General features: G+C 39.1%; 1 protein-coding gene across 2 annotated transcripts; it reads right to left on the bottom strand.

The window, feature by feature from the left end:
• Positions 1 to 44,845: 44,845 nt before the first annotated feature.
• Positions 44,846 to 139,929, bottom strand: RSPO2 (R-spondin 2; the record flags this gene model as incomplete). Of its 2 annotated transcripts, XM_079533335.1 has the most annotated exons (5): positions 44,846 to 44,955; positions 77,777 to 77,965; positions 79,707 to 79,850; positions 90,268 to 90,456; positions 139,836 to 139,929. In XM_079533335.1, the coding sequence occupies 5 exons, from the start codon at positions 139,927 to 139,929 to the stop codon at positions 44,846 to 44,848; spliced, it is 726 nt and encodes a 241-aa protein (XP_079389461.1). The 2 variants fall into 2 exon arrangements, with proteins under 2 accessions (XP_079389461.1, XP_079389462.1); XM_079533336.1 differs by lacking the exon at positions 90,268 to 90,456 and having other exon boundaries at positions 77,777 to 77,962.
• Positions 139,930 to 144,179: the final 4,250 nt, after the last annotated feature.

Here is a 144,179-nt window from a genome sequence, read left to right as displayed (position 1 = left end):
TACAAAGTGCTGTCATACAAATGCACAATAAATCAAGAGTATCTGCTCCTAAACCTCATGCTTGGCCATGTACTACATACCGTTCAGTGAGCAACTGAAGAATGGTTTGTCTCAGAAATTGGGTTATGACAAAGCAGTCCTTGAGAAGAACTTAGTAAAAAAATGAGGTAAATGCAAAACTAAAAAGTGACTGAACATTCAGAATCAATCATGATTTGCTGCATTTGTTTTTAGGTAGAAATATGCAGTATGTGTGGTCCTATCAGTCTTTGGTGAGTTACTGTTAGATGAAGCATATGCTGAGAGATTTCAAACATGCATCTTAAAAACTGCAAGTCAAGTGAAGAAAAAATAAAATCATTACAATTTTGTAATATTTGTAATATTTTGTAATATTTTAAAACATGCTGAACATGTCTGTCAGCTACTATGTAACTATACTATTCTATGTTAATAATGTAAATATATTTCAGACTGCAGGGCTAAATATAAAGCAGGCACCACACAAGCTGTTGTGCAAGCAATCCCATTCAGCTTTGCCAGCAAATGTCAGTGCTGATCCTTCCTATGCCCCAAGCCTAGGGCCTCTCTTAAACAGAGAATGCCAATTGTACTGAACTATGGGAACACTTATACTGTGGAGAACAGAAGCTAAAACAAGACCCACCGAACTTATTTTCACTTGAGATCAAAGTCAGAATGTAAGTTCAACTCTCCAGACATCAAAGACCAGCACACAAGCCCACTGTGCCACTTCGACCTGAAATGATGTCCTTACTATGCACAGTGAGAAGTGTACGTCTTTTATCTCCAAATGCAGTGTAAAAAATTTCATTAGCCAAAAGTATCAAATCAAAGTAAATAACAGCAATAACCAGCAAATACCAATAATCATCATTGTCATCTGGACTTGATCAGTAAGAACTCTGTTAATTAAAATTATTTTTTCTGTTCTGCCAAGATTTCATATTGAGTAGACTGAAAATTAGTGAGCAGAAAGACCTTATTCAAAGACAATGGAGTCACTGTGATTTGCTTTTTAACAGAATTTGATGACTTAAATTCTTATGTCTTTATTGTGTTTTACATACAGAGACCTCAGAGCTGGCTTCTACTTAAAACTATTTTACTAAACCTAGGAATAAAATCCAGTCCTATTTTCATACTCACTGAAATAAACAGAAAGTTTACCCACTGCTTCAAACAAATAAGAAAGCAGAAGATGTTTCCGTCTGTGGCTGGGATTTGTTCTTGTTCAACATTCACATTTTCTTGAAAATTAGTACATTGAAATCAGTGTGAAGGACTCATTAATAGCACAAAGAAAGGTGAGTGTAGCATTAGGACTTCCAAAAATAAAGGAGAAGAGATTATTTGGACAGTCTGTTTCTTAAGTTGGAGTTATAACATACATGGAAGCAGATAATGCACATACACAAATCAGACAGTTGCTCAACTTTGCGCATGACTTTGACAATAAACAGCAAAGTGCTGACGTGACTCTGCTATCTGACAGTAAGAGGAAAGAGTGCAGAGCATACGCTTTTAACTAGACTAATGGCATTTAATGTTTTTATTATTATTTTATTTGGGACACTACATGAAAAATTTTCAGTAGAGGCACAGATATTTAAGTAGAGAACTGACAAGATGCTAGCTCTTCCTAGTCCTCCACAGCAGACTCCACAGAGGTAATGAAGCCAGTATAGCCCTAAGGGGTTGAAATAGAAAAATTAACCGATACTCAGATCTAATCAATTTTTTCAGTTTCCACATAAATCATGAAATATAACCAAAGACTTCTGGAGGGCATAGTGGCTATCGTAAGTACTCATATAGGCAGAATAAGTATGCCACACTAGAATGCTTCATCTTGATGTGCTACTGTACAATGAATATGAGCTCTTGGTGAAAGACTGTCTGAAACTTTATGAATATAAAAAAATACGTTATGGCATGTGGAATGAGGCCAGTTAGGAAAGTTATAAAAATTATGCTTAGTCCAGGTGGCAGACCCACATGGGTAGTGTACCCTTAAACTTCCAAGGACCCGGTGAGAACAAACTGCGTCTTCTTTCTGATGAACAATCTGAGCTCATCATTGTGGAAACAAAACTATATGGGAAAGATAATGTGTACAACACAAACCTTGGTCCAACAACAATATGGTGCATGCAAGTGCTCTACAGCTTAGATGCAGTGATATCCAATTGTCTTTCCCATCTGCAAAGGCCTTTTACTAATTAGCTGTAAAATAAAGTTTTATGAAACATCAGTCAAAATAAAAAGTAGCCTACTTGTAGACCTTTAGCAACCCATAGTCCAAATCCTATATACAAACTTAATTTTTTAATTCTGGAAAAGATGCAAAAAAGAGGACACAGTGAAACAAACAAGTGTGTTTACACTCTTCCTTTCAATCTCAATGAATCTCTTTGCTACAACATGCCAACATCTTTTCTGACCACATAGGATGATGATACCAAGGTTTTAGTCTATAGCTCACTTTCACTCTTACTGCCTTGTATTCAACTGGCTTCTTGGTATTGCACTAGCCCTCGCCCTGACAAGCATTGACCACTCATCCCTCTCTCTGCTGCTGGAACTGAACTAGGACCATAAATTCAGTGCTGTTAGCTCAGCTTCAATTGGACAAGTGGATGCATAACACAACATAAACAGTTGTAGCTAATAAAAGCTGCAGGACTAAATAAGCATAAAAAACTGAAATGCCCTTTAAGCCCATAGAAGGCTAATGTCTGTGAGGCCCATTTGAAAGTAGAAAGCAATGACAGTGATAATATTATGCCCACCCACATTGTAGCCTCATTGTATGTGGGCCCTGAACATTATGATAAACATTATTTGAGCATTTTACTATATGGATTTATAAATATAGAAGGAATTAGTATTTTGGAAGAAGTTATGAACTACTAGAATTTCAGAAATAAATTCTTCGATCTCATATTTGGCATCTGTCTACTTCTGTTTTATTAAATTTTTATATTGTAATATTCCTATAAAACTAAACTATTTATAAAAAGGTGAAAAAAATTAAGACTCTATACAGAATGCTGTTAAAAATCTTTGTGTTTTTCCTGTCCTTTGAAAATAAATAACCATTTATTCAAGTGGCCAAAATATTTTTCTTCACCAATATCCTTTGACTCTCTGGCCTAAAGCAACATTTGTTGCTTTTTGAAAAATTCTGCTTTCAAGTACTTGTAAAGCTAAAAGCTTGTGCTGAGAAAGCTTCAGTTTTTTATTCCAGAGCACATCCTGAAGAAGAGTGAGACTTAACTTTAAAGTAGAGATTTAACATACACCAGATTTTAAAAGAAAAAGAGTCTGAAAAAAGGGCATAGCTCAAACGCAAACAGAGATGTGCAGGTTGAGCTATGCAGCCCTAGGCAACAAGTTGGATCACACATCAGTGGTAACACCACATTTAGCCATGGTTCCCAGGATTACAGTTAGTATAGACCATCCTGGACGGTCATGGCAAGGCAGACAGAATTACTATGCTTCCTGAGGGAGGGGACAGCCTGATTCCTGTTGCCACTAACAGATGTAGAAATTGACACTGCAAACAGTGACTGTGTGGTGCAAGGCTTCTACTCATTTCAGTAGAAGGTATTTCAAAGCTGTCACCACCAAGATAAAAGGTTCAGAAATAGTGCACAAAGAGTTTTACATCTTTAAAAACCAAGTTTTCAATGTGTAGCTCATGACAGGTAAGGCAGAATGAAGCTAGGTAAATCATATCAACACCAACTGGATATACCAGCTACTAATGTCCCATCAGAAGATAGTTTGGTTATGTGATATAACCAAGATGTGATATAAGCAAGAGTGCCAGAACATCAGTCATAGTGAATATCTTGTTGGCACAACAGACTAGCCATGGACAGACTAAAGTTGCTGGTTTACAGAAACTGAAAATCCATGATGGTCTGTAGTCTTACATCCAAAAAGCCCTGAAACAGCTCATTCTTAGCACAATTTGAAAGTGGGTAGAAAAATTTTTGGTGGTCATAATTACTGCACCTTCAACAAATGAAAAACCAAAAGTTATTTTAATCTCTCATGTTAATCCTTCACTCAGTTTTGCTTTCTGTCTAAGTAATATTGTTTTAACACTTGTGCCAACGGTTACCTAGCCAATATTTTCACAGAATGTTCATGGGCTTTGCCAATATTATATTAAGAAGGACATCTAAGAAATGCAAACATTTAGTAGACTTTTATGAAAAGTGATGTCTATCCAGTATCTCATACCACTGGATAAAAAAGAAAACAAAGCAAGAAGTAGACCTCTGGAATACATTCATATTTCATATGACAGAGATACTCACTCTTTGTCCTGAGATACAAAAGATACATATTATCATCATTTGTTTGCAGTCACCTAATACACTCACAGAATCTCTCATTGTCCTTCTCACAAAGTGCTAACAGTATAGAATCTAAAAGACAAGAATGAAGATACACAAAGAAACAGAAAAGAAGGGGGAGAACAATGGGGATGACACTGTGGTCATAAGTCTAGCCAGATCAGTAAACACATCCAGTGAGTTCATTTCTTTTTTCATTCTCTTTCACGTCTTGTAGGCTACATAACTGTGTAATGATTTAGAACTGGCTGAAAAATCACATATTCTTAACCTATGGGAACCTAACTTAAGGGAAAGGGTTGAATTTGAACTGTGTTTGTGTTCTCATACATACACAGAGAGAAGAAATGCAACTCAGCAAAGAAACAAAATGTGGCTTAATTCTGATACAGAGCAAATTCCACAAAAAAAAAAAAAAAAAAAAAAAAAAAAGGCTGCTTGGCTGTACAGCAGGGTGAGTGGCAACACTTCAGAGATACAGATCCCTTGAAAATCTAGAGGTTCAGCTTCTGCAGCTCCCCACAATGCAAAGCAAAGGCCTGGAAAGGTTTCATCCAATTTTCGCCAGTGTTTTACCAGCCCCTCAGAACACACTATCTGAGTTTAATGCTTTGATCTTCATGAAGGAACCTATTCTGATCAAAACTAATTTTACCATCATATTCTCACACCGAAAAAAAATTAGCCAAGATTGGATTAAAACACAAAGTTTAAGGTATAGTAATTCCTCCCAAAATTCCATTAGCATTAATCTCAACAAATGATTGTAAATCGGTAGGTTGCTTCTGATATATAAATCAAATGGCATAAAAATACTTGACTAAAATATATTACAAGTTGATGAGGATAGATGGTGGCAGAAAAGACATGAGTTTAACAGCTCATAATTGCAGATGAGATAGTAAAGGTTGCAAGAAATAGTTTTACAATAGAAGACAGAAAATTTATGTTTTGTTACCAGAAGGGGAAGCTCTGCAACTGAGGGTGTAAATATGTTAGGGAATAAGGTCTGCAGAACAGCACCAACTTACATTTAATTGCTGTTGGTTCTATTTTATATAGAATGTTAAGGTAAATCTTAAGATTTGTTTCCAGTTTGATGTAAAGGAAAGATTCTTCCTAGAAACAAAGACCAAAGCTGCAGCTTTGTCTTTGGACCTGCAGCTCTGGAAAGGAAGCTGAATTTAATGCAATTCCCAATTTACAAGCATCAGAGCCAGAAGTGGCAGTAAGGAGTACCAAGATAGCAAAGGAAACAGAAAAGGAATGATTAAGTGTTGTGTTTCAGGCATTCTAAGCTTACCATAAGAATGAGGAGATCTGAGAAGACTGGGCAAGAATTTGAATTGAAGTTGAGTCATTGTAATAATGATGATAGCTGGAATTTTGTTTGCAAAGATTCACAGGAGAGGAAAACAGAAGTAGGATTAAGGGATAAGTCTGCAACCTCAGAGAAATTTGGGAAGAAGGCACTGAAGCTCCCTAGAGAAACAGTAGCAGCTAATGTTCTTTGCATATATTGTTACAACCTGTGTTTAAAATCCAAACTTTTGTTTAAAGAAATGCAATGGAACACAGCTAGAATGTATATAGAATAGAATGCAAATAAATTCTATTATGCAGTGGCAGGAAAATATTTCCACAATCTTAAGGGTGGCTCAAACAAATTTGCTGTACTATTTGTTTTAGACTGTGAGCAAGTAGGCAATCATTGCTGCCAAGCAATTATGACAGTATTATACAAGTTTGTTTCTTACAGTCTTCAATTTCGTGTATTCTTGTGTTTCACAGTATCTTAAACTAAACCCATTGGAGAAAGAAAAAGATTCTTTCTTCTTCCACTAAATCTAATATAACATAATATCACATAAAGCTAAGCTTAGAAAAAGACTGTACAAATCCCTTTTTTCTGTTCCTTCAAAAACTTTGCAATGAAAAGTAATAGAGAATTTGCACTTAATCCTGTAGAGGTAAATAGACATGTCAAGATCAAATACGTCTGCAGGAACCTATAGCAGCTCTATAAATTAAATTAATTTTATCCATGTTTGATTCTAGGATATTTCCATGAGAGTGTATTCTTTTATGATGCATTTCATCATTTGCATTTACACATTTCTTCCATATATTGCCAACCTTATTTTGTGAATGATAGAATATGCTGAGTATGAGGACGCTGAGTATTGCATGATCCATTTAGCGAGGTCACACAGTCAATTGACCTTGAATGAAAAGCTCACCTTGTACTATGTAATATCACATCCACAGTCAATATTGAATACTGAGATTTTTTAGCATGTATTTAATCTATCAATAACTAGTAATAACTTTTAAAGCACGAAATGTTCACCATCTCATGTTGAAGAACTGCTAGGAGCCCCTTATTCATTCTTAGGTTGCCCTCTACTGTTTAAGGTAATGTTTTACAGGGCTGTTAAAAGCAGGATTTGAGGAAAGATGGTAGCTCTAGAACTAGAATAGGAAAAGAAGAACTCTACAGCCAGTTTATAAAAATCCATTCATTTTAAAAGGTAACATCAGGGAAGAGGAAACTCTCTAAGGAAAAGTTCACAATGGAGCAAATGTACAAAGTTCTGCAAAGTGACTAGATTTCGACCAGACTGCAAGCATCTTTTGTCCTGATGAGTCATCAGCTATAGGAACAAATCCTGCAGTTGTAACACAATTTCTCTTTCAATTCAGTGCCATAAATCTAATCCTTAAAAGACCAAACACTCAATTGAAATTATTGGCTTGAAGAATTTAATCTAGGAATGCAGCAAGAAATAGTGTCTTCTTTTACGTGTACTTCGGGCATGTACTAATTTTCGGTGTTGTGTATATCAGTTGGAGAATCCAGGGGCTGTGATACGCAAATAACTAAATCCAAGTTCTTTTAGAGCTTCAACAAAGTGCAAAAAGTTGAAGTTATTGATGAGTGACTCTGGAAAAATAAACATTTTGAGAAGTCAAGGGAAAGATGTCTGGACCTGAAGAACCTGTCCATTCTCAACAAATAAAATCACCTCTTTCCTATGAAAAGGATCATATTTATAAATTAAATAGAGTTTTATTCACCAATCTGTCTCAAAAACATGTTGTACAAAAGCCAGATGTAGCATTACAGTAAGTATCCAGCCCGCAGTATGATTTTGAGAAGCAAATGGATAATGGCAGCTGAAGAGTTTCACAGCAATTTTCTGCCTGTTCCATCAATCAGCTGTTTCTTAATTTTGCTAACAAGAAGAATCAAAATTATTTGGATGAGAATCAAGAACAGAAACTGGATGCATTTGATTTAACTGCAGCAGACAGGTGGATGTATTTGTTGGTTTGCAGTGGTTGTTAGATATGAGAGAGCCTCAGTTTTTGGATCGGTGTAGTGACCAGGGACTTTCAGAACATGCAATGTAGTCTTCCTTCTGAGCAAGTGAAGCAGATCCCAGATAAAGGAGTTTTTTAATTCAGCAGAGCTCATTGGAAAACATGGTAATGTTTGCTTGGATTTCTTTATACAGGGACACTCATCTGCTAACTATATTGTTTGTCCCTTTGAAGAAAATACAAAACAGTTAAAGGTATTTTCTTACAGAGAACGTGAGCATGATTTAGTGATCATTGGTACTAAAGGATTAATGGATAAAACCTTTTTTGGTGGGTGACTTTAGGAGCAGAGATCTACTGACAGGAACCAAGAAACAGGTTTCTTTGAGTTGCTGTGAAAAAAAGTTAAAAAATTGCCATATGACTTCACTATGTATTGTGACAGGGGTGAGGGAAGCTTGGATGTCTCTTGTACATTTTCTTCATCAGACTCATTTAGATTTTCTACATAGCTTTATGTTCCTTGTATTTGTTCTGCATTCCCCTTGGATGTATTTATTGCTTCAAATTATTGAACATCTTGTGACCTTAACTTGAGCTCAGAGTAGTTTTCATCTAGGATTGTGTATATAATTGTCACTGACAATTAACTTCATTTTAACATTAAATTCACATAGTAAATTCAATAGAATGTACTGTGTAGAGAGCTCTCATTGCCTTTAGGGACAAGGTTTTCTGTCTCTGAAAACACACTCTGAACTGACCCAAATGTGCAAGAACAATACTCACTGACTATGCAGAACAGGTTCTGAGTCCTTTGATCTTAGCCTCCCCTTTCTTTTCTAAACATCTTCAAAGGGCTGCCTCTACGAAAAGTTCACCCATCCTTCTTTGCTGACTGATCCAACAGGAAGGGCACATAGAAGCTTCTTCTTATTTTATTGTTTGATTTATGTAAAAGGCAGATGTAAAAGGTCTGACACCCAAGACACTGGGATCCAGGACTCCTCATCACACAGCTCAGTTCTTTAAACTCAGAAGCGTAAATATCTACAGTTATACACAATGGTTGTTTTAGTGAAAAGGATAAGTGTCTACTTTTCAATTTACACTTTAGTGTAATATGTGAGAATTCCAACGGAATTCTAACCCTTAGGCTCTTACTTTATTTCCTGGATATAACATGTAATCATCTGTCTGAATGAGGAGCTATGAGAAGTGGTTTAATAGCTTGTGGTAGCAGTGGTAATGGGAGTACGGTTGGACTAGATGATCTTGTAGGCCCTTTCCAACCTTGTGATTTTATGATCCTATGACCCAAATTACTTATCAATACAAAAAAAAAAAAAAAAGTAAATCATGATTGAATAAACTTCAAAATTCACCTGTGAGATAATCCATCCACCTCCTCTGATTCTGTAAAGAAGGAACCAGCTTGCTCTGTCAATAATACGCCAAAGCAAAATGAAACGGCAGATTAGCTAAACCACACAAACAACAAAAATGTTCCAGTGCAGTGCCCCCTGCAAATAATGAAAAAACTTCAACTAGCAATGCTACATATGGATAAAGTCAAATAACAGTGATCAGAGAAGCAAACTAACACATACATACATGTAAGCAAAGAAATACAATTTGGGGATAACCACTAATAAAACTAGAAGCATGCAGCCAGCTAGGAAGTTTGTCAAAGGCACAGGAGTAGAAATTCTTCAAGAAAACTGTAGTCAAGAGCCAAAGAATGTGAATTTATTTCACTAATGATGACAAGTTGAAGGAATCTACACAAAAATAAGATGAGTGCTGAAAGATGAGCTGACACAGGCTGTGAACTTCATTCAAGGCGTGCAGATACTCTTCTAACAGGAGGGTAGAATCATTTTGAGCACAAAGTTACTACAGACAGAACAATGACTACTATAATAAAATGATATACAGTGGGTCAGAGGCATACAAAAGCTGTTTCTTTCAGGGGGATGCTTAAAGGCTATTTCTGTTTCATAGTAGTAATAAAATTGTCTATATCATGAAACAGCTGAGAATCCCCAAGCACAGTACTGCTACAGAATTTATCAATTCCTTCATTGTGGAAGAGGAGTTAGAAGAAGTTCCCTCTGCACAGGCTTATTTTCAACATGATTTAACATTTCCCTGCCTATATACAGGTGGTGATCATATTTCTATATTTACAAACTCTCAAGCCACTCTCCACCTAACCTAGATCTGTGCCTGAGATTGCCCTGACCCAGGTGCAGGACCTTGCACACGGCCTTAACAAACTCCATGAGGTTGGCATGGGCCCACTTCTCAAGCCTGTTCAGGTCACTCTGGATGGCATCCCTTCCCTCCAGTGTGTCAACGGCATCTCACAGCTTGGTGTCATCTGCAAACTTGCTGAGGGTGCACTTGATCCTGCTGCCCATGTTGCCTAACAAAGATGTTCAGTAACACTGGCCCCAGCACTGATCCCTGAGGAACACCACTCATCACCAGTCTCCACTTGGACAGAGCCACAGACCACAACTTTCTGAGTGTGATCATACAGCCAATTCCTTATCCAGGAAGTGGTTCATCCATCAAATACATTTTTCTCCAATCTGGTGATCAGGATGTCATGTTGGACAGTGTCAAAAGCTTTCACAAGTCCGCACAGTTGATGTCAGTTGCACTTCCTTTATCCATCATAAGAGCTGTGACTCCATTGTAAAACACCACCATCTTGATCTTCACTTAGAACAGGCATAAATTCCTTCCCCCAGTTCTTATCTTTGCTTTCTGCAGCTTGGGCAGTGCAGGTAGAGCCCTTGCCAGTGAAGAATGAGGCAAATAAATCATTGAGCACCTCAGCTTTCTACATATTCCTCATGACCACATCTCCAGTTTCCTTACAGAGAGGGCCCACATCTTCCCTGACCTTTTATCTCTGATATATGCATAGAAGTTCTTCTTGTTCCCCTTTACGTTCCTGGCCAGGTTTAAGTCTATCTGAGTTTTAGCTTTCCTAACCTGATCCCTGGCTACTCAAACAACTTCTCTGTAGTCCTCCAAGATAACTCTTTTCTGTTTCCACTCTCTATAGACTTTCTTTTTGCAACTAAGTTGAGGAGCTCCTTCTTGATCCATGGAAGCCTCCTAGTATTCTTGCCTGCCTTCCTCTTTCTCAGTATGCACTGCTTCTGGGCTTGGAGGAGATGGTTCTTGAATACTGACCAGCTTCCTTTGGCCCCTCTTCCCTCCAGGACATTATGCCACATCACCCTATTAGGTTATTAACTATTATTAACTTTGCAAACAAAATATAGCAGTTACTGTCTTACTGTAGACCTAGTTTTTATAGCAAATTACACAGAACAAATTAGTGAAATGTGGTCTTAAAAGGTGGGTTCTGTAATACCATTTCTGTTTTAAGAATAAGAAATTTCCAAATTTAAAAAAAAATAATAATAATAAAAAAAAAACCTTGCAGTATCTTCCAGTTTGTTATATCTTTGATTTTACACAGGACTTCTGCAAAGCATACCTTCTCCTGCCATTTCCACTCAACTCTGTGTCTGAGTGAAACCCATATGCAGATATACACTGGAGAGTCTGAAATCAAAAATCACATTAGAACCATGTATGCCCAAGTTAAAAAAAAATTAAAATATATCTAAATATAAGCAGAAATATTCAGCTTGTACCTTCTTTTGCACAATTTTGATACTGAGCTACTAAAAACATGCTGAGGAGGAATACAAGAAATATATTGCGCAGAGAAAAAATACAACAGCCAGTGTTTCACAGACATCCATCTCAATGAATTAGGAATGCTTACCCCTCTTATACATCATTTGAGAGCTTGTCTAAATTACCTAACTACTATATCTAATCACAGAGATAGACAGACACAAACTCAGCAAGTCAAAGGAATATTATGTATAGATCTGCACACACAGAAGATGCTTTACAGACAATAAATCCAAGTCTGAGTTATGAAAAGCTCTCATTTCCCTTCTTCTCCCCCCACAAATAAAAATAAATCCATTTCAACTGAAAAGAGCTATACCAACAGCACGCATAACAGAACTAACTGTAGTTAGTAGCAAGCAAATAGGATATTTAAGGGCAATTGACAAAAAGAACAGGTTTAGGTGACAGTAACTATCTGAGAATGTACAGAACTAAATCCTTAGTTGGAAGGGACAGTCTAACTGAGACGGAATTATCTATTAATAATAAATCTATTAATAATCTATTAATTAATTAATCTATTTTAATTATATATTAATATATTATAATATATTATAATATATTATTATAATATATTAATACTATATTTATATATAATATAATAATATTATAATATATATGTGATAATATATATTATCATATTATAATCATATTATAACATATATAATATATATAAGAATAATATATATATTATTCATAATATAATATTATATTATATTATTATAATTATAATAATAATATATAATATATATACGATATATTATAATATAATATAAATAATATATATTATTATTATAATATATAATATATATTATTTATTTATTATTATTTATATTATTATATATAAATATATATATTATATATATTATATATTATCTATTAATTATCTATTAATAATTAATCTAGGGATTCTTTTGACTTGTAGGATGCTTTTTTCCATTGCTATTAGTTGAAGAAAGTTGCCTGCTCTGTTGCACCGAGTTACAATAGAAGTTACTTCGGAATTTTAAACTAATATAATGAGAATTGAATGGAAAACAAGTCACAGAAATGTGTAATTTCCTTATCAAAAACAAGTTTTGAGACAGGATATAACAGAACAGAGTGCTTGTGTTCTAAGTGACCTCTAGAGATCATCTAGATCAAATGCTTGGCTATTTCAGGGCTAATAAAAAATTAAAGCATATCATTAAGGGCATTATTCAAATGCCTCTTGAGAACTGACAGACATGAAGAATCAGCTCCTCTCAGGGAAGGCTGTTCCAGCATTTGACCATGCATAGGGTAAAAACAAATGTCCTGATATCCATTCTGAACCTCCCCTGGCACAGCTTTGTTCCATTTCTGCACATTCAATCACTGATGACCTTCTGTGCTTCTCCTCCTCAGGGAGCTGCAGAGAGTAACGAGGTCACCTTCTGCCTTCTCTTCTCTAGACAGGTAAACCTAAGAGTCCTCAGCCTAAGGACAGGCACTGAAGTGATACTAACGAGTCTGTAGTTTCCTGAGCCTTCCTCTCACACTGTAAATGGGTACAACATTGGCCACCTTCCAGTCAACAGCGACCTCCCTAGGCGGGTTCCAGCTCTAACATTTGTTAATCTTGTCAGAGGCCCCACAGTCTTAATTGGGTCTGATATAACTGTTAACATACAATTTTGGTGACAACTGGAAAGTCCTCAAGTCACCTCATGTACACCACCTTTAAAAAACGGTTATTTATAAATGAAAGCTCATGTAATTCCATGCTGAGCAAACAGAAGCTGAATAATAAGAAAAGAAAATCAAAGATTTTCTGAAAAAAATACAGTGAAAGAAACAAAATCTGGGCATCTAAACAGATCATGTAGATACAGACATACATTATTTATGATTTTTCAGAAATAAATCAATAAAATACATGAGCTTTTGTTTGCAAACACTTAGTGCAATTAGATTGTTTAGAAAAATGCACATATACTCACTTAAAAACTTCAGTAATATGCTACAAATCAAGGTTTTCAAACATTATGTGCTTTTGTGAAATGAAGCCAGAAACAAACATCAACTACTGATAACAAAATTCAATGCCTACGTCTGTACTCCTGTACAGGGCTTGTATGATACAATTATTCTGCACTCATCAGATGCCAGATATTGGATGGATCATCTCTTCTTAAATCACTTCATGCACACACTACTTGGAACAATGAAAAGCAGAAAAGTACAACACAAGACAAGAAATCTCCCGAAGAATCACACAGAACTATGAAATATCTTCTCAAAGAAAAATAAGCAGCCAAGCAAAGCAAATTGCTTCCAGGAGTGAGCTAAATTCAATGGTCATTTCTTCAGCCATATGAATAATCATGGAACAACACATCTGTCTTTCATATTTCTATGTTAGTAATAAATGGGAAAAAAATTACACTGAAGAAAGGAAGCTAATGATGATCTTATTAGCAAGATCATCCTGAGATATTACAATCATAGTCACTATCATACTAAAATCTTATCTCTGAGATTTTTTATGCTTTGTGCTTCTTTAATTTAACTCTCACCTGTGTTCCAGCTCTGGATAAATAACTCCAGGTAGTGATGGAAACATCAGCAATATACACTGACCATTTGTTGGATTAACTTCTTCATGCACTTATTTTTGTAAAGCATGTCTAAGTCTTTGGAAGAACTACTAGAGTTTCAAAGTGTTATATTAGAAGGCATTACAACAGATGTCCTTGACAATTGGCAAGAAAAACAAAACTTAAAAGTATTTTACAGTGTTCCTTTGGTGTCTCAATAGTCTTTGAAGTACAAAATAGCATTTTTTAAGAGCCATAATTTATAGGCATACATTTGGAATTTTTTGTAAATCATGTTTTCTTTTCTTCTCTAGCAATGTGGCAGCTTAACTCCTATCTTATGTCAGACACACTGAAAAAAATCCATAAACAAGGAGAATTCTCTTAGGACTTGTAATTCACAGAGGATAATTTGGCATGAGGAATATCAGAAAAAAATATAGGCAATTTCACACTTGTCTTCTGCTGCAAAGCCTGCTGATGGCAGTTTTATGACTTAAGTCTCTTACATATAGATTACACTGAGCTTACACTAGATAAGGCAATGCGATTAGATATCTCTAACTGAATAATCTGATATTTCTACATTACACAAAGATTTGCCCTAGAAATCATCAGCTTGGTCCTTCATTAGCTAGGCATATTTCATGGATAATTTACTGGCACTTTCATCAGGTTAGTAAGTGCCGAGATGCAGCCATTCTGGCACCTCTGAATCCAAAATCAGGATAAATGTTCTGAAACTATCTTGCATATCCCTGTAACGTGCTGTAGTATCTACTCCAGACAGGGACACAGATCCTTCCACAGTTATGCTTCATCATTTCCTCTGCTGGTGAAAGCTAACATGCAGTTGCTGGTAGCACTAAAACTAGACAAGTTTAAAAGATCTAAATTAAATAGATGCAGTCTATTATATTATAAAAAGAATAAATAATTTACAGGAATTAGTAAAATCTGTGGTAAACTAGTGACTTTGCCATTGGTGGTTCTCTTCATTTGTAGAAGAGCATAATACAGATGACAGAGCAAAAAAAAATTCATCAGTAAAAAGAAACACCCTTATCTTTAGAGCATTACCTCAGCATTCTAATCCTTCTTGTGATCACCATTTTTTACATGTGCAGTGTTTTTCCAAATATGTCTAAAGACTGTACTGTCTATTGCATAGAACAGGCCCCCACATTGCTTCTGGGAGAGCAGGGCAGCATTTTTGCACTTCATATTTACCAGAGTCTTTCTATTAAGCAGAAAACCTGGGACTTGAAAAGCAACAATAAACCTAAACTTTGGTTTGCTGTTCTGTAAATCCAGGCAAGAGCACAAAATATTTAATGACTTTATGGTAAGGTTAGTACTTGTCAGTGGCTCATTTAATGAGTAGGAATACAGAAAAGCCTGAAGATTTGTCTTTTCAGAAAGGATCACATACATAGAGGTACAAATGTAATCTCATTTAGGAAGGCAACTACAAATGCAGCTGTTTACTCAAAAATTGGGAGCTTGTTGGAAGGAAAATGTCTGTAAGTGCATTTCGTCTCCATGCACTGTTCTGAATTGACAATACACTAATATGGAAAAAATGTCTAAAAACATCAGTGGCTGGCTGCAGTCATCTGTTTGTCTATCTGTAAAATGTTGCTGAACCACATTGGCTGGTTACCTGATGTTTAACAAATCTTGCTACTCATAGCTGCCAGTGTTGCATGTAAGTGCTACATTCCCCATTGCCTCCCAACTCTTTGTACTTTCTGTAAAATCAATACTGCTAAAAGAATTATCTAAGACAGGGAGCTGGTAATAACAACTAATGATTAAAGCACTTTTAAAATGTGTCAGATATTCTGATCCCTTTAATTTTTTACTTGCATAAGAATTTGTCTTCCTATTTTCCCTAGGAAGTCTAATACTGTAATACAAGAAAAGACAAGTTTCATTTCCTCATTAATATTTTCCATTCACTTTAATAGCAAAACTGAGCCTGGAACTGAGTATTATCTGGTGCAAAAGGATTGAAGAAACTTTCCTAGCAACTCTCAAACTGCTGCTTCACAATATGGCCTGGACAGAACAACAGCCGCGATCCTTCTCCTCTCTTCAGCATTTTGGACATTGCAACTAAAGTCCAGTTTTAGGATCCCCTGTACGAGAGATACAGATATACTGGAGATATACTATCCAACAGGGAGCAGTGAAGATTATGAAGGGGCTGGAGCACCACTCTTATGAGGGAAGGCTGGGAGAGCTGGGACAGTTCAGACCAAAGATGAGTCTCAGAGGGGACCAGTGTCCACAAATATTTGAAAGGAATGTGCCAAGAGGACATAGCCAGGCTCTTCCCAGTAGTGCCCAGTACCAGGACAGAAGGCAATGGGCACAAACTGGAGCACAGGGGCTCCCTCTGAGCACCAGGCAACACTGCTGTGCTGTGCACTGCCAGAGCACTGGCACAAGTTGCCCAGAGGCTGTGAGATCTCCTCCTTGGGGATGTCCAGAAGCCATCTGGCCATGGTCCTGGGCCCCTGCTCTTGGGTGTCCTTGCTGAAGCAGGGGTGGGCCAGAGGGACACAGAGGGCCCTGCCAGCCTCAGATTTTCTGGGATTCTATGACTGGAAGAATTTTTGTTATTTCCTACTGACCCCTTGAATGTCAGCATCATATGCTACCAATTCATCTCTGAAGATCCAAGCGGAAAAGAAAAGACAGTGGGACCTGTACGTAAAGACCTGGACAGATCAGAGACTTCACCATTGTTTCTAATTGTTTCTCAGAACACCCATTTGAAGACAAAATGGAAATAACCATTTTAGACAGCCTTCATTACCAGATTTCTCTTAAAAGTTGTACTTCCTGGGATGGATTGATGCTTTAACATAAATATCAGAATAGAAATATCAAAAATGCAACTAAACTCTAACTCCACAGGAAGTCAAATGGTGAAGTGACAACAGCTTGATATAACGTACTCTGAAGTTCTGATAAAACAAAGCAAAACAAAACAAAACAAAACCCTTCAGATATGATTGGAAGGATCATAGTATGTTTTACATCCAATTCACATTTTGAAAGCTCTATCTGCCTATGTTTGCAGTGTCTAGAAAGATGATTTGAAAAATGTGACTTTTCCTGTTTGAGAATTAATTCATTCATGGAGCAAAAATCCTTTGTGGTGAAATAACAGCATATTTTTATACTTTCTCCTAAACTAACAAGAAAAGATTGGAGGAAAAATTGTGCAAATGTTTCTTTAACCACTGTGCAAAGAATGTCAAATGCTTTTCATTTAGTATGTGACATTTCCAGCTTTTTCCACTGTTAAACAAATTAGCTAAGAAAAAAATATTTCCTATGAGTAACATCTCAGTAAAGTGAGATGTCCTTAAGAAGTTCTATTGACTTTTATAAATGGACTAAAAAATTAAAAAAAAAAAAAAAAAAAAAAAAAAAAAAAAAAAAAGCAAATTTCCAGAGCAGAACACAATTCCAAGCCAAAAGATCCAGAGAGACCTCAGCAGATCAGCAGGAGATGTGAGCCTCACAAAAACCCTCATGTGGACCAGTCAAGAGTGCACTACTGGAAATGGGTCACCAACGTATGAGAGCTACATTAAGTTAACACAGTTTGAACTGGGGCTTGAACATAGGAAGTGTCACAGTGTTTCTTTGTTCACTTGGTCCGCATACTCATATCACTGATCTCTCAGTTGTAAGTACAGTGTTGTTTGTGCAAGAATTAGTTCTCATAGGAAGTGCTCTGATTTGAGTAGAGTAGAAGTTTGTACCATGAAAAGCTATGGAAAAGCACAAGTTTAATTTGCTCCTATAAACACAACAAAAATTGGAGTCAGCTGTTACTTTAGTTGAAATTAAAAGGATGGATATCACTTTAGTTTTACAATTGAATGCAGATTAGTTTTTAAATAAAGAAAGAAGCAGCAAGTCATGCCTTGAAGAACTAGTAGATTTATTGCAAATGTACAAACCAAAATCATTTAACGCAACCACTGCTAACACGCAATATATATTGTTTTATTTTGCACAGAGTTAACTCTGGCAGATACTAATTATCACACCCTCAACAAGCATATGCACTTAATTATCACTTCATCTTTAAATGCCAGTAATATAACACAATTTATAACAATCCAAATACACCTCACTGTTATTGGAGCTAAACATCCTGTATTGAAAATGAATTCTACTGTTCTTACGGTATATGCTGAGATTTACCTACTCGTCTTGATTTTTCTCTCAAAGAAAAGCCCAGCTTAAAAATATTTTCTGTCAACAGTTGAACTTTGAAAATGGAAACACAGTAGAATACAAAGCTAATTGTCCACAAAAAACAAAATTAGACAAGAGAAAAACTGTTTGCTTCAGCTCTGTTTGGCTAGAGGACTGCCTCCTCTGTATGCATCTACATCAGCAAGAAAATATGTGCAAGTGAAATCTGGTAGCAATAGAAGAGTACTCACCAGTCCTAGCTGTGTGCTAGTAATGAGGTAATCTTCCCAAAACACTTATTATCCTCAAGCTGTCAATGAGGCCATGCCTGTGGCAGTGTCTTCCTCACTTGGCTTTGTAAAGGCTCTCTGGCCTGTGAGGATCCAGAGTTTTCAAGCACAGTGAGTGAATTGCTCTGATGTAATCCTACTCTCACCATGTAACTTGTCTTTCTTCAGGTAATGGCTAGCATCACACTGTTTGTACTTACGAGGTCTCTAAGTCACAGTAAGACAGCATGCAGCTGGTATTGAAGAGCCCTGGCAAAGCCAGGCAGCAGGACAAGCTTTCTTTGGTCCAGAAGTCTCCTTCTTGGAGATTTTCAGAAGTCTCCTAGACATGACCCTGGACACCCTGCTCTGGGTGTCCCGGTTTGAGCAGGGGTTGGGCCTGTGTGGAATATTTGCTGAAGGTGGCTTATTGACACATCCACTTTGAGAGAAGGTGGAGAGAAACCTCCAATGTGGAATGCATTGTATGATGTGTTCCCTAAGCAACATAAGACCTGCAAACATTAGCTGTTACCAAACACCAGGGGAGCTTGGTATGCTGACTCCAACAGAAAAAAAAAGCAAGATGGAGTTGGAGTAGCATGGAGGTACATACAATGTCCAAACCCTGTGATCATCCTGCAGGAACTGGGATTTGATGATACTTTTGGAACTGTTTTGGAACTTGTTTTCCCAAGCCAACTCTGAGCCAGTAATTTTCCATCTTTCTAACAAAAACATGTTTTCAAGTAAACTTTGTAAGACAAAGTACATTTGATTACAGTCACTCAAGCTCCACCTGAAAGTAAGAAATAATACGAAATGGCCTAAGAGAAGGAGTTTAGAGGGCAGAAGGGTACTACTGCAGAGAAGCTGGGATCAGTCAAACACTTGAGCCCTTCTCCCCCGAATAGGGACGCCTGCTGGGTAAGATTCACATATTCTATTACGAGTGCTCCGCTGGGAAACTTAGCAATCTCTGTAGAGTTATTCCATTATTTAAAGCAATTGCAGTCAGCTGTATTTTTCAAGTTCTTGGTTAACATCACATGCTTTGCAGACAGTGCATTTTATCACCAGAAATCCAAAAGAATCTGTAATCTGTTGCTCTATTCACTATCCAGCCATGAGTCTTCTCACTGGGTGCAGCCAAATTCCTTAAGAGTCATCAGGAGAGCCCATTCAAATCACGTAAATCACACAGAATCACAAATGGGACTAAATTAATCGGGCAATGTGCTATTTATGAATCTGTAATTCTGATATTTTGCATATTGAACATGACCAGGCTTATTGCACCAAATCAGGCATCACTCAGAATCTTTTCTGCCCTTTCCATGTAATACCCTGATGGACCCAAAGGCCCCTGCCTACCTCAGCCATTCTGTGACCCTGTGATACCAGTGGGATACTCCTGAAACACCAGTCTGCTCTGCTCTCTGGAACAGCCTGACTCTAATATATGTCTTCCAGCATGTCAAGTGCTCTAAGACCCTCGCCTGCCTGTACCTCATGAAAATCCACCACCTAAGAGTCTGACCAGACCCTTATTTGTTTCAGCCACTATTCGGAAGCCCTGGGAAAGGCATTTCCCTTGTCAATCTAAAATAATACTAAAAAGTGGGGAAAAATTTCCATAGCTGAGCTTTCTGTCGTGGAGACGTGTTCTGTTGTGCTGTAGTCCAGCATCCTGATACCATTAAGATCATCTGAATATCTACAAACATCTGTTTGGTTGGCATGAAACATAGCCCAATACGAGTAGGAAATGCACCCTCCTTCTTTCAGAATGTTACCCGCTACGCTGAAAAGTGTGATTAGCAACGTCCTTTGATTTTACATCACACTTTTGTTGGGTTGGCTTTTTTTGTTTGTTTTTTGTTGTTGTTGTTGTTGTTTTTAATTCACATTCTATGAGTAGTATGATTGCAAGGATTTCCATATTCAGATAGTATTTTCTCACCCAGGTCATATGTGACATTTCTTCTGAAGTAGATCACTCTCAGTTTTAAACTGAGACATAGGAGGTTTAGGTTAGATATTAGGAGGAAGTTCTTCACACTGAGGGTGGTGACACACTGGAACAGGTTGCCCAAGGAGGCTGTGGATGCCCCATCCCTGGAGGCATTCAAGGGCAGGCTGGATGTGGCTTTGGGCAGCCTGGTCTGGTGGTTGGCGACCCTGCACACAGCAGGGGGGTTGAAACTGGGTGATCATTGTGGTCCTTTTCAACCCAGCTGATTCTATGATTCTATGATTTCAGATGGACCGTTTGAAACATTTGTTTTATCCTGACCTCTAAGAAACCAGATTTTGATCATGAATCTGAACACCTCAGTGTGCCCTCCTCTCAATGGCTACAAGAGCCTCTTGCTTGCTTAGCATCATTTATGCCATAGTTACTGGCCTCCTACTTGCCACCTCTTCAGCTCAACCACCCCATGGTAGCTAATTTCCACAGTTCTGGAAAACCTCTTTTTTTCCTGCGTTGCTAACAATCTCCTTGGCCCGCTCCTCTGAGACTCAGATCTCCCTGGCCTCCAGCTTTTGATTATTTTTTCTCTGGCATAGGATGGGAGGAATGACATTCTCTCAGCTTTATATAAGATTTTTAAAACGAAAATAGTGAAGAAGCATCCTTAACCAAAGATTTTTTCACTGTATGAAGCCAGATGTTTTCTTTTTTCCTGTTAACTTTCCCATGTACTTGACACTGAAAAAGAGAAGTAAAAGGATTTTTAACCTTGCTCTGTCTCTTTTCTATTCCTTCAAGTCCTTTTATAAAGGACTGTTCAAACGAGAGGGAAATGAACCTTATCAGTGAGAAAGAAGACTTCACCTTTCCTGTTATCTACCAGTGAATCATAGCATATAATTGCTATTGTCAGCTACTTAAAGCAGCCAAATCCCTCTGCTCTGGCCTGAGCTGAGAGGGCAAGTTTATCCAGTATAATATGTGTCCCCTCTGGAGTCACCCTGAGTTACTAATAAGAACAAACTGCAGGTTTTGGCAAAAGTCAAGAGGGCAGAAAGTGAGGAAAAAGCATCAGCTTCAGCTTTCTGCAGACATCCCTCAGTGTCAGACTGCCAAGACCAAACTCAGTATTTTAAAGAGAAAGGCATCTTTTTCCTTTGGCCTTTGTGCTAGAGTTTTGATTTGTGAAATAGGACGGAGATTTAAGAAAATGACCATGTAAAATAATGTAAAGGTATCCTTCATCTATGATGTACCACAGATGTAATCTGTCCTTTAAAAAAATGCATAGTAGTATCATTAACTAAAATTTAAGGTAGTTGTAGGTGAAGTAAAGATATATATGTGTGTGTGTGTGTGTGTGTGTGTGTGTGTGTGTGTAAGTTGCTCCAAAAGTAATACCCTCAATTTATTTCCATGGAAATTGCAACAGATACAAAGAGCATAATAACACTATTTGATAAAGTGAATTCTCCACTACAAAACTATTTTTCAGCACAGTCACTACTATTAGCTCTGCATTTTTGTCAGTAGCAAACAAGAGCATGTTTACCACACCTCTAAACACATGCACCAGTGAAGGTGACCCACCAATGCTGTCACCACTGCTGAAATTAATCACCCACAGCCTCACTGTGCTCACATCCACTATTTGGCCTCCAGAAATGTTCAGTAAGCATCAGTGAATGTCAGTGGGTGCAAATTTACGTGCATGGAAAAATCCAGTGACACACCTCTGCTTCATATGTATTTCCAAGTCAGACATTTTTTCAGCTTGCTCCCCTGCTGCCATCTGTCACACAGAAATAAAACACAATGGAGTACTGAGAGGAAGGTTCAACCTCTACTGGTGTCACATCACCAACATCCATCTCTGACATTGTGAGCCAACATAATAACACAGAAGGCATTACTTTCAGAGCAGCCCTCATCTATAATATATATAGAGAGTGGTTTGCTGTGGAATGGAAAAGAGGTAATGAGGGCAAACTGAAATAAAGGAACTTTCATATAAATTTAAGAAAAAGATTTATTATTTTACTGTAAAGGTAACTGAACACCTTGAACATCTTCCAAGAGAAAGGCTACGAATTCTTGATGCTTTGAGAAACTTAAAATCTGACCACAGTCATAAGCATTCTGCTCCAGCTGACTCAGTTTTGAGAAGGCGGGTGGCAGTCTCCAGTGGTCCTTTCTGAGTTCAACTGCTCTGTAATTTTGTGATTCTGCTTCTAAATCTAACTCCCTTGATTTGCAAATGAAATGGCTTGATCTTGGCATGAAAATTCAATTTCCATGGGAAGAAAACTGAAAATTTCATGGGAAGAAATGAAAACTGGAAATAGAAAAGATCGGTAGTACAAAAATAATAACAAAAAATGCATGGCCAGTTAAGAATAACAAGTGATAAGCAAGGTTCAGCTCTGAATTAAGCTAGCCATCACTTCTAACTTGAATATTATTCATTTCTTTAAAATATATGCCCTGCTAATGACAAAGCAAGGATCCTCTGGAAGCAGTATAAACACTACACCTTCAGGAACTCACGATGCTATCTTAAGTCACATGACTGAACTGATAGCAATTAAAGAAAGGAAGTTATGTTGTATGTAATTTATAATTGATTTTACACAAACACACTGGTATTGGCTGTGGGTTATTTTTATCTCTACAGCGTAGAGTGGGCAAAAAAATAAACTGCAGTACTGTAAGGCATGAAGAAATATTGCCCATGGAAAAATTCCCAGCACCTTCTGAAGGGCTTTTAAAATAATAATACTAACAATAATAAATCACACAGAATGTCAGAAAGTATTTTCATGTGGAACAGTGCATCCTTAAAGGACTGCATTCACTCTATGATTTCTTTCAGCTGTACACTGCCAGCTATTTACATCATTGCTTTGTAGAAGCATTTGCACATTTGGCTTGCTCAGAGATGTCACCGACTGAGAAACAAAGCCTAATGCCTGACACAGAACCATAGATGGCACCCGCAACCTCCCCAGGCAGTACCGCACCTCACCTCTACGTGAAAAACCTTCCACAACATCTAATCTAAATCTCTTTTACTGTAAAACTGTTTCCTCTTCTCCTATCACTATCTACCCGTGTACAAAGTTGTTTTCCTTCCTGCTCAGAAGCTCCCTTTAAGCACGAGGAGGCCGTTATCGGGTCTCCCCTGAGCCTTCCCCGACATGGCTGCAGAGCTATCCTGGTGTGTGCGGCTGTGAGGATCCACACAGCATGTTTGGTTTGTTGGACGTTTCTGCTGTCGGCAGTCAGTGGGTTACTAATCAGAAAGACACACTCCGTGTAGGATTTATTCTTTTCAATTCCGACGTTAGGGATTTCCTATATGTAGCTTCACAAGCACGCGTTGCTTCTGTCCCCCCGCGGAACCGCAGCTCCTCCTCTCATTCTCTCCGCACGGCCCTCCCTCACGGCCCGCCCACGGCCACCACCGGCGCCTCGTTGCCTGTGGCCTCCGTGCAGCGCTGCGGCCGCTGGGCGGCGCTGTGGCTGCGGGCCAGGCTCTCTGGGACGCCCCGGCCGGATCGAGCCCGGTGGCGGCGGCGGCGGCGGCGGCGGCTCCGTCGTGCCCTGCAGGGACTGCGGCCAGCGGCTGCCGCCCCGTGCTCGGAGCTAGATGCTCCTACTGATACCGCGACAAAAGAGCTGTGCAGCATCACTGCAGTGCTTCTTTGCCTTGTTTATAGCCAAGCTGGAAGTGCCCGGAGAACGGCTTCCCGTAGTTACTCATTACTTGGAATCCCGTGTGGGGAAATTAAAATAAACATGTACACGCGTTACCGTTTTGCTTTTGTTCTGAGATAAACTGAAATAACCAAGCTCCTTTTTATTAAAAATGCTCTTACCCTCCTCCACAGGGAGATACAAATATGTGAGTTGGTTTCTTGATAAATTTTTGGGATAAAGTCCCGTAGATTCGATTTCGTGCATTTTTTCTTAATTCATTTCTTAATAAAAAATGCTATTCCAGCAATAAAACAAAATCTTTTAGAACTTCTTTCAGAACTCATCTTGGCTTAGCAGGTTGGACATTTCTTTTGCAGAAATCGGGCTGCTTTTTGGAATGAGACACCATTTCATTGCTAACAGCTACAGCAGCAAACTCATTCACCTCTATTCAAAATGCACGCTGTTTTTGCTTCAATCACAAAGAATGTGATTAGCCAGGTAATGTTTGACATGAGAGAAGTAGAAAATGTCCTCTATTTTGTGCAAAAGCTGAATCTGACTTAGCAAAAGTGTCTAAAGAATAAAACATCTTTGGCATATGTCGTTGTCTTTATCTATTTATAACGATGGGGGAGAAAAAGTGTTCTGTACTCATTATTGATTGCATATGAAGAGCCATTTCTGATCTAAATTTAGACAGATTGAAGGACTTAAGATAATCTTTTTTAACAGATTTTTTTTTCGTAACAAATCAAACAATTCTTCTGCCACCAGAGGATGCTTATTACCCACAAATCTTCATTTGATTACTTTCAAAGGAAGCAGTGGTCAATTTTGATCAAATGCCTCATTTTCAGACAGTATTTATTTTGGTTCTTGTCCCTTTGAGAAAATCTTTTGAAGATTTGTGTGATGTGGGTTCCTTCTGAAATCTAATTTGTTAGTCTTCTCCTGATGCAAAACTGTTAAACTGTTAGCAAGAAGATGTACATGAATATAACAGCTGTTAAGTAGTAATGTTCTGTTGTATCATGCTATACAGCACGATATAAGAGATTACAGATGGGATGGGGGTGATAAAGTAACTGACTCCTTTTTGCTATGCCCAAAAAGACTCATAGCGGTCTTTTTCCACAGTCCTGGTTTATCCCTGTGGAAGATAACAGTAATGTCAGTGCAATGGGGGTGGAGGTAGTTTATCCAGAAAAGTATGTGATGAAAGGATATTTTAAAAAGCAGAGAAGTTAACTGGAAATGAACAGGACATGGCAAAATCTAACAACGTGATATTTTGAGAGCAAATCAGAACTGATGTTAGAGCCCAAAGTCTACATAATGTGGACACAAACCACAGACTGGAAGCTTTAGACAGCCTTGATTTATTCCAGGAAAAGAAAGCTTGGTAAGTTTCATCCCTCTGCCCGAACACAGAGAATCAAAGCACTGAGAATAGAGTTTATCATTGCATCTTCCATCTATTTTTGAATGAAATCACACATGAAGGAGATAAAAGGAAGATCCATGTCCAAAAGGTGCCTCACAGGCATGCAAAGGTAACCAAGCTGACTAGTCATATATGCTAACGTACAGCGTGTCCTACATCCTGATGATGTAAAATAGGCATGAGATGCAAAATGTGCCTGGTGTTATTTTGCTACCTTGTCGACTGTACAATTTTGGCAAAATCTGTTTACTGTTCTGATTACCATAAAGATTAAGAGAGCACGGTTTCTGCCCTGGAACTGCTGTTCATGGAGTTTTTGACTGGAAATAGAAGCAAGGCCATGGAAATAATAGTACAATATAAAACTTTTCACATACCTCCTTCAGCATTGGTACAACATATCACTCTTGAAATAGAAAAGTCATAATTATACAAAACTGCGGTAAAAATTAAGACAAAGAAGAAATGAGGTATAGTGAGACTAAGATGCATGCATAAAATGCCAGGAAGTGATGTTGCATGGCCTGTTATTAAAAGTGACTCTTTTCTTTTGTTTCTTAGAGGTAATACTTGACATTTGATAGAAAAACGGCTCCAGCACAACTGTTATCTGCTACAGAGTCAGCACCTAGACTCACATGCTCCACTGAAATTCCTGGGCAGTCTGAAGGGCTTGGCAGGGAAAGAGAACCCTTTGTTCCTTTCTCAGCTTTCTTTAAAGATTTGTTCAGCCTCTCTCCAAGTGAGAGTTCCCTTCTTCATATGGGGTGTGATTCTGAGGTTGTGATTCTAAGGTAAATGTTCTGACAGTCTTCGTTTTTATGCTAGCAAGGAAAAAAATGCTTCAGCTCAGATCTTTGGAAAGTGGTTGCCATCCTTCTCCTCCATGGTGACTTTCCTTTCAAAGGCCCAGTAAGACTTAGAGAAACTAGAAAGAAATGAAGTGTTGCTGTTCTCTTGGCAACATTTACTGTAGGCATGTAGGGCAAAAGACAATTGGGTGTTGCTTTGACAGTGAGTGTTGCTTTGACTTCCAGTCTACACAACAAAGCAAAACATCCTCTTTGGCTTTTCTTCAGCCTTGTGATACAAAGAAAAACGAATGAAGTTTAATGTGAATTTTAGCATTCCCTTTGTGGAATTCTATTCAACAAAATACGCCACATTTCCTTAAAACTTCATATATTTCAAGTCATTTCCATGACTTGATTTAAATATTTACCTCGTGAAAAAATATTATTTAATATTAAATTTATTAATGAATCTTTGATCTAATACATCTTTTCCATCGTTCTAGTTACATTCTTGCTTTCTTCTGCTATTATAAACACTTTTGTTGTGCAATGCCTGAATATTTCCAGTTGTTTTGTACAGAGAGCTTTGAATTAAATAACAATAAGGAGTAAGAGGATTTTATGAAAAGACAGCAAATCAGAAAAAAAAAAAAAAAAAAAGTATGAAGGCAACAAATATGACCAGTGATTGAGGATTTTGTTCAGAAACTGAAGGTTTTGAAAGTCTTAAATTCTTCCGGCTTGACAGCAATTTGAATATGTAACATTACTTCTAAGGAAAGATCCCAATATCACAGCATTGTAGCACAGTGTGTGACCAGAAAAGGGTAATTTGGGTGTTTCCTGCAGTGAACTGAGCAGAACAGAGGATGCACTGTGCGTCATTTTAAGGGTGAACTAACTCCTTTATAGTGTGCTCAGCACTGAGGCCCAAGCAGCAGTGTGCTAAAACACACCTGGTGGCTTTGATCAAACTCATCCTCATCAGGGAGATCTCTAGCAAGGAGGAGGAATGTGGGGATTCAGTTATAAAAAGTACTTTCTGGGACATTTTAATGACCATCATGCAAAGGTGCACTACAGTTCGTCACTGTGTGGGCAAATAATGGCATGACAAGCAATCTTGATTTGGCTCTTCCTCCTGTGGTATTTCTGCCACTGATTCTTTCATTTGTTTCAGCACTGGGACCAGTTTTGCCTCTGTCCTCTAACGTGTTAAAACTTGTCATGTAGATAGGGACATGATCTGACAGTTCTCTGGACAGGGTTGAAGCTGTATATCTCCCTTGAAGTCACTAGGCTGAGCTTCTCTGAAGGTTTCCCAACAGAAGTAGAGACTGGCTGCACTGCTAGTTGTGTGATGTTAATATTTCTTAATGTGAAGAAGAGAAACTCCAGTCTTTCTACTAAGTTTTAATCAGAACAGTGACATCTAGTCAAAGCAATGTGAAGAGCAGATATGGATATCAACCAAGCAACTGGAAGAGTACTAGAGAAGCAAGACCTGAAATACAGCTGCGTGAATCTTTAGACCCTATCTTTTTCAAAATCTCACTGATGGGACAGATGAGTAACTGCTTTGCTTCATCCCGTTTCTCTCTAACAGCATACCTCTCTCCAAACACTTTCTAATGCAGACTGTTAAATAAAATACCAGCTTTGTACAAACAGATTTCCTTCCAGGACACTGTGGTCTCAGAACTCATCCAAATGACTTATTCTTGAGAAGGGGATTAAAATTACAATACCCCACAGCTGCAACAAGTTACCATAATTCCTACTTGTTCAGCCAGCAAAACCTGCAATATCAGCTCATCTATTGACTGCAGAAGCACTGATGTGCTCTTGTGCGTGCCTCAAGTACAGCGTGTTCAGCCAAAGTCTCCTTAAAAACCTAGGCTTATAGGTTAAATGGCTTTGAATTTGCTCTTACCTAGAAGACAGAACAGTAACATCAGAGATCCTGTAACACAGGGGCATTTCAAAACACCAATTTATATGAAGTTAAACATCTGTTTCTATTCTAGGTCTCCATTACTGTCAGCAAAAAATATTACTAGCTACTGCTTGACATAGATCTACTAAATAAATTCCTTATTAGAAGCACCTTAATTTTCTTCTTCTTTTTTTTTTTTTTTTTTAAGTACCACTGCTAAATTTGCAATCAGAGAATGAAATTCATCTATTTCTGGAGCACTCATCAAACACTTCATTTCAGACAGCAAACTACCTACAAATATTTGCACAGAACGTCCGATATCGTTTCAAAGAAACACAGATAGATAGATAGACAGGCAGACAGATGTTAAACTGTCAACCAACCCAACACAGTTCACTTCCTTTACCATCTCCCCGTAAAGGTAGGTCCATTGTTTGTTTGTTTGTCTTCTGATTGAAAGATGTTGTCTTGTGTGATGTTCTAATCTATTTAGGACCTTGTTAATTCCTCCCTAACCTGAGTATTGTTAGTGGTTCCCTCAGCTCAGCACTGAGCTCAGCACTCTCTGGCATGCCAAACATCTCAGGACTTTTCAGGTCTCCTCAGTTCAGCTGAAACATGGCTGAACATTTTGTCCTGGTTATCTATATAGTATCACAGTGCAAGTTCAACTTATCTTTTTTCTTCTGTTGCAGCCTGTTTTGATCCTAAGCAAGAGACCATGCATTGCAAGACCAATCCTGAAAGCTCACCTAGGCTGGCACACCAACACAAACTTCAGATTTATAAACCAGTTTTCATTGGGGGGGCACTAAGTTTTCTAAATAGATTGCCTTCAGCATTTTCCACAAGAGCTCAACAAACTCAAAAAAACAGTTTTCAAGAATATTGCAAAATAAATGCTTGAGAAGAGTTTTGCATGTGGAATTTTCCTGCCAAAAAAAAAAAAAATGTGAGGGTACTTGTGGATGATTAGCTGGAAATGAGCCAGCAATGTGCCATCATAGCCCAGAAAGCCAACCATTTCCTGGGCTGCATCAAAAGAAGTGTGGCCAGCAGGGTGAGGGAGGTGATCCTGCTCCTCTACTCTGGTAATGCCTCACCTTGAGAGAAGACCTGTTAGAGTGCATCCAGAGGAGGGTCACAAAAAATGATCCCAGGAATGGAACACCCCTCCTACAAGGACAGGCTGAGAGAGCTGGGGCTGTTCAGCCTAGAGAAGGGAAGGCTGTGAGGTGAACAGATAGCAGCCTTTCAGTATCTGAAGGGGGGGCTATAGGAAGGAAGGGGACAGACTCTTTAGCAGGGGCTATTACGATAGGACAAGGGGGAATGATTTCAAACTGGAAGAGAGGAGATTTAGATTGGATACAAGGAAGAAGTTTTTTACAATAAGGGTGGTGAGGCACTGGAACAGGTTTTCCAGAGTGGTGGTGGAGTCCCTGTCCTTGGAGACATACAACATCAGGCTGCACCAAGCTCTGAGAAACCTGATCTAGTTGTAGATGTCTCTGTTCACTGCAGGCGGGGTTAGACTAGATGACCTATAAGGGCCCCTTCCAATCAAACAATTCTGTGATTCTGTACCTGCAGCATAGTGCTACCAGTCTGCTTTATCCTGTGTTGTTGTTGTGTGAAATTGTGTTGCTGTGTGGGAAATTTTGCTGCAGTGTCAATAAACACAATTTCTGTATACTTTGTTTGGTATTGAGGTCAAGAATATGCATGCACACCGAAAAACAAAAATTCACTAACAACTTATATCAACCCCTATTCTTCTGTCTCTGTTTTCCTTCTTTCTGCTCTGGGTTACACTCAGAATCACAGAATCACAGAATCATTAAGGTTGGAAAAGACCTCTAAGATCATCTAGTCTAACCATCCAGCTACCACTGATATTGCCCTCTAACTACATACCTCAGTATCCTAAGTACTTTAGTGCCACAGCTACAGATTTCTTGAACACTTGCAGGGATGGTGACTCCACCACCTTCTCAGTCAGCCTGTGCCTGTGCCCAGCTTCAAACCTTGTTGCACTTTCACGAATACTCTCCCTGGTTACAGAAAGGTTTTGCAGAAGGATAGAGCAGCATGACCTCATTCAAGTCAGATGCTCAGTATGCCCCTAGGAGGCAGAACTGCTGAGTAAGAAGATGCCATTTTCATGCAATCCCTTTTCTGCCCAGAACAGCCTGTTCGTGCTTCAGGCCTAGTTCTGCAGACATCCTTATCGAGGTTAACAAAGTTTACTGATCATTGAAGTCTGTAAAAAGTTCTGCTTCAGTGAGAACTGGAAAATAACATCTATCTGCCAGTTCTTTAAAAAAAATCACTCTTTATTGTGCTTTCATCTTAAATATTAGGATTCAGCACATTTCCTGAGAACAACCACTGTGTAAAACTTTAATCTTTTGAGGATGGATTATGACTGTAATTGCAAAAGCCAATATCCTCCTCTTGTACCATATTACCTGTCTCTGAATGTCAGCATTTGCTAGCACATTATGTATGGGGGATACATTTATACTTTGTTATTACTCATACTTTCATTCGTTTCCAGGTGACTGTTAATGTTTAGCGCAACATTCATATCTATAGCAGCCCATCCTGATTTGCAGCATGAGACAGACCAATGCTCATCAACATTTTCTAAGGCAGACCAGTATGCTTAAAGATACAACTTTTTAAAAAATCCATACAAGCAATTAAATGTAATAATTGGTCAATACCTGAGCTATAAAAGTTTGCCAAGACAAATTATTGGGATGTATCTTGAAGCTCTCTAAGCCAGCAGATGGTGCCAGCTCTGCAGGCATGGCTTTTCACAAGAACTTAGATACAGTCATACACACATACACACACAAAGAAAAAAGAAAAAAAAAAGCTGCAAGAATTTTGAAGAGGCCTTTTTAATTTTAAGCTCATAATTTCTTGCTGGCTGGGAGTTTTATTATTCATACAACAGAGTGCAGCAGCCTATATTGCAGACTGTCCTGTCACTCCCACTCCTCTTGCCTTTCTTCTTCCTGCTGCTGTGATGTCTGTAGTGGGGACAACTAAACTAACGCTTGTTAAGTGTTGCTGACAACAGTTAAGGACAGACGGTCATCTTAGTAGATATTTCTACATACCTTGCTACTATGGCTCCATAAGCAGAGGTGCTGGAGGCTGCCATCACATAGTTCTATCACTTAATGCTGTAATGCTAGTGGTGCTTTCCTTCATCATTAACAATAACAAAAAAAAAAATTCTTAAAATTCATATTTGTTTGGAAGAGAGAATGGGCAACCCTCCTTTACTGCACCGTGGATTTCTTCCCACTGCCACAAGCCTATTCCCATCACCAAGGAATCCCACCAATGTCTGGTGGACTCTTCCCTGTGGTTCCATCTCGTTGCAATCGGGCAACAACGTTTGTGCTCAGAAATCCCTCAGTGAGGATTTTCTAAAGAACACCAAACAGCTGTCACAGGCCAGCAATGAGCAGCTGAGCAGCCCTTGAGTTTTAGCAGATGCTCTGCAACACAAATGTGAGCAGTTTAAGTGAGCCATAGTGTCACTGGACTTCTGATTGTGCTTGCTTTTGGAGTGAACATTTGGTTAACTCATCAAATAATAATCAAATGTGTTAATATTTTACAAGAATGACTGACAAGGAGAATGTTGTCAAATCACAGATCCATCAGACTGATGATACTGAAGTTGACAGTACCCAATAATTTGCAGCTTTCTCCTTTGGCTTCTCATGATTTGCATTACAGCCACTGAAGAGAAACTTACAACCAAAGAAAACTGATGGATTCATCATCCCAACATGACACTCCTGGAACTTCATATACACATGTTGCAAAAAGGAATGGTTAATGGGAGCTTGTCAACTCCTGGTTCACAGGAATCCTGCCAAAGCTGGAACACTGCATCTCAGCTGTCCCTTTCTATGCCCTGCAGGAACTCAGTGGGGCACTATGGCACTGAGGTACGTGGTTTAGTGGGTTGATGGTTGGACTAGATGATCTGAGTAGTCTTTTCCAACATCAATGATTCTATGACACTCAGAATAATTTCCATTTAATAGTATTTTCTTTAACCTGGATACCTAACAATATTGCTGCTACCAAGTACAAGCTATTGGTTTATGTTTCTTCAAGTTGTTAGTCTCACTCAGTCCATCAAAACTCCTCCCATGAGGACTGAGCTGCAGACCTACAGCGTGCCCCTACGTAGGCATACCCACAGCTGCATTGACTCAGAGGTGTACTTGCTCCAGAGTGGGTTGCAGTGCCCTGGGGGTTGTCAGTGCCCTAGTGCAAATTGGCCACAGGTCCCTCAGAGTGTCCGTAACTCCTTCAGCATGGAGCATTTTTTGCTGTAAGAGCACCACTTCAGACCCCATCAGCTGTCAGTGTCTTCCTAAAATATTTTTGGATAACAGCACTTGTAGCTTCTGGATTTGGCTCAGGTTGTTTATATGGGATGGATTTTCCCTATTTCAGAGCCAGCTGGATGCAGTAGTGGCCATCAGTGTATGATTTACCACCTGTTTGTACAGGTCACCATTGCTTGCCCCTTGGCTTAAATCTGGCAGCTTATACCCACTTATGCTTTTATGCAAAATATAAATTTGGAAAAAATAAAATGTATTGAAAAATAAAATGATCATGTGTGACAAGATACTGTGAAGATAGCACTGAATTTCTAATACCTCAGATATTTATATCATATTCTAATGTTCTACACTTCCAAACAATTCTTATCAAACGAATCATTTGATCTGGTAATTAGTATTTACACAGGTTAATGACGGTGGGATTATTTACTTCATAAAGTAATTTTACTGATTGACAGGTGCCAATAGTGCCAATTTCTTGTAGTCATCTCCCTGTAGATCACTTACTGTCTCTGGATGCTTTCGAGGCCAGGCTGGATGTGGCATTGGGCAGCCTGGTCTAGCAGTTGTCAACCCTGCCCATGGCAGGGGGGTTGAAGCTAGATAATCATTGTGGTCCTTTTCAACCCAGGCTATTCTATGATTCTATGATTCTGTCTTCCAGCATGACCACTGAGTACTCTAGTATCTCTCTGTAAAGATCACTGGGTGGTTTTTATCTTTATGCCACGGCCTTATGACATTACGTGCCACATCCCAGCAAAATGCTTTAAGTAGGAGGATCCTGACATCATAACACCAACTGTGACACAAGCCAGCCAGCTACCAAAGGCAGGTACACAGGGGACATGACTACATCCAGTCAACCAAGGCAGGCAGACAGGGGCCACAACTCCAGCCAGCCAGCCAAGCCAGGCAGGCAGGGGCCACAACTGCAGCCAGTCAGGCAAGGCAAGCAGGCAGACAGGGGACCCGACTCCAGGCAGCCAATCAGCCAAGGCAGGCAGGCAAGGACTGCGACTACAGCCAGTCAGCCAAGGCAGGAAGGCAGGCAGGGAATGTGACTCCAGGCAGCCAGTCAGGCAAGACAGGCAGGCAGGTAGGGGATGCGACTCCAGCCAGTCAGCCAGCCAAATCAGGCAGGCATTGGCTGCAACAGCAGTCAGCCAGATAATGCAGGAAGGCAGGGACTCCAACACCTACCAGCCAGCCAAGGCAGGCAGGCAGGCCAGGGCCATGACTCCAGCCATCCAGCCAGCAAAAGCAGGATGGTTTTGGAAGACCACTATTTTTTTAAATAAATGTGATTTCCTGCACTACTGATGTTTGTACTCGTTTGTATTGATTTCTGTTTGGTAGGAATGCTTATGTATCTTTGTCAACAGTTTACAGGCTGGTTTGGCCCAGTTCTCTGATGAGCGAGGTGGGGTGACCCACAGACCCATGACCTGGGAAAGGGAAAAAGAGGAAAACAGGAAAAGGGTAGGGAGAAGGGCCTGAAAAGAAAACTGCAGAAACAATCTCAGGAGAAATAAACTAATTTACTAATAAGATATCAGAATGCAAGATAACACACTATAATAAATATAATACAATATAATTAGAATTGAAGCTAATAAATCAGATGAGAGAGAGTGTCCAAAAACCAAAGGCCTTACTCTAAGTAAGCTGGAGTGATACAGCACTGGCAACAGAGACGAGCCAGGCGGTCGGAAAAGGTGGATCTTGTGGTCTACAAATGGTTTTTATCCTTCCCTCCGACTGGAAATGGTAACAGAACAGCAAACAGCCCTCTGGGAGGTGCTGTCTGTAATTCTTCTCCTCTGGGAAAGGTACCTGGTCCTGGAGCATTAACTCTTTAACTGTCAGTGTACCACATGATGTTATGATGTGGAATACTGATAACTAAAAATCATAGGACTGTGACAGTCATGTAAATTACTTGAAGGAGCCTCCTAAAAAGGGTTATAGAGGCAATTACTTCTAACATGGAGAGGAGTTGTGAGATCCTGATGAGTAGCTGTCAAATAGCAGTGGAACATGCGTGAAACTATCATCCAAGCAGATGTTGTCAGTACTGTTGACCTGGAAAGATACTGAGAGACACAATTATTACATTAGTGCAGAAAAGTCTGCTTATGTACTGCCACTCAAAGCTGAACAGACCCAGTTTGCTCAGTCTTTCCTCATAGAGGACAGACATGCTCCAGGCCCTTTATCATCTTTGTGGCCCACTGCTGGACTCTCTCCATGAGATCCCTGTCTTTTTTGTATCAGGGAGCCCAGAACTGGGTACAGAACTCCAGGAGAGTCCTGACCAGCTCAGAGTAGAGGGGGAAGATCACCTCCCTCAACCTTCTAGCCACGCTCCTTTCAATGCACCCCAGGATCCCCTTGGCCAGGGATTTATCCCTGCTGAAAAAGATTGGCAACTGGGAAATGCTTCTGGTTTACAAGAACTAGAATTAGCAAGGAAGTTTTCCCTAGCTTCTAATTCAACAAGCCTATTTGACCATTTCTTCCTTGGATGAGAAATGCCACATTCTGAAGTTTGTCACTGTTACTTCTTTTGGTGAGTGAGGAAAAAATGACACTTGAGCACTGCACAGCATTGGGCAGGATGAGGGACTACAGTAATAAAGTTCTTGAGGGATCAACACCATATGCAGTGATGAAGTTCAACAAGATCAAGTGCAGTGTGTTGCACTTGAGATGGGGCAATCCCTGGTATTTATACAGACTGGGGGAAGAACTCTTTGAGAGTAGCACTGTGGAGAAGGACTCAGGGGTCCTGGTGGACGAGAAGCTGGACATGAGCCAGCAGTGTTTGCAGCATGGAAGGCCAACTGTGATCAGGGCTGCATTAAAAAAGGGGTGGCCAGCAGGGAGAGGGAGGTGATCGTCCCTCTCTGCTCAGCTCTTGTGAGGCCCCATCTGCAGAACTGCGTCCAGGCCTGAAGCTCCCAGTGTAGGAAGGACGTGGAGCTCTTGGAGCGGGTCCAGAGGAGGACCACTAAGATGATCAGAGGGCTGGAGCACCTCTCCTATGATGAAAGGTAGAGGGAACTGGGCTTGCTTAGCTTGGAGAAGAGAAGGCTCCAGGGAGACCAAATTGTGGCCTTGCAGTACTTGAAGGGAGTGTATAAGCAGAAGGGGGAATGACTGTTTACAACACTGGATAGTGATAGGACAAGGGGGAGTGGTTTTAAACTGAAACAGGGAGGTTTAGGTTACATATTAGGAAGAAGTTCTTCAAACAGAGGGTGGTGACACACTGGAACAGGTTGCCCAAGGAGGTTGTAGATGCCCCATCCCTGGAGGCATTCAAGGGCAGGTTGGATGTGGCTCTGGGCAGCCTGGTCTGTTGGTTGGTGACCCTATAAATAGCAGGGGGGTGGAAACTAGGTGATCATTGTGGTCCTTTTCAACCCAGGCCATTCTATGATTCTATGATTCTATTCTATGAATAAATAATATTTTCTCCTTTTAGTTTTTCTACAAACAAAAGAGTAGAAGTCTAGCAACTTTTTATAAAAAAAAAAAAAAAAGTAACAATTATGAAGCTCACAGTCTTCTAGGTAGCAATTTGTATAGCTGGCACTGAACTGGCTTTGAATATGCAAGACGTTGGGCTCTGGCCAGTGGCTTCTTATTCTGTTGAGAAGCTCCCGTTTGCACACATGCTTTCTATCTCTCCTGTGATCCAGAGATACCAGAACTAGTAAAAACAACACTCTTGGAAGAAATGAGAGTATTTTCAGAATTCTGAAGGCTTACTAAGCTTATATTAGTTTTTCAGTTCATGTTGTCCCCCACTGATGAAAAACTGCATTAGCAATTGTATTTTTCTTGAAGAATTTTGTCTTCATGAAAGATTTATTGTGTCAGAAGACAAGTTTACCTACATAGACTGAATGGGAAGAAGCCAGGATCTCATCTACAAGTTCAGATTTTAATAATGAAATAAATTTCTGTGTTCCCATTCATAAAGAAAATATTGACCAGATCCATCCTCATATCAGATCTGGAGCTGAATGTGCTACACACTACGATACAGCACATAGCTTTATGCAATCCTAAAGATACAGCTGCTCCTAGTCAGTAAAGATATGCAATGACCTCATTTTATTTTAAAATGTCTCTTGCAATACTTGCATTTTTTAATTCGCATATACTCAATATCTTATCTTTCTGAACTACTGTTATTAAAAAACAATTATGAAATATGTAAATACAACATGCATTTTAGAAGTACTTTGCTTTGAAGGTTGAAACTTCATGTAATCTTTCTAGAGAGATTTTACTGGCAAATAGCATTTGTGAGTCTGTGCTTCTGACTACATCTGATCTTAACTTCCAAAATATTTGGAAGTTTAACTTTGCCAGTTTAAGATTACATTGTTCTTCAGCCTGGGCAGAAAATCTTTGGAATGTGTTTGTTTCTGTCTTTATCTGCATCTGAATTAATGCCAATATGAATTTTCTCAAAAAATGAGATGATGCTTCAGACAATAGCCAAGTCTATTTGTACAAATTCATGGTGACTCACTGGGTGTTTTTGTGGTCCTCATGGGATCTTAGAAATCAGATGACTACAGTGGCATCTGAAAATCTACAGATTCAGCAGCAATATCTAATGAGGGTCCTGCACCTAGGTATGTGTCTCAGATCAGTGAAATATAGCAGCCTGTTACATAGCAAAATCACAGAATCACAGAAACAGAATCACAGAATTGGAGGGGTTGGAAGGGACCTCCAGAGATCATCATGTCCAACCCCCTGCCAAAGCAGTCTCCCTGCAGCAGGTTGCACAGGTAGATGTCCAGGCGGGTCTTGACTATCCCCATAGAAGGAGAATCCACAACCTCCCTGGGCAGCCTGTTCCAGTGCTCCATCACCCTCACTGTGAAGAAGTTCATATACTGGTGCAGAACTTCCCATGCTCCAGTTAATGGCCCTGGGCACAGGCAGACCCTTGTCCTGTCCTCACAGACCACTGAAAAGAGGTTGGCCTTTGTCTCCCACACTTATGTTATTTACAAACATTACTAAGATCCCCTTTCAGTCTTCTTTTCTCAGGGCTGAACAGATTCAGGTCACCCAGCCTTTCCTCATAGGGGAGATGCTCCAGGCCCTTTATCATCTTTGTGGCCCTCCGCTGGAATCTCTCCAGAAGATCCCTGTCATTTTTGTACTGGGCAGCCCACAGTTGGATACAGTACTCCAGGTGAGGCCTGACCAGCACAGAGTCAGTGCAGAGGGGGAAGATCATCTCCGTTGACACTCCTTTTAATGCATCAGTCCCAACCTGTATTGTGGTTTTTACTTCTCAGATGCAAGAGTCTACACTTGCTTTTGTTAAACCTCATTTGGTTTCTTACTGCCCAGTTCTCCAGCCTGTCCAGGTCTTGCTGAATGGCAGCACAGCTTTCAGGTGTGTCAGCCACTCCTCTCAGCTTTTTGTTGTCGGCACACTTGCTGAGGGTGGACACTATCCCCTCATCAAGGTTGTTGATGAAGATATTGAACAAGACCAGACCCAGTACTGACTCCCTGGGAGCACTGCTAGTCACAGGTATCCAGTAAGACTCTGCACCACTAATCACCTCCCTCTAAGCTCAGCCAATCAGCCAGTTCTCAACCCACCTCACCATCCACTCATCTATCCCACACTTTCTCAGCTTCATTATCAGAATGTCATGGGAGACAGTATTAAAAGCTTTGCTGAAGTCAAGGTAGCAGTCATCCACTGCTCTCCCCCCATCTACTGAGCCAGTGGTGCCATCATAGGATCATGGAATCATAAAAACGCCTGGGTTGAAAATGACCACAGTGATCATCTGGTTTCAACCCCCTGCTATGTGCAGCCGCCAACCACCAGACCAGGCTGCCCAGAACGACATCCAGCCTGGCCTTGAATGCCTCTAGGGATCCACAACCTCCTTGAGCAATCTGTTCCAGTGTGTCACCAGCCTCTGTGTGAAAAACTTCCTCCTAATATGTAACCTAAACCTCAGTGTCTCAGTTTAAAACCATTCTCCCTTGTCCTGTCACTATCCAGTGTTGTAAACAGCCATTCCCTCTTCCTTTTATGAAGTTGGTCAAGCACAATTTCCCTTTGGTGAATCTCTGCTGACTACTCCCGGTAGCCTTCTTCTCTACCAATTGCTTGGAGATGGAATCCAAAAAAAAGCTGTTCCATCACCTTTCCATGGTCAAAAGTGAGGTTGACTGGCATATAGTTTCCCAGATCCTGCTTCTTGCCTTTTTTGAAGACTGGAGTGACATTGACTATCCGCCAGTCTTCAGGCACCTCTCCTGTTCTCCAAGACCTGTCAAAGATGATAGAAAGCGTTCAGCAGTCACCTCTGTCAGCTCCCTCAGCACACGTGGATGCATCCCATCAAGGCCCATGGGCTTTAACCTTCCTCGTCACATCCCTGCAGGTCCTGACAACACTACTGTACTCCTCTCAAGAGGACAGGCCCTTTTTCTACATTTCATAGACCTTCTCTTTGATCTTATCCATAAGCTCCTTGCTCATCCACACAGGTGTCATGTCTTCCTTCCCCAATTTCCTACTCTTAGGGATGCAGTGATTCTGAGCTTGGAAGAAGTGCTGTTTAAATGCTGCCCAGTTCTCACAGGCCCCCTTACCTTCTAGCACACCAGCCCGTGAGGTATCTCCAAGAAGGCCCTGGGAAAGGTTGAAGTTGGTTCTCCAGGGTAGCAATCCTACTTTTTGTCTTACTTCTTTCACTCAAGATATTCAACCCCACCACCTCATGTCCCTCTGTAATCAGTTCCACTGTGGATGCACCTTGAATGCTGTGTCCAGTTTTGGGCCCATCACTACAAGACACTGAGGCACTGGAGTGTGTCCAGAGAAGGGTAACAAAATGAGTGGTCTGGAGCACAATTCCTATGGGGGATTGGCTGAGGGAACTGGAATTATTCAGTGTGGAGAAGAGGCTCGGGGAGACCTTATCGCTCTCTACAGCTACCAGAAAGGAGGTTGTGGCGAGGTGTGGGTCGGTGTCTTCTCCCAGGTAACAGTGATAGGATGAAAGGTAATGGCCTTAAGTTGCACCAGGGGAGGTTTGGGCAGGATGTTAGGAAACATTTCTTCTCAGAAGGAGCTGTAATGCGTTGGAACAGGCTGCTCTGTATGGGTGGTGGGAAGCTTTTCAAGAAAAGGATAGGTGTCAGGGACATGATTTAGTTGGCATGGTGGTGATTGGTTGATGGTTGGACTAGATGATCTTAGATGTTTTCTCCAACCTTAATGATTCTGTGATTCTTATAAAGCCCTCTTAAAGTTCAGTCAGAAAACCACAATATTTGCAAGCCAAGACATGTACTCCAAGTGCCACTATTTGGGTAATCACTTATCTCTCTTGAGGTTAATTTCTATTTCGAGAAGTGACTGGTGAAAAACAAATCACTGTTTATTCATTTGTAATCTATAAGCTATTAGTTAGGGTTTTTTTTGTTTGTTTGCTTGCTTGCTTGCATTGCTCAATTAAAGTGAACAAGAATACATGAGCCTCACTGAACTAGAAAACAGGGAGACAGAGCAGCAATTTCTCTGCAGACATAAACACAGAGATACTGCTTACCAGTTTAAGTAAGGATCCAGCTTTACTGGAGTTTATTAGACATGAATTGTTCTACCTTGCATACAAAATGAAAATAATTTTAAAAATCTGTTGGAGCCTTGGAAAGTAAGCTTACATAGTAAGCTAAAGGCATCATGTAGGTCAGGTTGCTCTAACACTTCCTAAATTTAATATTGTTTCCTGTCTCCTGGACAGAGGATTTCATGAAAGAAACGATGCCAAGTTCAGTGTTTTCAGTAAAGAGCTAAACAAAAAGCTGATAGCTGTTTGTAGGTTACATGTTCAGAAGGGTACAGTTTGTTTTTACTGGTGTCTGTCCAAAATAACATCAGTGTACTGAAATTCATGCTGGATGACACCATCACAAGTGGAAGTGAACTAGTGTCAAGAGACAAGTACATCTTGTTGGCAGAGGGAAGGAGATATGCCTTTTGAATTGAAAAGGCTGTTTTACCTTCAGTTAAGTGGTAGCATTATTATTCATTACTAGCCTCATCCATTTAAAAAAGTATGGCACTTGTGCAGGTCATACCCAGTCAGTTTTGTTCTGTATTGTATTTCAACACTATAGAACAATTGAAGAAGGAAAGAAAAGTTGATTTTGGTCTTTGTTTGCAAAAGTCTTCTTAATTTAGAAGCTCTCAATCTAGCATTTATCTTTTTTGTTTGTTTGTTTTTTAAATTTTCATTGACATCTTTATGTTAAGCATTCAGTGTCAGAGAGCAATTTTCTAATACTGGCATTTGTAGCATGGAAAGTTTGCATTACCATAATGTCAAGCACAATTTTTCTTTTTTTTTCCCCCAGTAATAAGAGAAATGTAGCAATAATCTCTCACTAGCAAGAACAGCTGAGATGTATTAAAAACCAGTCAGCCACAAAATAATTACTTTAACCTTGCACCTGTGTTTTTGTAGATTTTTTGTTGTTTCATTTAAGCAGACACATAACTAGGAGGCCAGAAGAAGGCTGGGCGTGCTAAAGATACAGAGGTCCTGAAAGGAGAGAGAGGCTATAAAATTGTCTCTTCTGAGAAAGGTGAATACAATATTAAAGAATATATGCTTATGAAAAAGGTTTTTTTGCACATAATTGTAATACAGCATTTTTTTAAACCAATGAATATAGCATGGAAAGTTCTTTATTTGACTAATTTGAATCTTCCTTAGTTTTAAGCAAATTTCCAGTAGCTAATGGTTAAACCCTTGGGCACAAAACCCTAAGTATGAAGACAGAAACTCTTTGCTCCAATTCCTGCCAGTATTTTAAAGAAATTGTCCAGATTCAAAAGGTAGGGACAGCTTCAAAAAAGAAAAAAACTGTATGTGTGAGTATTTAATCTGGAAAAGGAGTTAGAGGGAAATCTAGCTGTAGTCTTCAGTTGCCTGGACAGAGTGTATAGAGGAGACTTAACCTAACTCTTCTCAGTAGAAAGTCAAGTGGGAACAGACAAAAATTGCAATGATAAAATTCTTACTGGAAAAGAAAAAAAAATTCCTTGTGAAAGTGGTCAAATACTGCAACAGGGACTAAAGAGGTTACAAAATTCTCCACTTTAGACATACCTTAGCCCTGTTATAAGTGGGGATTGGGGCTAAGTGGTCTCTTGAGGTCCTTTCCAACTTCAGGAGAAGTATGACCTCATGAAACTCAGAATGTTATAAATATTTTGACAGGATCTACTGTGCAAAAGGGAATTGAAACAGTTGTTTAGGACAAAGCAGAAACTACATATGAGGGCACTTGTTACTTAGGGTTGAGTTTCTAGCGCCTGTATTCTCAAGAAAATCTCAATATGAAGATGACTAGGAAGAAGGAAATCAGTGTGTAGCTAATGCACAGTGACTGTATCCTTTCCAAACGTGTTGTAAGTATCAACAAAATAATAAATGTTTGCACAGTCCTCAAATTTTCCAGTACAGTGGGAGAAAATCTGGATCTACACCCCTTCTCCAATTCATCTGTGTGCATGCTATTCCAAAGGAATACATTCCTTGAATTAAAAAGGACCAGAGATGTTTTAGTCAGAAGCTTGTGACATTTTATTGTATTTTGTAGCATTCTTTCTATGACATGCCTAATACAACATCTGTAACCACTACTAGAAGGATGGTACGAGGGTATTCACTGCACTTACAGCCAAATTTGATAACCAGTAAGCAAACAGGCAGCTACGGCTTATATTGCATTTAAAGTCTGAAATAGCAGCCCAGGTCAGAAAAATCTTACTGTCCTTATCATTGTTATGTTCTAGGTAAATACGGTCATATTCTAAATGAAGGGAGAAAACCTTAAGATTAAGTGGAAGTCCACAAGCAGTTTCATGGAATGTTCATATGTGTCTAAATAGTGCACTTTTTTTTTAGCAACGTTTCTTCTAGCTAATTATGAATATATTTGTACTTATAGATGCTTTATTTCCTAGTTTACTTATGAAGCATATAAACCATAAAACTAAAACTAAGATTTGTGGGATTTTTCTAAAATAGATCTCAAAAATATATTTGTGGGGCTCTGGGGTCTGTTTTTCCTTTTCCTTTGTTCGAGAACATCAGGACTCCATGTGCCTGGTAACACAAGTACAATTTAAACCAGGTCATACAGAAGCTTTATCAACTAGAATCACAGTGAGAGAACATTTAAGCAGCTTTCTTTCTCTCTGGTCCCCAGTTCTCTGCAAGTGATTGCAGAGACCCCACTTAAAAACTACTTCAGAAGGACAAGAGAGGAGAAAAACCATTCAGATACTAAGCTAAGAGTCTACCCTTGGAAGATGGGCTCCAGATAATCATTTTTGTGTTAATAAAGCCAAATTACCCATGCCTGGGGGAGGTGGACTCCTCAAGCAGTCCACTGTGGCAGTATGCAGAGAGGGCTTTTGGTGGAGCCTGTAGCAGTGGAGCCAGTATTATCCTAGCTCAGAAGTGAGTATAAAAACAGAGGCTGGAAACATTCACAGAGTCCTAGATTTAGATTTATCCTTTTGTTAGAATTAACTTCTTAGCCAGACCTGTCAAAATTTAAGTATAAATAATTTTAAACAAAACACCCTTGTTTGAGCAGATAGAGATGCAAGTTTTAGTCCTAGAACTATAACTTCTGTAAGTGACAGCATAAGTGGCAGGCATTTTAGTTGTGGGATTTTCCAAGAAGATATTCAAAACTCTCCTTGAATAAAAGCCTGATAATGCAAGAATACCAAATTACACATCCTGAGCCATTTTAGCTATGTAAAAAGACACCTTCCCCTAGCCCAGATGGGGTTTAAATTTGCTAAACTTTGACAGTTCACTGGCAATACTGGGAAACCGACTGGTGCTCGCTATACTGCTGAATGACTGATTACACACTGCTTTTTCTTTTGTTTCTCCTTATTCAAGTATTCAGTTGCTGTATCTGACTGGATCAGGACTAAGAGAAATAAAACACTGTGCATTACATTTGAAAAACTACATATACAATCTTAGATACCAAGAACTTTCTGTAAAATTTCTTTCCTGACACTCAAAACATCTATCATCATGCCTCATCTTTAAAAGTTACCCTACTTTTTCTGAGACAAAATACACTAGGGCTGAGATAGGAGTAAAGAAGAGCAGAAAAGAATTGCATTATACCAGTCTGGCAAGTATACTTCAGAGCTGACACTCCACTATGAGCATCAGTACAAGGTAGTCTAGCATCTGAATGTGCTTTACAAACAAGAAAAAAAATCCAGTTTGTAACTATTGAGAAACATGAAAAGATCCTTAAAACATAGTCAAAAGTAAACATTTACTGGATTACTTTAAAGTATATTACTAGAACCAACAGACATAACTTTAAACATGTATATAGTATTATACATAAAAATGCATAGATGTACAGTAAATATGCTCATTTATACGTAGACAGAGTAATATGTACACATAAAGTCTGCTGCACATTCGTAACTCTAAGCAGTGATTCTTGTGGCATATTGTCATAAAGCAGTTTTATTATACAACAGTTTCAATGCAGTAGGTGTTGAGAACAACGCATATTAATGCTAAGTATGTGAGTTATATCCATTTACTCTTGAAATGTACAAATATAGGAGACAAAGGCCATAAATGCAATAGTACCTACACCTCCAAGACTTCCTTTTTTTAATTTAAATATGCACAAGTCCGCCTAATGGTGATACATAGGTTTCTTTCCTGCTTCCATTCAGTGTCAACACAGTGACCAAACACTCAGTACAAAATCTTTGACACACTTCAGCACCACTTCCACTGATTCAACTCAGTGTGCTCCTGACCTTGAAGTCTTCAGGTCAAAATAAGAGGAAAAAATAAAATAAAAAATATATAAATAAAACAAACAAGCTTGTGGGCTTCTTTTCACAAGTTATTTGCCACCAATACTGTTAAAGCAGCTGAACTGTAGTGCATCCATGGGCAGGAGCATATAGCAGCTTTTGTGCACTTTGCAAAAATATATTAAAAAAAGTAAATCAAGTCTTTACTGGCTTGTTTTGTCTGTAGCTAAAAAGATGCTGTGCTGCTTCTGAGCCCTCTCCATCAAATTCTTTTTCTTCTTTTTCTTCTCCTTTGTTTTTGTTGCCCTTCTTCCTAAAAAAAAGAGAGAAAAAATATCACTGAGTCAATGAAGCAAAAAATACAAAGGTAGTATTAGAATGCAACCAAAAACCTCAGTGGCACAGGAATTACCAACGGGGACTGCAAATATAAAGTTTAGTTAATACAATCTGATCATTAGTAAAAACAGAACCTTTTGATATGGTATAAAGAGGAAGCAAGATCCTGGACTGTCAGCACTTGTCCACAACACTGTTTTGCTGGTATGAGTAACAGTATTTATGTGGGTCTTGGTTTAATGGGATAATTCATGCAAGCAACGTTATGCAAGTGCCTAGGACCCAGAGCCAAACAAGTAGGTAGACTCCTAACTCACTACAAGCTGGATACATGCCTCACACACTTGCGTAAATTTGCTTGAGTGAGTAATCCTATTTAAGTCAAGTCTAATATATCCCGGATTTCAATGAGAAATTAGGCACTGCAGCCCAAGTATTTGGCTGGGTGCTTTGGCAGAAAGAGTGCTGCCTCTGTAAAGAACTGCTATTATTAATTATTAACACACACTGCCTAATTCTCACAATGCGTTACTGCGCTGAAACACAAGTTTCATTACGCACTTCTTGTGACTAGAAGCTCACTGAAAAATAACCCAAATGATGAAATCGGGATCAATGCAGCAAAAAGAATTCTCAGGTTCCTGAAATGAGAATGTTTTTCTCCTGTTCAGCTCCAATAATAAATCAATGAATTCTGATTAGTTCAGCAGAGATCCCGCAGACTAGAAAAAATGCTAGACAGAATGAACCCAATTCAGCATTATGTTAACTTTATTTTACTACATTATATTTAAATCCTATATACTTTAGTAGGATTTAAGATGACTGAATAGTGCTTTAAGTGAGACTGATTGCATTTTCTCAGCAGTGTGATATAAAGAAATATGTGATCAATGGAGAAAAAAATAAGGATATTAGGCTGTAGAGATGCCAACTGTAAACTTTCAGGAAAACTAAAAGAAGAAGACATTAAAATAAAATTCAAATGGCAGACAACACAGAAATGTGAAAAGTACTTTTCAGCTACAATGACAGCACATGGCTGAATTAACTAATATTAAAATTATCAAGATGTATGATTCATTAAACATACAAGGATTACATATTTGCAATGTGCTGCCTAAGCTACTATTCTCTAGGAATTATTAGAACATTAGCTTTGAAAACAGGACAGGACATTAAGTTAATGAGAACATGAGTTTAGTCCATATGAAAATCATAAGGGTCCTTGGAGTTTACTTCTGCTTCTTGTTAAAGTCTGGCATTAATGCTACTATGGCATTTTGCCATTTTTAAATCTAGTTAATCCTACACAGTTAAACTTCAGTCCAACCAATCATTAATCAAAGCCGCTTTTAAGTTTAAACTCTTTAGTAACACTGTATCTAATGACTAGGTACACCTAATGAGGTCAGGGAGAAGGAATACTTGACACAGAGCGGCATTACAACAAGATGGTTTTGATTATACACATTTCCATACCAAATTTTTATTATGTGATTCTACTAGTTGGTATATTGTGGAGCATCAAAATATATAGTTGATACATAGTTGAACACTGCATTCTTTCTTGAACTTTAAATATATTCTAATTATTTAACCTGAATCTTGGAAATATTTATTAAGGAAGTATTAGATGATCTGAAACAAGTGACAGTGCTACTAGTCAAAAGACCATTGGAATCAATTAGAACTTTACTGGAGTTTTGCTACCCAGCTTGCTTAGCGATCTTCACTCTGAAGTTTCACCGCACCAGTCAGCAAAGGAAATACGATTTCCAATCAGCACATCTAATTTTCTCTGTGGCCTCCTCCACTGAAGCAAAATGTTCACTGTATGTTTCAGAGAGTAACAGATTCTATTCTTTGTCCTCTAAAAACTCTGACATGCGTAGGTAAAAGGACATACAACCCACTTGGTGTGCATCTCTAAGCCTTACAAAGTAATTTGTGTAACAAACAAGTACCAAACCATATTGCTAGCATGCTCCCATTACAGCATCCTTAAACTATAGTAGATACAAATGATTTGACAAGCCACTGTGCAACAAACACATTCTTGTGTTCCGGATGCCCTGCAGCAGCCATCCCAGTGCCTGCAGAGAGCCTCCAGAAGAGCAAGCCACCCCTGTGGTACAAGTGATGAAGCTGCCTCTACAAAACGCTGAAACCTACATGGCCCAGTCTGCATAGAAATAGGCCTGCTAGAAAGGGAAAACTTAACAGTCCCCCTCTGCACATGCTTGGAGGCTCTGGAGCCTCACACCAGGCTCTGACACAGCCCCTTATTCAGCCCAGCGTTTCTTCCCGGCCTGCCTCCAGCTCTCCTCCATCAACAGCAGGTCACAGCATCACTGCGCAGACACAGGGTAACAGTATCTCACAGAGTATGTCCCATCCCCACAGCCTGATCCTTATCAGCAAGAGCCCTGGGGCTACAGCCAGCAATGCTCTTCCCGTGACACTGGGTCATCTGCAGTGATACCTCACCCGCCTGTTAGCTGGCAGATAGCCACGGGCCTCATTTCTTCTCTCCAAGTTATAGGCCTCCACATCAGGTCTGATGTACAATCTTCATTTTTTTATTGCAGACAACGTATCCTTGAAAGTCCTTAGTGTTAATAGCAATGGGAGAAATACAAGTAATTCAATTGAAGAGCAGGATATCAGAACACAGGCTGTTCAAATTACTGTATTCCTCAACTGGCTTTTCTCTTGCATGCTAACTACCTCGCTAACTTTTCCTTTTCCAGCTTAAGAGTATATTTTAATCTCAAACTATGTAGGTTGCTCCAAAAGTAATGCCTCATATTTATTTCCATGGAAACCAAAACAAAGATGTCAATAACGCTATTTGATAGAGCATATTCTCAGCTACAAAACACTGTTTTTCAACACAGTCATAGCTCTGCATTTTTTACAGCAGCAAACAAGAGCCTGCATGCCGCACTCAGAACAATCTGCACCCCCCACCCAACCCCCACCTCACTGTGCTTACATCCACTGTTTGGTCTCCAGAAATGTTCAGTAAGATCAACAGATGTCAATGAGTGCAATTTTTTTTTCTGCATGAAGAAATTCAGTGACACACCTTTGCTTCATCCACACTTCTGTGTGAGACGGCATTTTGCCAGAGTGCCCCTCTGCTGCCATCTGTCGCACAGCAACATGTAACAGGATATTGGCAGGAAGGTTCAACCTCTACTGCTGTACCACCAACATCCATCCTTGACGCTGTGGGTCAACATAAGAAAGTGTCAGAGCAGCCCTCATACCTAACAAAGGGCTCTTCAACTTTCACTATCTGAGACAGCTTGGAGCATGATTTGTAGAAATGTACAGAATCTGTACAGTTGGGTGTGGACACTGAAATATGTACAGGGCTTAGGAAAGAGACAAAACACACCTAGATTTGGTGTTTGGTTATTTAGCAATTGAAACCCTTTATAAGCTTATCTTTCACTCTGTATCTCAAGTTCTACCCAGAAGCAAAACTGGCAAAGCTAAGCCACCCTTTATTACAATACTATACAATTCAGTTTTGCTATTTGCTTTATGAATTACCAATAAATAAGTCATCATTTTATATTAAATACATTATCACAGTCATCAGTCTCTTTACAGTGTTATCCATGAAACTTCTGTTTGGATTACATGCTCATGGTAGGAGGATGGTCAGCTAATTGTTAGCTAATATTGTGCTACAATTTCTATCAGTATAATGACATATAGATAAAGGTACATAAACATACAGGTAATTCTGCAATTCCAACATCCATTCCTGAAAAAAATTATTTATGCTAATACACGCAACAATTGTCCATACACCAAAGATCTATAAATAATTGGTATTATGTGGGTAATTCTTCTTTGTTGTTACTGCTTTTTATCACATTATCATCACTGCTCCTACAGCAGCTGCATTCTGCTCTGCTACTCAGTTCCCTGGTTTGTCTCAGGCCCTGAGCTCAAAGGAGTTTGAAAACATTGCAGATTCCTTCTGGATGGACCCTCCTCCTGGTCCATTCAGGATGCACATCATTTGGTTCAGAGGGAGCCTTCATCAACTCCTGTCAGCTGCAAAGGCAGCTTTCCACATAGAGAATCTTGAGGGTGGATTCTTAAAACTGAGGGCATGCCTGACAACAGAGAATCCCAGCCACAATGCTCAACACCCATGGCCCAGTTCAATGGCCAATTTATCCTTCATTTGCAGTATAAATACTGTTGTATGTACAACTCTTCTAGTGAGACCTGCCCATTTTCAGTTTCAGCAGATAGAGAAAACAGCATACCTCCACACGAGGGCAGCAAGGATTTAATTTTAAAAGAAAAGAAAAAGAAGCAGCTATCTGCATATTTACTTCATACTGTAATTCCATCACAATTTTTCAGTGTTCCCTTATTAAAAATATTAATTATTTTACAGAGATCAAAATGCTTAATGCTCCCTTTTTTATTTAAAATATTTTTCTCTTCTACTGATGACTACTGAATAACAGCATTGAGCAGTGTATGCCTTCTTCCCTTTCTAGTATTTTCACGTGCACAATTTCCACTGCTAGTTGTAAAGGCACAGTGATGTCCTGGGATAAAAAAAAAAAATTCAATAAATGCATTATTTAATCTTTTCTTTCATTTCTTTTGTCCTTTCATGTTGTATAGTTGTAAATCATTCCCCTCCAGATGTAGTTCTACTTCAGATCCTGTATGAGGCAGCATCTACTCTGCAGGTAATCTAGAGAAGTTTTGAGACTCAATTTGGAACACTGCAGGATAGTAGACACTGCATGAACTAATGGCAGCAGCAAAAGGATGGATGACTAGTACCAGTCAATTCATATTAAGAGAACCAAGAAGTTGTAAGATGCTGGAGAAGCCTGTCTCACATGATGGAAGAAAAGCTTCTGTCATGTACAAATCCATGGATGCCTAATCATTTCCTCTTCATTTACAGTGCAGATCAAAAGCAGTGACTGCAAAAAAAACCCCACTCAAACAATAGAAAGATTCAACCCAGAAATGACCCTCCAAAGGCAAATTATCTCCTAGCACTTTCAGTTGGATGAAAAATAGTGGATACAGAATCTGCCAGAGAAATACATAAATGGCTAAGAAATTTTATAAATGTATATACATTGAAAGAAAAAAAATCCCCATTCTACTAAGTCAAGCTTAAAGTATGGCTAAACCATGCAGTTTACCAACCAACTCTGACAAGTGGCCACACTGGAAGATAAAACAGTGAGGTTTAATAGCATAGCAAACCAGAAATCATTGGCATCATTACCAATGTCACCTGCTATGGAGTTCATGCCAGATAAGAATTTAGTGTTCATTTTTAATGTTATCAAATTTAGGCTTAAATTATCTGTGCTTGGTGTGTGCTTCAGAAACAACATAATTTGGGGGGAATCAGCCAACATAAAACAGCCATTTTGAGCAGGCAAAAAAAGCAGAGAAAGACACTGGGATTTGGATGGACACTGGAAAAAAGGAGATGGATTAAGGACATGGGACAGAAAGGGCCAACTGTCAGCAGCCAGTGCCTTGTATTTTTGGGTGAAATTCTGCTTTAGTTTGAAGTCTTGCATACACATATTTGACTCAGAAAAGCAACAGAAAGGATGTTATGAAAATATTAAGTACATCAGGTGTGCACACCACCATTTCTAATCCTGAAATAGCAGACATTATAAAGGTGGATTTGCAAAGCAAATTGATAGCATGATAAAATGGACTCCTCAGGAAAGTCATTAATTATGTAATGTTCTTTATTCATTTACAAGGGTTGAACAATGTTTAGCAAACTAGGGCTACACAAAGAATAGAATTTACATGCCACAAGCTACTAAGAGTTTAGTAGATTTCTCCTCAACTTTAGGGCAAATTGACTGAGAAGAGTGGTTTTGCTGACAAGCAGTGCATTCTCCACAGTGCAGTTTTACAACACGTACGGTAGATGGCAGTGAGAAAGAATATTCATTTTTCTTTAAAGAAGTACCATTTACTCTGCTTAGAGAATGAACAATTGATTCTACTAATTAAACAATACAAAACTTAGGATTTCACACTTAATAGACTTAGGAGGAAAGCAAAAAGAAGCACAGTGTGGAAAGAGGAAAGCTCGAAAACATAAGGTGACATGGAAATCATAGAAAACTGCCAGAACTGAATAGTACATATGTTTTAATGCTGAATCAGATCATCCTTTCAAAGTAACTTGAAAACAGGTGGGTCTCAAGTGAAGTTTAAATGTTTATCGAATGTGGATTTATCTCTGAATCCAAATGATGTGGACGTTAGTGGCACAGAGGTGACTCACTAGTATTCTCTCTGTCACTGATGTGTCAGATCAGATGCTTTGCAAGCAGAGCCAAGCAAAATGTTTCCTTTGGAAGGTTTTGGTTTTGTTTTCTCTTCTTGGCAGTCCAATATGAAGCAAATTTCAAAATAATAAAAAATATTTATACAATGTTAAGAACATGCATACACATGTAAATACATTCTATCCGCACAGGCAACAGTTACAGTTAAGGAATAATTGTCTTGGTTGCCACTCTCCCCTGTCCCTCACAAAGGATGGTTCAGGAGACAGCATAGGCCAAGAACTGCTCACATAGAGTTGTGTTCCTGGTGTGGGAGCTCCGAGCAGAGCAACGCAGATGTGTGCCAACCTTTGTCTGTTGACTCAAGTGACTTACCTGGTGTAGGGAACCTGCTTTGGCAGGGGGGTTGGACTTGATGATCTCTGGAGGCCCCTTCCAACCCCTACGATTCTGTGATTCTGCAACACAGCACCCCCCAGCACATTTAATTAATTGCTACAGACCGAGTCACTAATATCAGTCATGGTCAGTCTGGATTTAAGAGACGTACTGAGGTACACAGCTTTATCCCTAAATGTATCAGGGCAGCCCTATTGCCAGCCTAAACACTGGCACTTTCTCACAACAGCCTATGAGTTACTTCTGTATCATACAGCTGCTAAAGGATTCTTCACTACCAGAGGTTTGAAAAAAGGGCCCTTTACACCCGAATCTTACATTTCTGTTATTTGCCTATTTTGTTATTTGTTTCCCAATAGTCACAAATCAGTTTTTCACAGATAATAAAATACAGTGCAGTCACTCAAAAAATATAAAAATATAATATCAAAAATAGACAGGTATAATATCCAACATGGCATTTCATCTTGCTAAAACTTGTGCCCAGTATTCTCAAACCATTGTCACAATTTCAGAAACATCTTTGTTGACTTTGTTGGAAGGGTCATGTAACATTAGGGACAAAACAGGGCAGCACAGCTTTTCCCAGGATGCCACTGATGCCATTATTTTTTTGCTGCAAACATGCCATGGAGAAAACAATGGAAAAAGCTGGACTAAAAAGTGACTTTCAGCACTCCAGGGAAAGCACAGTTCCTTTCCCATCCCAGAACTGGTGTTAAATAGGTGCACCATGTGTTCACATAGCTACTCTGTGTTCAACAGAACATGTAAATGGTACTACTTCTTTGGCATTAAAGGAGATGTATTGAGATTACAGTATTAAACAGTGACTTCTCCTGTTGCCCAACCAGACCAGGCCCAGAACACAAAAGAAAGAATGTGTATGGCCACTGGATATTTGCATTCTGATTTATTCTGTTTTCTGAAGAAGTACTACAATGCCTATTTTTAACTTCTAAGCACCATGAGCCTAGGGCTTTGCTGTACCCCCAGCTCCCAGCAAGTCAGTGTTTTTGGCACACAGTCCCCGCAGAGGCCACCTCAAATCTGGCCATTAAAATTTTAGAAACATTCAGCATGGATTTAAAACTACTAATCCAGTTTTCCTCAACTTTCCTCCTAGATTTTTTTGAGTGTTTGAGCAATGAATGGTTCAAGTGTTTGCATAATTCTTGCCATAGGATAAACTTTGCACCCCCACTACCAACCACAACAAAAACAGCAACAGCAGCAACCTCTTTGAACTGTCCCTGCCTTGCTGAGAAGTGCTGTTAGATGACCTTTTTTGACCAACTGGCAATTGTGGCTTGAACATGAGCTGGCTGTGGACAATAGAAAATGTCACCAAATCACCAAGGACCTGAGGTAAACTGAGATTATCTCTTTTAAGCTTTAGTGAAAGCTAGACATACACAGACCACAGGACCACCTAACTTTCCCACCCCTTACGGCACTTTTTTTCTTTGAGGTTAATGACAATATAGTATAAAATCAGCCAAATGCAGAAAATTCAATCTGATATGCTTGGAAATTTTCACAGTGAAAGAAAGAGTCAACATTTCAAACACTCTCCTCTGACTGGATCTTACAGTTCTGCAGGATACAATTAATTTTCTGTGCTTTTTCACTATTACTGAAATTACACAGCCAAAAAAACAAAACAAACAAACAAACAAAAAAAAAAACACATTTGAAATTTTCCCCTCACACTGTAGTGGACTCCTGTTAAGATTTCTTCTCAGAAACAGTTTTAATGTGCAGTTCCTGAAGGCATGCATTCCTAGGTCTGTTCTTGTTCAATCAACCTGTATAACATTGCATTTCACCAATTACAAAGCAAAGAAAGGATTATTTTCTAGAGCGCTGCTTACCATTATACTCATATTCTTTCTTCAATAAAAATTGTTATACAATTGACTGAAACAAATAGCACTTACAGAAGCACATTAAGGCCATCACCACTTTCTCCTTGTCATTCTGCCAGCATTTAGTTTAATTTTATTGTGATAAAGGTAAGAAAACTGTATAGATCTATAAACATCCCAAGTTTGAACAAAGTCAGTAGTTATTTCCACCTGGGACTTATGTGATGCTTTTGTTTGCTTCATTTCTACAAGTGCACATATTAAGCCAAAAGGAGATCAATTGATTTTACAGAAACTTTCCACAGGCCGAGTCCTCACATGGAAAAATTTTACCTTGAAATGAATTCTGTATGCATGAAGTTATCTGCTGATGTTACGACAAAAACAGAACAGCCCTCAGTGGGCTGGACTTAACTGTAGGCATCTTAGAGCTTCTAATGAATCTTAGCTCAGAAGCTGCAAATAATTGATAATAACGTGACTTTTCAGTGAAGTGCCACAGAACCTGAAATTGTTATTCTCCATAAAAGCTCAAGGAATCCTTTGAGTTGGGACCCTTAAAGGCCATCGAGTCCAACTCCCCTACATTAAACAGGGGAGGAATAATTCCATGCACCAGTACAGGTTGGGGGATGACCTGCTGGAGGGGAGCTCTGCGGAAAGGGACCTGGGTGTCCTGGTGGATGACAGGTTGGCCATGAGCCAGCAGTGTGCCCTTGTGGCCAAAAAGGCCAATGGCTTACTGGGGTGCATTAAAAAGAGCGTGTCCAGCAGGTCGAGGGAGGTGATCCTCCCCCTCTACTCTGCCCTGGTAAGACCTCATCTGGAGTACTGCGTCCAGTTCTGGGCTCTCCAGTACAAAAAAGACAAGGATCTCTTGGAAAGAGTCCAGCAGAGGGCCACGAAGATGGTGAAGGGCCTGGAGCATCTCTCCTATGAGGAAAGGCTGAGTGAACTGGGTCCGTTCAGCCTTGAGAAAAGAAGACTGAGAGTGGACCTGATCCAGGTCTATAAATATCTAAGGTGTGGGGGGCAGAATGGCGAGGCCGGACTGTTTTCAGTGGTGAGAGGAGACAGGACAAGGGGAAACGGCCAGAAACTGCAGCATAGGAAGTTCTGCACAAATGTGCGCAAGAACTTCTTTACAGTGAGGTGACGGAGCACTGGAACAGGCTGCCCAGGGAGGTGGTGGAGTCTCCTTCTCTGGAGATGTTCAAGACCTGCCTGGATGCCTACCTGTGCGACCTGCTGTAGGGAACCTGCTTTGGCAGGGGGGTTGGACTCGATGATCTCTGGAGGTCCCTTCCAACCCCTACAATTCTGTGATTCTGTGATTTACTGTAAAAAACATCTTCCATACATCTAATCTAAATCTTTCCTCTTTTAGTTTGAAACCATTTCCTCTTGTCCTATCACAACAGCCCCTGCAGGAGCCTGTCCCCTTCTTTCATATAGCTCCCTTTTAAATACCGAGCTCCCTTTAGAACTCATGTCTACATAGAGCTATAAGAAGCCTGAATAGACTGTATTTCCAGAATGAAATCAGCTTTGCTGAGGCTGCGTGGAACATCCCTTTGCTACCTACAGCCGGAGCAGCTGAGTACACTTTTGCCCCAGCTGTAGTTTTAGTGCCACTTCCTAGCAATGATAATTCACTCTCACAGCTTTGTATGCAAACTTCACTACCAAGTGCTAATCCAGACAAGTACAAAATAGGGCCTGCAGGACTGCTCAGATCATCTCTCTGCATGCTTCAGGCCTACCCAAGAGTACTTCTGGTCCCTCCCCACCACAGCTGTATGGCCAGGAATGCCTACAAAAGGTCAGTGCTGCATCCAGATATAGAGCAAACATGCAAAACTGGACATAGCTTCACGCTGAAAACAGCCTTAAACAGAAGTCAGCCCTTGACAATAAATTTATCCATGAGCTGTTCCACAAATTTAGACTGAATAATGAGTACAAATTTCACCAGAATTTAAATATGCAATGTTTAAATGTATCTATTTACATATATATAGCCCCTATTTAAAGAAGAACACCACCAAAACACTTTTTTTCTCCCAGAGATTAGAGACATGGACTTGCTAGGGGAGGATTTGCTCTGCTGTGAGGACAGCCTGTTGCCACAGATGCTCTCAGCACCACAGGGGGCTGTCCTCCCCCCTCACATCCACAGCAGCTGGATGCAGCCTTGGCATCACATGATAAGAAGCAGTATACCGTGGTATCTAATAATACATATGGAGTGGACAGATTAGGTTCTCTTCTTATTCTGATATACATCTGCAAGAAAGACAACTCTAATATCCTCCACCAGTTTTAAGTCATTCTAAACTAAACTGCAAACTAGAGGGGTTTTTCCTGCATAAAATATTTTTAAGTATATATTCGCTGATAAAGCTGGGGAAAAAAAAAAACATGGATGCTTTCTTAAGAAAAAGAAAAGGAATATATGAAATAAACTCAGCATGTAGCTTAAAGGCCACTTGCCATAAAAGGCTTTTCCTGACTGGAAGTCACAGATGTATGCAAAAAACAGATGTACATCAAAGACTGTTGATTAGAAGCACAGAGAGAAGTAATTATCAGTCTTTTTTTTTTTTTTTTTTTTTTTTTTCCAAAAAGAAATTCTTTATTCTAATACCAATAAAGCCTTACTATGTACAGAGCGAGTCTATGGGTTTAATTAACCATATGAAACTTTCAATGTATATGCGATTCCTGTTCCACATCGTCACACTCTCATTGACTTTTAGGGTAAACATCTGATAGGTGAAGGATCTTTGCTTCATTATTTTGTGACAGTGTTAGTTTAAAGACTGCATAAATGAAATTTATTTTAGGCTTAGAAACCAATTGCCTGATGCTAACAGTTCTCTGCGGGCCAGAGATACCAGCAGATATTAAGGCTGCCAGTAATAGCGAGCCCATCCTGACACAGAGTTCAGCTGGCACAGCAGCGCAGACATATTCCTTGCTTAACTGGTGGCCAACCACAAGGATAGCACAGGTCTGAATGCTCTCCCAAAACACCATGCACATTTCCAACCTGCGACAACTAAGTCATTCTCCTAAGGACTGCACATTCCTTTGCAGATCAAGAGAAGAATAAAAAAAAAAAAAAAAATTAACTGTAAGTTTTAAGACATGACCAACTTCAAATTAGCAGCTGCTTTTCAAGCAGCAGTTCTTACAGTTTTGATTTTGGATGCACGTGTGCTAAACCCCAAGATTCAAATGTAAGAATCTAAAATCAGACATCTGAATGGATACTTTGACTGGGTTAATACTGCTTCGAGTGTGGGAAGGAAGTACTTATTTGAACCAACCTCAGCTAAGTGATTATCAGCTTCACACAGTGAAGTTGAGTTGATCTCTACTGAATGCTAACTACTTCATCATGTTAGCAAACACCCATTTCTTTGCCACTGCCTTCATCACAATTTGTTCCATGTGTTAATTTAACCTGTACTATAAGATAAGTAATGGGTGACAACTGGATCATTTTAGGTTGTGACATAATTACTACATTAGTTACAAATATCCACTCAACTGTTCATTTTCTCTACTGAGACAATCTGTTTTACGCCACTTTCCTTCTCTTTAATTGAGAGTGGAGAACATTTTGAATTCTCACTTGCTGACTTCAGGAGACTCCTTTCAAATCTGCTGGAATCTATTTTTCTAATTACATGTAACATCTTACCAGTTTCCTCCACGTAGCCAAACAATAACTGATTCCTTCACACCATCCAGTTATTTTCATTTAAGTGTTGCATACATGTTTGGCTTTGATGTGATTCCTGTTCTTGTTACTTTCTGTGTAAATAAACTTTAGATAATAGCACTTTCCCCTGGCCTGAATTCAATGGAAAAGATCATATACTAATATCCAAGCAAAAAGAAATGCTCGTAATAAAAAAAATATGCTTTCCTCCTTGGTTTGCCTGTCTATGCAAATAACTAAAATCTTCACAGTTATGTGGGTTATTAGTTAGAAACTGCAAGTCTTACAATTTTATTTTTTTTCTTTCAGAATCATACAAAGGTAGAGAATACTCTCTTTTAACTTTATTTATCATATGTACACATCTGTTTGTTTTTTGGATATTATTAGGAACTTATTTCTTAAAATGTGCAATTTTTTTTTTTTCTATTCAAAAAACTTCTTGGTGTATGAGAAAGTTAAGAATTACAAGGCAGATGAATTATCTTATCTCCATGATGAACATTAAGAATGCACTTATGTGGTTATTTGCATGTAATTAATTAAATTGTGAAAATTAAATTCTAAAATACCGTTAGGATTTAAGCTCAACATCCTACCATAAAGGTTATTTCTACAGTTAAAGTTTCGTTGGTACACAATTGGCTTTTCAAAGCAAAACATCTTGGAAATTGAATATTTTTAGGATACTAAAAATAATGCAACCGCTTTCTGCGCAGATCTATCCAAGAGAAGAGAACACAAAGAAATGTTTAAGAGTTGTCTGTGCTACATGAGCAACAAAGTGATTACTCATTTCAGGAAATACATCATTATATTATTCTTTGCTAACAAATACAAGCACATGATCTTTAAACAATGCCTTACTTTTAAATACTTTTGTTGTAATAAATGAGGTTGATCTATTTTTAATTTTTTTTTTTTTAAATCTGTATAAATCTACAAGTGAAACCCTTGTGAAACAAGGCTTTCCACGCCAAGTGTCAAATATGAGGGATTTTTTTTCTTATGATTTAGTATGAATTACTGGAAAACACCGTTTATCATAGAAAAACTGGCCCAACTTTCACTGTATTTGCCCTAGCAGGCGCCACTGTAATGGACTGCAGATCTGTGAGCAGGCCAAGAACAGAAGCTAAAACTAACACTGAATAAATGCAATATGTTTCTAAGTGGGAAGACAGTTCTTTTCTTTTACTAGATGGTAATAGATGGGATTGATTTTTATCCATAATTTACGAAATGTAAAACTTATCTGATCCAATCCCATCCTTTTTCCAAAATGTTATTTTGGTAAGTGATTCTGCTCCAAAATTTCATCTGGCAATGAAAATCTGGTCATTTTTGAAGAGCTGATTTATTTTCTCCTTAAGTACAAACATTTTGCTTGAGGACACAACTGAGTTTTCAAACAACCGAGCAAACAGAACAATTTTGTTCACTTCATTCTGGCCAGAAGTCTTAAGCAATGCAATGGCCCTAAATTTGACAAATCCTCAAAAGCACAGGTGCAGAATGTCACAGGCTGAGACAGGCAGCTGGTGGCAAGAACATATAGAAGTGGCTGCTCTGACTCAACCAAAAGTCCACCAAACCACTATTGTAGCAGCAGCCCAAAACTCATGTGTTAGTAATGGTAGAAGAGGGAGACAAAAATAAACCATTTCTTTCCCCCAGAATTTCATGCATGAAGCCTGGTATGTAAGTGGCCACAGTGAGTAATTTTCTGCAGAAGAGCCTGCAAACAGAATTTAGTGGGGAATGCACTTTCTGGTAAAACAATTGGAGGTGAATTCTGCACTGTATTTCTGCTGCTCATTTTCTTTTTTACTGCTGCATGATGCTCACCTTGCCAAGCTCATTAAGATCATGCAGCTATAGCATTTTGGCTCATAATTTTTCAGTCTTTTTTTCAGCTATTTACAGCTGATCATGCCTGAATTCTTTTGTACAGAAGGGACAGCAATATTTACATGACAATGAAAATGCATGAAACCTAGTTTTACCAAGGGAAAAGCAAAAGACGTGCACTGAACCTGTAATGTCTGTGGCATGAGAGACCACAAATACTAAAGATAATACAGACCTTAGTCTCATCTGAGACCAAAAGGGAGAGGAAGAAAGTAGAGTTACAGCTGATCATATCAGTGCTCCCATTCTAAAATTTACATACCTTATTTCACAGCTCCCTGCATCAGGCCGTATTGTGATATTGCAGGATATGAACCAAATTCTTCTTCCATGCCAACCTACAGTACAATCCACTTGTAGAGAAACTGACGCTGAAAAACTTGCAGCTTCATTGTATACCATGAGCATGATTTATTTATTAAAATAAATTTAATTAAATAAATCAAATAAATTAATTCATTTGATTAAATAAATTTAATAAATTTAATTGAATACATTAATTTAATTCATTTATTTAAATTTAATTTATTTAGGCTAATTTAAATGCCTTACAAGTTAAGCTTACAACAACAGGAGTAGAGGCTGAGAGAGCTGGGACTGATCAGACTGCAGAAGAGGCTCAGGGGAATCTCATCAACGTCCGTAAGTACCTGAAGGAAATGTGCCAGGAGGACACAGCCAGGCTCTTCCCAGTAGTGCCAGGACAGGAGGCAATGGGCACCAGCTGGAGCACAGGGGCTCCCTCTGAGCACCAGGCAGCGCTGGCACAGGTTGCCCAGAGGCTGTGGGATCTCCTCCCTGGGGATGCTCAGAAACTTCCTGGCCATGGGCCTGGGCCCCCTGCTCTGGGTGTCCCTGCTGGAGCAGGGGTGGGCCAGAGAGCCCTCCCAGCCTCAGCTGTTCTGGGATTCTGTGATCTGTCTTTCAGTTATCCTAGGTTTACAGCCATAGAAAGTATTACATATTTTTGTTTATGACTTCTGGTTACTTACAGATTTGAAAAGTAATCCTGAATGTTAGTTATGGAACACAAAAGCATATGGAGATGCTAATTTCTGATAAAATAACTGAATGGTTGGCAAAGCCTTATTCTCCCTGTTGTAGATCTGTAGGTTTAAGATCCCCTCTTTTATAAATTGTTAATATCAGACAGCATTCTGAAGTAAGATCTTCATGACCATTGGAAAAGGAAATAAAATTATCCCACTTGTGCTTAAGTGGGGCCAGAAAACAGAAAGATATCTGTTAATATTCTGTGCTGGTGCTCACTTATTCAACCAGCTATTGTGCTAATGCAAATGGTAACAGTTTGTTGCAGATGTGTTGTTACGTATAACTCAGTCAAATCATCAGCGCTTTTTGCGTTGAAAAGCTCCACAACAGAGATCATGGTAAGTTCAATAAACATTTCAAAAGAGAATTTTGAGCACAGAGTGTTCCTGTCAACCCTGCCACAGCCAAAAAAACCGCAAACTTTTGATTGCAAATACTATTTAGAGAAGATTAAAATGTAGGCTGACTTAGAAAAAGACATACAAGTTGCTAGTGGGTTTCAAGCTTCAGTGCTGATACTTTGAGAGAATCTTTCCATGTTCTACAGTAGCTTATGATATTTCCTATTATTATTACTGTAATAGAGAGCCAGCGAGAGCCAGAGTCAAACAGAGGAAGCGTTTTTAGGATAGTAAAGAATTGTGCTATTTTCTCATGCGTAAGGACAGATCATCCACAAATGTAACAAATAATGATATTCTACCTTAAATACACCCAGTGGGCTGCAGGTATTTTGCTTCTGTTATTATATCATTGGTACTTTTAAAAATTATATTTATTTTTATTTTACACAGCTCTCCGCATGCTTTAAAACTGCCAACAACTGCTCTCAATTTTCCAATGACAGTTAAGATTGCCATCACTCATCCAGTCACATATATTGCCTCTCTCCCGTTGAGCAACATGTGCAGGTGAACTGAAACATCACACGTTCTAAACTGTATAGCACCCAGGCACATCACTTTTTTTCCCTCTTATTGATGGAGAACCACATAATGAATAATAAAATCTTCTAGTTCAAAGCCTTCAAGTTCTGACAAACCTTCTAGTTCTGACAACACTCTTATTTCAAAGACAGATACCAATACAATTGTTACTGACCATCTCTTCAAATTGTTTTTTTGCATTCAAATTATGCATACAAACAGGTTGGACATCAATTCTTAGTTAAAGTCTGTACAAATATACATTACAGTATCTAATAAATAGAGGATAATATCTTCAAAGTTATCTCATAGCTGTAGAAAGAGACCAGGAAAAGTAGGAGGAATGTAGTTAAAAAGAGAGAACTGTGTCAAAGATGGAAGAAAGAAGAAAGCATGTAGCAAAACAGGAGATTCCACAAAATTTTGAAACATGCTAAGATAGACATGCTGATAGTCATTAGGCACTAACTAAAGGCAGAGGGAATGGCATGTAGAATTTGAGTGAATTTATGTTGTATTTTTAATACCCCTCGAATGGGGTAATTATCCATTTAATATATTATTCTTAAAAGAAATAATTATATTAATTTAAGGGAGAGCAGTAATCTGATAGCATTACGTACACCCACTAAACTCAGCAACTCCAAAAATTCAGCTTCTGTTAAAGCTACTACATTTTGACATACGTACCTGGAGCTCTCATTTGCAGCACACACCATGCAAGGAAACTTTACTAGCACTTGCTAGCTACTCTGGCTCTGTGTAAGCATCCCAAGTGCAGTACAGCTCCATCAGACTATCAATGAATAGCATAATTTATCTCAACACAGAACAAATTACACATAAGATTTGAATGGAGTCATTATGAAATATCAGTGGACTAATGTTTTCTGAAGTGACTTTAAAAGAAAAAAAAAAAGACCTGTTTTGGGAGGATGAGGAGGAAGAGAGCTATGTTAGGGAGCTGGGGAAAAGGGAAAAAAAGAAGTAGGTCTTTCCCAACAAAAATGCACAGTGTGCACAGCAGCTCTGTCTCCTCTCCAAACTGTATTATTCCACTGAAACTCATTCACTGTTGTTACCATGAGATGGAGTTTTAAGGTTATTTACTTAGCCACATCTTGACATTTAGAAAAATAGCTGTATATCAAGTAACAGTTATACACAGTACAATAACAATATAATCACAGAAAACAAAACTCTATCCGTTAACCACCATTTGAATATTTTCATATGCTTCTGCAACTCCTACTTTTAGCCAGTACTGGAAGCTCGAAAAAAACTGAGAGAATGATTGTTCTTATGGCATAGCTTCACAGAAAGATTCTACATGTTTCTTATCTAGTGAAATGTTTATCTTTTCTTTTTAAGAGTAAGATAAATTAACTCATGCTGTAGCCTTTTTGCCATAATCTAAACAAACAAATATTCTTGAAGTCAAGGAAGCAGGTTAGGATTGAAAGGATGTGGGCTGATATCCTGACTACTCAAAGACATACTGTGCTATTGTTATTCCAAAATAATACACAACTTGCAAGTATCACAATAAAGAAATCTGTCCCTCTCTATCCCGTTTACTCCACTGCTTGGTTTAGATCTTATAAAAATATGTTTTAAAATTCTTAAAAGCAAATTGAGCAACTTTTCACTGATGTCAAGCAATTCCAAGAATAGTGCATGAAAGGTTTTGTTGCCAGATTTGAACCCAATTCCTAAACCAAAGTCATGCTTGAGGAGCACTCAGTATATGTGACCACCAGATTATTTTGTCCCATTTGGACTAAGTTTAACTGTGATATATTCAGAAATATTTCATAAATTAGGCCACTGCTTAAAAAAAAAAAAAAAAAAAAAAAAGAAAGAAAAGTGATTGTAAAATGGCTTGGGTTTGAATGCAGCTTAAAGCTCCTCCAGTGCCAACCCCCTGCTGCAGGCAGGGCTGCCACCCCCAGTTCAGTCTGCCCAGGGCCCCAGCCGGCCTGGCCTTGAACACCTCCATGGATGGGACACCCACAGTTTCTTTGGTCAGCCTGTGACAGTGCCTCATTGCCCTCTGAGCAAATAATCCCCTCCTATGTGAACTATTTGTAATCTAAGAGTTTGCAATCTTGAATTTCAGTATGGAGAAGACTGCAGAAATCCCACAGCAACCTCTATAATATCATTACTTTAGGCAGAAAAAGACTAGCACACGCACCTGAGGGATTCAGAATAGCAACTAGAAGTCAGTACATTTCAAAAAGCATTTTGAAAGAAGCCAAGGAATCTGTTTAAACACACACACTCCTCTGAAAAGATGCTCTTCGAGCAGCAAATGTTCAGTAACAAAATTATAATTGAACTAGTATATTTGATGAGTTTTCAAAAGCCTGAACAAGAACTGTGTATTAAAAGAAACATCAAGAGCTAGAAATCTCCTAATTTAGAAGCTACTACAAGTTTGGAAACTCACAAACACCTTTATTTCTACACACACATCAATATTTCCATTTTATAAATATAAACACCTAATGTCCCAATCTCTTTAAAATGGAGCATTTGTTTTTGGTAATAATTTAAGTTATAGATACAAATGAAAAACATGAGAGATGACAAGTCTATTTAGAAAAAATTAACCATCTACAGTATCTAAGTTTTCATATCAAATGCACTGACCACATGTATTAACCAAATGAAAATTAAAGCAGAATAATTAACGTTGGTTCATGAGCTACAGTAACTCAAAAACGTTTCCAAATATTAATGTTATATACATGATTAAATACTCAAAATACTCAAAAGTGTGTTATTTTTCGTTCAAAACAAAGCTAGGCTACAATAAACACTATATGAAGCTTCAAGCAAGGGAGATCCAGATCTGATTGTTACTTTAAAATTCAGCAGGAACTTCAATTGTAGGCAAAGTATGTACTTCTTCCACTTATCTTCAGAAGCATAAGATCACCATAAGTATATTTGAACTCTTTCTTAGAGGCAAAATAGGTTAGCTAGCAAAAATGAGAAACCAAGCTTGTTTAGTATTCAGCTTCTGACAAACATAAACAAATTTTCTCAAAATTATTGCACCAAATCATGTGGTGAGGAGCAGTAGCTGTTATCACCTCATTTTCTGAACAATAGTTTAAACTTGAAACCTCCATGCCTTCCTGTTATTTAACTTTGGGCAACTAAACAACTGGAAGATACTGTCTCTCAGCATGGGTACCATGGTGCCCCATTACTGTTCACTGCCTTTTAAAAATATGGGGTTTTTTTATTATTAAAGTTTTCTCAGCTCAATTCCACGTTTATACGAACACAGATGTGACAGGACAACTTTGAAGACATTTTTAAAAGACTGCAACTTTTTGCTAGCAGAATGTAAATATAACTGAAGACCGAGGCACTTTTTATCACTAGCAGGAAATTGCTGCGCTTCATAAAGTATTCGGAAAACCTGACTATTTCATCACCGGTTTTAGCACCGTCTCTTTGAGGACACACATTCAATACACCTATTGAGACACCTATTCAATACAAACGAAAGGGCTGACAGGAGCTGAGGAAGTAAATTATCAGCTATTTAGCTTGGACACGGCGTATTACGTTATTATCATTTTCAGAATCGAAATGAAAATATGAATTTCTAATCTTCTCAAATTAGCACGCCAGATTATTGCATTCAAGTGTTCTTTCATTGATAACACTTGATTTTTTGCTGCTGACTAGGTTTTGCTTAAATACAATGAAAGGAAGCCCTTCAGAAACACACCGTATCCTCAGTCCTACATGGCATCATTCTGTTCTTCACAAAACATATACCAAGAGCTTTCATACAGAAATATATCAGAGCTTTCATGGGAATAAAGAAGACACAGCAGACAATGAAAACTCCTAATCAGCACCATTTGGGGTTGCTCGTCAGGTACAAGCTTCACAACCCCGCTGAGTCAAATGTAATGAGTCAGTCTCAATGCCATCAGTAAAGATTAAAAATCATGAGATTTTAAAGCAATAATTACTTTGCAGTGCTTTTTATTTCATTTCTGGTGCTGAAACATTCAGAATGTCTGTGTTTTCAGACTTTCTCCTGCAGTTACAATGACTGAAAAACTGTTATTATGCAATGGTTTCAGCAGCTGAGCTCTAAGAAATCAGTCAACTAGTGACAAAACTCATGCATGAAAGGGAACTCTCATTAGTGACCTCATTAATATTTTATTTACTTCCCCGAATCATCTGAAATTCCTGAAAGTAATAAGTATAGCAGCTACTGCAAGAGTGATGCATGGCAACTTCCATGGCTCCAAGCATTCTGTTTAAGGAAGCAATCAGGCTTTCTGCAAGAGTCCATGCAAACTGAGAGTACAGATTACAGTAGATTCACTGCTGATACAGCATACCTTCCTTTAGGCAGCTGAAGCGTTGCAATGCTGACAGTACCAGAGTTTTGCTTTCAGAAAAAGCATCTTTCTGAGGTCAACTATTTACTTTTTTGGAAGAAGGACAAATGTTCCATGTAGCTTTATTCTCAGCAAAGGGCCCTTCCTTATTCTTCTGTGTAATACTGTAGAACAAAACCATCTGAAAAAGTAGTCTAAGTGGTATAAATGTAGACAGAACAGTTCAAATGCCAGTGAATTTTCAGGACTTTTTTTACCACATAATGAACAGTCCTCTGGTTCACGTAATTAATTGCATAATTAGATGAAATTTTTGTTCACATAAAAAGTAGTAACAGTCAGTCCTACCAATGGATCCACATCCTATTCTAATAGCCCTGAATGAGAACAAAGAACAATGTCTAAAATAACTTTCTAAAGGTTCCTCTGTAACATATTTCTCCCAGCTTTGAAGAGCACATAGCAATGCACTCAGCTACAACTGACTCCAGCAGCTCTACTTATTCTATACTCATCCACTTGAGAGAGGTGTATCTTTTTCTTTTTGATTTTTTTTTTAATCTTTTTTCTAAGACAAACATCTCTCTTTTAGGTACAGATTTCTCAATGAAGTGTGAAGAACTGCAGTTATTTTCTGGCTCATATTTTAATTTTGCTACTAAATTCTGAGATCCTATTTATTTTGTGGAGTAATTACTTATTACAAAGCAGCCAGATGTGCTTCTTGCTTTCTACCAATCTTAGAATAATGAAAATTTGCTGGAGCTTCTCTTGACTTCTGTCCATAGGCATGAAAAAGCTCTCACTCATCTGTGCTGTTAGAGATTAATAGATGCTCACCTATAGAGCAACACCGACTTATTCCATTTGAATATCTCATACAAAGAGGCTGCAACTGCTTTGTGACCTGGAATCACAGTCTGAGATACAATTAGCTCAAGACACTGTAAAAAAAAGAGGTAGGTTTTCTTCCCCTTCAATAAAAGTTTGGAGTTTTGTTTTATTCCCTCAAAAACTAATTCTGATAGTTGGAAGAAAAGTAAGAGAATGAATATACTAATTTTTCATAACATACTCCACCCCAAAAACATTATTCTGCAAAGAATGCATGAATCAATATTTTGTAGAGTTTGAAATTTTAACAATTACTTAATAAAATCACTCCAGCTGAAAGAAATATTCAGCATGTTATAAAACTTCTTACGAAACACACTGCCCTTCTTTGGGCATCCCTACTACTGAGTTCTGCAAAAAGTATAAAACCTTGTTCTCCTTTTCATTGCCTTAGCTGCAAGAAAAATGAACCTTATTTCAGAGGAATTTTCCATTTATATGTGTAGGACTCATGATCCACTAGCTTCCCTCGCTCTCAAATGAGGTATTACAGCCTACGCTCAAGCTGGCACTGGATTGCTGAGCTGATTAGGAAAGTCTGGTGGCAGAATAATTGTGTACTGAGTGAGCGCTGCATATTACAGCTGATAGCATCTATTCTCATATCCTGTAGGGATCCTTCAGCGATTATGAAAAACTGGTTCTGAACATTTCATCAAAATGTCAGTATTTTATATTATAAAAAAGACACAGTCTGTAATGATTTTGAAACCAACTTCATTTTTGCTTCATGAGTTACCCCCTGTATCTTACCACTGCACTTTTTTTTTTAAACTAGAAACCTTCTACCTATCCCAGTTTCCAACCAGAGAAATGGTTTGAAGCCTGGCACAGGATTTGCTCAGGAGATATTTTTCAACTGTGGAGTTGTTATGGCTCATAAATTTCCTCAGCCATCAGTTACCAAACACAAGATCTTTCCTTCGGTTACAAATACACTCAAAAGAGTTCTATTACACATACAACTCCTAGTGCTATATGGCAAAGTTGTGAACTGACTTCTAGAGTGTCTCTCCTGCACAGTCTTTTGCAATGCTTAAAATTTATTCTTTGTATTTTGCCAAATTGGGGGTTTCTTTTCTAGGCCTCATAAAAGTCATTTCTTCCAGTTTAGACGTTATAAGGAACAGATGGTAAATCAGGAGGTAACAATCTAATCCACAAATTCAGAGTGAAAATACAATTCTGGAATTTAATCATCTTTGTGGTAGTTAAACTAGCTGTGTTTTATAAACCACTTAGACATTTGTCATCTCAAGTAGCAGATAAATAGAACAGATTTCTTTGTACTGGAGATGCCACAGGACTAAAGCTAAATAAAATATACCTTCAAGACAACTGTGTTAGATCTGACCAAAGCTGCCTGGCATACACATCTTGTCAAGAGGTGAGATTTTATTGTATCACTCTAAATGTAACAAAGGAAGAAAAATAAGTTTGACTGTTTTCACAGTCCTATTTCTACCATGCTGAAATTGCTCACATAGGTACAATTGGCAACCCATTCAGGATGTCCACATTTGTATCCAACAGGTAAGCAGAATAATTTAAGAGCTGCCTGTCATTTTCATCGGAAATTCATTGTAACACCTGCCACAGTGCTATCATAGGATATTAACATCACTAGATATATGGATGATCTTTATGTTACATGATAGTGCAACTCAAACATAGGTTTTTGGAAGACATGTCCCCTGTTTGAACTTTTTAAAACAAAGTTCTCAATAAATCTCACATGACAGAAAGCAACTGCTCTGCTAGGTATCCTACTGCTGCTGGTCTCTGCAGCTAGATACTCTCCAGCAGTCTGACTTTGTACCAGGTTCTCAGAAGGTATCCAACTTGGTTTCTGAAGAGCTAAGTGTAAAGGCATGCTCACAGAAAAACCAATACATGGTAACTTGTTTAAAAGGCTTGAAACAGACAAATATGTGAGGAGCCAAGCTAACCAGCTTCTACAAGAAAATAATACCTCAAACAAACAGTCTTAGTACACTGTACCATTGCATACACGTATTGCAGGCAATAGATGTGTAGAGCATAACACTGAAGTGCTATACTTAAAGGTGATGGGCGGTATAAATGCAGCCTTAATTTGAGATCCAGTTTCCTTGCATTTGATTCACTCTGTATAAGTAAATAGCAACTGATATGCACTCATTAAACGGTAAAGGATATAGAGATTCTAATAGAGTAGCAGGCAGTTAATATTTTAATTTCATGAACCTTCAGAATCAATTATGCCAGTTTAGACACCCCAAAGAAATAAGTTTAAGAGAGAAGACCAATGCCAAGGCATAAAGGAGCCCTTCTGGGGACCAAATATATTGACTGCATATTGTTTCTGTCATAATACCACATCTATCCCTGATCATTTGGGGCAAAATGCCATACCGACTCAGGCACAGTTCTGAACTACGCCTGTGGTACGCAAAGCTATTTCACTTGTTACTACTCATTTAAGACTAATTTGTATCTACAGCTACATTTAAAAATTATTTAAACCTACTCAAATTATTAATGAGAGACAATGAAATCATGAAATAGCAATAAAGAACAGGGAAGCCCCATACATTATTAACACTGCTTGCTTTCTATTGCTTCCCTTCACTGCTAGTTACAGCTACTCCTCTTCTAAACATCATCTGCAGGCCCTTTGGTAGTGATTCAGAACGAACCCAGAACTTGAATCCTCCAAGAAGTTCTATATTCATATCTGAAGCGTTAAGCAAAAAGCATTACAGGAACCAGTGGTGTCCAAGCTTTCCAATCTGAGGTAAACATTATCCTAGAATGCTCTTAAAATACATAATCACAGCCTCCATTTTGCTCCTTCTGTGCATCCCATAAAAGGTAAAGAATGCAGCCCTATCTAGAAGCAATCAACAAATGATTTCCACAGCACATCCTTAAAAAACAGTGCAGTTGACTCCAGGGGTTTAACCTTGGTGGTGATCACATGAGAGCAGCTGGGGAAACTGCTTCTCCACCTATTCCCTGTTGGCCTTCCCCTTTGACTCCTGAAGCCAGCTGGTGCAAGCTAATTTAATTAAATCTGACCTACAGCAGAGCAATAGAAGCTGTTGCATTTATAAATTGAGCAGTGTCCCCTTCCAGAATTTTGTAAGCCTCTCTGTAATAACTATTTGATAGGAATGAAACGTACAAGAAAATGAGACCCCCAAATTAGCATTCGTGAGCCATGCATCTCTACAGAAAATAACAGTTCCTAATCACAAATGCTACCTCATGTCCTGAAAAATCTGCACAGCACAATGCAAGACCTAATAAATCCTGTCTCTCAGTAGAGGCAATCAGCTCTTGCATAGCATTACACTGACATTTTTAAATTCTTTTAGTTTCTGGAGCTCCCTTACTCAGCACACCAGCTCAAGAGCCTCTGAACTGCATATCACTGTGCCTGATGCGAGTCAGCCTTTCTCAGATTCTTTCTTCTCTCATTCTTTTTTGCTGAATTCTTCACTCTCTAAGTTTCAACTGCCTGGCTGTGGAATAGGAACTAACAATTTCTGTTGAACTCAACCTGAACCCATGAGGCCTGTGTTGTGGGTTACCTTAGGTTGCCATTAGCTATCAAGCAAGCAGGGTACAGCACTCAAAATGATTCTCCAGAAGAAGAAAACTATCACAAAGGGTAAAGATAGGCTATCACGATCAATCAAGTTTCAGAAGCATAAGAAGCTCTTTGCTTAACAGCCAAGCAGCTGTAATTAGCTGCGAGTACCCTGCTAGCCTAGCCAGTCAGAAGGTGATGCATACTTGGATAATTTATTTTGCATTGGAAGTGTGTAGGGAGTATGCACACAACTGTGGCTCAGCTGAAGAGTTTTAACTATTTAAAATGACAATATAACTGTTGGCAATCAAATCTGCATCCAAAGAATCCTATTTCTGTCACAGCTGGTTAGAGATACCAATCCAATCTTGCAGGGCAGGGCCCAACACTGAGAGTCACACGCATTTTCTTACAGCATTCTTTATTGAGAGGATGCAGAAAGTATCTAAATATTGCATATGTAAATACCACATCTACTATGGTGAAGTCTCACTACTCCAGTCACTGTTGCTGTTGTTTATGGAACAACACTTCCAATACCTGAGCACTGCCATTGTTAACACTGCTGGAATGATGAACTGCACTGACGAGGAGTATCAGAATCACCCAAATATGCTGTCAGAATATGGTCCTGTACCAATGTACAGTGGTACAATGAGTGAGGAAAGGCTTAGTGAATCCTAGAATCCTTAAAAATGATCAGAATGCTTTGCAGACATACCACACCTGGAGCAGATGCATCTCCAGACCTCCTACACCCAGCCGCATGGTCTGGGAGAGAATGTGCACAGAATTCTGCCTCACTCATTGATCCTTAGGGAGGAAAAAGTAATCTCAGGTAGGTGTATGTTTGCAGGTTTCTCTGCTGTGACTGCAAACAGCAAACACTGTACTGCATAAAAAGGAACTGTCTGGCTGAGAAATGAGAAAGCATATGGGTTTTCCACGTACAGGTGAATTGTACTTTCAGAATGAGCAAGAGACAAAACCAACAGGAGTTACTTCATAAAGGCATGGACAATAAAATTCGTCAGGTACCTTTTATGGACAAATGCAATTTATGCACTTGGATCAGCTACAACTGTTTCCAGTATTTGTATTTCCATGTGGATTAGCATCTGGCTCTCTTTTCACGTTTTAAACAATCCTGAACTGTGTAATTGCCATGGGACAGCTCTAACTCATACTCTGGTTATTTACAAGGATTTGCACTGCCATTTATTTAGTTATTCATTAAAAACAGATAACTCCCATCAGAGCTGCTGCATCAGATGATACTCACGCTACTTCTGAAATATATTATACTTAAGGAAACACACATGTTGAAAGTATTTATCTGACCTAAGATACAAAAATGGCAGTAAGTAAATTGAATGTAAAACTTTTTAATGATTGGAAAAACAGTATGAAAGCCTTCAAAGGAAAAAGTTCCCTATTGCTTTACTTTAACTAAAAAGGAGGACTGAAGGATAATTTATACTGAAAAGGGAAAAATGTGTTTTAGCTGGCACTCCAATAATTCACTGACAGTCTTCTGAAAATAAGCTGAAAAATTATCCTGCTACAATATGATAAAACAATGGCCAGACTGAAATGTCCAGTTAAGGTGAATAAAACTAAAATCCTGCACCCAAGTATATGCAGTCCTTTACAAGACATTCATTGGGCACTGGAAAACTAAAAAAGAAATCAGAATTCTTGAAGGATTCCATTCAAAGGTCAGTCTGTTCAGACAAATTTTACTTCTAGCCTTATTAAGGTACAATCATTTCTTATCTCTGATTAAGTCGAAGAACTAAGCCTCTTAAAACTTTTATAACAAAATGAGCCATTCACTAAATAAGCAAACAAATCCAACCTAGGTTTCACTATAACAGCACTCCCCGTGTGGAGTTAGGAGATGGACACAATGTCATAGAATCCTGGAATCATTCAAGTTGAAAAAGATGTCTTCAGGAACCCCTTCCAACTCAGGACTTTCTATGATTCTATGATGCCAGCCTCTACTAGCGGAAAATATGCTCCACTTCCCAAACCACTTCACTGATCATTTGTTAGAAGAGTTGTGATAAAGGTGCAACATTTTCTATCTCTTGATTTGACAAGAAGGACATTATAGGAGTCTATCAGAAGCCTTGCCCTTGTTGTACCCTCATCCATAGAGGCAGCTGTTTCATCTCAGAGGTCAATCAGGTTCAAACCCATGCTCGCTTGAAGACACCACGTTTGAAAACACTTTCTTGTCCTTCATTTGCCTGGAAGCAGTTGTCTCGAAGACTTATTATATGATCTTCCCAAGAAGTGAGGTAAAGCTAACCACCTCTTAGTTCCCCAGGCCTTCCCCTCTGAAGATGAATGTAAGATTTACCTTCTCCATGTAATTACTAAATAACTAAATTAACTGCCATATAACCATGTTACGATATCTTAGCTTGAACCTGAAGGACACACTACCGTAACAGTTGAGCTCACCCTTATAAAATGCAGAACTTCACTCATCAAAATACAAGGTGACATTCTTCTTTGATATATAGATATATAATTTTTTAAAGGATTGCTAGACAAATTAATCTTAAATATTTTGTGTGCAAGGTAAACTTTAAAACAAGATTTCATAAATTAATTCAATCATTTCCTCATTTATATGACTAAACAACACATTACGCTGTATAAGAAATACTATTTATATTAACCTTTCTATACCTATCTTACAGCAAAAACATCAATATATCATACTGTTTTTTTCAGGAGTTAATAGATTTGTTATTCATCAGCATGTATCAAAACGTATCTACTCACCTTTCAGCATTATTATACCTCAGTTTTCTTTACAGCTTTGAAATGAAAGTATGGAGGAGTGCACTCCTCCAATAACCAATCACTAATTTTCCTATCCCAACAGCAGGAGGGAAAAAGACAAATAAAACATATCTGCACAGGAGTTGGGTTTTTTTGTTTGTTTCTTGCTGTACTTCAGTTTGTAATGCACTGTTGGCAGAGAGGTACACCATCCAACTTTTATCTGCAAATCTATGAGGTGTCAGGTGTAGAAACACTCCAATACAGATTCTTACATGCATTATAAAGCTTTCAAGTTTCTTGAAAATTAACACAGCCCTTAAAAAATACATCAAAGCTCTTAAACTAACATGGAGTACTACATCTGCATCTCTACAGTAAAACTGCTAGTTTTAAAGTGCTTTCTTATACTGCCATAGTACATTAAATTAAGTATACATCATGGTGCATCTCTTTTAGATTGTGAGGCATTTAGCCACAGACAGACAAGTTAACAGATCAAATAATAATTAGGTAAAGTAATAATCAGAACTTTCAACTAAGCTTTAATTTGGATGAAAGCTAGATTCAAATGCGTGAATCAGAATTACACTTTAAAATATTAGACGCAATTTGCATGTTAGTTAAAATTAAATGATACAAACGAGATCTCAGTAGTATAGGAAACATGGGAAAGACTTGGTTTGTTCTTTTTCATTTTGGGCATTCATTCTAGCCTCTCTCTAACTGGCAGTGGCAGAGATCAGAAATTCTGAAATCTAGTCAGGAAGAACAATGTTCTTTCAGTTTCACAGCCACAGATTGGTTGGTCTCCTGTCCAACTTCCTGCTCTCAGTAGGGTCAAGGCCATTCAGACCACACTGTTCAGGGCATTGTCCAGTCAGGCCTTGGAAACTTCAAAAAGATAGTGACTGCACAGTCTACTGGACGTATCTACCTCAGTATTTGACTGTCCTCAAGAAGAGGACAGGTCCAGGAACAGCAAGAACTGTCTTTGCCACTCAGGCAAACTGCTCTTGCACCAATATAACATTACCAAAAAAAGAAACAAACTGTGGTAGTGATGTGTATTGAGTCCAGTCTAGAAACAGCCCTAGTATTGGCTCTCAAAAGGCAGATGGTATTTGTAGGTACTGTGAACTGAGACACATGCAATATAGAAAAGTGCATCCTGGCTTACAAACTTTTCAAGATTGCACGCTTTAAGGTAGATGCAGTCAAAAAGCTCAAACATAATAATCTCTCTGGTCACAGAGATCACTCACTCTGGTGCTGCATTTATTTCGAGCTCTTTTGTAATTGCCTTTTAGAAGAGAGAGATTCTTTGTAGCTGAAGGGAACCTCATGAAATTCAACAGAGACAAGTGCAGGGTACTGCACATGGGAAAGAAGCAGTTCTTGAAAAAAACTACAGGATAGGCACTGACTGGCTGAAGGGAAGGCCCTGAGGTGTCCTGCTTAAAACTGAGTTAAATGTGAGCCAGCTACATGCCCTGGCAGCAAAGAAAGCAAACAGTATACTGACTGTACTAACAGGACAGCACAGAAGTGATCGTCTCCTTGAGCAGTAGGTTGGAATATGTGACCTCTCTAGGTTCTTTCCAACCAGTATTATTCAATGATTCTATGACTAAGTTGGGTGTGCAAGTAAAAAAAAAATCTTATTAGCCTCTTCTAAATAAAACTTTCTTTATAGTCAAAGAGAAATCCAAATTTCCTCTGACTGATTTCAAAAGAAATTGAATGTATGTAGCTAGCATCAAGCTTGGCAGGGGAGGAGAGGATGACAAGGACATTGTTGATCCTTTGTAGTGCATGTTGTCAATTTAAACCATCATCTTTAACACATTCACTCTCGGAGGAAATATGTTGTTTTAAAAAAGGAAACATCCTGATTGGGTGTTTTTACTGTTGCTCCACCAGAAGTCTTGTATTCTTTTGCAGCAATAGGAAGATACAAGCTTTCAAAACTGAATCAAACAGCGTAAAGTACATTAAGTTATATGTCTGTGTTGAGGAAAGAACTCCCTCCCACCTCATGATGTTCTCCCTTTCAGCATTAGGAAATTAAAGCAGACACATCTCATCCTCATGTCCAAAATAAGCATTCTTGATTGGCACAGTGATTCTTGTTGGAAATAACAGCTTTGTGTAGAGTAGTATTTGTGTATCAAGACAGCGTGAGGATCTGCAGTGTCATGGAAGACTAAAAGTAGAAAGCTGTTTAGCTTTGTAATACTTAACACAAAACATGAGTATTGCAAGTACTTGAGGGGTACAAACAAAAGAAGGCAAAATAAGTAATTTATTTATGTGAACTTGGGAAACATGCAAAAAGGAGAGGTAAAAAGTGAATACTTGCAGTAAGCATGAAAAACCTTTAAGACAGCAATGTGTATCTGCCCATACTTCTGCTTGGTAATTTCCCCATTCCCTGTAACTGAATTGTTCTTTAAAAATATAATCTATTTTTCTTTCTTTTTGAGCTAAGGACTGATCAGAGAGAGACCAACATGTTAGAAGGCGAATGATCCAAGCCATCTTTTTTTAAGTGTAACCTCTTGCTGTATGAGTCACGTCACACCCAAGCCACAGGGTAGCATACATAATGTGAACAGATATACAAATGTGACAATCCCATCTGGTAATAACAGTTAAATCAGTTAGTACTGACAATAAGAAAATACTGCAAAGTAATGAATCTACTTTGAAATCAAGGAGAGTATCTTCTTACATGTTGCTGGCTTCAGTAGGAAAGAAGTGAAATCATCTTTCACTTGCATTCCAGCTTGCATCTTTATAACTCTGCACAGAATAGGAAAGTGATAAAGAATTCTTCATCAACAAGATTTGTACTACAGCCATATGGCCAGATGGGTAACATCTTAATCCCTGATAAATATGAAACTTAAGTATTTAGTAGGAAAACTGAATTTAACTCCATTTCTTTTGCAAACGAAAAATCTGTTTCAGAAGTTTTTCTATATTATGCATCATAAATAGTAACAGTAAAATGTACGTAAATAGAAAACATGCCAAAAGCACTTCATTTGACCCTGTTCAACTAAAAACATCCTTACTTCCTGTGCTCAATTTAATCCACTACAATCTATGTGATTCTATATACTGAGAAGGTTCGGATGAAAGGATTTAACGTAGCTTCTCAACAGATATTTCCAGGGATTACGGCTCTTCGCTCATTGAGTGCCACTAACTGCATTTTTTCTGATTTCCTCAGTTAAAAATTTGAATTATGAAATTTCTAAAATGTTGCATTTTTTTCAAGTCCCAGAATCTCTTCTTTAACAGAAGCAATCTAAAATCCGCTTGAGTTTCCCCAAAACCAGCATCACTGCCTCCTGATACTTCACCATGATTGAGAAAGCAGCTAAGCATTCTAGAATGACTAAAAGGGCGGCCTGCTAACTAAATGAAATACGATAAACAAGATTGTAGACCAACTGTGTAGAAAGTCGTAATTGAAACATACAACAAAGTAGGAGACAAGACGTTTGGTACAGTAGCAATCACCAGCACTCAGCATGGAGAATGCACACCTGCAGTTTTGTACATATTTATTTTTTATCTCCAAAAATACAGTCAGGGAATTCCACATGGTGGGAGAACAGGAAAGGACTAGAATCTTTAGGACCTGTGGGAAACCAGCCTTTCACTCTGAATTTGTACTTTCTGAAACAACTCTTCTGATATGTATTGAGAAAAAGAACAAAGATCTTGATGCTGACCAGACAGTAGATTTCCCGACTAAAGAAAACCTACCTCTATCTTGAAATCCAATAAAAATAAGGTAAATCTTCAGTCTGTGAAATAAATTTCCAGATAATAAAATTTGACAGAGCAATCAGCACCGATTTTTATGGTTTTTTTTCTTCCTTTCTCCAAAGTTGTGCATCGTGTAGGTTTTTTCATCTCATCTCAAGATATATCACTTCTCTTCTGCACTGACAAAACTGATACCAAATCCAGTTATTCTGCTGGACAGAATAATTTTTTTTCCCTTTTTTAATACATAGACTACTGTCTTATTTTACATGTATTAGAAAACTAACCAATAAACTCAGAATGTAAGAACAAAGTCTTAAAAAATGTAAATAATTCAAATGATGATGATATGGGCCTTATATCACTTACACCATAGATCATTCTGATGCAGCTTAAGAACTCCACACAATCTCTTATTCGGGTTATGTTTAAAATTACTTGCAATAAGCTCAGAGTGTTTCCAGAGACTTCTGCTAATCACAGAGATCTGTATGAAACATTGGTCAGCCTCAGAGTGCAGTGTGCGACACTGCTGCTTACCTATCACACCAGTCATTTTTTGTTCACTCTGTTTTGTGATATTTTTACCAGATCCAGTTTGTAATTGACTGTTACTCCTTTTGTTGTGGAAATGAAATGCATGGATCGGCCCTGACCAAAACAAGATATTCAGAACAAGTAACATTTTAGCTAATAGTTCCAGCTAACAATGCCACGTGTAAGTTTCTTCACTTAAATGCCCATAACACCAGCACTGTGTGTCACCTGCAGAAACATTTAGACTCATGACCTTTCCTGCAGTGTACAACACAACTAGATATTCCACAGTCCCAACAGTTCTTATGCTGCAGCTCGAGCTATAACACGTTCCAGTCCTTTGATGAGTTACCTCTTTGAAAAACCACACCAGGAAAACAGTTTCACAGTCCACTGAGAGACTAATCATTGCCATGCTGAGCCTCTCCCTCAAGTCCCGCTGCAGAAATGAGGTCCACAGCAGCACTACCGCCTATCAGCCTCGTCTGGCAGAGCAGAGACGGGATTTCTGCTTTAGCTGAGATGAAATGGCTCTGTTTTCAAGTTAGAACTAGGATTTCTCTTAAGGAATGCTCATAAAGATTTTTGTGGCATGCTCTAGGCTTACCTCCTGGACAATGCCTCACGGCCATTTTACACCGTCTGGACTCCGCGATGGTTGGGCATGGTATCGTATCTTTCGCTGGCTTCTTCACTATTTGCCTTGTTCTCGTTTCCAGGCCCCACTTAAATCCACATGTTTTATTATTTCTGCTGCATGTTCCCCATTCACTCCACTGACCAACTTCACAGCCTTCTGATAAAGCAAAAGAAAACCTATTAGATATTCTTCTGGTTCTCTCCTTCTCTTTTTAAGATTTTTTAATTAGCAAGGACCACTTAAATTAGAACGTACTATTTAAAAGATTTACTATTTACTGGCAAAAAATAGAAACAAAATATCTCACAGAATCTGAAAGAATCTTTTCAGTCTACACCACCCCAAGCATAAAAGAGTTACACTATTAATCAGCCTGTATGAACATCATGTCAGTCGCAAAGTCCTCCTAAAATCCTGAAATTGATTTAATTTTCCTCTTTTTGATAAATCCTACTCATTTGTAACCTGGATGTGCACATCTCAGGAGTTCACGTTTCTAGGTCCTCTTCATCATGAAACAAAAGGACTTTTCCTGAAATGAGGAGTCTGTTCTGATAGCTCCCACACCTCTAGTAAAACACCAAGCTATGAGGCTAACAAAGTTGCCAGAAACAGCTCAGAGTTGCAAAGTAAATCTATACTAAAAAAAACACATTTTCAGTTTTACATTCGAAAAAACTAAAGTCTGAACAAAAAAACTCAGTGCTACAGAGTTTATAGAGCTTGCAAAGAATTATCTACCCTGTTCTGAATCAAGAGAGTCAAAATATAGAAGACCAACTTGAGTTTCTACTGCTCACTCTCCTCTTTCTCATCTTTCTCATTTGTCCTGCATGCAGATGTGACCACCTATACACATTGCTTACAGGACTTGAACGTTGTTGTTGTTGTTGTTTTTTAATTTCCCCCTCCACCAGCAGAAAAGTGTTGGTTATAGAATGAATGCCCAGTACAATACGTGTGATACAATCAGCAATCCATATGGGCTGCTATATCCAACTCCTTTGCTTCCCTGTTACTTGCAAAATAGAACAGGGGAGAGCTGTAGAGAAACTAAAAGTGACTCTGATGCCTGTCATGGTTTTATGGCTACTGCTGAGCTTCAAGAACAGGGCATATGATCCAACTTGGCCTGTCCCTGGGTTCTGGACACTGTGAAACAAAAAAAGGAGCAGGTAGCTTATGGAGGTGAAAACTCAAGGGGCACTCAAGTTCTCATCAAAAAGAGGCCTTCCTGACATCTTACAAATTCTGAGTTACAGATGTACATATGTGATGATGTACAGCACAGACCTTTCAGATGCTCAACAGCATTCCCAACAGTATATATATATATATATATATATATATATATATATATATATATATATATATATATATATATATATATATATATATATATATTACTGTGGAGAAAGATATCCAGACACAATCTTTTAGTGAATATTTCTTGATAGGAATCATAGCATCATTAAGGTTGGAAAGCCCACTAAGATCACTTAGTCCAACCACTGGCCCATCACCACCATAGACCACGTCACTCTGTGCCACATCTACCCTTTTCTTAAGCATCTCCAGGGTCAGTGACTCCCCCACCTCCCTGGGCACCCTTCCCCAATACTTCACCACTCCTTCCGAGAATAAATTTTTCCTAAACCCAACCCAAACCTGCCATGGTGCTACTGAAAGCCATTACCTCTTGTCCTTTCACTGCTACCTGGGAGGAGAGGCCAACTCCCACTCCACTACAACCTCCTTTCAGGCACTCACTGTAGAGGAATTACTAAGTATTAGCTTAAAAGCAGTGTCATCAGCAATCAAACCTGGCCACCTGGCAAAAAAAAAAAAAAAAAAAAAAAAAGTGGCTTCAGCAGCGCTACTGGGCTGGAAGACTCACCCACACATTCCATGAGTTCTTCCAAGGCAGCAAATCCAGGTGGGCAACCTCTGAAACAGCGGCCTCTGTGGGAGTAGAAGCCAGCTTTGCATTTGGTGCAAAAGTCTCTGCTGAAGCAGGAGTCGCAGTTTTCTATTCTGCATCCTGAATCGAAAGGATCATAAGGAACAAAAATGCTGCTAAGTTAGGGGAACCTTCAAATTGAAAGGATTTATAAAGGAATAGAATAGCAAAATCTTAAGAACTGTGTTGAGAAATACTGCCATCTTGAAATCTATCCACTATTTAGGAGAAACCAGTTAACTGTATTGCTTGTTCCATACATCCTTTTAATTCTATTGTATAATAAACAATGTTGATAAAGCTTCCAACTAAATGACTTCTGAGCTGATTTGATCTTTTTGGAGGAAAAATGTACATTATTTTCTGTTTAATTAATATTAAGGAACATAAGGCAAACAGGTTATTTTGGGAATTAGATCTGCACTACACGTACTGCAATTGACTTATTATTTATCGTCACAAGCAGGATACAAATTTTTCCCTATTTCTACTATAAATAATACATGAAAACATTTATTTAGCTTTGTTTGATTTCCGTATCTAGCACGTCTGCATTTCCTACCAGGCAAAAACAAATAATTAAATAGAACTATTCTGGATGTAACTTCTCTGTTATCATTGAAATCCATGCATAAAAGATAACCGTTATTAAATGATTGAAAGACAAAGCAATAAAAATAATGAGGGGAAAAACAAACAAACAAACACAAACTATTGACTTTAAAAATATACAATTTCACAATAATTCACAATAGTTTCACAATAATTCTGGACAATTATCCTCCTCAGTAGATTACGGACTCGGAAGCAGACCATTCAGAAATTTCTTATTTCATTCTAAAACTGGCAAACTGGTAACGAACTAGATAGCAACAACAATATGCACCCCTGTAAAACAGAAATACTTCCATGGAAGTCTATGGAAGTCTCTCATACATGCACAGAAAAAATGCCTGGAAAAACTTTCAAAAGTAAAAGTCATTATATTTGAAACAATAATGAACACGTTAGAGCTTATCATTTTTTATCCACTCTTTAAGCAAATGTGCTTAATTCATGTAAATTACATTAATTGTATCCTGTCTTCAGCTGAAGTTACAGCAATAAGCATTTGTTACTCGTTTCATGTAATGATGTACTAAATGTTTTGGTCATTCATGTCATTCATTTATTTTTCATTCTTCTCTAAAGCAATAAATAAATAAATGAATAAATAACCATAGGTACTTCTGAAATAGCCATTGGTATTCCACCCCCTGCACTGCAAATTTAGCCAATCTTTATGAAACAGATTTTAATATTTATTCATAAGCTTCAGGCTGTAATAGTAATAATAATAAACACTTAAACTGAGTGGTGAGAATTGCTCTGTATAGAAACTTTCCAGATCAGCTTTCTTGTGACACTGGACAAGAAATTAGGCAGACAGCATAGAATGGATTAAAAATAATAAGAAGAAGCAGAAAATGTTGGCACATCTTTGGTGTAGAAAGGAGTCAGAAATCAAAATTTGAAGTCCTCCACTGCCAAAGATACACATTTCATTGTGTAGAGACAATCGCACAATCCAATTCCTAGCAAATCCAGTATACAGCATTTCTGAAAGGGATTCCTAGAACTCCTGTGCATAACAGCAGCAAAATTTGCCTTCTTACCCACAGTCTTCCTTTAGGAAATTCCCAAGATTTACCACTTCTTTCTCCCAAAGTTTGCACCAGGCTCCAAAGAACAGAATATCAATTTTCATGCAACAAACACTTCAAAAATCACTTCCCTAGGTGAATTGTCTGCAAGGTTGTGTTACAATAGAGCCTTTGCCATGACAATTATATTTTGAATACATAGTAGGGGCTCTTGGGCTATGGTTAAGGTTTCAAATATGAAATACCTATTATTTAATCCATATAGGATGCAGTTTGGGGAAAAATACTAAAAAAAATCTGAACATTTTTGAAATTGAAGCATTAATTCACCAGAGTGATAACCATTCCTGGAATGTGAGATCATTAGGTGCTACTTGTGACATTTCAAACCATTAAAGATGCTCAAGCAGCTCTAAGCCTTGCAGGACAATTGCAATCAACTAAAGAGGTAAAGAAAGTATTCCAAAAGTTAGAAACGTTAACTTTCTACAAGTCTATTTTCAATCACAAACTATCAGAGAAGTGGTGGTACAGCAGTAGAGGCTGAACCTTACCAACAACATCGCAGTACATGTTGTTGCCATGAGATAGATGGCTGCAGAGGGGAAGTCTGACAGAATGATGTTTGATATGGAAGTGCCTATGAAGCCAAGGTGTGGAATTGAAAAAACTGCACTCACTGACAAGCATCAGTGATTGCTGAAGCAAGTGTGTGGAGATCAAACAATGGATGTGAGCACAGTGAGGTGGCAGGTGGTGTGTTTCAGCAGTAACAGTGACATGAAAGAAAAGCCACATTCCAAATGGCCACGGATAGCTGTCACACCACAAAATGAAGAGATTCTTGATCAGCTCGTCCACACAAATCAATGGATAATGACCAGGGAGCTGAATATTGGCTTCAGTGCACTGGAAATGATGGTGGCAGTGTTGGAACGTCGCAAATTTTTTGCCAGGTGTCTGTGCATGTGTGCAAATGCACACAATGTTTGTCAGGATCTATTGAACCAAAACAAAGCTGAAGGTAACTGTTTTCTGGATCCAATCATTACCAGTGGTGAGACATGATGTCACCAGAGTCAAATCAGCAGTCCACAGTGTGACAGCGTATGAGTTAACCACTGAAGAAAAAGCAGATGAAGTGATGTGTGGTGCTTTTTGGGATAGGAAATGGATGATCCTTCTGGATTTCCCTGGAACTTGGACAAACCACCAACTCTGACCACCACATCACGACACTGACTAAGCTAAAGGCTCAAACTTCCAGCATCAGGCCAGAGGAGAACACAACCTTTCTCTTGCAAAGATGATAACACCAGGCCTTGTGCCAGCTTGAAGCCCATAGAGCATATTGCAAATCTTGGCTGGATTATCTTATCTCACCCACTGTATAGTCCAGAGTTGGTGCCTTCTTACTCCCATCTGTTCAACTTCCTAGCAATGATGCTGCTGTAGTAGCTGTGAAAAAAAGTGGACCATCTCCACACAGGCAGATTTTTATGAGTGCGGCATGCAGGCTTTTGTTCACTGCTGGCAAAAAAAAACAAAGCTAGTGGTGGTGACTATGTTAAAAATGGTGTTTTGTAGCTGAGAATTTGCTCTATTAAATTGTGCTCTTTGTACCTCTTGTAACTCTCATGGAAATAAATAGGAGGCACTACTTTCAAAGCAGGCCTTGTAATTAAGAAAAGTAGCATTTAAAAAGTGGTTTTCTCTTTTACACAAAACAACAGAATAAAAATCTGAAAATATTGTTCACAGTTACTGAGCTGAACTGCTTCCTTCTGATCGCCATACCTTTCAATCATTTGAACTTTTTCATCTTAGCATCTTATTTCTAAGTGTGGTGATGAAAAGTAGAATCCTCCTCAATTTTCTAAAGCCTTTTAAATTTACTAGCTAATTTTAATTGACTGGAACGTGAGACTTTTTTTGTTTTTAAATCATGAGAAGACTCTTGACAAAACCAGTTGTGTGGATTCATTTTACCACCTGTAGATCTAATTGCATAATTAAGATTTTACATAGAAGCAATTCTGTAAAGGAAGGAAACAGATATTCACAACCCCCAGTATGCTTCCGAAATGCATTGATTTTTGCTCAAAAAATAAACGGAAAATTATGGTCACTATAGGCTTCCAGATAGACAGGGGTAAGTGCTGAGAAATTCTGGAGCAAAAGTAGCAAGAAGGAGCCTAGAAATGGATGCTTTGGAGAAATAGAAGGCGGATGTCAAGGAGAGAATTAACTGATTAATTCAGTAATGCAGAAGAACCCTAAGGAGCAATCACATACCTTTGGCAGGCCAACCACTCTTGCAGGGCAACAAGAATCTAGGACACTTAGTCTTCAGAACCTGAGTGAAGAAAAGTGCTCCATTGCTGCTGTTCCCATCCAGCTAGCAACAAGAAGTCTGCACGTTAGAATCCTTACCTCTTCTTTCCCTTGTACTCAATTCTCAGTGGGTCTGCTTCCTACCAGACCCAAATACCTTCTATTTCTGCTTAACATCACGTCTCCCTATATCCCACTGGAACTAACTACCAGCTACTACATAGCCAGGATCTCCCAGACTCACTGTTGCACTCTCACTGTATCTCATCTAGCATAGTTTTTTCTTTCTAATGTTCTTATCTTGGTACTCAAAGGGAAGCTACATTATTGTTTCTGTCCTACCGATTCAAAAGGTATAAGATACCCATGAAACCACATGAAAACCAGACATCTTCCTCTGCTACAATCTTCATATGTCCATACTTCAAAATGCACTTAGAGGGGTCCAGAGAAATCTGTGCTATATCTGATTAGCACACTCCACTTCTAAACAGATGGCATTTTTTAAAGTGTTACACCATATTCCCACAAGAGCTGTATGTAAATGCTACAAGATTCTGACTTCACTGAAATCCATGGCAAAGGTCCTAATTGCTGCATCAAGAGCAATTTTAAACTAGTAACTTTTTCTTATGCCATCAGATAGACCACAGCCCACTGTAATCACCCTAATGGACAAAAACAATATTAAAACCCCCTGAAGAGATACAATCTGTCATGACAAATACGCATTTGCAGAATGACAAGTGAGAAATGAAGCAGTCAGAAAAGCTGACTTTCTACAAGTCTATTTTCGATCACAAAGTGTCACAGGAGAGGTTGTAAATACACAGCTCCATGACTTCACCTCTCAGGGGAAAGGGTGGAAAAGAAGTCACTACTTTGGTGAAGCTGAGATGGGCTGAAATTAAGTTGAAGTGCACTGCTGAAGTGTCTTCAGCGGTTGGATGAAACAAAGCTAAACAAAGATGTATCCCTTCGATAGAGCTCTGAAAGCTTGATTTGTGATACAAAATATATACTGACTCTGATAGAAAGTCTATTGGTACTGTGCAATCTGTTAATTTAGCCTGAGAGAAGAGTAAGAACTTAAGTGACATTTCAGTGCAGCACAAAGATAGATTATGATACGTCACAGTGCTTCCATGCTTGAGAACAGCTACAGAACATACTCAAGGAAGAAGCATCACCATCACTCCCTGCATGAACTAGTACCATGCTCCCACCTCAACCAATGGTCAGGAGACCCACAGAACCGGAGCATCAATATCTTTTCGTCCTCTGGAGGAAGAGAATATCTCCCTCAAAAGGGTCACTGTCAGAAAAGACTCTTAAAACAGAAATTTAAAACAACTTAGACTTTGCTTACTGAAACAGAGTAGCAAAAAAATTAGTTGTGGGCAAAATTTAGAAATCAAACTATTCTTCTACTTAATTTTCAGTAAGCAAAGCACCCCATGGTACTTTAGAAATAATTTTCTTCCAAACCATTTCTATTATATTATTATTTTATGTAATAGTCATGAAGCTTGTATCAGTCAATATTAGAGAAACCAATCTGTTATAGAAAAAGGGTATTTAGCTAATCAGCAATGAAATATTTGATTTAGGCTTTATGTCATTTATATTGATGTGAATACTGATATTGTATATCATTACAAAAATATATCTAATTAAGGTAGATAAAGTTTTCAGTATTTATAGGGCACTACATAAATGGTAAATTAAAGAACTCTGGAGGGAAGAGGCCTGGATTACAAGCCAAGTCCAATGAACTACAGTCATAAAAAGGTTTCCCTGGCCTGTGTTGACTTCCTGACAGTCATGGTAAGACAATTCTACTAATTCTTCTGTTATAATAAGCATTAAACAATTGACAGATTCATATTTTAAAGAAAAAAATCAAAAGCCTGGGAATTCAAAATATAAATTAAACTTTGACCAGGTACATATGTTTGGTCTGATTAACAAAAAAAAGCACTCCTGTGAATACTCAAGTCTTTACTGCAGTTAATGAAAGTATGATGTTATTAAAACAAATACTGTCCTTCCACAGCACATCTGCAACTAGCAGTTAAGATGACAGAATAAGCTGAATTGTAAGGAAACATAATACCTTTGAAAATCAAATTGAAGCATAAAATGCTTCTACTTCTACTCTCACCTTTCTTCTGCAGCCCTGGTGCTCCAGTCTTTTCCCCAGGCTGCCATCCTGACTGCCTGCTAGCACTCCTTGGCACTCCATACCACCTCCTACACTGATTCCCATGCAGAATTTCCTGAGCTAGGAGACATTTCAAAAATACAGCTGGACTACACATTTCATAGAATCCTTAAATGGCTTAGAAAGATCATCTAGCTCCAACCCCCCGCCGTGGATTTCATAATTCACCTTGAAGACAGAAGATAAAGGCACGTGGGGGACAGACGGGGCTGTTAAGAGCAGAAGATATGGCCAGAGCTAAAGTAAGCTCTGATGTGAGCAGTAAAGGATGGAGAATTAGCTGAGTGACTGATGGATTAGGGGAGATTTAGGCTGAATATAGGGATAAGTTTTTTGCAATCAGAGCAGTGAAGCACTGGAACAGGTTGCCCAGAGACGTGATGTATGCCTGCCCCTGGACACAGTCAAGACCTGAGCAAACCATCTAGCTGTAGAAATCTCTGTTCATTGCAGGGGAGATGGACTAGTTGACCTTTAAGGGTCCCTTCCAACTCAAACAATTCTACGTGATTCTATGAAAAAACAGAGACCAAAGCATCAATTGGCTTTAAGGAAATAAAGGAGTAAAATCACAAGCAAAAGAGCTTCAGACTACAAGCGTGCTAACAAACTCCTAAACAGAAGAGACTTCAGTAGCTGAAGGATTTAGTATTAAAACTAGAAATTCTTTTCAAGCTGCAGCTTTTGGCAGTGGATGAACACGAGTCTGGAGAACAACAAATGCAGCCACTTGCCAGTAATCATTACTGAAGTTTACCCCAGGTCTATCATTTCACAGAGATCAGTGCTTGCAATATAAAATGCTGCTTATAAAATACCATAATGAGCATTATTATTATTATTTTAATAAATTCACTTACTAAACACTTAATATAGTTCTATTATGTTCTAATCTCGATTTATTATTAGTTGAGATCGTTTAAACAATTGCCAAACCACAGTGGTTTCAATTAGTATTTTACAAATACACAACTGCTATATTAAATCTAAATTGACTACAGCATTAAGAAATCTTTAATTCAAAGCACTATTAAGATTTTTCGTTGCCAGAATGGTGGAAAATACAAAACAAGGTCAAAAATTATAAAAAAATAAAAAAAAATAAAAAAAATTAGGAACACGACCAAATACTTACCAAGAAGCATTTGAACAAGGAAAAAGTAGTGCAAATAAATAGAAAAAAAAAAAGTCTGATGCCTGTACCATAATTGTAAATAAATAAGTAATTAAATAAACAGCCTCCGAACTTTGTATGTTCTGCTATATTACCTAAGCAATAATTAAACCATTAGATATCAATGATATCTTGCTATTTTGTAAGAAAGCTTAAAAAAAAAAAATCATTACCTCTCTTTACACAGTGAATTAACTTCATGTGTATCATAAATAACGGGTTAATAAGCTAGTTATTAAAAGCTTCTCTTTATCTTGTTTTCACTGAAGGCACATGGAACAGCTAATGACAATTTTAGAAATACCTGGTCCTCCCACGAGGAAAGAAGGTGAACATAAACAGATGGAGTTGCCAACTCAAGCTGAAGGGAACTGTGATTTCTAAACTGTTACCAGGTCCTCCGCCAAAAAACTTACCACAGACACTGACCAGGTTGGAAGGTTCAAGACAGGCTTGAGAGATTAATTAAACCAAAGTTGAAACAACCACTGTGGTGACAGAGTTCATTCTATTCTTTTATTCAAATTTATTGTTTTGTTTTTCTCAGAAGATTTATTTTTCCTCCTCGCTTCAAAGTAATTAATTATGAAAATTTCTTGGAAAATTAATGAAGTATAGCACTCTTCTTGGGCACTCTTGTGGAGGAAAGACCCAACACTTTTCAATTTCATGTTCAAGTGTTTCGACTTCAATGTTCCAGATGAAAATAAGCAGGAAGCACTACACTGATTTCTAGGGAAAACCAATTTAGAAAGTACATGATTCACTGTTACTAGAAAAACAGTCTAGAACCATTCAGCAAATTCAAGAGACACATAGTGCTTACATGTAGAAAAGAAAATCAGCCTTGAAATTCAAAATTTCCATAATTTTGGAGCTGTTGCACTTGGCTGTAGTATTTATTGTGTTACGTTTGGCACTAACTATGTTTGGCTTTTAAAATCATGTCAACATTTTCCATAAAAATATGTTCTATAGCTTCTTGAACAAAAATGGGCAAGTGTTCCAGTAATAAAACGTTAAACAGCGTTTGTGCCTGTAAAGGCATTAATAGGGCAGAAATCATTTCAACCCAAGTAATTCAAGCCCTATAACTCACAGACAGATTTTAGTGGAGCCAGAATTTTTATTATTTTTAGCTGAGATAATACTATCTGAGCAATAGTCTGTAACAAGCTGTAACTAAAAGTATCTGACATCAAATAGGAAGAAACCTATTCTATTTTTCAGGAATGTTTATTTTATCTCAGCTTGAATCCACAAAATGTCCGTGTCCACAACGCAACGTGTGTACCATGCAAGATCACCAAACCAAGAGCAAAAACGCAGATATGATTTATAAATACACCAGTTGGCGATCACACCAAAATAAAAATACACAGCTCAAAAATCACTGGAGGGGAACCAGCACTGGTCTGGTAAATGCAACTGTATAATTATTCTCAGAGGGAGAGACTGTCAAAGGCATGAGGGTGAGTTAAATATCCAGCACTCAACACACGCCAATATAGATTGGACACAGCCTCACATTTGTGCTTTTCAAAACCAATCCTGTAATTCAGGAAAAAAGGCCACTTTCTGTAAGCGGTAAAAATGTAGAATAAGTGGTATTGAATTCACAGTTCACCTTTTGCAAGCTTTGGGGTTTTTTGGGATGGTTTGTTTGCTTGAAAGAAAGCAAAGAACAACTATCAGCATAGACAACGTTTCCTATCTCAAAAACACAATACAGGCTAATACAAATACATTCATCTATTTCCCAAAACTGTAACAATATTTAAAAACATTTCATGTTGCCCAGCTTTTACAGCCCGCTCCCAAAAGGCTGAAAGCGGACAAGTTGCTGAATTCACAACTGTGCAATGAAAATTAAGGCCAAGCTCCTAAATTGTTTTACAGAAGGGATGTATAAATGCTATTCTGCTCTCATTGAATTCTTCATCAAAACCCGGCCACCTGGTACAGATTAGGCAGCACTCAACAGCACTACCTATCACAAAGCAAAGAATACCATATCCACTGCATCCGCACAGGGATCGGGGAGAAACAGGCGAGATGTCATTACAAGGGCTGGAATGTGGCCAGAGCACTGCAGTTAATGCTCTTATTCCAGCCAAAAGTGCCACAGAATGACCTCATAGGCCTGTCAAGATTATGTGCGATCTGAAGGACAGCACCCACTTCCTCACAACACAGTGCATCCCTGTGACATGCTGCAGGACCCACAGGAGAGTGCCCTACATTTAACGAACGTCTGATTAGTTCAGGAAGCAAAGGAAAGCTGTTTCTCACTTCAGGTTCTTCAGTTTGGTGACCTAATTCTGGTCAGACTATGACACATGAAAAAGCTATGAATTAGGGGTGGTAGCAATGATTAATAATCCATATGGGTAATCGTCCACATATGAGCATATGGAAAAATCGATACAAATAGGCACAAGTGCCAGATAGCAGTGAAACAACGTGCAGATATACCAGAGCACTCATAGGCTTTAACAGCTGTACTGCTAGGCACAAACACGCAAACAAGGAACCTTGTTGCACATTAGCAGGTTGTAAATTTCCAAATAAAATGCAGGACTAACAGTGAAAGGTTGTTTGTTTGTTCTTAATAGTACATCTGTTTTATTAAAACAGCAACACTTACATATTAAAACATGTATGTTGTGAGATGTCTGGTCACCTGAAAATTGTGTCGGAGCAAAAAGCTTGATAAGAAGCCCACCCATATCCCAGTGCGTATACTGGGCTTGTATCTACACAAAGCATTATTAAATATATGCTTAATCTTTTCTTATTTTCATATAAAGGGAATTAATTCTTTTAAACCAAAAATTGCTGCTTAAATCATAACTCTTTCCTAACCTTTGTTTTAATTAAAATTAAAGAAGCAATAACAACAGCTAGGCTAACACAACTATTTAATTTGCTAAACATAACAAATCTTGGTGTGACTTTGGACATTAGCAAATAAGTTTTTATGAAGATCATGACTTCTATAAAAATATTGTGTTCCACAACATATCACCTTAAAAACAGAGTGTGAATTATGGCTTCTCAATAAAAACTGCATTGAGCTTTCAAAAACATCAACAGAACAAATAAAAAACCCATGGAACTTACTTGAACATCTGTTCATATCTGGTGTTCGGAGTCCATAATATCCTGATGGGCAGGAATGCAGGCATTCACCATACTGTCTCATTCCTTCTCTTCGTAGGAAGAAGAATAACTTATGCTGGCATCTGATGCATCCATTATCCTTTGAACAAGACAAACAGCCTTTGCAAATTGGATTTGATCCATAGCTAGCTACAAAATAAGAAGAAGAAAAATTACACTTTAAGATCATTTGGAAATTATTTTGGCTGGAGGTCCTCTTTGCTGTAAAATGTTCTCTACTGCATGATTACAAATAGTTTTGAAAAGGAGGTTCTGCAAGCGTGCTCATTGTCAAGCAACTGCACTGGGAAGTGGATAAAAAGAAATATAATCTGAATTTTTAACTAGCATTTACAGCAATTTAATGAACTTGTTACATTTTAAATAATGGTATAAACAAGCAGAGACCAAGATACACAAAATTCACAAGCAAAACATAAACAAAACTTGTATGCTCAATTCTAATTTCAAGCTGAGCATTTAAGTACAAAACAGCAACAAAATATAATAATATTGGCACCATAATCTATGCATCCGGAATCCACAAGTCAGATGCAATTTCTGACTTGTGAACACAGCAGCATTAAGTGTAGCAAACTACAGAATGGGTACAACACCTGCTATGTGCACATCTCTCAGGTAGCGCCTTCCTGCAGTCACCTCTAGGTCTTTGTAATAAAAATAAAGACCATTATCTCAAAAAAGGAAGAGAATCTATAAGTTTATTTTCTATGAGGTTCTACCCAAAATGAGTTGAATACAACATGCACAAGCATCTCAGAAGAAAGGCATTTGCATCTAATCACTATTTTAGGTCACTAGCTGTTATGCTTTCAACTAAATGTACTCTCTTTTTTGTGACTTGAGTGATAGTGCAACAAACCCTGGCTGCATCCTTCCATGCCCTTATGAGCCTTTACTGTTCTGCCTTCCTCCAGTCAGGGAACAGTCCCTGCCCTACACACAGTCAGCTCTTTCTTAGGCGCTGAGTCAGCACAGCAGGTTAGCAGAGGTCTGAAGGCTCAAGTTGTTCCTGAAACCAGAATAACGTAATAATAGTTCTTTCTTAGAAATTGAATTGGTTACAGGACTTCACAGAAGTCTGCCTGTTTACATCTATTTTACTACAAACGAAAGAGAAACATTATACATGAAAAGGGAAAAGTCTTTGAGATGTCAAGAGCATTTGAATAGGGGTCATTCTGACAGCAGCTGGTCCAAAGAGCAAAGACTATGTTTAATTGCTGTGTTTTAAAGTATTCCAGTGTATCTATGCCCTAACATAGTACTCCAATAATTTTATCTTATGCGGATGTATAAGATCTGTTGTTTAAAGGCTGACTTCACCAGCCGAGCTGGGAAAAGAAGAAAGGAAAAAGCCCACCACCCTCTGGAACCAGTAGCTGATAAGCTTTACTCTCACCTTCACACATCTGCACAACACATTCTCGTTCTGTGGCTGCTCCATCCCCCCCAACACGCTTCTCCCAGCTCAGTATGGCAGTGTTCAGCTCCTATCCTGTGCAGAACACTCTGGGTGTGTGGCGGGCGGGATGAGGAGCCAAGAGAGTGGTGGGAAGCTGCTCAGCCTGTGGGACACGTTGTGAAGGCTGGAGCTCTCTGAGACCAGGTTCATGTACTAAGATTCTCTTGATGGGAATGGTATCCTTTCTGGTATACATACTACTGAATTCTCACACCCATGCACCCATGGCAAAGGCACATACTACAAGATCAACTGCCTTAAATCCCTGAACCTGTGCATACATCCTGTTGCATCCACTCTCTCCGAGACAACTTCATCTTGCAAATACCCTCATTCTTTGAAGATGTACATGAAGGAAACAGGCAATGAGCTAGGCCTGAGTGCATCCCTTCCCTCTCTGTCACAGGGACTGCCTTTCTGTAACCACATCAAACACAGGACTGTGCACTCCAAAGCAATTGTTGCTTTAACACATGGTGAGACCCGAGTCCCCTTTTAGTTTTCTTGTATCTCACCTCCAGCAAATCTGTACCTCAAACTCGTTCAAGGTTCCTCACAGAATCCTGTGCTTTAAGAAAAAGAATTAAATAGAATAAAACAAAAGTAAAGTTACAAGATGCTTTCAGTTATTCACCACCACTCAGAAACCTTTCTGGGGTTTGAAAGAGTAGTGGTCAGGATCTCATTTCCAGCATGATGTTTCTACCTTGAATGACAGATAATTTTTTTTCTCTGTCCCTCTGGAGCAGCTGCACAATACCGGTATCAAATAAGGCAGCTTCAGCCGTGCCCATCTACCTTTGCAACTGTTGCTCCAGCCCTATGCTGTCTTCTGGAATGAACTAACTTCTTCCACAACATAACCCATGAATGCCTCCAGCAACAGTCCGCACTGGAGAATCTTCCAGGTAGGCAGCAGGAAGACTGCCCTGCTTTGTCCCACAGCCCTCACACCTTTTCCTGGCAGCCATGAGCAGGATCCACCCTTTATACTAGAAGTATGACTTTCATGTGCAGTGCCTCGTACAGCCACACCACCCAACAGCTAACAGTTTTCATAAAAAAACACTATTCAGTCACACAGTACAATCTTTACATTATTTCAGAGACTGAACAGAGAGAAGCTTATGTATGATTATGACTTAGTGCAACCACCCAAGGTGAAAAAGGAACACAAGACTAATTGCACAACAGGAGAGATAAAGCTAAAGGCTGCAATTCTCAGTAGTGTGGCTAGAGGAGCACAGATGACATCAGAGCAGATACGTAGAATCCACGTAGGTCATAGTCTCTATCCTCCTTGAACTTTCTCAAATTTTGGCATCTTGGCTACAGAACTTGACTCCATTGCCCAGCTTTCCTTTATCTATGACTGTCTATGTGTTACTTTCCTTTTTCCCTGTTTCTGTTAAGATGTTTTTTTTTGTCAACCCTTTGATCGACAAGGCAAGTTAAATTATGCTGACTTCCCTGGACTTCAGCCATAGTTCTGTACCAATAGACTCTCATATGACACAGAGCTAACAGCATAAAATGGTCCTCAGTTACCTTGTGTTAGCCTTACTTAGGAGATGAAGGGTTAACCCTTCACAGCTTCAGATAACACAGAATATATGAAAGAGTGATTCTGTAAGTAGTGTACATTTATCCCCAAATTTTAAGTTGGGTATAGGTTCCCCGAACTATCACATATCAACTGGCCTTTTTATCTCATGAACAACCTAAACGAATTTGCAATTTCTCCACTGTGTTTTTTTCTTCTCAGAACACTGTTGTGAGGTACAACATTAAAACCTGTAAGCTGCTCTGAAATCCTCATGAGAGGTGTTACAGATAAAGTACATGTATTTCTAATTAAATGGCTGATTATTGGACACATTGATTTTGGATAACGGGGAGATCATGATGGTCATACAATGATGAGTTTCCCTCTCGCTCTCCTATTTACTAAGTTACAATAAAAACCTGAAAATGCATCAGGTATTTTTTTCTCTTTCTTCACCATAATAGGCAAAAAAGTCAAAAAAAGGTTAGACAGCGGTAAGGGAAAAGAATATATGGACAGAAAATTATTTGTATGCTATAGTCCAGAGTAAACTTTCTGAGAGAATCCAAAAATTTCTGACTGTGCTGCTTCGGGCAACTGAACAGCCTGCAACTATTTTGCATACAAAGTTATTGTGAAGTGTATGTCACAGAACTGCCTTTCTTCTACACTGCCATCAGTCATTCTTAGCAGAACTTCACAGGAAGCAGACAAACAACTTCTGCAACCTTTCTTTCAGTTCAACTTGTCTCTAAGCAGGAAAAATCACAATATGCTCTGCTGCTAAATTACGTGGATACTGAGCACATACTTCAACAAATCAAGTATTCCAGCACTGTTTCCAGCATCACATAAGCATGCCATCTTGAAGATATCAACTTACCTTTAGCTCTTTGCCCCTATACACACAGGCTATAATCAAGTTCTACAAATCCCTCACCCCCTTGGAAAGCCTTCTCTTTCCATCTCGTCTCTTAACACAACAAATACATCTTATGGTATACAGCTTTCTTAATCCCCAGATAATTGAAAGAGGAAGTAAACGTATCTATGTTCAGCAGTAATATCTATATGTTTCCTTTTGAATTTCTTCATAACAACATATTTTTCCCCTTCTGTATTAGACTGCAAGAAAAAAAATAACGAGCTTACAAAACATGGTCAGCTACATTCCAAGTTACCAGTTGCGTCACATACAATGTAAAACATCACACTACACTCTCAGTTCTCACATCCCTAATTCAACTCTGCCTGGAACACCCTCCTCGACTCTGTGTGCCAAGCAGGCAGGTTTTCTCTATCCAAATCCCTCATGAAAACTCACTCCTTCCACAAGGCCCACAAATGTTAACCAGTGTCAGAATGCTGCTGTCATCACATCATAAAACCAAAAATGCACACATGCTCTAAGTTAGCACCATCCTCTGGGTCTCAAAGCACATGATTGCCCTGGCTGTCTGTTAACATTGTAAGCTCCTTGCAGCAGGAGCAACGTTTTGTACAGCCACACAGATACGTAGCCAGGTGTGAACACTACACATAAACACAAGAGCACACAGGCAGTGTCCTTCTTATTCCTTCGGCTTGCTGCTTCTACAGCTACATTCTAGGGCATCTCTGTATTTAAATAAAAATCATTTACAGACTTGATTCCCTGTGTTGTTGGGTTTTTTATTATTTTAAATCTGGGATAAAATACGCCAAGTTAGAAAAGGTTACTTGAGAACACAGACTAATACCCAAACACTGAATGAAACACTTCTGAACTGTAGGGGTGTTCAAAGTTTCATGGTTTGGATCCGTATCAAGTAAAATCAAATGTCAGCTAATTACTTTAACTCTTGTCTGGATCAAAAGTATTAAAACCACTTCAGCAATATGGCTTAAAGTGAACTGTTATGACTATTTGAAATCACAAGAGAACGAATGATGCAAAACGAGTCTAGTCTGCTCCCCACAGTAAGACAAGTTGTTCTGTGAGCAAAAGAACTAGCAGCATTTAATTTCCTATCGATTTTAATGTCTTGCAGCCCATACCACAATAACTGCTACCAATTTGTTTCTTTCTTGTACACTCACTTGCAAGTAGTTACAAGTCGCTTCAGAATCTTGTGTTCACTTCACCCCAAGAACATGAAATTTTTATGCAGCTGTAAAAACGGATAAATGGGTGCAAAATCAATTGGAAATAGAAGAAGCAGTAGAAAATAACATCACCTGAACATAATTTCTTTCAAGGGTCAGGACACCATGCTCATTACGATACTAGCATTGCTCACTGCCCGTTCATTGTGTTATTGGACTTTCAAGTTCTCTGAATTCAGAAACTGAGATTATTGGTACATTGGTCAGGTTAACAACTGTGATTGCAGCTACACAGACTCTGGTAATTGGATTCTAGCTCAGATCTAGCAAGAATGTCTCTGAGACACTTATCACTGAAAGCAAAACATGAGGTGCACAGATGGAACTCGGAGGAGAGAATCAACTATAAGACTGCTGCAAGCTGCGCTTATTGCAGAAAGAGATTTCATAACCTGAAATTCAATTAATGCTATAAAAGTTATCCCATACTTCTCTCTCCAGTTCAAGAAAATAAACTACACTCCTGTTTGGCATATGAGTTCAGGGTACCTAGGAATTGAACAACGTATACAGCCACATAGATGCACCAACATCCTATAGCATACCAATGTACCAACTCTATAAAACTGCAAAGTCATAACAGTTGAAAATCATCTAATGGGCTACGAAAAGGAGCTGGCCAAGAAAAAGACATATTTTTCACTCGAGCTATGTAAACACAAGTTTTGGATGAAAAACAAAACAAAAAATGACCAGCTAGACTCTAGCTATTGTCTTAATTTAAAAGAATTAAGATATTCGAGGTCAAGGGGCATTTTTGTGATCAATTACTCCAATGCCCTGTACAAAGAAGCCAGAAAACTTGTGCTTTACTAAAACATATCATTTAAGAAACCATTCAGTCTTGATTTTAAAATTGTCAGTGGTAAGGAAACCACCACAACCTTTGTTAAGATATCACAGGGGCTAATCATTCTCACTGTTGAAAACCTGCAATGGAATTCTGAACTTCAAATAGCAACCACTGGACCTTTTTATATCTTTGTCTGCCAGATTGTTAACAGTTTTTCAATGTTTTTTTCCCCAATGCAGACACTCTGATCAGGTCAACTCTTAGCCTTCTCATGGATAAGATAAACAGAGCAAGATTCCAGAATGTCTCACCGCAAGGCAAAGTATCCAGTCCTTTGATCAATCCCTTACCATTTTATCAACAGACTTAGGGACACCAAAAAAGAACACAGCAATGGAAAAGTGACTGTACCAGTGCCAAATACAGAAGTGATACAGCTTCTCTACTATTCCTAGATACTACTCACTTGAAACATTTATGTATTATGTAAGGGTTTTTTTTTTTTTTTTAGTTTTTTTGTGTGGGGTTTTTTTTTTTTTTTTTGTCTTTTTTTTTTTTTGCCACGAAGAAAAGGCACTGCTTCCCAAGTACCACACTGCTCTGTGTAAGAAGAAGCCATTTTATTCCCCAGTGCATTCTGCAGTCATTCTGGAGATCACCCAGTGATCATTCTCAAGATACTGATCCTTAAACACCTGGAATAATTTTCTTCCAAGCTGCCTACCACACAGAAAAATCCCACATTACCTAAAGTGACAACCTTCCTCTGAAGATAAACAAACTGGGGAGTGACATTTCATTTCAGTGATTTTGGTGTAAATCTCACTAAGTTAATGCTATATAGAATCATAGAATGGTTTGAGTCGGAATGGACCTTAAAGATCATCTTGTTTCAACCCTCCTGCTATAGGCAGACACCTCCCACTACACCCAAAGCCCATTCCAATCTGGCAATTGAAAAATTTCAGGGATGAGATATCCACAGTTTCTCTGTCTCAGCCAGGCAACTTTGGTCAGCTACAGCCTGCACCTGCACTGGGCCCATCTAAAACTCCTACAGAGATAACAGGGAACTGTAAATCAATTTATACATCCTCCTAGTCCTGCTTTTCAAATTCATATTTTAATTTAAAAACTCACATTACTAAGCTAAAACATCCACTTTCATCTTTCTCTTTTTCACTTGTATCTCCTCTATCTTCCAGTACTTGAAGGGAGCGTATAAACAGGAGGGGGAACAACTGTTTACATGGGTTGATAGCAGACAGGATGAGGGGGGATGGTTTTAAAGTAAGACAGGCAAGATTTAGGTTGGATATTAGAAGGAAGTTTTTCACTCAGATGGTTGTGATGCACTGCAGCAGGTCATCCGAGAGATTGTGGACACCCCATCCCTGGAGGCATTTAAGGCCAGGCTGAATGCAGCTCTGGGCAGCCTGGTCTGGTGGTTGGCAATCCTGCACATAGCAGGGGGGCTGAAACAAATGATGATTGCAGTCCTTTTCAACCCTGGCCATTCTATGATGATTCTATCTCATCTATGCATGAGGTCCAGGAGCTCCTTCTAAGACTCATATGTAGGAAGAGGGTGGTGGGACTGTTTATTCTGAATGCTAAGTTGACTTGCCTTCCACTGAAAATAAACTGCATTTGGAAGCAGAAACATAGTCTCAAACATAGACAGTTCTACTTTTAAAACAGAAGAAATAGCTTTATTTCTTCCAGTGACTTACTATACCTTGGACCAAATTTTTGTTTTAATTGTTAAAGCAGATATCACAAAGGTAAACCAACAAACACTTATTTGCCATGCTGGTGAGAAGGTCACATCAGCTGGAGATCACAAGGCATAATTCCATCTGTCAAGTCTTGAAAAACCACTTGCTCGCCAGTCTATTTAAAATTCCCATGCCATAGTCATCTAGAAATGCACAGGCTGCCACAGACTATTTCTTAATTACAAAATTGTCCAGGAATGCACTTTCCCCACCTATATATTCTGCACTGTTATCTGACACTACTTTCAAACTTCATCCAGCACACTGTTTCTGCAAACCAACATCTGGTACACAAATTCTATTGGAACACAGTCACAGGCATTTAAATAAATTCATTTTTGGCCAAGCCTTTTAATATCTAGAATATTTCAACTAGTTGCTGTGAATAAGATTCATCTCTAGCACGCAGGTGAATAAACAGAGATTTAAGTTTTTCCTCTTTGATAGTGTGTTTACTTTGTCTTCTATTGTAAGTTATAACTTTTCCAAGCACCGAAAGCTGCAGGGATCCAACATAGAGGCACTCCAACAAAAACACAGCTCCAAATCCAGATCCACCCAAACCGCTGAAGACAAAACGTTATTGGAAGCATTAAATCTAAAGAGGTGAAGATCCAGAACACTCAGCTTAACACAGAAAGTACAGTGACGTATAAGAAGACTTTATGTAGATGCATGACATTTCATTTTCCAATTTCATACTTTTACTAAAAAGGTAGGAAAGATTGAGGAACAAAAGGGGAAAAACAGAGAGAAAGAGCTGAAGCATTTCTTTTCCTGGAAGACCAAATTCAATCAATTTTTATGAGACAGATATCAAATCTGGACTCTGAAGCTGGATACGGTATATAGCAATTCCAGTAGAAATTAAAAGATGCAAAGATTATATGACTATTTTCACTGCTAGATTAGGCATCTAACACTAATGACCACATGCTCAACTATTGTTTACTATCACATTTTTATTGTACAACAGGAACCAGCACATAAAGGAAATGCCAAACAAATAAATATTGACTGTGGATTGTAAATTTCTAATAGTGAAGAACATGCCCTAGTTCTCCAGTTTATATAGCAATGAACACAATGGTGAGTGCTTTATAAACACCGAATTTCTGAAATGTTTGACAGAATGCGAATGTAGCCTTTTGTCTGTCTATTTATTTATAAATATTATTAAACTGGAAAGTACAGAAACTCATACCCACTAAGGATGAAGAAATCTAAGTTTCAGATAGCTGTGAGTAGTCTGGAAGTTTTAATGGCCTCAGCCATAACTTGTGTAGGAACCTTTAAAATTCAGGCAAGGTTATATTCACAATCTTGTATGTTTTACAGAAAGAATGCTGTATAGTTCCTTATGAAAGCAAAAGACAGTTCCTACCAAAGCTTCTGTAGGATTTTATTCAAGCAGAACTGCAAACTGTCCAAGCCTGACAGAGGCAACCTTCCAGTCTCCTTAAGCCTGACTTATCCTGTGGTCCTATGACCTGCACACCTGAAGATTTGACACACGGATTTGACTTCTTGCTTGAGGAAGGAGATAACCTGAGCTATGACCCGTATAGTTCTGAGAGAGGCGGAATGGGCAGCAGAGCACATGGGGACATGGAAGGTTTTCTGGGTGTCCAGATGTATTCTATTGTACAGGAGATTCCAGAGCCAACAAGTATCAAGGAAGGAAACAGAAGCAAAGCAGTTTGGAAATGCACTGTAAAAAGAGAACCTAAAATGTATCTTCACAGCTGGAAGTAACCTTCTCCATATAAAGCGAACCATCTTAAGAGAAAAAATTGCAAAAGTTCACAGAAGGAAAAGGCCTATATTTAGTAATATGATTTAACTCCAACCAGATGAAGTTCAGAAAAGCACCTACCACTGGCCAAAACACTCGAAGACTTCCCTTATAGATATCTCTCTTTTGAAAAAGGCAGAAACGACATTGTAGAAGGACAGGTAGCAACTCACTACCTACTGTAGAGGACTTCCAGCAATGATGAACCACCTGCCCTGTGGTGGTTTGGTCACCAGAGCACAAGCTTCATTATCAACACACCAAACACGACAACTTGAATACAGATATGGATTTTGTCTTAACAAGGCTAACGAGAAAGAGCTATAAGTTCAAATGCCAAAAATTACTTTTTAATGTCACACACACAGAAGCAACTCCAAGGCCTATAAAACTCTCACTCCCAAAAGCAGACTTGGTCCTTCAGCCCTCTGAAGAGAACAGGATAAACTTGTTCTTAGTCATTAGCTATCAAAAAGAAAAACTGTATCCCAGAAAATTTTGGCATTAGAAAAATCTGATATGAGATGCCTGATTAAGAATTAAAAATAACAACAACAATTTAGAGCATCTTTAGTAAAGTTTGGGGAATTTTTTTAGTTGTTTTGTTTCTAAAGAGCACTGTTTCAGTGGACTTGCTTTGGAGCAATTCAAAATTAGATTATATATAGATTAAGAGAATAAATGGGTAACTGCTAATGAAAAATTAGCGCATATCTGTGAGTTTTGGTCTGGCTATGCTTCTACTGCCTAAGTAATATATAGTATAAGACATAAATGTGAATATTGTAAACTTTCCAAGGGCCAAATTCGTAAAGTTTAAATTACATATTGGCATAATTGTCAGAAAACAAAAATTAGGTGTCAGGAAGAGTTAAAATTGGGAATTGCTTGAGGATATTCTACTGGATGAATAATGAGCTATAGCTCTACATGTATTCTCTCCTGTCTAAAAAATAAATAAACAAACAAATATGTGGAAGTAGCATTAAAGCACAGCCTCAGAGAATGGAAGAATAAGACAAACAGCAAATAAAATTTGAGATAACTGACAAAAGACTCAAAGGGTTAAAAAAAATAATGGTAAGAAGAAAAACCTCAACCCCACCCATTTATGTTCTCAAAATTCCCAAACTTGACAGTGAATGGAGACAAGAATAATAAACCATATTTGTAACACTTAAAATAACAGACAGAAAGAAAACAAAAAGACCCTAACATTTACACCTCTTGTTTGGAATCAAGCAGGATGTATCCACCCAATGTGATAACATAGCTCTAATCCAAAGTTTACCATCCCTACTAAACAAAGTTATGCAAGAGCATCTGTCAAAGAGAATAAATAATCAACTATCACTGCTATTCAATCATTATTTTTTGTTTATTTATTTTTACTAAGAAAACAGAAAAGCCCAACTTAGCCCAGCTTAGAAGGTAACTATGTACCAAACAAATAATTCACCCACCCTCAATGCCAGGAGAAAAAAAAAAAAAAAAAAGTTTTTGAGTGCTGCAACATCATAAAAAGAGGCTGAGAATCTACTTATCTATCTATATATACCTATCTATATGTATACAAGTATGGTTTGGGATCAAACTGGTACTCCCTTTGAATATGGAAAGAACAAAAACTGTTGGAAAGATATAATTGCATTTCTTGAAGTCATCTTACTTAGTATGACACAGCATTTTGATTTTAAATCCGAGCTTACAAACACATCTCAAAGTGTATACTGACATTAGAGACAAATCAATGCTAATCATAGTGAATATGCAAAACCTTTTCTAGCATTGTCTTCAGGTGACAAAACTATGGGTTAACACATCATCAGAAGGACCCATCCTTGGTACAGACTCAATTCAAGACTAAATACAATCCAACAAATGCAGTTGAGTAAATATATGAGCTCTTCAGGTGAAGGAAGAGAAAGAGTACATCTTGCTGCTGATGATTGGAAAATGTAGGTAGGCTCAAAATAAAACTGAATGCATCCACTTTGCAAAATGGAATGTTACTTGTAGGATGGAGGCAAGGGGAGAATGGAATGCAAAAAGGCTTGGACTGGCTTGGAGACCTTGTCTTAACAGAGCTGAAGAGACTTTAGAACATACACGCTTTCATGCATTTTCATGCATGCATTTTCATTCTGCGATAAAGTATTAAGTCCTTGACCCGAGAGATGTCAAGCAAACACTTCAGAATATAAGATCTGTGTGTTTGTCAGTTTGGATCAGCAGCAAGCTTATATACTATAAACTGAGCTTTGTTCCACAACTCAGAGCAGTCCTGGAGCTACATTTCCTTCAAATTAACCTGAACTGAAACGCGCGCTCCAAGTGTACAACTAACACACTTCAACAAGCAGCATCACTCAGTCCACAGGACCGGATCAGAGACAGCCCAACGTAAAACCCTGAAATTTGTGAAAGTGTGGGCACCAGGTCCCCAGAACTAATTATTCAGTTCTACAAATGCACCCCACTGGGCTTCATTTCTTGGGATCTGTTGTAGCTATGGTCAGTGAGTGGACTCCATTACCTCATGAAGCTCACAAATGTCTGGACTGCCTTTGATTCACACTTGTTAGAGCAGTAGTTATAAATCATACATGGTCTCACATTTCAGGGCTCAATGAGTAATCTGTAAAGATTACTCAGATGCAGGCATACATAGTTCCCAAGAACAAGGGAAAATTATTATTCTTCCTCTGAGTAATCAGACTGACCATGACTAGGGGAAATAGCATGCTAGATCAACACTTGTGTCTGGTTTGTGTATGTCCCCCATAGTCAGAATCAAGCTAGTTATCAGATTACACTCAGAAAGGAATTTTCTTCCATCAAATCAAAAGAGACATGCAACATGTGGTGTGGTTTACTTGCTAGGACTGTCTGGACAATTCTCCTTCAGTTAAGGTATCGGGCTTTAAGTGCTCCGTGGCTCCTCAGTTATTGCTGCAGTTTGTATCACAGTTTGGTCCCTTGAGAAATGAAATGTTTTCTTCCAAGTTCCAGTCTTACCTATACCTCTATGTAGTCTAAAAAGGTATTTATTATCATTCACTTTTATTATAAAGGCTGTATGTCTGAGAAGAAGAAGAATGAACTACTTAAGGAAGCCCTCAGCTTAGGATAAAACATCCAGGTTCAAGTTGTAATTAAGTCACAGTTGTTTACATAACTTGGCTCTATCCCAGCCAAAACCTGTACAGCAAGCAACTTTGTTTTAACACTGAATTTTGTTGCCTCATTCTTAAAATTGATTTTAAATCCATAAAAAAAAAATAAAAAAAAAAAAAGGTGGGGGAGAGGGGGCTTGGGATGAAAAAGTTCTTCATTCCTGAAATATTTCATAGATGAAAAAAAGATTTCTCTTAAGTTCTCCCCTCACTTAGTTCTCAAAACACTTCATCCTAGAGACCACTGGTAAATGCTGTGTAAGCCACTGAAAAATCTACTGAAAAAAAACAATAATCAGACTAGTATTTTCAAATGAGGTGCCTGTAACCTTCCAGCCAAATTGATACTTTGATATTCAAATGGGTTTCTATGTGTGACATTGCTGTACATCCCAAATAAGTCCAGAAGAGCCAGGACCACATCAGGACCGCTCTCCATGTACTGTTTTCTAAGTGATAAATACTTGTTCATTGGTTTTCAGTGAGGGAGGACTATAAAGTACAGCCTTAGAGCAACTACTGTCTTTAAGTCAGCCAGCTATTTCTTACAATGATTACAATTCTCATTATTACATTTTTGACTTGAAGTAATTACTCAGAACATATTTTCCCACTGCAAACAGATGAGATGAGGTTTTTGTAAAGACAAGCAGAAGCCCTTTCAGAATATGACTATTGGCAAAGCCCCTGGAGAGCCGGCAAAGCAGCTTCTGAAAAAAGCTAGACATACTGCTACTTAACAAGAGCATCCTAAAAATTAGCAGTAATAAATAGGATCTCATAGATAGAACTTGTCCAAAGTCCTGTATATATCACAAGGACCAAAAAAAAAAAAAAAAAAAAAAAAAAGCTCCAAGACATTCATATAACTATCTGTAAAAAGAAGCATTGGTGTGGGTAGGTCTAATACAAGAAGTGAAAATAAGCTTAAAAGATCCACTTATACACCTGTGATGTATTCTCTGTGCAGTGATATTTCAAAGGAAGAATGAAAAAATTTTACATGTATCCCATTTTGTGTCTCAGTCATACTACAAAATTTAGTGAATATTCTTTAACACAAAGCTGCAGCTGAGAAATAGAAGCACATTTTGAACTGCACCGAGACTTTTTTTTTTTTTTTTTTTAAAGTCAATGACATTTGGTTTTGCCTCCAAGAAATGTCATTATACACACTGCTATTTAAATTGATATTTAAATATTCGCTTTTTCATCTGAAACCCTGAGTTACTCGAGCAATCCCTATCGTTTGGTTTGGGGATGTTTTTGTTTCCTTGGTGGGGTGGTTTTGTTTTCCTTGTTGGCTTCTTTAAAAAAAAAAAAAAAGAAAAAAGTGTGAGAGTGGGTTTTTTTGTATGTTTTTTTTCCTGACATTGTAAAATATACAAGAGAACAGGCTATCCTAACCTTAAGTAACATAGCTTCAGCAAAAATTGAATAGATTATGCAATTAGGATATTCTTCAAGTGCTGCTCTCCTCCAAAACGTGGGCTGCAAAAACACATTGTGGTGTTCCACACTTGTGCCGCAAATGCTTTTCTCAGGTTCTGAGCTGCACGTATTGAGTGTGTACATGCACACATATACACATGCATGCTTATTCCCTGCCAAAGCCAGTCCTAAAAAAAAAAAAAAAAACAACTAATTAAATCATAACGTGGAAGGTTTTCTGTCTCCCTCAGAGATTTTTGAGTCACAATACTTTGTTAAATCAGTTGAAAACCATGGCCTTCATGATTAAAAGAAGATGTAAATAAAGGCAGAATTTACATTGCCAATGCCAATTTATTTCATTATTCTTAAAACATACGCGCTGGAATCTGAAGCATTTTTTTATGCAAACACTGACTTTACAAAACCAACAAGGCAAGCAAGCACTTTGTTAAAACTCTGAAGCAAGAATGATGGAGAATACATGCCAAGTAGTCCTACACTGAAAGTTTCATTTCATATAAAATGTTTTTATTTTTAAGATAGCTTCATCTTATTCTTTATTTAAACTATAATAAAAACATCTCAGTGTAGCACTATTAATTGTTGCCTAAGCATTCATTTTTCAGCAACCAATCATTCATATACAGCATGATGCTGAACATGAAGCAGCTCTTAACTTTAGTGTTCACTATTGCCTAGGCTTTGATGTTTGTTATAAAGTAACATCACAGTCCTCTTACTGCAGGTCAGGGGAGGAGAGGCCCAGCTGATTAAGCTCAAGGACACAGCATCACCTCCACAAAGGGAGAGGAGCACCAAGCACTGCAGGCAGAACAGCCCAAGCTGTGAGCTCCTACCTCAGCCCCGCTGCCTCCACGCCGCCCACCACAGTGAGCTGGGGCGGTAAATTTGGGATTGCATCAACCCCTTAGAGGAGGCCTGCCTCCAGCTACTCCCTGTTTCCATTTGAACAGAAGCATCAGCCCTGAACTCAGGACACGCATGCATGCAAGGTAGTATTAAATTTGTGGCTGTTTTCCTTTTAGAAACTTGTATTACATCTCTCTGAACAGAAATAAATAAATAAATCCAAATAAGTGCCTGACCAAGATAAAAGATAAAGCAGATGACAGAACCATCATGAAATATTTGAGAGATAATCACATGGATTATCAGACTTATGTATTTCATTGCAGCCAAAGGAAAAGGCTGGATCCTGGAAGCAGCTTCCCCTTTCTGCAAACTTTCTGTAGGAACTGTTAGATGACTCAGTGCACTTTAGGCAGACTGGATTTTGGCAAAAAGATATAAAATATTCCACAAAGATAGAATGGGAGCGGAGGGGAAAGATGGTATGTATGCATAATGGCATCTTCATATGCCTATTCTCTCCTCCTAGACTCCTCATATATCACCATTCCCCATGGAGCTATTAAACTCAATGTATAGCTCCTTACAGCTACTATAACCATTTGATTTTTATAACCTCCCACTCCGGGCTTTCATTAACCCCAGACTCACTTGATGCCAACTCTTCCTTCCTGGAGCACCAGGGCTATGTGTGGAGTCCAGCTGGCCAGTCAGAGAGACATCATAAATTGGAAGAGTGTGCTGGAGCTACTTAATGTTGTGGTGAACCAGAGGAAAAGGACCAATTGCACAAAAGATTTAAGAAATAGATATAAGGTGTTAAAATATCCACTGAAAGCATAATTTACGGAACGATATCCAGAGCACAAAAAAAATTTAACATACGAGACATCTACCCAAACCAAAATCATGTACCTAGACCTGGCTCTGCACAGACTGACCTATGGTAGCTGCCCCATGCACTATCATTGTACATTTCCTGACTTCTAGGAGTGCAGCACAGTGAGAGAGCAGTAGCTTTCCCCACCTTACTGACTTTTTAATTTAAAAAGCAGCAGCTTTGTGTTTTAACAGTTTATGTGCTTTAATAGGATTAATTACATGTGAAAACCACATTTTCCTCAGTGTCCTCTATGGCCCTTGCTGAACAGCTGTCTCCTGCATCTCCAAAGGTGGAAAGAAAAACATGATTGTGCCATCGACCTGCAAGAAAACATTGTGCAATTCCCAGCTCTGCTTGGTGCGAGCACTGTGAAACACGTTCATTATGATTTAGCTTTTAAAAACTACATCATTCATATCTGGAAAAATAAACAAGAACACATGAATACACTGCATTTCCCCTCCACAGGGTTATAGCAACTGATTTATCTGCACTCTGTTCTAACTGGGACCAAGCATTTTCTGATGAAGCTGACAAGATGAACTCACTCACATGCAGAATGATCTGGTTACACAAACTCACACAAGGAACTTGTCAGAAGCAGAGCCAAGAACTCTGCTCACCAAAAGTAAAGTGAAAGCACCACAGATGCTTGACTCTTCGAAGCACAACTGGTCAATTCAATAACATCATGAAAAATAGGGAGTTGATTACACAAATTCTACAAAGTAGGAGTGAATTTTTACTTTACTTTAACAACACTAGTTCTATGATTACTTTCTATGTCTTTTTTTTTTTTCAGGTTAGTTTATTTATTTTTAATTATTCTGTTCCCTAACTGTGTAAATCTTATCTGAGTACACCTAATAATCCAAATCTCCATGGCAGAAAATGGACCTCATTTCCAGGGACATACGGAAAATCCAACTTCGCTTCACAAAAGCCTGTTCTCCAGTTTCAGAAACCAGTCTTCACCCCAGTGCACAAAAACATAGGAATGAAGATCTCAAAGAAAAACCAAATTCATGCACTGCCCACCTGAGAAAAGAATGACTTTTGCCTCCAGAGCAAATGACAGACACAGCAAATGAAGGACCAGTGCTTCCCAACAGAGCGCTTCCCTTTCAATAGAGTTCCGTGAGCTAAAGAGGAGCCCCCAGCATCCGGAGCCACGAGCCACCAGTCATATGGCCCAGCCTACCTAAGAAGCTGCTGGGGAGGCCCAAGTCCTGCCAGCCCTGGAGCACTGAGGTCAAGTGAGAGCATCAGGAGCTGCAGCCTCCAAGGCATCTTTCCTGGAGAAGAAATGACCCAGGGAAGCTCACAAGATCAAGGTCGCTTTATCTAAACACTGATTTCTGCAGTGATTCCGCTACAGTCCAGACTTAGCTGTATGTAACAACCATCTGACTGGCAACACCTATACAGACCCACATTTATTTTGCAGCTGACAATCGCCCTGCTGTCTTATCCAGTAGTAGAAGTCCCTGCTCACACAGGTTGCAAGAGAGAGCATGCAAATCCCTACCTCCATGTTTAAATTCGTAACTGTTAATCCTAAATGGAATATGTATTGCAGTCTTTCACAGCCAGCTTACTTTTTAAACATATCCAAACTTCACTTTGTTCTATATCACTCCTGTTTGCAGCAGATAACATAAGGTAGAAAAATAGAAGACTCCTATTCAGACAGAAAAAGCTACAGTTATTTCCAGATAAATCATCTTGAAACTAAAGTAACGCATTGGGAAACACAAATTAAGAAGTTACTTGGGGTATGCTTTACTGCTTAGTGACTGGAGAACACATTTATCAATACATAGAAGCTCAGTGGGAAAAATAATTACCATCTCTTTTTAAAAGCTGTGTGAACTCCCTGTTTCCTTAGGGAAACAGTCTTGCCAACCTTAATTATAGTTTCCTCGAACTGTAACATTCATAGGTCTTAAATCCTTTACTTCATTTTATTACCAGTAATTAAAGAGTGCATGGTTTCTTTCCAAAAAAAATGGAAATGTTTTAAAATATTAAGAATTTTGTCAAGAAAATTAAGTACTTTGATAATGCTAAATGACCACTTCACTCTCTCCTCTCTGCTCCTCCCACTCCATTTTGCCAAATTAACTTTGGAACATAATATATATCATGCTTGGATTTCTCCCAGACTTGAAATCATTATTTATCATTTACGATGCCTTTTCAGAACACATTTGGCAACTAAATCCCAGCCAGGTCCCTTTTTACCAGTTTGAGTAAGCAGGCTTCAGAAACCAGAACAGCTTGAACAAAGAGTCAAAGTGCAAATTCTGAAGCACACGTTTTCTATCATTCTTAAATGTATTCTGCAAAATGAATTGCACTTTCAGCATATAGTAAGCAATAAAATATATGACCAAATATGCAGATAGTATTTTGAGCACTACAGTCTAGTAAACAACAAACAGGATAAAAAGTGTTGTCAAGCAGTGGACTGGGCACACATACAACAAAGTAGAGATTCTCTGTTGGTCAACTAACATGCTTTGCACCCAATAATTGTTAAATGAATATGAACAAACAGCACACAGGAAAGCAATGCTGTAAAACTGGGTGTAGAATCTGCAATATTATATCACTTATAAAACGATCTTAGAGCTAGAAGCTGTGCTATAGCAATTGCTACCTCAGGAAGCTGCGGTTAGCTGCTTGGAACGCTTCGTTCATTTGCTATTTTTAGGAAAGCAGACATCTAAATAAAATTTTTTGTAGGCACACAAGAGTAACAGTTTATCATGTTCAAAAACACAAGAGAAAAGGAATACAGTACAATACTTGTTTATTGGTGGAGGCGGGGGGGTGTCATTTTGGAGCATGTGGTGATTAGGAGAGAAAGAATGGCTTGTCATAGCTCTTTCAGTCCAAGTTATGCTCTGTTTACCTTCTCTTAGAGGTTTGCAAAACCATTGGGAGGCTCAGAAGGAGTCTCTGATAAACAGATGGCAGTTTCAAATGTTGTTCCTTTTCAAGAAGGGATTTCTTCACCGTAAATAGCTGGCTGGGGAGCAACAAGTGCCTTGCTTGATAATGAGTGCATTTCTGGGTTCATCCAGATAACTGTTGTCAACTTTTTTCCTTTCTTTTTAAAGATGAACATTGTCATCCTCACAGCTGTGTTCCTGGAGTGACAAAACTCTAAGGCCTTAAACTGGACCATGAGAAAATTTGGCCATACCACCATCAACTCATCCTTCTCCTTTCCTTGAAAGTTCCAACCAAATTACCACCTTGCTGAGTCCTCCCACAGCCCCTGTAAAACCTAGCACGCATAGGTCCACATTCTTCTATTAGAGAAGGAGAGAAGAACAAGGATCGTCTATCTCAATCAGGAGCACCTACATCCCAAGTATCTAACTTAATCAGTTCAGTGGTACATCTTCCAAGAGGACCACAAAGTAGGCTGGTCTGAGGGCATGTAGGACAATCAAGGGTACACAGAAGGAATTCCAATAAGTTTGTGGAGAGATAAGCAAGTGAGAGGATTTCACGGAGGAAAAGAAAACATGTTTAGGAGGATATGAACACAAGAAAAGGTTCAAAGAGGAAAATGAGTCCATCATATTTCCACCATTTTCACCTTATTCCACCCTTTTAATCAGAGGAAAGAGTAAACAATTGCACTTCAGGCTAGGAAGCATTTAATTACTCCCTACTCCAGTTCTTTAATGTACAAGATGCATATTAACAACCACAGGGGAAACCTAAGTTACATTTCAGCAAAGGAACTTCTAATGCAGTGCCTCAGCTCCCTATCTTTTTTTCTAGTTGACAGCAAAATGACACTTCATTTTGAGTACTAAGATGCTTAAAGCCAATCCTGCTATATTCTTCTGCTATCCATCCCCTGTCCATAGTCCAAGTCTGGTTGTCAGAAAGGCTGTACTGAACCACTGGCACATGTACCAGCATTTGGTTGATTTTATTATTTAAATTATAAGTATTGTATATTGGGGATTGCCTTTTTGCTGTTTGCTTTTTAAATGTGCCACTCTCACCCCCACATTCCCACTCCCACCCCCCACTGTAACAGGAAGTCACACTTTCTGTAGCTGTCAGATGCCACATTTGTTTGTACCTGTGTGTGTATGTATAACTGCATCCAGTGCTAAGCCACATCCTCAGTCTTCAAGAAAAGGTTCTTGATGAGGGTGGTGGTATGCAGAGAAGTGGATATTGAACAAAGCCCTCATAAAGAAAAGAAAAAGACCAAAGCTGGCAAAGGAATTTGTTAGTACTCTATTTCACAATGGTGACTGATTTTTAACTCCTATCTATCTCAATTACAAATGCAGAAGTGATAGCTAATTTCCAGATAAAATCTGCATGCTATGAAACTCCAGGCAACACTGAAGATGCTCCGTATTTCTTCTGTTCTCTAGCAGTTTGCAGTCCCACGCTCACCTCCAGGTTGACAACTGCCAGATCTCTACGCTGCTGGGATAAACTAACTGGTAACATCCAACTAGAAGCTAACAAGGAGGACAAGAAGTTGGCCTTCAGCAAAGCTTAAGGTTGTCCTGAGCTTCTGCTGCTACTGTCTCCCAAGAAACCCAAAAACTGTTATCTTTTTCATGCACACAGTGGTGACCAGATCACCTTTGGGCTACATAAAAACCTCACCACCAGACCTCCTGCGACATGCTACGAGTAAAGTCTACATAAGAGAACAAAAAAAAAAAAAAAAAAAAAAAAAAAAAAAAAAAAAAAAATCTTTGAGGAAACAGACCAGAAAGGCTGTAACTATAAACTGCAAATATGCTAATCCCAAACCTTTCCTCTCACTTAGCAGTAGGAACAGTCAGTCCAGAAAACAGGTCACTCAACAGGGCTTGAAGTCATGGAGGTGCTTCATCCCTGTGGATGAGATTCCTGCTGTCCTGCACTCAGCTGGAAAGGCAGGGAATCACTCAGCTCTTCCAGGCACAGAAAGTATTACTGGATTCCTGCTGGGAAAAGCTAACACATATGCCATTCATCAGCCTTTCCTCAAGGCTCCTGCAGCTCAGGAAATTTTTCTACAAATGCCCATTTCTGCATCTATCATACAAAAAAATCATAGAATGGTTTGGGTTGAAAAGGTCCACAATGATCACCTAGTTTCAACCCCCCTGCTATAGGCAGGGACACCTCCCTCTAGACCAGGTTGCTCAAAGCCCCATCCAGCCTGGCCTTGAAAATCTCCAGGGAGAGAACATCCACAACCTCACTGGGCAACCTGAGGTCTTTAAAATGTGAAGAGAGTGGAACTCAGTAAGACTACAGAAAAGACAAAATGCAGAACACGACATCCTATTATAATTCCTCAAATCACTTAACTTCTTTCCCTATTTTCCTCCTCTCAATAGAGATGATAAAAAACCACGTTTCTTACAATAGGAAAAATGTTGGATAAATCATTTTAGAAGAAAAACAGTTTGAAGATTCTGGAAATTACTGTATCTGTTTAGACTTTTAACTGTTTGCACTGAGGATTAGTCTCACATCCATCTGGCCATTGCTTCTGAAGACAGATGATCTAGGTATCATCTGTTGAAACAAATAAATAGAAATGCATCCTAACATGAAAAAAGCATATCCAAGCACCTTTGCTTGGTACCTCCGTGTCTTCAGCAACATTAGGCATGTATATATGGAAGAAGAGACTGATTTTTGCTAATCTGGTCTGTCAGCTTCAGACCATTCCAGAAAATACACAGAAGTAAAATTCTGGCATACAACTGGGGGGAAAAAAAAAAAAAAAAAAAAAAAAACCAAGTCATTTTTACAAGCCACAGAAGAGCATCTGCATACAAACATGGAACAGTTTAAAGCATGATCCTGTGAGATCCCCCATCTTTACATTTTCACACATAGAACATTCCAGGTTGTTCAGAGCCTGCTCCAGCCTGACCTCGAATGTCTCCAAGGACAGGGCATCCATCACCTCTCTGGGCAACATATTCCAGTAACTCACCATCCCCTGTTGTTTAAAAACAACACAAAAACAACACAAAAACAACACAAAAACCACCATAAAACCACTTTCCTTCTACCCAGTCAAAATCTTCCCATTTACAGTTTGAAATATTTCCCCTCATCCTATTAAAATAGACCCTACTGAAGAGTCTGTCCCCTTCTTTCTTATAGGCCCTTTAGATATTAAAAGGCCACTATACGGTCTCTCCAGAGCCTTCTCTTTTCCAGATTGAACAGAGAAGGCAACATCCTCCATCCAAGCCCAAAGGAGGCAGCAGACTTCTCTCAGAGGGTCTGCTCGGCACATTGGGTATTGAGATCCCTGCAAGGAGGATAACTAATACCAATCTCTTCTCTTTTGCCAGCAGGTCAAGAAAGGCAATCCTTCTCTACTCTGCCCTGCCCAGAGGCCAAATTTATACAACTGCATCCAGTTTTGGGCTCCCCAGTTCAAAGAAGACAGGAATCTGCTAGAAGGAGTCCAGTAGAAGGCCACAAAGATAAAGGGCCTGTATGAGGAAAGGCTGAGCAACTTGGGTCTGTTCAGCCTGAGGAAAAGATGATTGAGAGGGGACCTGGTACATGTTTATAAATATCTAGAGGTGGGATACAAATGGATGAAACCAGGCTCTTATCAGTAGCATGTAGTGATATCACAACAAATAACGTCCTAAAACTTGAACATAACAAGTTCTACACTAACATGCAGAAGATCTTCTTTACAAGAAAGGTGACGGAGCACTGGAACAGGTTGCTCAGATAAGTTGTGGAGTCTCCTATGGAGATATCCAAGATCCATCTGAACACCTGTGTGTGCAACCTATTGTAGGGTACCTGCTTTAGCAGGGCAGTTGGACTCAGTATCTTGTGGTCCCTTCCAATCCCTGCAATTCTGTGATGATAAAGCCTTGATAGTGGAGGAAGGCTTTCTGTTTTTTGTTTTGATGGTTTTTTTTGTTCCTCTATCCACAGACATGCAACCAGAGTCTTGTACCTGTTGTACAGAGATACTTGAGGGGTGGAATGGGCAAGGAGGTGTTTTGCTTGCTGCCTCGAGCATGGACTTGTCTCCATTTACTCCTTTCCTTCTAGTTCTTGCCTTCAGCCTAGTAGTGAGAAGATCCAGACAGACTACCTTAGATCTTGTGGCTGAACACATCTCAGTGAGGGCAGAGCACAGCTCCTCTGCTCCTTTTCTCTTTTTGCCCCCTTGACACTTTCTAGCCCATCGGTTCTATCATGTAGCCTTGCCACCAGGCTAAGCAGGCCCTCCACCTGCTCACATCTCACACAGTTCTTTCTCTCTTCTGCCATACAATGCCAGTGAAAGGCTCAGGCATGCTCTGCAGCCATAGGCCTAGATGGCTGCATATTTGTTATGAAGGAAAAAAAAAAAAAAAAAAAAAAAAAAAAAAAAAAAAAAAAATCAACAATTGGGTAAAAATAATCAGACCATACAGTGGGAATTGTTATTTCTATTTAAGATATAAATAGCATAATAGAAATCTCTTTTTCTCCCTTGAGGAGGTAAGGGGAGACACTACTCAAGACACTATTCTAACTCCTTACATAAAAAAAACTGAATTTGTTGAACATATTTTGAATAAATCCTTCCAATCCTTGAAACATGAGTCCAACCAACCCTTAAAGCACTTCTAAGATGCACTTTACAAACTCCTTTTGATCAACACCAGAGACATAAAACCCACCTACAAGGTCAGCTGTAGAGACTATCAAGGAAAATAGGGGCCACACAGAAGCATTTGTCTACACAGACAAAACAAATATAATACACATAAGATTTCAACACATTTTCAAGTCCTTTTAGTGTTGGCAGAACATGCATAGCTCCTTGAGTCCCATTGAAACTATAAACTTTACCTAAATCTCAGTTCCGAGAGTCTGTTGAAACAAATGTGTTTTCCACGGTGTTTTGTGTTGATTACTGATGTAGGAAAAAACACATACGAACTTTTTCCTTTATAGTACATTTCTTCTTTGCTCTCAAAGTTAGCAAATGAACATTTGTGACAATACGCATAACAAATTACAGCACACTCTGCAAACTCTAAAAGAAATGTATAACAACAAAAAAGTATTAGTGATAGAGATCAGAAACTACAATGCAGAGGACAAGTACCTAGGAATTAAACACAAGGCAGAAACCAGTAAAGCACTAGTGCCAAAAACCCACCCCCCCTTCAAATCCAGGATCCCTGGTAACTATGCAGAACCAGATAGGAAACAAAGGGAAATAATTGCTGTGCTAGTGAACATATGAAGACCCAGGAGCTTGGCAGGACATCCTAACGTGCTTTCAAGGTAATCATGGAACTCAAACTACCTTGGAAAGACTCTTCGGGAGCACTGTTGCTGAAAAAGCTTCAGCTTTCAAGCTGGCCTAACATAGTCAGAAACAAGCATGCTGCTTTATTCCTAAATATTTTGATTTTAAAACTGCCACACATTTACAGTTGTGAGAACAAGGATATTATCCACAGGAACCGTGCTAGCTTTCTGCACAAAAAATTTATAGGATTTTTGGGTTCCAATCTGCTTTTGTGCCTTGAAAACACAGGAATAAAGAAGGCAGGACAATATGAAAAGTAGAAAAGGCCTTGACACTGTCCAACCTGTACAGGTCCTTTCCCATTTTCCAATAAGACAAATTAAAAATCTTAGTGATTCACTCACAGGTCAGCCCTTTAGGATAAGATAAATTGCCCTCCGTAGACACTCATCATCCACTACAGAAGAACCTGAAAGCTAAGGGGCCAAATTTCCCTTCTGAGAGGCATGTTTCACTGACTCTTGGCTACATCAGATGGAATCTAACCTTCGGATTGCTAAAATTACACAAAATGGATACCACTGAACTCTTACTCTATGATGTTCTTGTACTGATTGCTCAAATAACTTAGGCGATGTAAGGAAGCTAAACTTTGTAGGGTAGGCAGACAGATATTTCCCAGTAGTACTTGTTTTGTAGGCAACAGCTCCAAAGACAAATATCTAAGAGAAGTAATTTAGAACTTGCAGTAATACAAGGGTTATCTTGCCTATTATTTTACAAGAGGTTTGAAAATATCATTTTTCTTGCACATTCAGATGGAAACTACGATCACTCAATACATATGAATTCATACCATCACCTTTAGGTTGCCTCTAAAGATTCCCTTTATCACAGTTTATTACATTTAAAATCTCTAACCACATAAGAAAATTACTTTTGGCTTAAATTTCAGTACAATTACCTCTCAGTGGTTGAATTTCCAGCTTTGAGATTTAAGGGGATTTTCTGGGGTTTAATGCTTTTTTGTACATACGTGCATTTAGCATTACTGTATGGTTATGCTATAGGAAATGGGGCACTGAGAACACCAGCTTCTTGTTAAATTCAATCAGCAGACAAACAACTGTGTCTTTGTCACAGAAGCCCAAGTTCAAATGCATAAGGATCAGATAATGAAAAAAAAAAAAAAAAAAAAAGTAGTATCTTGTGTGTTCACTTCTTAAAATAAAGTGAAAGCACATTGTGTCATACAAGTACCTAAATCAGATACTCTGGAACTAAAGAAGTTTAAGAGACTGCATTTTAAAGCCTAAAAGACATTCAAGCAGTTGGATGTTACAATAGCATGCACCACATTAAAATTAAGTTAAAAATCAGACTTCCTCTAGTAGTCTTTAAAAAACTCGAGAGAAAAATAAGACATATATAGTCCTAAGTTCGAGAAATATTGTTAAAATTTGGGAGATAAATAGTAAATTTGAATTTAAAAGAAAGAGCCAAAATTTACTCTCAGAAACAAATTACTGTCCCAACAGCCTCATTCTGAATATGTAACAGGAAGTGGTGAATTGTCAGAGGTATGTATAACTATGCCTAAATTATAGCTATAAAGCCAGCTAGCCTAATTCTTAGAGAACTTCTAGTTAGAACCTACTCAGATTACATGCAGATAATAAAAAGAATTAAGCTAGGAAGCTGAAGGGGTTTTCTTGCCCACACATTGCTTAAATATGAATCCAATTACTGAAGTTTCATGGAGTGGCTGTCTCACTCCATCCAGTTTCTCTTAAAACAAAGATGACATAGCTGTACTGCTGTGTTGAGCAATCCTGGATTAATGAGGACAAATTAAATCTCTTCTAGAGCATCATTCTGCTGTGGGAGGGGTTGTGAAGAAATCGCTTTTGGTATAATAAAAATGATGGTGATATAATGAATAATTATTACGGAATTTTAGATCTGGTAGACATGGTAGTTATTTCAAAGCTATTTGTAACCAACAGCCTTATAAAAAGCTAGAATGTATTACATATGTGCAGAAGGTAGTTGGGAGAACGTATTAAATCCCAACATCTGAAATAACAAACGGATGTTTCCTTCTACAGTAACTACCTCTTTTTCAAATGTGGGCTGACAAACAACTAAGCTAATTAATTATCAGCCTTTTAAGAAAACAGGAACAAGGTCTTAAACTGCAAGGAGATGAGAGTCCTCCTTTCCTTCTCTGACTGACAGCTATATCATTCCTTTCCTTCCAGCAGGGATCTGTTTTTCTGTTGAAATGCACGGACAGCCTAGCCCTGGTAGATTAATTAGTTCCAGTTGCCTTAAAAAAAAAAAAAAAAAAAAAAAAAAAAAAAAAAAAAAAAAAAAAAAAAAAAAAAAAAAAGCGCTGATATCCAAGAGCAGAGCACTCAAAAACTGGCACTGCCAACACCTAGGATGTGGAAGAATGGGATTCTACACATAAAGCCTCTGGATTCCTAGGATTTTTAAAAAAAGAAATAAAAATGAGGCTTTGCCCCCTTTTGCTTTATCAAAATAGATTGATATTTCCTTAACTATTGAAGAAACAATCTTACTTTGCAGTCATGAGGTAGCATTGTGATACCACTCTCAAGAGCATGGCCCATAAGTCTTCTCTGCCCGTCCAGGAACTAAAAGTAGATTTTACTTCTATTATTTTCATACAGCAAAAGAGCATTTACTTTGGTATCTCGACTCAATTTTTTTCCATCTTATTTCCCCCTCCTGTTCCGTGGAGGAGGGGGATTGAGTGAGCATCTGGGTGGGCACCTGGCCACCAGCCAAGGTCAAGCCACTGCACACAGCCACAGGCAACGGTCAGGAGACGAAGTATCAATATTCACGTGGAGATGGAAGTGGGAAGATGGATCAGAGCACCGGACTTCAGACTGAAAGAGTAATTGCTCTAAATATAGCTTAGAGTTAATCTAGGCAGTTCATGCAATTAACTCAACATGAAAAAAAAATACTGAATTAAAGCAATTGGTTGAAACTTCCTAGATTTTCTCAAAACAAGAAGTCCATTTGTGTACACATTCTGTAAAGTTTTAGCCTTTAAACTAAAATGGAACTCAACAAGAAGTTCATCAGTATACTTACACAGATTTAAAAACACTCACAAACATGCATTTTCTGAAATAAATCATTTTAAGACACGTAACAAAAAAGTGGAATATTATATTCCTATCTGAACCCTTTTAATAAAGTCACGGTCTTTATTTTCTACCAAGATATGCTTGTCTCATTAGTGGTATACTTACAAGTGAGGAGAAGCCCAGTCTCATACCAATGTCTCACTGAGACCGCCCATGTCTAAAGGCTAGAGGTGAAGGAGAGATCACTGCAAGTCTTTTAACATGCTCCCCACAGGAATGCTGATACTAAACCCAGTGATCTGGTATTTACTACAGGGTGGCTAGGCCAGGCTGCACTGCAAGTGCAACCTCTGCCTCTGTAAGCCAGGTTCAGTGGGTTATGAAATACTCCCAGGTGTAAGCACTATGGGCAGTCAGGCACTTAACATAGTGTGGCCTTAAGTTAACTACCCTCTAGCAGCTCAGTGTTAGTTTCTTAGCAATTAATAGAGCTCAGCCATAAAAAAAAAAAAAAAAAAAAAAAAAAAAAAAAAAAAAAAAAAAAAAAAAAAAAAAAAAACACACACTTGAAAGAAGAAGAGATGAACTTTTCCATATAAAACAAAAAAAGTCATTGAGGCAGGAATACCACATCCTATAAAACAACTTGAAAGAAGTAGAGATGAACTTTTCTATATAAAACAAAAAAAGTCACTAAGGCAGAAATACCACATCCTATATCTATGTCTTCCCACATACATCTAGTCTTTGTAGTCTTTATTCTGAAAAAGGATAAACAAAAATAAGCATTGAAACAATTGTTTTAAAATTCAAGCAATGCACTGAAGTAGTGCTTGTTGTTCAGAATGAGTTTTTCCCCACAGAGAGCAGGGCTATTACATTTCAGTTTTCAGGAATTTAAAGGGATAATGCAACCAACACTGACGCCTGCTTATCATAACAGTAAAAACTATAATACTGTTGGCTTGAATCCATTAATGAATTAATCTTTGTCAAAAGAGTGTCTATAAAGAAGGTTCTTAAAAGACCCTAAAGACATTATAGCACTGATGGTTTACCATTATGTGGTATAGCAAAAGTTTTACTCAACCAGTTCTAAAAGCATACATATGGAGTCCATTAAAACCCTCTCTTTTTTGTGGTGTAATTCTGAATGGCTGTATTATGCTACTTATTTAAAATATGGATTGTAACTTCCACCACCAATTAATAAGAACTCCACACATTGCATGCAATTTATAAGATGCACAGACTTTCTCATCAGCACCTAACACTTGAACAATATTTCAGCTAACTGTAACAAAGATTAATATGATGAGAACCAAATAACTTTGACACTAATTAAGGCAGGAACACAATTTAGCTGCTGTTACAAGTCAGTGAAGAGGTGCTTCCCCTATAAATCTGTATTTTGAACAGTCTTGTCTTCCCCTTCCCCTCCTCCACACAGAATGTATACATTGCTATCTGCTGTCACAAATGCACAGCCGTGTTCAACCACAATATTCCTTCCTAGTAAGAAATTTATATTTAATTTTATAAACAAATATTTGCAAAATAATCTTAGCAACACATGAAATCAATCAACTCAACTGATCCTCCTTCCCTAGTAAGAAATGCCTTCTCCATTTCTACTTCCTCTCAGTGCCACATTGAGCACACTCATGTCTGCTTCTTTTCCCACCCTCCTTTCTTCACTGTGCTCATTTGGACTTCCAGATTAAAGCAATTGGACGCCAGTTTTATTTGTGTTATGTAAATTCTACATTAATTCAAAACTCCTTGTGCATACCTTCAAGATCAGAGCTATATTAGAAGAGCCCAAGAGGCAGAGGCAAGGGTCCACACTCAAGATTCAAGTGACTAGCTTGTAAAGCATCCTACCAAGTAACAAATACGAAAGATGTAAGGTTTAAGAGATATCTGGAAAAATGTATCTGTATTGCATTGCACACTTCCTTATGCATGTATGGATTTTGGGTCAAAATCTTCACAGACAAAACTACAAGAAAGCAAGACAGGAAGGGTTATTTACTCAGAATTCTGTTGCTTGTAGATGCTGCTAAGATGCAAAAACGCTGGTTTTAATAAATTTCTCAAGTAGCGAAGGAGAAAGATTTTGAAAGGTATAAACCAAAGTAAAGGAACTAACTCTCTTGTCTTCATGAAAACTCCAAGTTTTCAAGTCCACATCACCAACACATTCAATTTAATGTAGTAACACTGAGCAGGAGAAACTATGAGTTTTTGCGAGGCGTTCTAACCAAGCCCAACAGTTTGCAAAGATACACTGTCCACTAGATATGGATATACTGAAAACAGAAGGGAGGACAAGCCATATAAGACTGTTCCCTTTGGTCCGCCCTCGGCCTTTGAAGTGTTGCAAGGATATGTAGATGCTGATACACATGGGTCTTAGTTGAGCAGTCAGTACAGAGCCCATCACTAGTTTGCATTCAGCTCAGGAGCAGATCCAGTGGAGGTGACCATATGCTGGAACATGCAAGCAGTCAAAACTTAACACATAACTAAATATTACAAAGCTGAGGACAGAGTTAACTGAACATAAGGTTCCCATTTAAATGTTTAATCAATCAGGTGCCATCACCAGTACTAGCGCAGCTTTCTCCTTCCCTATTTTATCCTTGCTGAATGGGAAAGAGAAAGATCATCTCCATTTGAATCCAAGAAAATAACTTTTGTTTGAAAACCACCACCTCTTATACTTTATCTCCTTTCTGTAGTTATAAAACATTGAATAAGTCATGCAGTAATCATATACCCAAGACTTAACAACGAAACTATCATATACAGCAAATATCCCAGATGAGATATTGTATTCTTGATTTGTTGGATTCTTTGCTGAGCAATCTCCAGCTAATCAATAGGCTAACTATAGAAGAGCAAAGTTGCTATATCTGCTTAAACACCTCTGTTGACAAAAAGATTTCTCATAACAGACACTAGTTTCATATTTGAATTAAAAATCAAAGTGTACGTAATGAGAGTTTTCAAGAGATCTCATTACAACCTGAAGCAAAATATTTATGATTTTTCACATAAAAATGTCCTTTCTGTTTTTAAAAGGAGTGCACAGCTATATTGTCTGCCCACCACAATACTACCTTCCGACTACTCTCCCAGGTCTTGTAATACATTTCAGCAGACTTGGGTTTCTCAATTTGATATTTGGAAAATTCCAATATATCAAATAACATTACAAAAACAGAAAATCTTTCTGCATAACACAGGGTGCAATTTTTTTCCTTGCTTTTGCAACCCACACACACATTCAGACCTACGCAAAACGTGCACTGAGTAACATAAAATGTTATTGCAAAAGAGTTTACTGGTCTTTTAACCCATGTGAAAACCAACACAGCAGACAAGACAGACTTGCCCTCTATTCAGTGCTTTGGGACACAAAATGAAGGGTTCACAGCAAAGAACTGAATATCTAGGAATGCTTCAGGAACATCCTCCACTGCGTTAGCAACCCGTTAAAGTCATCACTGTCTTAACACACAAATGCATCTCCCTCTACTGACAGTTGTTCAGATGGCAAAGTACTTGCCAAAAAAAAAAAAAAAAAAAAAAAAAAAAAAAAAAAACCACCAAAAAAACCTGGCTTTTGTTCAAAGAAAACAATGGACAAAAAGCAGCCAAGCTCTAAAAAGCAGTTTTACAGTAGCAGTAAAGAGGAATTTAAAGAAATCTAAACAACTTTTTTTTTTTCCTGGGGGATCTTGTCTTTTTTTTTTTTCTTTTAGAAAACAGGAATGTCTGCTACTGTAACAGAATACAGGTACCAATACTGGTAGATATTAAGTTTCTGACTATTTGTTTTAACACAGCTGACAGCGATTAGACAGTTTACATATGACTGCTAGGAGCCCAGTGCACGTTATTCAGGCCATTGGGTTCTGCAGCCTAAACACAATTCTTGATTTAATAGATAAATGAATTTTGTGAAACCACTTCAAATACAGGAATGTTTTCTGAATCTGTGTGCTGGCTGCTAGTGTATTTCCATGAAGTCTGATTCCAAAGAGACACAACACATTCTGGCCAAACCCAATAAAAGCTACACCCCCAAATCCCTTATCAATCAATTAGATGCTGTTTTCTGCAACTGCTTGTAAGTATCACACTGATGTCTCATTTAGCAATTATTTGCCCTTTTATTTAGCTATATTTCTAATTAAAGTTGAGTGGTATTTGTGAAAAGGTTTAGTTTTGTTTCCTTTCCCTACTTTTCTATCTAGCCTCCTCCCACTGGGAAACACCTCCTTATTTTCTTCCATGAAATCCACTGCATCCTTTGATTGTTTTCCCAAATAACCATATCTGTGCTGTGGAAGCATAGTGGTTTCATTCCTAATAGGAAAGATCTAAGACTTTGGAAAGGGACAATAGTAAGGCTATGGATTCTTTTACACTCCATCTCAACCAGTACTGACAGCTCCTGCTCAGCAACCAGTGTCACAGAAATCATATTCTAACAAACACTGTTTCAGAGCACCTGAAAATTCTGCTATCCTACCATGTAAGGACAGGAAAAGAGGTAATATGGCAGCACACTAATGCAATATCAGAATTTTGCAGCATTATAATTAAGTGCTCCCAAAAGTATGTCTCCAAATTCATTTTTAAAGGAACTGTCCTTTTACATACACAAATGAATTGAAAGTTCATCTACCCTGGAAGCCAATACTCACCAAAAAAATATAGCTTTCAGTAAGCAATATCAAACTTAGAAGTATAGTGTGGATCCATTTCTGTAATTACATTTTGAAACATCACATATGAATTTAATTTGATCAATATTTTGCTGTTAACCAATTTGAAGCAGTAACCTACCACCTTGATAGCACCAGTACCAATCTAAGAGGCAAACTTTGCATAAGAATATGATAACTGTATTAAAAGGCCTTCAATCTTCTTTTCCACGTGCATGCTTCTCATAGATGAGGTTAAGATATAGACTACAGTACACTTTCCAGTCTGGAGCCCAACCATTGACTTCACATCAATTGATATTCAGTCTTAGAGACAATTACACAACTAAGTACCTATCTTCAAGAAACCAGCAACTCAGATTTATCCAATTCTCAACTTTAAAAGACTGTATCTCTTGAAGCACATCTGTGTAACCATTTACTTGTAGAGGTTGTTCCAGTCCATTTTGCCACTGAATAGTACCAATGAATTCACTCAACATAATGCTACTGGGACCACTGTGATTATGACCTCTTGGACTTCTACAGTAGATGCTACAGTATTAAAAGGAATTTATTATTTCCTACTTCTGAACAATCCGAGGAACTCTCAGATTAAACTTGTTATCCTTCCCAAAGTCCCAGGTTAAAAGTTTGCAGTAGAAAAAAAAGAGCCTGGATTTACTGCTCCGTACATTGACTAGATTTTTATTTATGATTATACAACATCACTGTCAAACATAACCATTCTCATTATTGAGTCTTTTTCTCTTGTAAGACTTACTTTAAGTTGCCTTGATTTTGGATTCAATGGAGGCAATAGAATCACTGGTCCTGTCTACTTAAGTAATGTCCAGCAAGATATGATAGGCATCAAGATGTAACGTGAAATAATTGAGATTTCTTAAGCCTTTTGCTCCTAACCCCAAAATAAACTAATAGCAGATGAGTCTAGTCAACAATTTGCTATTTTCTTAGTACACTCTGACTACCATGTTCTAGAATGAGCTCTATATATCTGTTTTGTGTTAAAGTGCATAATGAAGAACATGTTTACATCCTGTGTTTTTCCAATCCTATGCACTATATTACAGGATTAATGGAACTACAGTTCATGTCAGGAGCCAAATTGTTCTAATAAAATATGAAGTAGTTATCTACTGAGAGGCTGGACAGGGCACAGTTTATTTATTGCCAAACTGGAAACAATGCTAGCAAAAGAGTTTTTCTAAATTGCATTCATGCCCATAATATTTCACATGCTAAAACTATGCTGAGTAAATAAAAATTCAGAAACCTGAAGGAAGTCCTATTCTTTTATTTCTATTCATTTTATTAGGAACAACCCTGCCTCTTCTGGAAGAAGCCTGTTTTGAGGTGATTGTCCCCCTCTCACCCAGCTCCTGTGAGGCCCCATCTGCAGTACCATGCCCAGGTCTGGGGCCCCCAGTACAGGAAGGACATGGAGCTCTTGGAGTGGGTCCAGAGGAGGGCCACTAAGGTGATCACAGGGCTGGAGCACTTCTCCTATGAGGAAAGGCTGAGGGAACTGGCTTTGTTTAGCTTGGACATGAGAAGACTCCAGGGAGACCAAATTGTGGCCTTCCAATACCTGAAATGAGCATATAAACAGGATTGGGAATGACTGTTAACGAGGGTGGATAGTGATAGGACAAGGAGGAATGGTTTTAAACTGAGACAGGGGAAGTTTAGGTTGGATATTAGGAGGAAGTTCTTCCACACAGAGGGTGGTGACACACTGGAACAGGTTGCCCAAGGAGGCTGTGGATGCCCCATCCCTGGAGGCATTCAAGGCCAGGCTGGATGTGGCTCTGGGCAGCCTGGTCTGGTGGTTGACGACCCTGCACGTAGCAGGGGGTTGAAACTAGGTGATCATTGTGGTCCTTTTCAATCCAGGCCATTCTATGATTCTACAATTGTAGTTCACCTCAGCTACTTCTAAGATATCTAAGGCCTCATCACAATCTACAGAAGATACAGAAAGTATTGTGCAAACAAGCAAAGCAATGCAGCCCATGAAAGTGTGTTCCCAGCCAGGGCTCTTCACAAAACACTTTTGAACCAATGGTGATATTCCCATTCCGCTCAGGTCAACGGAGGATGTGTCATTATTTTAATAGTGCTGTTATTTAACCTGGCAGCAGCTCAGCACCACACAGCTGTTCTCTCACCCCCAGTGATGAAGGAGATAGGAAGAGGGAGAGAACTGGAAACAAAATAGAACTTGTGGGTTGAAATAAAAGCTATTTACTAAGACAGAAAAAAAAAGGGGGGGAAAGAAATAGGTGACAACAATAACATCCATATATATATATATATATATTCTTATATATATATTCTTATATATATATATATATATATATATATATATATATATATATATATATATATATACATACATACACACACACACACACACACACACACACATCCACAATACAATTACTCACCACCTGCTGACCAACACCCAGCCAATTCCTGATCAGAGATCGGCCCTTGTCTGGCTCCCCACAGCATTGTGGCTTTTCACATGATGTCACATAGTATGGATAAATAAATACTAAAAGTTATGTCAAAGCTGCATGTAACTGAGAAGACGAGTAGCAAAGTAATCCATTTTAATAGGAAGAAAGTAAGAAAAAAAAAAAAAAAAAAAAAAAGCCAGTGCTGCTAAACATTGTGGAGAAACACTGAACTTGAAAGATATAACTCTAAAAATAAGCAGATGTTACCATACATGTATGTATCCAAGTTTTAGTAAGATACAGAAAAAGATATCTCAAACTCTCACTGTTTGCATACTACACAAATACATGGTTCACTGCAGTACCTCGCTTTAATTCAATCCCCACTGCACTGTACTTTACATCCTGCTTGCACTAATTTAGCACATTCAAAACATCCACCAAATCTTCTGTCATCCTCCCTATTGTCAACTGAAGGCATCAGAGTTTGAGACATCAAACAAAAATGATGGACCAGACTTTGAGATCTTGAATTAGAACAGATGGAGCTCATTTGCTGTTCAGATACATACAGTTTTATCTCCTCATCTAGTAGGAATTACATTAAGAAAAAAAAAACAGCTTCTGTTTTTCATATCCACTTATATCACAGCAGCCAAGAAAGATCACCACTTTATGGCTATAGAATTTCCTCAATTAAAAAAAGTGTGTTTGATTTACCTGTGCACCCTGCATGTTCAGCATTCTGGACACTTCAGGCAGAAATTAAGATTACTGTTTGGCAAGAAGCTACTGAATTTTTTTTTTTATAGTTCTGTGGGAATGTGAATAAAGTCTTAAAAGCAGACAAGTCATGTGTTCATAAAAAGCTAAAAGCTAGTTGGCTCACATTCCATAGATGATGTTTGTATTGTGAATAATAAGGGACTTTAGAATTAAAGGGAAGACAGTGGCAGCACTGAGGAGGTAACGACAAATATGCATTATAAATATACATTTTTCATTCTTAATGTAAGAAATTTACATTATGTTATTTTGAAAATGCCTTAAGTGTTAAAGTTATGCTTACATTTTCAGGTAAGTTACCATAAAAAAAACAAAACAAAACAGGCCAGGAAGGTGTTCTCTAAAAGCAGACCTCTTTGAAACAACTTAAAAGCTGCAGTCTGAGGTGCCCCAAGTCTCCTGCCATTTCCAAAGTCTTTATCTTTCTTAGGTATGAAATAAGATATACTTGGGCTCTACGCATATATAAATCTTTCACACTGCAATTAATCAGTCTACTGCAAATAACTACTTGCATATGAAGAGCTCCATCCTTTGTGTCTGAAAATTAGTAAAATATGTCAGGGAAAAAAAAAAGCATTTAAAGTCTCTCGGACACATCTTGCCATGAAAAAATCTGCGGAGAACATAGACTTCACATCAGCCAGAACAAAACATTTCTAAATCTCTTAGACCGCTGGCATGGATGTAATGTTCTACATGCAGATGTTTGCTCCGTCAGTGAACCTGAGGAGGCAGGAAACTCATTTATGTGCTTATCATCCCTTGTAAGAACTGTATACATGCCTGGAGATTAACACTCTAGGACCCCTCAGCCACACAAATCACTGATACAATTTAAAACGCAGTGTGATAAAACACTGTCCTACACACCAGAGAAACAGAGGCACTTGCAATTCCTGTTTAAGCCATGAATCTTCAACACTTACTTTAAAAAGGAGGGGAAAAAAAGGCAAAAGGGGGAGGAGAGGAAGGGGGAAAAGGAAAAAAAAAACTCTTTGCATACATGAGAAAATGCATTATGGGGGTGGTGGGATAGAAGAATCTGACGTTTAAAACATACTGACCAGCTCTGTTGGTAAGAGAAACAGGCACCTTGGATTCAAATTTCATGCTCCCACCACTAAACCACAATCCCTGCAGAGCATTTAAGTACAGCTATAAAATGGAACATCAAACAGCAAATGCAAAGCTCTAGGACGTATTTGAACGCTATTAAACATTCAGCTAATCAGGCTTCTCCTTGGCTAAAATACGTAAACAAAACAGAAATTACTCCATACAGTAGAATATCATGGGGATCTTTATATGTTTACTTCATGGAGAAAGCAGATATAGAGTTTCTGTTACAAACTAAGCATGAATGACAAAAATCAAGAAATGAATTACCACAGTAAGAAGCACTGATGAAAAAACAAGTCAGCAATGTTTGTGGCTAAACAAAACGGATAGTGCTTGCCAAAGTTTCAGAAGTTAGCAGTGAGACATAAATGAGAGAGAAGGATAATACTAACTAGTTCTGACATTAAATCATTCCCATACAAGCCTCTGGAGAGACATGCCATATTCTTCCATAGTGCTGATTTTCACTGCATGCCTTTTTTCATTACTTTTCTGCTAGGCTTAACTGTGACTTACGATGTGCTTCAGGAAAATCAAGCCCTGAAAGGTGCACACTAAGCCGAACCTCACAGAAATCCAGACCCAAATACCACTGGCATGGATCTTGCTATTCTGTGAAAAGAGAAATCGGAACAAAAATTTCACATGGAAATCGATGTACAGAGCAAAAGTGTTACTCCCTGCAGCAGCAGTCAATAGTGCTTCAAAGAAAGGTGTAAAGAACCTCTTGCTGATAAACGCAAATTCCTCTCCACACTGGTACTCCCAACCTATCATTCCCAAACCCAAACCAAGAAGCATAAGGTAAAATTCCTCTGAACATCTATGATGCTAGCAAGCATAAATCATGTTGACTTCCCATATGAAAGGATTTCCCACTTAACCCTGCTGCAATTCTCAGACCTCCAAGACTGACTATAATGGTCCATAAGGGTGAACATCCACCTAGCAACATGACACAGGAGTAATTGTTTTGGCTACTTCCAGCTCTAGCTCACCTCATTGCTACTTGTTACTTCAGAGGCACTAGGTATCTAAGAATAAGTAGTTTTCAAAGAGACCATCACAGCAGGCATGTTGTTAAGAGTATGGGGCTGCTGGGTTAGTTAACCCTTCATTATGAAATAAAAAAAGAAAAAAAATCACAACAGAAAATGCCATTGCTATCAGCTCCTCCATAGTCTTCTCCTGGATTTTGAGGTGTCAGTACATATTTTTGAGGCTTTCTGCATCTAAGGATGTGAATAGGATATGCAGCTGCCTATCAGTTACAGTGCCTACAATGAGCTGCCAATGAGGAAAATAGCAACATTTTTCTCAGCTACATTCTCTCAAGACTTTGGTAATTAGAAAAAGCCAGCTGCAGCTAATAAGAAAGAATGTTAAACTGGGATTTTTTTTTTATTTACTAAAGAAGAAAAAAGCTCCACTGCTACTGAGACACAAAAGCCAAGTAAATCACTGGGTTCTTTCACTACGACTGCTTGTAGAAAGCCCTGCATGGAAAAACTACTGCAGCTCATCTGGTAGGAACACAAGCCCTAAATGGAGGTCTTCATTCAGGTCAAGCTTTGGCGAATTCTAATCCTTCTCAGGTGACATTACTTGTATTCCACCACATCCCAGTTGATCTCTTCAAATATTTTCCTTCCTCTCCTCCTTAAGCCTTTCAGAGTGTGTTTAAGTAGCACAGACTAATGTTATTTTACCCAATGAGCCTCATATTACACCCGGCTCAATATGCAGTAGTTTCACTTAACGGCTGCTTGGAAAGCTATTAAGAGAAAACAATATGAACCAAGTCAGTCTTCAGATTCAGGTTTAATAGAGTCACATTTCAACCCTCTTCCAAAAGCTGAAAAACCCTACATGTATTTATGCCACTGCTAAAGTTACAAAAACTAGAACTTGGAAGCAGCAGGACTTTTTCCAGGAGTCTGATGGAAAGAACAAAAAGGAATGAAAAAGTTTTGAGTTTTCAGATACAGCATTAGAAAAAGCATACTACAGTTCTTATTTAAGATAAATGCCTGACATTTGGCCCTCCTGTATAACCTGACAATACTACTGCAAGACAGTGCAGTGTCTACCAGAACAAGCACCATTTTGGTCGTATGCACTCTACCAGAGTCAGTTTGGCATCATCCACTGATAAAATGAGGGAGACCAAAGTTAGTTCCAGTATTTCAATCACCTCATTCACAAGCCAGCCCCTGGTATTTGGAAACTGTTAACTTCAGAAAGAAAAATGTTGAGGAGCAAAGAACTCCTATGATGTAAAATTGGTATGATAGAGAACCCAATTTTGTGTTGCCTGATAACTTGAAACAGCCCAAATCACCCAGATAAATTCATGTATTCATTCTGTTTGATTTTGCCTCCAATATTTCATTTCCCCTGTGCAACAATATTAGTTGGCTTTCTTTGATTTTTTTTTTTTTTTTTTTTTTTTTTTTTTTTTTACATAGGGCCAAGAAGGGAAGTTGGGATGGAGCAGGTGATATTTCGTGACTTCTGCGAGCCTGAGAGTCTTGCTGAACTCAGAACTCCTGTATCACCACTCAACATAAGGAAACTCCTCTGCACTGCTCAAAACCTTAACAATGTTAAGTCCAAACCAAGTCCCTCAACACAGCTAAGGTTATTACTGCAGATAATTTAGATCATGTACCTCAGAGATTCCTAAACGGACTGGGTGCTCTATATTTCCTCTCCACAGCTGATGATTACAAAAACCAAGCAGGCACAAGCTAGGTATCTGAGATGTTACCAAACTGTCTTTCCCAGAATTCCAGAATAGCTGAGGCTGGCAGGGCTCCCTGTTCCCCTCTGGCCCCTGCTGAGCAGGGGACCCAGGCCCATGGCCAGGCAGCTTCTGAACATCCCCAAGGAAGAGACCTACAGCCTCAGAAGGAACTCCTGTGCCCCAGTTCACACCCACTGCCTCCTGTCCTGGCACTGGCACCACTGAAAGAAGCCTGGGTCTGTTTTCCTGGCACCCTCCCAAGATATGCTGTTAAGATCCCCAAGCCTTCTCTTCTCCATGTTTCCTAAAATTCAAGTCTTCCTCTGGGGGGCCACCAGTGAGTCCAGTAATACCTGAGATAGAATAAAAGTTATGATGAGCACTTAAAATTCTGTGGTTTCAAAAAACATGGCCACTGGCATCTCAGCATCAGTGAAGTCACTGCAGTCCTGCAGACCTCACTACTGCTGTGAGAAACACAGCTGGAATCCAAAGCACTTGTTTAGAAGCACCTTTTCAATTGCATGTTTTAATTATTAATTCCCTCATTGCATAACGTCATTTTTTCCCCCACACCAATATGCTGCTTCACATTTACATAAAGCAGGAAATTATTTTCTCTTACCACTGGCTTTGATGCATACATGTGTTAACAAAAGTTTTATGCATGGGAAATCTGCAAATGGCAGCATGCCTCCTCAGGTCAGCTTTCCTCACAAGAGAGGGTTCCAAACAGGGGAGATCAGACTGACGATTTAGAAGAGAAGACCAAACACAGAAGTGAAACCACCCCCTGCAAATGCTCCTGATGAAGATATTAAAATATGCAATTCCATGAGGCTAGGTAAATAAACACCCTACAAAACATCGTTTGGTTTCCCACCCCTAGCAAAGGTGAAGCATCTCAAGTCAGAGGCCATACATAAGCATTTTGCAATGATGGGCAATAGCTTGGAACAAACTAAAACAGGGGGCTGCTGTCTTGTTGCGTTGTAAACGCAACCTAAGGCCCGATGGCTGCATTACAGCCTCCTGCTGAGTTACAGCTCCTCTTGATAAGTCAAAACTGAGCCCATGTCCATTATGTTATTAGCATGTACTGTGTAAAACTGGATATAAAGCAGGTCTGAACAAGCTGCAATTAAAGGCCAAAGATCATTCCTGCTAGTGGAGGGGAATCCAGGCCAGGCTTTGCTCTGGTGACTTTGATTCAGTTTCTTTCTTGATTGTCAGCTAAGCAACGTCAGTATGTCAGTGCTACCAGACCCCACCTCAGCTGGGATCCTTAAATGCTAACTCACTGCACGTAACATAAAAGATTATTAACCTTTAGATACCATTAATAGAGGCTTAGCTACAGGCTTGCCTGTACATTGAACACGAAGGTTAGCAAGTTTATAATAAAAACACAGCAATCAAAAAATCTTCAGCAGTTGGAAAAAGAATTGAGCAAGTCAGTGATATCTACCTTTGCCAAGCATAGTCATTGCTTCTGTGGTTTCCAACCTGCCTGGCAAATGCCAGTGCGGACACACCGGCTGATATCTGGGCTGCAATACATGTGCAGATGATGTGTGCGTGCACTACAGCCGTCTCTGATGTGGCTGGTCTGAGGTTGGGTGGATGGTGCCTTTTTTTTTTTTTTTTTTTTTTTTTTTATTTCAAAGGTGGCAACCATACGGCTGCAGAGACCATATATCAGTGCATGTATTTGTCTGTAACATATTTCAGCCAGCATTTCAACCCTGGGAAAAAAAAAAAAAAAGAACTTGCCCACATCAGGAAGTTTATACTTTATTACACCACTGCAATTCTCTCACACAAAAGCTGTTTTCCCTTTGTGGAGTAAATGTGTACAAGTTTTACCCAGTGCATAAGCACAGATTCACTGCTGGATCCAGTCTGCTTGGAAAATAGGGTTCACGCAACCTCTCAGTGCCAATACCCAACTGCTGATATCCCAAACATCATTCATCTTTTAGAGCCCTCCTTCTGCCTTGTTACATCTACATTTGTGTCTTTTTCATCAAGATGAAGAAAATCTTGATGATTCACAAAAAAAAAAAAAAAAATCATCCCAAAATGTCCCTGAAAAAAGAACAGACAAGTTTCTACAGGGTGAATTTGAGACTCATAATTCCTAAACCATAGGCTCTGGATTATTTTTATATTTATATTTTAAAAATCCTAGAGAGCAAAAAGTTATTATTTACTAACTGTAAATCTTACTAGAAAGACTTCCACAACATTTTGAATCTACGCAAGCCACACATATTTGCTGGTACCCTCTTCAAACAGTGGCCATAATGCAATTATGAGTGTTTGTTCTGAAAAGTAATTACAGAATTGCATGCCTGTTCTAAATACTGGTTGTAATTAATTACACTTTCCTCGCTAAAGCCACTCAAATGCCATCCCATAAAAACAAACAAAAAAGTCAGAGTAAATAGCACAAATTCCATTCATTTATAAAAGGACAAAATCTCACAGATACATAGAGCGCTTGGCTCTACTGTAATACATAACTGATTAATTACTGGAGGCCATGATTAATTAATTACTGAATGCCAAACTACATGTTACAGAAGGATATAAAACAAGCTTCTCCTATCATGGGGAAACAAATCATGAACTTTTTTTTTTTTTTTAAACACTGTTCACCACATCTTAACTGATGGGATCTTAAAAGCCTCCCATTCCTTTACCATCACATAATCAAGGTACTTAAGATGACTTTTAAAAAAAAAAAAAAAAAAAAAAAAAAAAAAAAAAACAACTAGAAAAAGACCTGTTTGCCTCACATTAACATTTTATTCCCTTGTGTTCTTTCACACCTTACAGTTTTTACACTCCAGAGGAAAGACCAAGAAACGCAATCACCAACATCTTTTCATGCCATCATCCAAAAAGAAACTTGAAATGGCAAAAAACAAACAACTGTACTACAATGAAGTGAGGTTAATGCAAAGCTACATAAATTAATTTCAGTCTTGCATTCAAGAGTACTTCAGTACTGACATCAGGACAAGGTGCACACATTCACAAAATGCGCCTGCTCCTGGGAACACTGTTTGACGATACAAAGCTCAGAGATGTGCTTGGTTCTGGAACCAAAGTGCTGAAATGGGCCAAATTTAAGCACACAATGTCTCAAACCCTTATGGTCTCACAGGATGAGGAAATCTGCAGAAAGAAGCACTTGTGACGACCTACAGTGGTTGCTTCTACTCCACAGACACAACACTGACCTTCACATCAAGGCTTTTCGCATACAGTATCTACAAACACCAGTTTGTTGTAATCCCCCCTTCCCTATCTCCATATGGAAACTATATTGGAAAGGTACCATTAATCCAAGTGCCTGTCAATCAGACTCTCCTTGCCTCTTCTGTGCTTGACACACTGCTGCACCAGAATGCCTTTTTGGGAGCCAATATCTCAAACTGTTTCAACTTCATTTGTCATCAGAGTTTTACAAAAGTACTAGTAAAAATGAACAGAACTGTTCACCTCATGGTAAACCAAGTGACAGCTGGATCAGATATAGAGAAACATAGCTCCATCACTCAATTCCGGCAAGTTGACTGTTGCTCGCAGATATGTGAAGTTCAAGAGATACAAAAATAAACCCTAGTTAACAAATGGCTTTAATGCATGGAGTTGGCTGAACAAAGCCATTGTGTAGACAAAAGCAGATGCAAACTCAAACTCTACACCTGCCCAATGGCCCTCAGGAGCAGGATTCACCTGATACTTTGCTTAGCGAGATGGATTAATCAGAATCCAGGTAGCAAAGAGTTGTTGCAAATCCTTTCCACTCTCTAAAACAAAATTCATAGGAGATTTAACAGGCTATAAAGCCAACAACACTACTCAAAAAGCAGTAGATTTTGCATGCATAACATGACCTTGCAGCACCCAAATAATACTTCCCAAGGTATTGCATCTACTAAACAAGCACTGCACAGACAGTGATTATACACATTATGGCAGTACCTACTTTTAGTATCTAAAGCAGCCTCTGATGAAAGGATCAAGCTGTTACATTTTTGCATTATCGATGGCAAACATGTATGAAGTCACGCTTTTCACTAAAAAGGATTAGCAAACACTTGGAGTCTAGACAAATACCAGAAGGTTCTCAAACTGTGCCCAAACAAATCTTTGTGGTGAAAAGAAAAAGAATGCTTGAGGGGGGAAAAAAAAAAAAGTGATTAAATTTAGTATCATACAAGGGCTGCTCCAAAAGTAACGCCTTCTATTTTATTATGTTGGCCCACAACATTGGAGACAGATGTTGGTGGTACGGCAGCAGAGGCTGAATCTTCCTAACAGTATTCTGCTACATGCTGTTGTCGTGTGAAGGATGGCAGCAGAGGGGCAGTCTGACAAATTGGCATCTGACATGGAAGTGCCTATGCAGCAAAGGGGTAGAACTGAATTCCTCCATGCAGAAAAAATGACACCCACTGGCATTCGCTAGTACTTGCCAAATGTTTACCAAGACCAAACAGTGGATGTAAGTACAGTGAGGCAGTGGATGGTGCATTTCAACAGTGGCAACAGCAATATGAAAGACAAGCCATATTCCAGATGGCCATACACAGCTGTCACACCATAAAATGAAGAGAGTCTAGATCAGTTCATCTGCTAATGATGGTGACTATGTTGAAAAACAGTGCTTTGTAGATGAGAATTTGCTCTATCAAATACCGCTATTGTGCTCTTTGCAATTGTTGTGGCTTCCATGAAAATGAAAAGGAGGTACTACTTTCAGAGCAACACACATATTAAAAATGTCTAAAACTAAACAAGCCTCTCATTTATCAAGCCTCTCTAATAAAAAAGAAAGCACAGCTTTCCAGGGACTACATCTGTAACTTTAAAAGAGCTACATCAACATAATTTGTGAAGAAAACATAAGAAAGCTGGATGTGGGGGTTTCCTTCTCATTTGCCATTGCTTTCAGCTTGTTTCAGAGACCTACAACAAAGATGTACATATCTTCTTCATATATACTTCATATATACTATACTCAAAGGCAAGTAAGTAATCTTATTTAACATTTATTGAGTTTGATAATATTTCTGGAGCCCAGGCAAAGGGATGCATCTACAACAGGATGGATTAACTTGTACCAACAGCTCCATGAACCACATTGACCACAGTTCCACCAATTACAAAAGAAATTTATGATATTCATGTTGAAGATAATTTGTGCAATCAAGTAAATTCCATTTCTACAATTTATATCAAGGATGCATTTTGGAAAGGGGTATTACGACTCAGCTGTAAGTTTTTGAGTTTGATGTACATTCCACTGGGAAAAAGTTTGCAATATGTGATGATCTGCAGGTTTGACTTGACAGTACTCTCTGATCTATCAAAAAATAGAATAAAATAAAAAAAATAAATAGCTAAGGTTTTTGTTTGGTTGGGTTTTTTTATTATTATTATTAAAAATAGCTACATAAGAAATGAAAAGCAGACCTCTGTGGCATAGTCAGGCTCTTAAAAGTAGAAAGAGAAATAATAATAATATAAAAAGGAAGACCATTGTTTTTCTTTCTATGCCTTGAATTTTGACAGAGAACACCTTCCACATTTTGTGTTTTAAATAATGTCAAAATTTTTACTGATAATGACTTATGTCAAGTATATTAGCATGGTATTATTTTATCATAGGAATTGCATGTCCTTGTATACTGCAGATGATAGACTTCATCGTGAATTAGCATTCTTATTTCTATCACCTTAATTTCCCTAATCAGTAAGCACCCTCACTTTTGGGTATTTGCCATGCATTTTGACCTGCTCTAGCAACAGATTTCAGCTAAGCCTTGGAAGACATGTTCCCAGACATTGGAAAGTATTCAAATAAGTCAAAAAGCAGACAAATATACCCTTCATCACACTGAAGCTATTCTGCAAATCTTCCTACAGGTTTTAATACAGAAGAGTAAAAGGACAGAGATACCATGCCTGACCAGATACTTATCTAGGTTAGTATACTCATCCCAAGTGACCACTAATGGTAGATAATGGATGCAAACAGGAATGGAAAGCATGTGTACATACAGCATGTGCTGGGACACGCTCTCCATTTTCATCTTCCACCACAAAGACACCTCAGGGTGTCAGATGCACGTGACCTGCTCTATGGGAATCCTCCAACTGTTGCTCCAGAAGGTCATGTACATCCCCACCAAACCTGCCAGGTCCAAAAGGGTGGCTTAAATATCACAAGCAGTAATAGAAACCTACATCGGGCAACTGAATCAAGCTCCTGGACTTCAGAGCTCATTTTCAAACTGAACCACTTTTTTGCATTTTGAGCATCCCTTCACAAACCTTCACAATCCACTTGAGCACCGATTATCCTCTGCAACGCTGTGCCATTAGCTAGCTCATTATTCCTTCATTCATACAAGTTCTGGTTTCTGCTGACATTTTAGTGAGAAGCTTCCTTAGACTTACCAGACAATAGGGTATGAGTAGCCAATTTTATTTATTTATTTATTTTTTAAGTTTGACTTTTCAGCAGATTCATTGTTAGGATATTGTTGCTGGTGTAACAGGATCTGTATACACAGAGTGTTTTGTAACTAACTACTCCAAGTAGTAAAGGGCTGAGGAACAGAAGCGACCCTCCAGAGCTTTACTACTGATCACAAGTACCTGGGGAATAACTCCAGCAAGTGTTAACATGTCTTTTACAAATTGTTACAAGCACTTACATAACACCTGAGGAAAACACAGAGTTCAAAGTACAGCTTCCTGGAAGGATTTTAAGCTTTAACCCACCAGCAAAAAGTTCACAGTCCTCCAAATGCAACACATGTTTCAAGTTCAAAGAGAAGTAAGAACAGACAAAAAGCCCGGATACTGACCCACAACCAAAAGGTGTTCCCTGCTCTGTCTGTATGCTGCTGTTGTTAAGGCAGTTACTGCTCTTTGGAGTTGGTACAGCTCTTGCAAAGCAGATGTGGTATATGCCTGAATCAATGCATTTTTCCTTAATTCGTTTTCCCTAATAATTGAGTGCTCAATCTTTCCTATAGCCTGACCACACATACAAATGAGAAAGGCTCTGATATTATCCCCTTCTTAGGTAATCACGTAATTAATAAAGCTAATTCCCAAACCCCTATATCTCAATAAGTTTCCCTCTAGCTGTAAATCCATGTAAATTAATAACTGATGTGCGGTCAAGATCTCCATCTTGCATAAGGTGATACAAATTTAAGCAGCTTCAGTCAGATTGTGGTGACTACATTCCTCCATATATGCATACACAAACACCCCACACAGAGCTCTACTGAGCCACTTGGACACAGGGAACTTTCCATTCCCAGACCCTCCTCCTATTTCTACCTGCAGATCTTTTGCCATCTCTACTGTTGCTCACCATCCATGCACTTGCAGTGACACAGCCTTTATCCAATACAGAATGAGAACATTTGGCAGATGAGTACATATAGTAGCCTTTATCATTCTCCTTGAATATGAAATCTCAAACTGAATAGAAAGACAAGTTTTCTACGCTGCTTTTTCTGGAGTTCTGGATGTAGATAAACTCCAGTTTCCTCATGCAAATGTGTCCCATTGCATCTCTTCACCATGCCAGCAGGGTCTCATCAACTCTACTTAGTCTCTCTTACTACAGAAAAGTCTCCCCATCCATGCAATCACATTGACTTCAGCAACTAATTTTTTTTGGCAGTCATTTCCAGAGAAACCAAACTCTTTTCAGTTAGTGCTTTTGCAGAACACTATCACTCCTCCTGGTAAGCATGGCTAACAGTCTTCGTTTCTACATACTACCATTTGGATCTGAAGTTCAGGAAAGTTGTTCTCCTCACTTCTCAGAGAAGGAAAAAACGATTGGTCTCTCACACACACCACCATGTTCAGTGAAGTCCTAAGACATGGAGTCACTCAACTTATGCTGAGTGATATAGAGAAAGAAATCCAAGATTGAAATGAACAAGTAGAAGGTATTCAAAAGAAGTTAAAAATCAAATTATACAACTAAAAGAAAAAGGGAAAGGAGGTGTCTTGATATCAGCTAGCTATGAGGTTGGACTACTGACCTTTAAGCTACATCCCCTTCAATACATTTTAGAATAGATTCTGTTAGAAAGGCAAATCATCATATCTACCTTCTTAGGCTCAAGACTTCTAAGGTGAGGAGGTGCTAGAGTGTTTCCAGAGAACTAAGGGCTCTGGTCTGTTTGAACCAGGCAGAGTAACTAAGAAGAGCAGTGGCATTCACAGCATCTGCTGACTGTGATACATATAAAGCACAACTTTTAAAGCAGGGGCATTCAGTAACAGAGCAGAAACCAATGCCAGAAAGGAGCCACACTCTAAGCATTAGTACTTCATTCCACTTCTACTGCAGTGTGACATGATTCCTTGGTATGAGAAAGGGTTGAAAGAAGAAGGGGAATACAGGAGTCTGGAAACGTCCACTAGAATTAACTAAATTCTTGTTTACTGGAGTATCCCACAGTAGTCTCTCTCTCTCTCTCTCTCACACACACACACACACACACACACACACACACACACACACATGCAGCTATATACATATATTTAACATTCAGAATATACAATAATTCAGCTACTTTTTAGAAAGAAAAAAAAAAAAAAAAAAAAAAAAAAAAAGAAGTCAGCTACACATGATTTTTGCCCTGATTCCAGACTGAATGCAATTGATTTCTACCACACAGGAGACTGAATCGATGCCAAAATTTTCATTTCATTAAGAAAATGATATTATGGAGCATCTGAGATCATGTAACAGACAAAATAGAATGCCAAAGAAACGTTAACTGCCAGTACCCCACAGTGAATGCCTGATTATTTGCAGATGGGATATGGAAAAATTGTGAAATTATTGGAATTTTGAATCCTGTACGAAAGCATTACTTCAGACTGCATGTGTCATGGCAAGTCTATTATAGTATTGAATGCATTCTTAGCTTTTGCTTTCAGTGCTCAAAACTGGCTGCGCTTACTTCTTCAGCCTTATTAACTGGAAAAGGCTGCATTCTTCGAAGCACAAAACAGAACCCTTAGGTGATGGCACAAAACAGTGCCAGTAAGCCAACTGTCAATACCGACCTTATTTATCCAATAACTAAACTAAAAACTAATTTAAATCAATCTCCTTGGAAAAGCCAATTGTTCAGCACGCCCAACAATCGCTCTGAGATCAATCGTCGAACATAAGATCAATTAAAACCAGCTTAGGTTTTGGTCGGAGGACAATTCACGCCACTCGAGCTCCATGCCTATTCATTTCGCGCTCCCACAATGCAGCCCTTAAGCTCTGTTGTAAAGCAGAAATACCGCTATCACCCTCCGCTGTCTCGTCAGCACTCTAAGTAGTTCCACATTTAATTAAAGACACAGTATCCCCTTTGTTAGCACAGATAGGCTGGTCACTTTCAAGGACTGCTATCGTTTTAGCCACACACTGAAGTTAAATTCTGGAAACCATCTGTTGAAGAACCATCAAAACTAAAGTGCTGTACAGTTTTATTTGTGCCTACTCTGAGGCTGCAGGGAAGCACAGCTCTTCTCCTTCTGCAGGTTTCACTGCTATCTGTACCGGCTTTACATTGTAGATGTTCGCTCCCCCCCTCCATTCAAATAACCCTTCGGTGCAATTTGTCCTGAAATCCCAACGTCTGTCTCAGTACTGGGGCCACCTGATTTACCGTTAGCTTCGGGAATGGGGCGAACGGCTGTGAAAAGAATGGGGGAAACGAACGGCAATGCGATTGAGAACACGTGGAGAACAGAAACATTTTACAGTGAAGGTGATTCGTCTTACAGAAAATAAATAAAAAAAAAAAAAAAAGAAAGAAAAAAAAAAGAGGGAAGCAGACCGCAAGCGGCTGACAGCTGAGAAGAGCTGCAGTAACCGCTGCGGCCACACGGGTGCTGTACAGACACACCGCTCCGCTCTCAACTCCGCAATCCCCGCAGCAGCATCTCAGCCAAACAGACCCGATCCCAACGCACCGCTTCTCCCCGTTTCTCGAAGGGCTCTGCGCGCTTTGAGCACAACATCGTCACACAACGAAGAGAAACCTCTGCAAACCACTGCCCGAGGCTCCGCCGTGCCGAGACCAGATCGCAGGGCGGACGGACCAGCCCCAGCGTCCAGTCCGAAGAGCGCGCCCCGCGACCCCGCTCGCTACGAACAGCTGCGGAGCCGCGCGGCGGCACCGGGGGGCGGCCGCAGGACTCGGTACTCGCGGTCGGCGGAGCTGCCGGCCCGGGGTCGGCTCACCTGCCTCGGGCAGGGGGCGGGAACGGCGGCCCCCGCGGCTCCTCCTCACTCACCTCTCTTGCCGCGTCTCCAGCGGCCGACTTGGCAGTGGCCGTAATCCATACAGTTCAGGACGATCAAGGCAAAGGAGAAGAGGCGAAACCGCATCCTGGGCCGCTGGGGCGGGCGGGCAGCCTCCTCCGGCGGCGGCGCGCGGGGCGGGCGGAGGGGGCAGCGGCTGCTGCGGGAGCTCACGCGCCTCCCGCTGCCCTGAACGCGCGCTGCGAACTCGCGGCGCCTTCCAGCATCACCCCTGCGGTGCGCGGAGAGCGGGGGAAAGCGCGGCTCGAGCTCCGCGCGGCTCTCCGGTCCTCCCCTTTCCCCGGCTGGGAAAATCAAAACGAAGAAAAGAAACAAAAAAAAAGCTCGGTCCGGGCTGCGGGCGGGAGAGGGGCTTCGGAGCGGAGTCAGCGACAGCCCCAACTTTTTTCCCCGGCGCTACCTCGAGCGCAGCCTCCGGACCCGCGCGCCCCGGGCCGGGCTGTCAGCTTCGCCAGCCGCTATTTATCCCGGCGCAGGGGCGCACCCCGCCCACACGCGCTCAGGTCGCAGCACGGCGGGGCCGGAGCCGCCTCCCCTACCTTCCGCGGCGCGGCCCCGCGACCAGCCCGCCCCGTCGGCGGGGCCGCAAAGCTACTCGGCTCCGCGGGGCTGCCCCCCGCGCTCGGCCCGAGTCGGGGGGGAGGGAGCTCCCGGCCGCATGCGGGCGACGTCCACGTTCCCCCCGCTCCTCCTTCGCCTCCTCCCGGCGGCCGCGCCGCCCGCTCCCCCCGGCCGCCCGCAGCCGCTCGGCGGGGGCCGCCCCCCGGGGCCGCGGGATGGAGCCGCGCCGCGCTCCCGGCCATGCCGCCGCCGCCGCCCGCCCTAGCGCCGCCCGGCGCCGCGCCCCCGCCTCCGCCCGCCCGGGCCCTAGCGCCGCCCGCCACGCGACCCCCGGGGCTCGGGCTCGGCTCGGCGCGCCGCTGCCTCTCCTGCAAAGCCTCCTGGCGTGCCTGTAGCGTGCTCGCTTCGCTCCTTCTTTCTTTTCTTCCCCCAGCCTTCAGTAATTAAATATTTCTCTCTTTCAGCCCTGTTTTTAAGACCTTAAGCCACTTGATTTCACCTCTTTTCTTTCAGCTCCTAAAATCGTACCTCTCAAGCTCCCAAAGCTCTCCCCTGAGGAGCCACTTGCACCGTTCTGGAAAAATCATTCTTGAAGTCCTCAGATATACGTGCACAGAGTGACTTTTAGCCATTCCTCTCCACATCTCCACTTGGCAAACTCCGATTCCTTGGTGAAGCTGGAACCAGGCAGCAATGCCAGGAGAGGATGGAACAGGAGAGCACCCCGGAGCTCTCAGGCACACGTAGCTCTGTCCAGGAGGATTTGTCATCTCCTCACCTCATCCACTTCACTGACAGCCGCTGGACCTGGGCAGGCCTCTTCCTCCACAGCTTGGCTGATCTACCTTACCACACTGCCCTTACACCTCAGAACTTCTGACTGTATTTATCAGTATAATCATGTCCTAAAGCAGAGAAGCATCAGTACCCTTGGGCAGCAGAGTGAGTTACGAGGAATCTGAGTCACTTGCCTGGAACCAGAAGGCAGGGATAGGACAGAGCCAAAACTCAGTCCTGAGTTTTCCAGTGCTGTAACCCCTGGGCTGCCTTCCTTTGTGCTCACCTGTGGCTCAGCAGCAGTGCTACACTTGTGTAACTGTGAGGATGAATGATGAAGATTTTTACAAGTTATATGATTCGCCTCTGGTTTGCACAGCTACTCTTTGATGGGTAAAGAACTGGATGATGGCCAGGCCCACAGAGTGGTGGTTGTTGCTGGGGGCCTGTCCTGTTCTACATCTGCACTGATGACCTGGATGAGAGCATTGAGTGCACCCTCAATAAGTTCGCAGATGACACCAAGTTGGGAGGAATGTTAATCTGCCTTGGGGTAGGAAGGGCCTACAGAGGGACCTGGACAGGCCGCATAGCTGGGCTGAGGCCAACTGTATGAGCTTCAACAGCACCAAGTGCCATGTCCTGCACTTTGGCCACAACAACCCCAGGCAACACTACAGGCTTGTGGCAGAGTGGCTGGAAAGTTGTGCCCAGGAAAATGATCGGGGAATATTGATTGATGCTAAGAGGAATATGAGCCAGCAGTGTGTCCAGGCAGCTAAGAAGACAAATGACATCCTATCTTGTATTAGAAATTGCCAGCAGGAGCAGGGATGTGAATGTCTCTCTATAGTCAGCACTGGTAAGGCTGCTCCTTGAGTACTGTGTTCACTTTTGGGCCCATCACTACAAGAAAGACATTACAGCCCTGAAGCATATTCAGAGAAGGGCAACAAAGCTGTAAGGGGTCTGGAGCACAAGTCTTATGAGGAGCGACTGAGGGAACTGGAACTGTTCAGTTTGGAGAAGAGACGGCTCAGAGGAGACCTTATCACTCTACAACTCCCTGAAAGGAGGCGGGGGTTGGCCTCTTCTTCCAGTAACAGTGATAGGAGGAGAGGGAATGGCTTCAAGTTGCTCCAGGGGAGGCTCAGGTTGGATATGAAGAAAAATTTTGTCTCAGAAAGAGTGGTAACGCATTGGAATGGGCTGCCCAGGGAGGTGGTGGAGTCACCATTCCTGGAGGTGTTGAAGAAACAAGAAGATGTCGTGCTGAGTGACATGGGTTAGCGGGCATGGCAGTGATGGATTAACAGCTGGACTAGATGATCTTAGTGGTTTTATCCAACCTTATTGATTCTGTGACCACAATATAGAATAATAACTTCTGGTGACAAATCTTTATTTACCATAACTGTTATCAGAGATTTCAGGGTATGAGGTCCCACTCTGCTACTACTGTAGAGCCAGAATCTTCAGCTAACTCATCCACACCTAAGAACTAGGTCAGCCAAGGTCTTTCCAGCTCAGCGTCAGAGATGTCTGAGTGGATTCAAAGTGGTTGCTAAGGAAAAGTGCAAGAAATAAGGCTTGCATATATGTAATTTGTGGCTTATTGTTTTCTTCAGTCTACTTTTCACTCTACTTTTAACTTCTTTACTCTGATACTGGTGAAGCACTAGCACAGAGTTTCCAGAGAAGTTGTGGATGCCCCATCCCTGAAGGCATTCAAGGCCAGGATGGATGGGGCCCTGGGCCATACTCACTTATACACTGAAGCTGTCCAAAGGAGAGATGGATAGATAGATAGATAGATAGATAGATAGATAGATAGATAGATAGACAGATAGATAGATAGATAGATAGATAGGGCTTACTGCAACAGAGGTCATAAGTCACCTTAGTGGAGGATATTTAGAGGTAAACAGTTCTTCAGGATGAGTATATCCAGTCTGGGTATGCCAGAGATAGCTGAGTATAAGACTTTATTCAGTAGCAGTATCTTTAGGGTATGCAGTTACCATCTTTTGATGTGGAAGAAGGGGAAATCAAACAGAGGTGTTAACCACACCTTAAAGACAGCTTCAGGAACCACTGTTTCCTGTTTTCAGGTCTATGAACCTTGGGGCTTTGAGAATGAATCTCATCTCTAGAGATCAGCCTGGGAGTCTTTTGTGTAAGTGCTGATATCTGCACTTTCCAGCTAGTTCAGCTCCAGACCTGGATATGTCAGAAATATGTAAGGGTATAAGGGGAGTTTCAGATAGGTGGCCTGCTACCACTGAAGGCAACTGAGGTCTCCCCGAGGATAGCACAGGCTTCCAGGGGATGCAGGACTCAGGCATCTCTCCAGCTCCTTAGGCAGAACAGCATGCCACTCTTCTCTATTCTGGGCTCTTTTGATGGTCTCCCAGATCTGGAAAAGAAATACCTATTGGAAAGTATCTCCAGGTGAAGTACCTTGACCTTGTAAACAGAGGGCATGGCTTTTGTCAAGACAGATGATGGGGAACACCTGCAGACCACCAGTGGTTTGTAACAGGCAGACAGCTCAACACAAGAGGCATTTTCAAGACTGCTATAGGAATCATAGCTATGACAACTTTAAATAAATATTATTTTTATTTTATCAATATTTTTTCAATAGCTCTTTCCATGCTTGAAGGGCTGTTAAAGGGATGGTATGAAAGTAATTGTCAGAAAGATTCAGTGTTTGGGTGATGGATGCATTCTGGAGATGGGAAATAAACTCTCAATATTGCGTGAGATATAGTAGGCAGGAAGTGCTTTCAAAGAAAAGTCATCTATCTTATGCTTCCTATCATGAGGAAGAATCTGTTTGCAAGAAAAATAGCATTATAGTCAAAGCCAATGTCCAAGAACAGAGTTCCAGACAGATGTCAGACTACAAGTACATTTAAATTCACAGAATGCCGTGCTGCCGAAAGCAAGATATTTGGCCGTAAGTATCTGAATAA

This window comes from Tetrao urogallus (assembly GCF_951394365.1).
Source record: "Tetrao urogallus genome assembly, chromosome: 3".
NCBI lineage: Eukaryota > Metazoa > Chordata > Aves > Galliformes > Phasianidae > Tetrao > Tetrao urogallus.
The sequence above is the reverse complement of the archived record's forward strand: the minus strand, read 5'-3'. Positions and strand labels throughout refer to the sequence as shown.